Genomic DNA, 144,179 nt, shown 5'->3' with positions numbered 1-144,179 from the left:
ATAATACACAGTGATCACTTTTGCCTTTCCGCACCACAATTCTGCTTATTAATTTTCAGTTTTAAGGATTTCTGAACAGCAAATTTTCCCCGCCGAGTATGCAAATATGCTATCGTAACCAATTCTTGTTCATTCAAACGCAGCAAAACACGCACTGATTACATTGTTTGCACTTGGTCTCTCTCAAGGTAAACGGTCGGTATGATGAGGAAGACCTTAGAAAGCACCAGGTACCAGGGAAAGGGGGGATTCCTAAAAGCGAGAGGAGAAATCACACAAGGGGAACATCAGCACTCATGAAATAAAGTAAATTGCCTTGTCAATGCAATCTTACCAGTGAATATATTTATCTCTGCTTTTGATGGTAGTTAAAAAAAGCAGAATATGCAGACCAGCAGAAGGAATCAATCCAAAGGTGCGATTCAAAAAACGAATGAAAGGATTTTGTCGACACCTTTGTGATCGTGTGAACGACAATAAAACGTTGATTTAAATGGCACAGAAATGTACTCTTTGGTTAACAAACCAATAAGGAAAACTTTGGTCAATATGCTTTGCAGGTTAGGAGCTTAAATTGACTGACAGGTTGTCATGTTGACTGCTCGAAGTTTCAAGGAAAATGACCCGAACGACTCCTCTGCTACCTCCTCTTGTAACCTCGGCTAAAACTACAGAATACATGGCTGAATACAAAAACTTCGCAAAAATTCCAGAATAGAATATGGCTTCTTTTCTATACTAACACTTTAATAAGACATTAGAAAGATTTGCAGAAGTATGTGTGACTGTATAAAACAAAGAAAATAGTGCAAGCAGAATGAAATTGGATTTTCACCACCGCTATAAAGGGGAAATTATAGCACATTTTAAATACCAAATCAATGACCAAATTTGGCCAGGGATACGATGACCTGCTAAATAAACTTTCTGGTGCTTTATATCGATGTCACTAATGGATAAAGAAATAATAACCAAAAATAAATAAAAATAAAAAAATAAACCATAAAAACAGGGAAAAATAATAAAAAGAATTTTCTGCCTCTGATGGGATTTGAACCCGGGACATCTAGAATGGGAGCTGTAGACTATCTGCCTGTGCTACTGAAGGCCATGAAGTTGAAGCACTAAACATCACACAAAACCAGTACGGCCAAGTAACACACATGTTGTGGTTCCCGCCTAGAATTTTAACAGAATTACAGCTGTAAAGCAATGTATTTGGCGTTCTGTAAATAGAACTGAAGTCTCCAAACTCTGAAGCAAGGGAACCAAGCAAACCAACTATTTATGACAGTGTACCTTAACATAACATGAAAACTGAAGAGATGCACAGAGGTGCCCTAAGCAAAAAATGCTGGCGTGCCAAAAACTATGCATGAAGTGTCTACATGCGCCACTACATAAACCCCCCGCCAAAATCAGACTTAACGGACTAAAGGAGAGTTAAGGCTGATACCGCATGTAGATACTTGTTACTGTCTGATGTCCTTTGCATGATAAGTGCCAATTAGCTTGCCCTGGAGGTCTTCAAGTTCATAGTAAAAGTTACCACATTTGCGACGAACTCTGCATTTTATGAATGTCGGGGCTAACTTAGCATTATATCCCTTCTCGAAGTTGCTTTGACTAAAGTTCCTTCTAAACACTTCCTGACCAACTTGGTATGATACTTCTCGCGATCTGAGGTTGTATTGTCTTTCATTGCGGTCATACTGTTTCCTCATATTCTGCACGGCCTTAGCCCTGACAATGTCAAACGAGTCGTTTCTGTTAAAATTCAAAGATCTATCTTCTAATGAATTTAGATTCCTCAGTACCTGGTAAGTTGAACCGTTGGTGACCATATGCTGGCCGAACGCCATAAAATACGGGGAAGTCCCAATGGCTGTATGCACCGTCGAACGTAGAGCACAGGCAATGTGGCTGAGTTTTTCGTCCCAGTCTTTTTGATCAGACCTTACATAAGCCTTGATTGCCGATATTACGGAACGATTCACCCTCTCCGACGAGTTAGCTTGTGGTGAATGTACTGCTGTATAAATATGTCGAATTTTATAAAAATTCAGAAGCTCGTTAAATTTCTTAGCTTTAAATTGTGTTCCATTATCCGAGATAATGCTCTCAGGCACACCGAACATATGGAATAAGTCTTCTTCCAAATATTTAGTAACAGCATCAGCTGTAAACTTCCGTACCGGGCGGAGGAAACAAAATTTCGAAAAGTGATCAAGGACAATGAATACTCCTATACTTCCTGACCGAGACCTAGGATAAGGTCCTAAAAAATCAACATACAGTCGCTGAAAAAATCTTTGAGTGGTTCCTGTGTCCCCGATTTCCGGTCTCATAGTGAAATTTGGATGTTTTGTGCTTTTACACACTTCACAAGAATTGATGTAGTTTTTCACATCGGACACAAGATTTGGCCAGTAGTAGTAACGACGTATTCGCTCAAGGGTTTTACCGATGCCACAATGAGATGACAGAGGGTCATCGTGATGTTTTTGAAGGACTTCTGGGACCATGCTTTCTGGAATCCATAGCTTCCATGACATGTCATCAGTAACAGGATCGCCAATAGCATGATTAGTGCGTCGGTACAAAAACCCGTCAATTATTTTCAAGTCGGGAGTGAAGTCAATGTTTTGCTCAACCTTTTTCAAAAGCTCTTTATACCCATCAGAGGAAAAATGACCAGATTGCAAATCTACAAAAATACCATGATTCCTGTCCACCTCATGCACCCAGTTAATCTCGGATAGATCTTCAGTGTTGGTACGCGAAAGCGCATCAGGAACTATATTCTGCGACCCTTTTCTATGTTCTATTTTAAACCGAAAACCTTGAAGTTTTAGAGCCCATCTAGCCAGCCGTGTGCTTAAGTCGGATTGGGACATGAGCCACTTAAGAGAAGCGTGATCGGTGATCACCGTGAACTCATGTCCCTCGACATAAGCTCTAAATTTTTTAATGCAAAGCATTGCTGCTAAGCATTCTTGTTCGGTGACACTATAGTTGCGTTGGGTTTGGTTAAGTTTCTTAGACATAAATGCCACCGGAAACTCATCACCCTCCGCATTCTTTTGCACCAATACTCCTCCTATTCCTGTCTTGCTCGCATCACAATGTATGAAAAATGGCTTTGTGAAGTCTGGACTATGCAAGACAGGGGCTGTGCTAAGAATGGACTTTAATTCCTCAAAGGCTTTTTGGGCCTCATTGGACCAAATAAACCGTCGATTAGATTTCAATAGATCGGTTAACGGGCTCGAAATAGCGGCATAGTTCCTGATGAACTTACGGTACCAACCTGACATACCTAAGAAACGCCTGACCTGTTTTACGGACCTCGGTATTGGGAACTCGGTTATAGCCGATATCTTGTCCGGATCGGTACGAATTGTCCCTTCACCCACCACGTGTCCAAGATAGCGAACCTCCTTCATACAAAACTTGCTCTTCTCGACATTAATAGTGAGTCCAGCAACACGAAGACAGTTAGCCACCTCTTTCAGTACCTGAATATGACGCTCAAAGTTTGGGGATACCACTAGCAGATCATCCAGGTAGACCAACACCTCGGTCCTGAGAGACGGCGGTATCACTTTATCCATGAGCCGACACATGGTTTGCGGCGCATTACATAAGCCAAACGGCATGACTTTAAAGTGATACAACGGTCTCCCAGGGACCGTAAAGGCAGTCTTACCTTTCGACGAATCGTCCAGTGGTATCTGCCAGAAGGCATCCTTGAGGTCAAGGCTAGAAATGTATTCAGCCTTTGGGAGGCGACTCAAAATACCGTCTATATGCGGAAGCGGGTATGCATCCCCTTCTGTTACCGCATTGAGTTTTCGACTATCAAGGCACAATCGGTTTTTCCCCGGTTTCCGGTGAAGGACAATGGGAGAAGACCAAGGGCTGGTCGATTCCTCTATGACTCCCATTGCTATCATACGATCAAGTTCATCATAGATGAGTTTTTCGATCGCCGGAGAGACAGGGAAATGTCTTTGTTTTATAGGTGTTGCCGAACCTGTGTTTATGGTATGACAAATTAGACTAGTTTTCCCTAGACCCTCCTTCGCGAACGAAGGAAACACATCTATGACAGACTGAAGCTGATACTTCTGGTCAACAGTTAGATGTTTCTGGTCCAATGGGTTATTGTTATTAAGAGACAAGGTTAAACTAGAAATATTATTCGCCAAAGATGGAGGAAGCAGATTATACATCTTCCAAAAATCAATCCCTAGTATTAAGTTTTGGGATAAATTGGGGACTACATAAATGGTAATGGGTTGGCTACTATCCCGGAAAACAATCGTTGTAGTAAAGACCCCAGCTATGTTTTGGGGCTTGCCATCTGCTGTGTTTACTGTTGTGTTTAATTTTCTGTATGGTATCTTAGACGATAAGAAATCAATGGCTGCTTGAGCACCAAGACATGATACTGAAGCGCCCGTATCCAACAATCCCATCATGTTTTTATCTATCAATCGTACTTCGGCGTAAGGACGAATATCCCCAGGCCTCTCTAATATAGATATGGAAAAACTTTTCTTGACCCCTTTCACTTTTTTCCAAAATGTCCTCATCCTTTTGCTAGATCTTGACACTTTCGGTTCTTCATTGAAGATACGATTTCTAATTCTGTTATACCTTTCCAAACGGATGTGAAAAGGAACACTTGGATTTGGCAATTTATGATGAGAAAACGGGGTGCTACATGATATGGACTTGTTGTAGGGGTATTCATATGAAATTTCAGGGTAATTGTTGGTACAATCGGATTTAGTTTTATAATGGGGCTCGTTACTTTGAAGAAGGTCTTGAGAGGAAGGACTTCGAACAAGAATCCTTACATGGTTTGAGAGGCCTGCTGACAAGTCCTCGGTTTGGGTGCACTTTTCCGTGCAGGACTCTGCAAGTTTTTTGAAATGCCGATGCATTTTGTACAGTTCGGCTTGTAAACTTGCGGAGACCCACAGCCATAACAAAACACCGATCGGTCAGATAGACAATCCTGATATCTGTGCCCAGGCTTCCTACAATTCCAGCACACATTGGATACTTCAGAGACTTCCTCGTATTCAAGGACTTCTGGACTATTTTCCTCACAAAAGTGCACCTCCGCAGCACGCCTTGTGAAGGTGGTATGTTTGTTACCACCGAAACCATGTCTTCTAATCATCTCCTGCATAAAGACCTCTCGCCTTCTACATATCTTTCTCAACTGTCCTACAGAAATTATGGACATATTTAAAAGTTCATGTTGTATGTCTGGTTGAAGATTTCTTCTTAGTATTTCTACCAGAGTTCTTTCATCCAGAGGTTCATTGAGCCTATCGACTAGTTCCATAATGGCGTCATAAAAAGTATCGAAAGGTTCGTTGGGTTTTTGTTTCCTGTCGCGTATCATCTCTCTGAGATCTATATCAGTTCTAGAATCCCTATACTGTTGCCTTAGGGCGCTACAGAGTTCTACCCAGCGAACATCGCGGACTGTGCGGTGGAACCGCCAAAACCAATCGCTGGCTTTGCCTTCGAACAGGGAACTAGCACTGCGGCATAGAATCTCAAAATCGCCATTTAAGGTTTGCCTAGTCAAAGCTTCTACGCGATAAATAAAATTGTCCACAGGCATGCTAGTGGCACTGCCATTAAACTTCACCTTCCAGTTAGCAATAATTTGACTAACCTTATCCGGGCGGGACACCAGATCAATACATGAATTGGGATTACTGGATCGGGACCTATTTACGGAATTGCTATCACTGTTGACCTGACCGAAGCCACTGTTACCTTGGTTATTACCTGCAGGCGGTATACCTAATAATTCTTCCAAAGCACGCTGTTCAACGTCGCATACATTCTGCATTGGTATGCCATTCCTATTCACCATAGGAGAAGATGAGTTACAACTGTGAGAAGGCCCGTTTAAGTTCAGCCTGGCTAGAGAAGCTTCAACACTCTTCTCAACTACGGAGGAAATTTGGCTAGTGATAGAATCAACAATCTGGTTTCGTTCACTCGCAAACATTGAAGAGACCATATTTTGAACGCTATCCCTCGTTAGACTGGGCTGAGAATTTGATAAAGTCGATGCAGAGTTAGTAGTGGTAGCAGATTCTTGACGATGAAGGTCTTCGGACCTGTTAGCGTCGTAGTTCTTTGCTTTGGATGTCGACCTGGTCTGACGATCAGAGGAAGTCGAAGGATTAGATGGCTTAGCATCTTTTACTATTTTAAAACCACAAATGGGACAAGTTGAGTGGGTTTTAACGTAGTTTGTAATGCAAACTCTATGAAAAGTATGCCTACACACTGTTTCAGATAAGACTGATGGATTCTGTATTACCGAACTACAAATGGTACACACAGGCAAGTTATTAGCAATTGCAGCTCCTGAAGCTGCGATATCTTCTGTACTTCTTTCAAGAGGCATCTCTAAAAACTTACTTGGAAACCAATGACCTAACAATTAAGACTTATAATCTTCCAAGCTAACTATCCAAAATAGATCAATATAATGATTCGGCAATTTTCAAAACGACGGTTCGATTTGATGAGGGCTTTCGAAAGGATGTGGTAGTAGAGGGGGAAAATAGTCAAACAGTGAGAAAATGGTTTGAGAAAATAAAGATAAGTAGAAATTAGGAAAAGGATTCGGACTATAGAGGGTTATTTACGCTGGCATAAAATTTCGTCAATAATTTTTTAAAATTCCAAATCGTAAAAAAAAAACTGAGAGAATCAATTAGGTTGTCGAGTTTGGAGTCAGTATCAGAATATAGTCCAAAACTGAATTCATCCAACCACACAACCAAATGAGACCATCAAACTAGATTGGTAGAGGGCAGGACTAAGTCATTCCTGGTTATAGAAATCAGCACTACTGCACGTAAAACCTATACATTCCAAAGAAAAACTGTCGTCCATACAAAGAGTGATAGCAGAGAGAATTTGAAATATAGAACAGAGAGAAATGTAAGTTTGAAATGGACCTAAGTGAAAAATTGTTCGATGTTAGGACATCGAGGTGTTGTTCTGAATAATTTTGATTCCACTCGGGCCCCACGTTGGGCGCCATAAAACTGTAGTAAACATTGAATAGAAAGATTGAAGATGTAATGCACATGTGTAAAAATGAAGTCCATGGCTTGGCACGCATATTTATCCAGCCTTATCGCTCGTCGTGTTGGGGGGGATCTTGCCAAAATTCATTTTTCTCTACGTTTATTGCTACTACCAGTTTAATTTTTTTTTGCGTGCACATTAATGTTCAAAGGATATAAAAGGAAACGAAAGTTTAATAGATATAGGCAACTATAGTCCAGGAAAGAAGAGAGCAAGAACCCATTTTACCACCGTTTGAAAACATCATGCATAGGTGTTAGTTGCATGACATACCCACCCTTCCTGTTTATCATAAGAATGAAAAATCAATGATCAGCGATATGATATGATAAACCCATATTGAGTTCCCCCCACTTACCCTTCCTGCACCTCACAAATCAAACCTTGAAATGTTCTAGTTCATATTCAATGGATTAAACATTTTATTAAAAAAAATAACCAAGATCATTTACAAACCTATGTTTTAAACTAGGTGGTAGGATTTCATACAACTCCGAAGATAATATAGCTAAATATCAACGTGAAATGTGCGAATTTCGTAAGTTTAACATTCATGGGGATTTTACAATACTTTATGCTAAGTACAAGTATTCTAAAAAGTTAAGAGAATTTCGAAAATAAACTCCTAAACAATCAATCAACATTGGTGAACTTAAATCACTATTGAAAAAAAATCAAAATCAGAACTCGGAAAATTCTCATTCAAACAGGCTAATACATAATAACAGATACAGGTAATTATAAAAGAATATTCGGAAGATATAACGATTATTTAAATCTGAGATTTTTTTTTTCTTTAAAAGAGAAATATTCGTATATGAAACAAAGTAGATTTTTAATCAAAAGCAAATGTTTTGTAAATACGTAATGCTAAAATTATATGTATGTACGTGTGCTTGTTCGTTTCATTTTTCTATTTTACAGCAAATCAGCTGTTAGGTCAACGACCTGCTCTGTTAAAATATAGTTGGTTATGAACACACAGACATACATATATATATATTTTTTTTAACGCTCGTGAATTATGCAAAAGAAATCTTGTAAGGTTTAAGGATATCACACCAAATATGAAAATAATATAAATCAGATATACAAATGATTATGCCAATGACAAATATTAAAGAAAACTATTAATTTAGAAAAAAAAATTAACCAAAGAAGCTAACAAAACAGGCAGCAATGACATGAAAGCAGTGCTTTCAAAACTGTGGCCTCTCAGAATGATGTTAACAGAGAACTGCTAGCAGCACTCTTTCTGTCTTTTTCTATGGAAATTTAACATTGGCATATCCATTGGCAATCGTGGTTTTACAGGAAATAGCTTTACATTGGACACACACTGTTTAAGATGTCCTTTAAATCATTTGAAAGTATTTATTTTTTTTATTATTTAAAGGACTTTGAAATGGTTTTAGGAAAGTTATTAAATAATTTAAATATCTTTGGTCGTACTCAATTAAAATGAGAGTGCTTAGTGAAATACACTGAGAAATAACGGGATACCCGTTGTCTCTCCAAAATCAATGACCAGTGTTTGTCCAATGTGGGGATAATAAAAGAGATAACAAACTTACTTGATCATCGGCAGAACTCCCACGATGAAGGGCCCTTCGAGCGGGGTGGACGGCAGCAATAATCAAAAAATCTCCAGGCAACAATCAGCAACAATTGGAATATGATTTTGATTGAAATTATTTAAATATTTGGTTATGATAATTTTTGTTTAGTTTGTTCTTTCCTTTTTTGTTTAGAGTTCAATTAAAATTCAAACTAGCACACTTACAAACACACAATTTTGCTCTCAGTTATTGCTCACTTTGTTTCACTTCCTAATGTTTCTTTAATTTTATACAAAATTGAGACTTGAATATGCTAATTATTATTCATGATGTGACGTAATGAGAAATAAAAATTAAAAAATTTACGGCGAAATTAAGGAATAATACACAGTGATCACTTTTGCCTTTCCGCACCACAATTCTGCTTATTAATTTTCAGTTTTAAGGATTTCTGAACAGCAAATTTTCCCCGCCGAGTATGCAAATATGCTATCGTAACCAATTCTTGTTCATTCAAACGCAGCAAAACACGCACTGATTACATTGTTTGCACTTGGTCTCTCTCAAGGTAAACGGTCGGTATGATGAGGAAGACCTTAGAAAGCACCAGGTACCAGGGAAAGGGGGGATTCCTAAAAGCGAGAGGAGAAATCACACAAGGGGAACATCAGCACTCATGAAATAAAGTAAATTGCCTTGTCAATGCAATCTTACCAGTGAATATATTTATCTCTGCTTTTGATGGTAGTTAAAAAAAGCAGAATATGCAGACCAGCAGAAGGAATCAATCCAAAGGTGCGATTCAAAAAACGAATGAAAGGATTTTGTCGACACCTTTGTGATCGTGTGAACGACAATAAAACGTTGATTTAAATGGCACAGAAATGTACTCTTTGGTTAACAAACCAATAAGGAAAACTTTGGTCAATATGCTTTGCAGGTTAGGAGCTTAAATTGACTGACAGGTTGTCATGTTGACTGCTCGAAGTTTCAAGGAAAATGACCCGAACGACTCCTCTGCTACCTCCTCTTGTAACCTCGGCTAAAACTACAGAATACATGGCTGAATACAAAAACTTCGCAAAAATTCCAGAATAGAATATGGCTTCTTTTCTATACTAACACTTTAATAAGACATTAGAAAGATTTGCAGAAGTATGTGTGACTGTATAAAACAAAGAAAATAGTGCAAGCAGAATGAAATTGGATTTTCACCACCGCTATAAAGGGGAAATTATAGCACATTTTAAATACCAAATCAATGACCAAATTTGGCCAGGGATACGATGACCTGCTAAATAAACTTTCTGGTGCTTTATATCGATGTCACTAATGGATAAAGAAATAATAACCAAAAATAAATAAAAATAAAAAAATAAACCATAAAAACAGGGAAAAATAATAAAAAGAATTTTCTGCCTCTGATGGGATTTGAACCCGGGACATCTAGAATGGGAGCTGTAGACTATCTGCCTGTGCTACTGAAGGCCATGAAGTTGAAGCACTAAACATCACACAAAACCAGTACGGCCAAGTAACACACATGTTGTGGTTCCCGCCTAGAATTTTAACAGAATTACAGCTGTAAAGCAATGTATTTGGCGTTCTGTAAATAGAACTGAAGTCTCCAAACTCTGAAGCAAGGGAACCAAGCAAACCAACTATTTATGACAGTGTACCTTAACATAACATGAAAACTGAAGAGATGCACAGAGGTGCCCTAAGCAAAAAATGCTGGCGTGCCAAAAACTATGCATGAAGTGTCTACATGCGCCACTACACTATTTGGTAGAATTTTCGGACTTCATTCTGGCTCCTGTACATCTCGATTTTGTCACACTCCCGCTTTTCCATCTCTCTCTTTCTCCTGCGGAAAAGACGTTTCTCCTCTCTCCTTTTCTCTCGATACCTCTCTCGTGCGCTACGCGTTGCTACTGATTGTAAATTAGCCCTATATGCCGCATTTTTCTCTTCGGTAGCAGCAGGACACTTCTGGTCATACCATGGATTCCTTAGTGGAGGTCTCTGGTATCCAAGTACTGATTTTGCGGCTGTTTGCATGGAGTGGGCAATGTTTTGCCATTGTCCTGATATGTTATCGGGACGAGGAGTGCTTTGAGTAAGCAATTGGGCTAGTTGAGTGGAATATGATGTGGCTATCTGTTGTGATTACAGCTTACCGATGTCTAACTTTCGTGTTGTGTCTGTTCGTACTTTGTTTGCTACGTTTAAGCGGGTGCGTGCCTTTGCTTTGTTTTTTGGAAATTCGAACTATATATAGTACTAAATTTAGTACAATTTGGATTTGAGTAAACGGAGAGAGCTAAAATCATGAAATTTTGGAATGGGGGTCACTGATGAAAAGTCAGAAAGATGTATAATTTGTTTTTGGAAATTCAAAATATAAGTGTACGAAAAGTACTAAATGGTGCCAATTTGGATTTGAGTGAATAAATAGAGCTCACGGTGCTCTTGAATCAAATTTAAATGGAAGGTGATTACACCTGGCAAGTTTTTGCGGATTCTAAAACTACAATGTTCATAGATGAGAAAAATCAAAAGACTAAAAAAATCGCCGGAGCGCTTTTTAAATAAATCGCGATTCAAGTTGACATTTTTAGGGGTTGTTTAGGTTTTTTCCAAGCAAAATCGCAAGTCCTATCAAAATTGGAATAAAAAAAGTGTTGTAGCTATCAAAATTCCCTACAAGATTGACTTTAATGATATTTTCGTAGTTTTTACAACTTTTGAGATATAGAAGTTCAAATTGGGACAATTAAAAAATATCGTCTACTTATAAAAAAAAAAAATGGTACAACCTAGGAAAAATTACATAAGCCAGTCTTGTAGAGAATTTTCACAGCTATAAGATTTTCTCAGGTCCCATGACGGCAAGCCTTATCCCGTATTCAAGCAAAATCGCGAAACCCTAACAAAAAACCTATAAATGTAAACTGAGATTCTTTATCTAAAAAATGGTACAGCCTGAAAACAAATCGTAAACGTAAATCCTGTAGAGAATTTTCACAACTACAACATTTTCATTAGCTCCATTTCGATTGGACTTGCGGTTTCCAAGCAAAATCGTGAAAACATAAAAAACACCTAAAAATGTGAATTTCGACCGCGATTTATTTAAAAATCCCTACATCGACTTTTTTCTTGTTTTTGGATTTTTCTCATCTATGAACATTGCTGTTTCAGAATTTACAAAAACTTCCCCTGTGTAAGCAGTTTTCATTAAAAGTTAGTTAAGGCGCACCCTTCATGACATTGTTTTATAAGGGCGATACAGTCAGTGCATTGTCCCAATTTGAACTTCAATATCTCAAAAATGGTAAAACGTACGCAAATACCGTAAAGGTCAATCTTGTACAGAATTTTCATAGCTGCAACATTTTCTTCAGTCTCATTTTTATAGGACTTGCGGTTTCTAAGAAAAATCGTGAAAACCTAAACAACTTCTAAATATGTCAACATGAATCGCGATTTATTTAAAAAGCGCTCCGGCGTTTTTTTTTTTTTTTTTTTGTTTTTTGATTTTTCTCATCTATGAACGTTGTAGTTTCAGAATCCGCAAAAACTTCCCAGGTGTAAGCACCTTCCATTTAAATTTGATTCAAGAGCACCGTGAGCTGGAATCATGAAATTTGAAATGAACGGATAGAGCTGGATTCTTCAAATTCGGGTTGAGGGTCACTGATAAAGGGTAAGAAAGATGTACCAAAGGGTTTTTGGAAATTTGAACTATGAGTGTACGAAAAGTACGAAATGGTCCTAAATTTAGTACAATTTGAATTTGAGCAAACGAAATAAACTAAATGGTAGCCAATTTAGTACAATTTGGATTTGGGTGAACGTATAGAGCTGGAATGACGAAATTTTGGAATGAGTCACTGTAGAAAAATTTTTTTGGAAATTCAAACTATGAGTGTACAAAAGGTACTAAATGTTCTTAAATTTAATACAATTTGGTTTTGGGCGAACGGATAGAGCGGACAGAAATTTGGAATTGCGATTACTATTGGAGTGTACCACTAAGGTGGTTTTGGAAATTCGTACTTAGAGTACGAACAGTACTAAATGGTACTAAATTTGGTACAATGGGAATTTGGTGAACGGATAGTGTGTACGATGAGTGCACGAAAAGTACTAACTGGTCCTAAATTTAGTACAATTTGGATTTGGGTGAACGGATAGAGTTGGAATCCAGAAATTGAATTGAAATTACTATTGGAGTGTTGATTGATTATGGGTACGAAAAGTACTAAATGGTACTAACTTTGGTACAGTGGGTATTTGGTGAACGGATAGAGCTGGAATCCTGAAATGTGCAATTAAGATTTCTGTTGGAGTGTAGGATTGAGGTATTTTTCGAAATTCGTACTAATGTGAACGAAAACTTGTAAATGGCACTAAATTTGGTACAATGGGGATTTGGGTGAACGGCTTGAGCTGGAATCCCGAAATTTGGAATTGAGATTACTGTTGGAGTGTTAATTGATTATGGGTACGAAAAGTACTAAATGGTACTAAATTTGGTATAATGGGGATTGGGAATTTGGAATCTTGAAATTTGGAATTAAGATTATTTTTGAAGTGTTGAATTGAGGTAGTTTTGGGAATACGTACTTATGAGTACGAAAAGTACTAAATGGCACTATATTTGGTACAATTTGGATTTGGGTGAACGGATAGCGCTTGAGTCCTGAAATATGAAATAAAAATTACCGTTAAAGTGAATGATTGAAATACATACATACTATGAAAAGTACTAAATGGTACATAATTTGGTACAATTTGTTTTAGTGTAAAGGGGTTAGCTGGAATTTTAAAATATTTGGCAAAGGTTTCAGAAATTCGTACTTATGTATTTATATGTAAATTACTAAATAGTACTATAATTTGTTTTAGAAGAACAGATAGAGCCGGAAATGAGAATCACAGTATGTACATATATTGGGTTGATATAAGGAGGTAATTTTTGAAGCTTATGTACAGTATATGAAAAGTACTAAATTTGGTTCTATTATGGTATTGCATAGTCTATAAAAAGTTAATGCGTACAAATTCTGAAATTTGAAATCAAATAATTTAAAATTAGAATTATATAATTTGCAACAATACTACTAATGTACATAAAGTTCCATAGAGTAATATACAATAAGTGTTTTAGATGTACTAAATAATTCGAAACATTGCACATTGGGCCCAATGGCAGGTTTCTGAGGCAAAAAGTCTAGTTTTGAAGTCATATATTTGTATAAATTAGTAACGGGATTAGATTCTTAACACTTTGAGCCACTTAGAAACAAAATCATTTCAACCTGGCAACGCTTCGTGGTCACATACCGAGCTGTCAAAGATATTGCATGTTACTTTGTAAAATTTTATAAAAATTTATCCAACGAAGAACAAATTTGTTTCGCTCGGCAATTAAAAACCGCTGATTTAAGAAACAGTTTTTTTAATGGATAAAACGTGTAAAGGTATATTAATTAATATTCTGATTAAGAAATAAAAGAAGTTAGATTTGGTAAGGAATGTTTGAAGTAGACTTGTGGTGTATTTTTTGTGTAGTTCGTATTGTAGTTTAAATAGTTTTTGGAATAAAACTCGCGGTATTGCGACGTATTGTCGAAACTATATATATCTGATAGAAGGTAATAGTGAGTACTATATGTGTAAAAAAATTTCATGTCCGTATGGATCCGAATACTTATAGAAAATTACTTACAGATAGCGTGACACTTAAAAATGTGGATATTTTAATTTATTAGATTGGGTTGGGACTGGACAATGCTCAATATGACACAAGTCGCCAAATTTTATAGTAATCTTATCCGAGTTACACCAAGCATTGAAATCTTCAATATTCTAGATCTTTAAATTTAATAACTGGTACTACAAACACCTACTAAATTTCAAGATCTTAACCTGTAATTATAAAGTTTTCAAATAACGGACGCGATCGCGGTTTTCTACTTCCAAAACATAAATTAATGATAGAGGTCACAATTACTATTGTTTTGTATACCAATGCGTCTAATAATCTCTGAGATTTCGCGTTTGGCTAAAACTTGTTGTGGGGGAGGTCCCCCACCCCCTCCATTTTTCGGTATAAAAAGTACCTTACGATCTATTCTCAGACCTTATGAATCTACAAACAAAATTTTATCAAATTCGGTCCAGCCATTTCAGAAGATTTATATTTCGAACATCATTGTATACCTGAAAAGGTTTCTATATATATGTAGATATATATCTGAACCGATCAGAGCCAAATTTTCAGGACCTGATTCTAACCTGAACAGGATTTACCATATCAAATTTTAAGGCGATCGGATGCAAATTGTGACCTTTGTGGGGCTTAAATATAAAATCGGATTAAATCGGATGAAACATATACATGAAAACTATATCTATATCTGAACCGATTCTTACCAAATTTTGCAGAAGTACTTTTATGCCCATTAAAAACATTGGAACGAAATTTGGTAGCTCTAGCTGCTTCCAGTGACTTGTTGCCTCAAAAACCTGTCATTGGGCCCAATGTGCATTGAAGAAATGATATTAAATGAATTGCTGGGATTAGAACAAAATGATTTTAAAAATTCTCACTTAAATTTTGTGACTTCTTTATACACGTAATACCATAGGTATTGGACTAAAGCTGTAAAATTTGAGATAAGGTCCTGGATTTTGGTCTGGTATTGTACCAATAGTTTTATGTGAAAGCGAAGACTATATCTTTAACTTCTTCAGAATTCTTTCTTTACTCTGAACGTTTTAGTAAGATTTTTGGGAAATGTAGACCTAGGAGACAATTTTTTACAAGTGTTTGATTTGAAAAAAGTTTCATTTCAAATGGAAAAAGTTTTATAACAATTGGAAAAGATTTCATTTTATTTGGAAAAGGATTTCATTTCCTTTGGAAAAGGTTTCATTTAATCTGGAAATGGCATACATGAAGAATTGTGAGTTTTATTTACGTAGACTTTGGTAATTACGTCTAAAAATGCACTGCATACTTTTTTTGTAAAGTCATTGGACTGGGGACGACCGATTATTTTTTACTTGTTTATGTATAACTTACTTAAGAAGTCACTAAACAAAATTTTGGATTGCTCTTAGTATTACATCCTGCCTCTGGTGACGTATAATTTATACATGCTTAACACATTTACATGTGCGACATACGCCACTTACAACTTGTTTATTGCTGTTTATTAGAGTTGGGCAATCTAGTTCCTAGTTCCTTGTACCAGTTCCAAAACGTATGAGTAACATCATGAAATATAACGTGTGATAGTAAGTATACGCAGTTTGTTCAAAGAAAAAATGTGGGCCGTTGGAACTGCGAAAGGAACTAGATAGTTCCAAATAGTTCCTTTGGCACAACTCTACTGTTTATCATCCTCACATAAAATCAGTGTTAAAGTTCGAAATTACCAAAAAAAAAGTGTCAAGTATCCAAAATAGATAGCAAATTTATTCTCTAAAATTAAATCTTTACGATTTTTATAAGAAAGAAAAATGACTCCCTCGACGATTAGATTTAATATAACACTTCGTCTTTATTTCCGCGTATGTGAATCAAGATAACAATAAAGAGAACAAACAACAAAAATCCTTGTAGAAAAAATACATAACTCCGTCAAAATGCTGATGGCATAAAAATAAAAGAAAAACATCTTTTTCCAGCTAGGGATAAAAAATCGACTACACCTGTTCTACCAAAGCGTAGGACAATAACATGAAAATGATGACGATTATGTCGACATTTAACGTTGACGACGATGGTGATGATGATGGTGGTGGTGGTATCGACTTGGATAATAACAGGTGATAGCTTTGACGATGTCAGTGATGATGGTGATGAGAAATTGATACACTTGGTAATAGCGTTAAGGATGTCAGGTAAATGTTACATTAAACCTTTTGAATTTTAATTTAAATCACGTCTATCGATTGCTGCTGAGCCAGAAGTATATAAACACAGAACAGTGTATAAAGTAACACAACATTCCAAAGGCGAAGCATGCAGTTGTAACGAATAGACAGGCAAAAATCAACGGAACGAAAAGAGAAAATAATAAAATCGGTAAAATGGAATAAAACAGGTAACATCTACAAAAAAGGAAGTATAAAAATATTGGTGAAAGCATCAGATTCGGCTAAAGAGCTGTAAAACAAATTATAAAAAGGAAAGAAACAAACAAAGGTTATAGTCGTTTGAAGAGGCTATGTACTTAAGCCTTTAACGAGTATTTGCTGGACTTAAAAAGCTTATGCAATAACCACCTGTAGGCACTCACTTCACACCCTTAAGGTAGACTTCCTTTACAAAGTCTATAGAGATGTCCTTTACGACGACTCCGGCTGGAGGGAGTCTTTATAGACAAAATGAAGATCTTTTCTATAAAGACTTCGACAACGAGTCTATAAAGACAGACAGCAGCCTTCAGTTCGCCTATAAAGAGAAACTTCAGCACGGACAGACGGACCATAACTTGTCTATAAAGTCGTCTACAGAGACAATTTTCAGGTCATCTATAAAAAAATTGTTCAGCTCGTCTATAAAGACGATCTTCAGCTCGTCTATAAAGACGATCTTCAGCTCGTCTATAAAGACGATCTTCAGCTCGTCTATAAAGACGATCTTCAGCTCGTCTATAAAGACGATCTTCAGCTCGTCTATAAAGACGATCTTCAGCTCGTCTATAAAGACGATCTTCAGCTCGTCTGCAAAGACGATCTTCAGCTCGTCTGCAAAGACGATCTTCAGCTCGTCTGCAAAGACGATCTTCAGCTCGTCTGCAAAGACGATCTTCAGCTCGTCTGCAAAGACGATCTTCAGCTCGTCTGCAAAGACGATCTTCAGCTCGTCTGCAAAGACGATCTTCAGCTCGTCTGCAAAGACGACCTTCAGCTCGTCTGCAAAGACGACCTTCAGCTCGTCTATAAAGACGACCTTCAGCTCGTCTATAAAGACGACCTTTAGCTCGTCTATAAAGACGACCTTTAGCTCGTCTATAAAGACTACCTTTAGCTCGTCTATAAAGACTACCTTTAGCTCGTCTATAAAGACGACCTTTAGCTCTTCTATAAAGACGACCTTTAGCTCGTCTATAAAGACGACCTTTAGCTCGTCTATAAAGACGACCTTTAGCTCGTCTATAAGGACGACCTTTAGCTCGTCTATAAAGACGACCTTTAGCTCGTCTATAAAGACGACCTTTAGCTCGTCTATAAAGACGACCTTTAGCTCGTCTATAAAGACGACCTTTAGCTCGTCTAGCTCGTCTACAAAGACGATCGGCAGCTCGTCTATACAGACGATCGACAGCTCTTCCTTAAAGACGATCTTCAGCTCGTCTATAAAGACGATAAAGAGTCGTCTATACATGATGACGTCTATAGAGACGATCAACAGCTCGTCTATAAACACGATCTTTAGCTCGTCTATAAAGACGATCTAGAGCTCGTCTATACATGATGACGTCTATACAGACGATCGACAGCTCGTCTATACAGACGATCAACAGCTCGTGTATAAAGACGATCGACAAATCGTCTATAAAGTCAGCTCGTCTATAAAGACGATCTTCAGCACGTCTATAAAGACGATCTTCAGCACGTCTATAAAGACGATCTTCAGCACGTCTATAAAGACGATCTTCAGCACGTCTATAAAGACGATCTTCAGCACGTCTATAAAGACGATCTTCAGCACGTCTATAAAGACGATCTTCAGCACGTCTATAAAGACGATCTTCAGCTCGTCTATAAAGACGATCTTCAGCTCGTCTGCAAAGACGATCTTCAGCTCGTCTGCAAAGACGATCTTCAGCTCGTCTGCAAAGACGACCTTCAGCTCGTCTGCAAAGACGACCTTCAGCTCGTCTGCAAAGACGACCTTCAGCTCGTCTGCAAAGACGACCTTCAGCTCGTCTATAAAGACGACCTTCAGCTCGTCTATAAAGACGACCTTCAGCTCGTCTATAAAGACGACCTTCAGCTCGTCTATAAAGACGACCTTCAGCTCGTCTATAAAGACGACCTTTAGCTCGTCTATAAAGACTACCTTTAGCTCGTGTATAAAGACGACCTTTAGCCCTTCTATAAAGACGACCTTTAGCTCGTCTATAAAGACGACCTTTAGCTCGTCTATAAAGACGACCTTTAGCTCGTCTATAAGGACGATCTTCAGCACGTCTATAAAGACGATCTTCAGCACGTCTATAAAGACGATCTTCAGCTCGTCTATAAAGACGATCTTCAGCTCGTCTATAAAGACGATCTTCAGCTCGTCTATAAAGACGATCTTCAGCTCGTCTATAAAGACGATCTTCAGCTCGTCTATAAAGACGATCTTCAGCTCGTCTGCAAAGACGATCTTCAGCTCGTCTGCAAAGACGATCTTCAGCTCGTCTGCAAAGACGATCTTCAGCTCGTCTGCAAAGACGACCTTCAGCTCGTCTATAAAGACGACCTTCAGCTCGTCTATAAAGACGACCTTCAGCTCGTCTATAAAGACGACCTTCAGCTCGTCTATAAAGACGACCTTCAGCTCGTCTATAAAGACGACCTTCAGCTCGTCTATAAAGACGACCTTCAGCTCGTCTATAAAGACGACCTTCAGCTCGTCTATAAAGACGACCTTCAGCTCGTCTATAAAGACGACCTTTAGCTCGTATAGCTCGTCTACAAAGACGATCGGCAGCTCGTCTATACAGACGATCGACAGCTCTTCCTTAAAGACGATCTTCAGCTCGTCTATAAAGACGATAAAGAGCTCGTCTATACATGATGACGTCTATACAAGCGATCTACAGATCGTCTATACAGACAATCGACAGCTCGTCTATAAAGACGACGTTTAGCTCGTCTATAAAGACGACGTTTAGCTCGTCTATAAAGACGAACTTTAGCTCGTCGATAAAGACGACCTTTAGCTCATCTAGGAAGACGGCCTCTAGCTCGTCTAGGAAGACGACCTTGAGCTTGTCTAGGAAGACGACCTTTAGCTCGTCTATAAAGACGACCTTTAGCTCGTCTATAAAGACGACCTTTAGCTCGTCTATAAAGACGACCTTTAGCTCGTCTATAAAGGCGACCTTTAGCTCGTCTATAAAGACGACCTTTAGCTCGTCTATAAAGACGACCTTTAGCTCGTCTATAAAGACGACCTTTAGCTCGTCAAGAAGAACGACCTTTAGCTCGTTTATAAAGACGACCTTTAGCTCGTCTATAAAGACGACCTTTAGCTCGTCTATAAAGACGACCTTTAGCTCGTCTATAAAGACGACCTTTAGCTCGTCAATAAGGACGACCTTTAGCTCGTCTATAAAGACGAACTTTAGCTCGTCAATAAGGACGACCTTTAGCTCGTCTATAAGGACGACTTTTAGCTCGTCAATAAGGACGACCTTTAGCTCGTCTATAAGGACGACCTTTAGCTCGTCTATAAAGACGACCTTTAGCTCGTCTATAAAGACGACCTTTAGCTCGTCTATAAAGACGACCTTTAGCTCGTCTATAAAGACGACCTTTAGCTCGTCTATAAAGACGACCTTCAGCTCGTCTATAAAGACGACCTTCAGCTCGTCTATAAAGACGACCTTCAGCTCGTCTATAAAGACTACCTTCAGATCGTCATTAAAGACGACTTTCAGCTCGTCTATAAAGACTACTTTCAGCTCGTCTATAAAGACGACCTTTAGCTCGTCTATAAAGACGACCTTCAGCTCGTCAATCAGGACGAGCTTTAGCTCGTCTATAAAGACGAACTTTAGCTCGTCAATAAGGACGACCTTTAGCTCGTCTATAAGGACGACCTTTAGCTCGTCAATAAGGACGACCTTTAGCTCGTCTATAAGGACGACCTTTAGCTCGTCTATAAAGACGACCTTTAGCTCGTCTATAAAGACGACCTTTAGCTCGTCTATAAAGACGACCTTTAGCTCGTCTATAAAGACGACCTTTAGCTCGTCTATAAAGACGACCTTTAGCTCGTCTATAAAGACGATCCTCAGCTCGTCCATAAAGACGATCTTCAGCTCGTCTATAAAGACGATCTCATCTATGTATAAGTTTGACTGGCTTCAGTTTGTCTATAAAGACTCATTTCCTTTTAGACATAAATCCCTCTAATTAGATTCTGTAGGGTACAAAAACAGATCATTCTTAACCTTTGAGTTAAACAAAAAAGAGCTAAAATTAAACGCAATATATATATCCTATGCCCTCAGGGGCAGCCAGAAATAGTTCGTATTTGTTGTAAACCAGGTATTGAAGCCATTAGTTAATTTTTGGTCTATTGTCCTTCATTTTGTGATTGCTTCTATCCATTGTCTCCTGCACCAGCGGCAGCAGTAGCAATAAAGGCAACGTCCTTCATACTTTTTTCATTAGCTATGGCATCCACCTATGGCTATTGTCCTTCTCAGACACACATAAGTCAATGAATATATAGTGGATGGGAGAGAGAGTTGCGTGCTTGCTCTATGTGATTGTGTGTGTGTTCGGGTTGCAAATGCCAGTGTCCTTTTTATCGTTTTTATCAGGCAGCCACCACCACCTCCACATCTCTCAACATCCACTGTCATCCATAATGATGGCAACAAATGCCAATTTTGCTGATTTATATTATCATCACGTTTACGCCGAGATTCGTGTTAATCGTAACGTGTTGCAACGTCTACACCATTATGTTGCCCTCCGCAATGTCCGTCCTTGCCATGTTATCTTTACATTCCAATGTTGTTGTTGTTGGTGCGGTGATGGTGGTGTTACGGGTAAAATGGTTTAAATTTCATTTAAGCATTCCTGCCAGCCAGCTATCCAACCGACAATATAAAGCTTCTTTTTGGAAGTTTTGCGCGCGGTTAGAATGGTTCTAAATTTAAAACACGTTTTTGTGTAGTCAGATTTCTTATTACAACAATTATCCTGTTTAATGGCCTGGACAACTGTTTCGGTTTTTGTGGCATTTGGAAGATTGTTTTCGTAACATCTTGCCAATTTAGCCAACAATTGTCGTATTCTATTGTATTCTATTAAATTTTAATTAAAAGCATATTTTGTTGATACTTTCTCCCGAGGGAAGAAACCGAGCAAAAGAATACAAAGATTTTGGAAAAAAGGTAAGAGGTAATGTTTACAGAGTAAATAGTTTTATTTAGAGGAATGAATTAATTTGCTACGAAAGGAAAAGAACTCTGTTCCGTTGGCCTGATCCGCATCCAACATATATGGTAACATGGGGCGCCTTCGCCACGTTTTTGTTCAAAATGTTCACATACCGACACCGTTAAAGTTTTTTCACATATTATTTTTGGTACAAATATTAGCATATCTTGACTATAAGTTTTGATATATAAATGGTTATAATTTTGTTTTTAAAATATTATTTTTGAGAATTTACAAAATGTGTAAAAAGTGGCGAAGCCTCCCCACCCATGGGGCAGCTTCGCCATCGATATTGAACATTCTCCAACGGACTCTAAAACTGTAATTTACCATACTTATTCCTTAAATATCAACATTATGCAAAAAAGGAACATGTTTTCTATTGAATAATCAAAAATTATTTTAAAATTCACAAAAAGTAACTGCTTCTAGCGGTTAATTGAAGTAGGTGCCTTGAATTTAGGTACAAAAATCATAATATAACTAAAACAAGATACGATTAGGATAATATTTGATTTTAACTTCATATTATAGTGTGGTATATCTATGGTATAAAGAATTTAAGTTAAACATGACATATTTCGAACATTAACCCACCACGGCCCTATCATGGCGTAGGCGCCCCACCCCTTACATATTTCATAATATTAATATATTGACATTTGCAATTGCTTTTTTCATGAGAATTATTGGGATTTATATTCTTCAGTAGTTGTCTTCTAACGGTATAAAATGCGTTTTTGATATCAGAATTAGGTACAGAAGATATCACAAAAAATACCTACCATAATTACTTTTCCCAATACCCTAAAAACACAAAACCGTGTGCGTCCGGTATCATACCTATGACACAACTGCCAACTTTTGGGAGATGATAGATCATCATTAAACTCACAATTTTGCTTTTAACGGATTTATTCTAGCACTTATATTTTGCGAGAAAATCGGCGCTGGCATAGCCGCCCCAGTGGCGAAGGCGCCCCATGTTACCATATATGTCAACATCGATGAGATGTAATGGATGCAGGGAATATAACTTGCAGCGTTACGATGGTAACAACGTTTTGCGAAGGGATCTTTACCAGAAGGTGAGGAGGATGACTTGCCTTTCTAATTCACTAGTCTTTCCAGTACAGACCTATCCCGCTTGAGCTTTACTCTTGTGACCACTACTTGAAATGTATGGGGCTAGCAGTATAATGTGGGACTGTCGAAGTAGAATTGTTTAATGTGTATATACCGCCGGTGAGTAAATGTGTCCCACTTCATAAGCCAATATTAGTCCACTTTTTATGGGAATAATAGTTTGATGCTAGAGAACCACAATTCTTATCATGAGCTTTGGCATTTCGTCCTAAGCAATGACAAGAGGGCTATAGCTCTGGCCGAGCAAATTGTAAGCTCCACATTTTGCACGGTGAACGAAGACATGATAAGAAGATGCTGCCAAAGCTCGCCACACATCACCATTGTGGTACTCGGAAAATTACTAGTCCTGGCAACCCGTAATTTCCTTGGCTAAGGAAGCGACGAGACAAGCAAATGAAGGTGATGAGGTTTGTCTAACGATCCTTGAAAATCCAAAACTTGGAAAACTTACTCTTAATGTCAACAGGCTAGTAGGTGAACACAAGCGGAAAAAGTGGCTAGACCACCTGAAACAATGCAACATTGGTACGGTATTAAGTAAATTATTTGCAACGGTTAAATCACTGTCCGGGAAACTTCTTTCTTCTTGATAGAACGGCTGTTACTTTCAACGGCGTGACAGTGACAAATCCGAAGAGGTGCACGTGCTATTTTAACCGATAATTTTTTAAGCATCTAAAGAGTGATAGGGCGAAGTGGAATATATCACGCCGTAGAAGAGCCCTCTCAGACGAGAAGATACCACCACAACTTCCGATTAGCGATTTTGCAGAAGTCATCCGAAACGCGAAATCAGCCAATGCATTAGATCCACACGGAATCTCAATGGTAGTGCTTAAGCAACTTGATGAAACCGTTGCTGAATATTTAACAAGTGTCCTCAATCTATTGTTATCCATCCACATTGCATCAAAAGCCTGTAAAGTTTGTAGGTTGGTCCCAATACTAAAGCCAGGCAAAGATACCGACAGGGGCGAATCATAGAGACCGATCTCCCTCTTGTCGCGAAGATTCTAGAGGCACTACTACTACTCCTCTGGATGAGATTCAGTTTCCCAGATATTCAACATCAGCATGGATTCCGGAAAACGCAAATATCAGTCGAGGTCTGAACCAGAACAGGGCGTGCGACCGAACAGTTATGGTGGCTCTTGACCTATCGAAGGCCTTCGTTATCGTCAAACATGACAATCTGTTGGAAGACATACATAATACTTCCACACAGCCGTATTATGAAAATTTTAGCGCTACGCAGTGGAAGAATATTCAAACCTACAATACAATACTGCCCTGAGGACTGCAACAGAGTGCCTCCTCATTACTCTAGTGGACCATTTTCACGAGGAGATAAAGATTTTAGCACTACACCAACACAACGAGATTTTGTCAATGCAATGCATGCTTAGGTATTACCGTCGTGAGCACCCCTACTACGATCAGGAGAAATCTTCATGATTTGGAGAGAAAGGTCCAAGTGAGAACCTCCAAATCAAGGAGTCTATCAGACTGGTTTGAGTAGCATCCACACTTATATAGTTGCGCAGGCCATACAAAGGTACTGCGTGAATGGCTTACTCGGACACCACCAAAATCAAAAGCTTTGGTCCAACAGTCGGGAAATTCAGTCTCCACAGTAAAACATCTGACAATGGAATGAAGCTGATAGACTTTGCAGCAGCAAACAATATGGTAATTAGCAGCACGAAACATTCACAAGGGCACCTGGTCAAAAACAAGAAAACAAATTAATCACGTTGTGATAGATGGAAATCCTTCATTGAGCATGTTGGATACACGATCGTTCCGAGGAGCAAACATAAACTCGGCCACCACCTTAGTGAAGCAAAGGTACGAAACCGCTCACGTAGCAAATAAAGTACGAACAGACACAACCAGCGATGGTCTGCATGACGATTTTTTAGGTTTTCGACGGTAAGAAAGTTGTAAACGTCGAAAACGTCATATACCCGTAGAAAACGTATATAAAGTAGTAAACGTCATAAACCTCAAAAAATGTATGTTACCATCATATTTTTCACTTAATAATAATTTCGCTAGCCTGTCTTTGTTATTGCTGAGCGTCTGTACCTTTTTTGAAAATAACAGCGTATTTATACTCTCAGCCTTTAGGCTAAAGAGGGTATTTACACTTTGATACGACCAAAAATGTGCCTCATCGAAATAATGGTTTTAGACCCCAAGTAGACCCCAGACAATTTTGAGTCGATCTAGCAATGTCCGTCCGTCTGTCTGGCTGGTGCGCACGATAACTCTCGAACGGATCAATCGATTCGGTTCAAATTTTGGGTGTCGAAATATTTTGTCCAGATTTGATTTAAGTTCGAAGATGGGCTAATCGGTCAACTCCTTCAGGTACCCCCCCACAAAAGTTCAAAAATGTTCGGAAAAATTGTCCGCACGATAACTCTTGAAGGGAGTAACCGAATTTGTCCATACTTTGCACATCGTGACATTTCTACCAGACATATATGAGGTTCCAACATAGACCTTATTGGTCCACTCTATCGGTTACCTCCCACACAAAATTTTGCTTAAGTGCAGTTTAAGGCCTGCTCTCGAATCGCTTTGATTTTTGTTGCAGCCACTTGTATTCACTACCTCTATAACGACGATATAATTTTTTTCAGGAGCAAGTCCATACTTCCTCAGAAATCAGCACAAAAACTGCAAACAACCCATATAATACCATGTGTCGTAGTTGGAGCGCACGATAACTCTAGAACGGATCAACATATTTGGTTCAAAGTTTGGGTCTTTCAATATTTTGTCCAAATTTAGTTTAAGTTCGAAGATAGACAATAGCGGTCCACTCCTTCCGGTACCTCCCCCACAAAGGTTCAAAATTTTGCGCCAAGATTGTGGGCATGATAACTCTAGGAGGGAGTAACCGAATTGAGCCAAACTTTGCTGTTGGTAATATTACTTTCAGGCAAAGATCGGGTTCTAATATGGACTATATCGGTCCACTCATTTGGGTACCTCCCACACAAAATTTGGAAAAAGTATAGTTAACAACTCCTCTCTGATAATATTAATTTGTGAGTGCAGGTTGCACTTGCGGCCCCTGTTACGACGTTGTAAATTTTTTTCGTGGGCAAGTCCATACTTCCTGATATAATGACCCAAAAAGGTCCAGAAAGTCCTACCGGCACCACCTAAAATGGCTAATGTGTAAAATAACCCTTTAAGAGAGAAATCGATTTAGCTCAAACTTTGTAAATTGAAAAGTAAAATTGTAATATATTTAAATTCAGAAAACTGAGTACAACATTTTTAATTATATAGTCTGTAAGGAAATATCCATAGACTAATAAAGAAAAAAAATTATTTCCTACAGATTTGTATTTCAGATCACTCCTACGGGTACACCCTACCCAAAGTTTGGAAAAAATGCACTCGTCTTGGATCATTCTGAATTTTGTTGCAACATGTAGTTTTTGCGGCCCTTTCCATCCTGGAAAATTTTCCCACACAGCTAAGTATTGTGTTAACTTTTTTTCTTCGGGTACATGGCTGAGGGTATATCTCTGTCGGCTCAGCTGACTGATACTTTCTTACTTGTTTTATTAATATTTTAATTTTTCAAAATAACTGAAATAATTGAACAACAAATTGGATTACGCACTTAGCACACCATCTACAATATATTCCGAACACTACCACTACTTTACGTATGATTCAAAGAATTTGCGGGTGAAGTAATAAACAAACATATGCATAATGTCCATATAATATAAAAAATATATATAAAATGTACATTTTAGAGTAAAATCTTTTTATGCCTGTTTTTTTTAATAAAATAGGATCTCAAAAAAATAATAATAAAATGAGTTTTATTACTATGAAATACATCGATTTTTAGGTTATAAAATTCGTTTGTTTATTCTGTCAAAAACCTTGTTTGTTTGGCTAGGTTTGTAATATACGTCAGAAATGTATTTCAGATACTTCATAATTGCAGGCAGACCATCTCTGGACACAACACGAAAGTTGGACATCAGTAAGCTGCAATCACAACAGATAGCCACAGCTTATTCCACTCATCTGGCCCAATTGCTTGTTGGTATACGAGGGTCACTAGAAATCTATCTGGCCTAGGCAACACGCAGTGTCGCCAGGCATCATTTGACAGTTTTTACTCAAGTACTCAAGACAGTTTGTGTGGTACTGTTTACAGAGACGCTTTTACAGCATCTTCTGGCGATTGCTGCTATTTTTCGGGTTCATACGCATAGTTCAATGATTCGTCACCATGGATGGATCGATCTTATAAACGTCTTTTGACGTATTTTTTCGAAATTTCTTGCACCGATTAACACGGGATCCAAAGAGAAAAAACCCCATTTTTGCTGCCAAGTATTCATGCAATATCAAATGCTAGTTGGTGGAATAAATGCCTAAGGATGCCTTTAACCCACGTTATATAACATGGCGATATTGCATTATCTATTCATATACAATTTTTTCTGGTACAACGGCCGTTGGACGGCCCTCACGAACATCGTTTTTGGCGAGAGTCGGTCACGATTGAATTCATTAAAGCAGTTTTTCATAGTGCTATAGGATGGTTCTTTATCATGATACAAAGATTTAATTTAATCGATGCACTCTTGCCGTGATTATCCACGTCGAAAATTTTGAAAATTATCGGAAGAAAATATTCACAAATAAATTCCAAACTGATTTTTTCAAGTCACTGTAAACAACACAGCACATGGTAGTATGTCAAACTGTCCTGATTACGCGTAGAGTAAAAACTGTCAAACTTTCCAAAAAATGCCAAATGTCTAGTGACCCACGTACAATAATAGAGAAGACAACGAAATTACCACAGATCCATAAGCAGACGATGCTATTGAGGTCAAGATGAATTCAAAACATCAATAAACCGGCTGAAGAATAAGAAGGCAGCATGAGCCGATGGCTTACCATCCGAGCTGTTCAAAACCAGAGGCGACACGCTGATAAGGTGTATGCATCAGCTAGTTAGCACCCTATGGCAGGAAGAATGTGTATCCGACGACTGGAACCTCAATCCCACGGCAGCGGGTTCTTTCGTACCGGATTGACCCGGAACAACACAAAACCAATGTTCCGGCCAGCGGCTGCCACCTCAGTGTGTACATGTTCGTATTTGTTTCGTTTTTCTGTGTTGGGAGCAGCATATCCCGGAATGCCTGCTCCGAATTCTATTGGTCCGAGCCGGGACGGAAGAAAACCCAGGACCAATATATCTGTGCTCAGTTTGTCACATTCGCATCTTCACCCACATCCAATCTTCGGTGAGATGCAATAGATGTCAGGAGTGGGTGCATCTAAGGGGTTGCTCTGGACTCGTCCACGTGAGGGACTACGACAGGGACTATGTTGCTGCATGCTGTGTGAACACAGTTCCCAGTGAGTCGTCGTCGGATTACGAGACTCCCTCGTCGTCTGATTACGAAACTCCCCCGCAGTCCCCTCGACAACAACCACACACGCAGCCTTTAACACCAGCCGTTGTTGTCCCAATCCCCGAAAATGCAGCCTTTTTGCAATTGAATTGCAATGGACTCCGAGGTAAGATCGAGGAGATAGTAGATTTTATGAGTCGGAAGAACATCAAGGTCGCGGCGGTGCAGGAAACCAAGCTGAACAACAACCACAGCTTAGAGCATTGCGATGGTTACAATGTTCTGAGGAAAGATCGCACCAGAAGTGGAGGTGGGGGATTGGCTTTCCTATTGCACCAGTATGTCCAATACAGACCTATCTCGCATGAGCCTGTCTCTAATGACCCATACATGGAATGTATGGGGGTAGCAGTCAGGTGTGGAGCTGCCGAGATAGAGTTGCTGAATGTATACATCCCGCCGAGAAATAGCTGTATCCATGATTATAGGCCTGACATTAGCCCGCTCTTGCAAGGTCATAATCGTCTGGTCCTGGGGGATTTTAATGCGCATCATGAGATGTGGCATTCGGCCCTCGGAAACGACCAGAGAGGTACAGCGCTGGCTGAGCAGATTGATAGCTCTACGTTTTGCACGGTCAATGAGGACGCCCCTACCAGAATTAGAGGAGAGTGTCACAGTTCGCCTGACATAACCATCGTGTCACCTGGTCTGACAAATGACGTTACCTGGCAACCCGTCATTTCCCTTGGATCAGACCATCTCCCCATAATTGTCTCCATTAGCAGACCACCCGACTTCATCACCTCTGAACGCCGCACGTTCGTCAATCATAAAAAAGCTGATTGGCCGAGTTTCAGAGAGTTCACCAATCACCGCTTCAGAGAATTGCCCAATCCTTCTGATGTTCGGGTAGCGGAAAGGACGTTCCGGGACATCATCACTGCTGCAGCCGCTCGCCATATCCCTGCTGGTCGAATACCCGAAGTAAGACCAAATTTCCCAGCAGAGGCGACGGGATTAGCAAACGAGCGTGATGAGCTTCGTCGTATCAACCCCAATGACCCCAGAGTCAGGGAGCTGACACTGGAAGTTAACAGGCTGGTCGGCGAGCATAAGCGGAACAAATGGTTAAATCATCTGAAGAGCTGCAACATTGGAGCCGGTATAGGTGAATTGTGGGCAACGGTTAAGTCACTCTTGAACCCTGGAAGAAGGGAAGATAGGACCTCAGTCACGTTTGGCGACGTTACGTTGACTGACCCGAAGAGGTGCGCAAGTAATTTCAATCGACAGTTTGTCGAGCATCCCGAGAGTGACAGGGCGAAGAGAAGAGTATTACGTCGCATCAGATCTCTTCCTGCCGAGGATGAACCACCACAATTTACAATGGATGATGTTGCCAATGCCATCAGGAACGCTAAATCATCCAAAGCGTTGGGCCCTGATGGAATCTCCATGGTAATGTTGAAGCAGCTGGATGAGCCGGGAGTCGAGTATCTCACCAAAGTCTTCAACTTGTCGCTAGCCACCCTCGTTGTTCCCGAAGTCTGGAAAATGGGCAGGGTGGTCCCACTACGGAAGCCAGGCAAGGATGCCAGCAAAAGTGAATCGTACAGACCGATTTCGCTTTTGTCGCCCGTAGCAAAGACACTTGAGGCCTTGATCCTCCCCAGTATCAGAAATAGCTATCAAGTTGCCGATCATCAACATGGATTCCGTAAGCAGCACAGCACGACAACAGCGCTGCACGCCATTACCACATATATCTGTAAAGGACTCAACCAGAGACGGCCGTGCGATAGAACAGTGATGGTGGCTCTTGACTTATCAAAAGCCTTTGATACAGTCAGGCACTCCACGCTGTTTGAGGACATTGAGAAGACAACCCTCCGGCCAAGCTTGAAACGTTGGATAGTCAACTATATGTGTGGACGCCAGTCGTACGTGGAATTCAGGAATAAGAAGTCCAAACCCCGTAGAGTGAAACAGGGAGTTCCCCAAGGTGGGGTGATATCTCCGGAACTGTTTAACCTCTACCTCTCCTGTATTCCACCCCCTCCAGACGGCATTGAGATCGTGACGTATGCGGATGATTGCACGATCTTGGCGTCGGGTACCTATCCTGATGACATCTGTGAGAGACTGAACAACTATTTAACTGATCTTACCACCTTTTTCCATTCGAGGAATATGCAGATTTCCCCCACAAAATCTACAGCCACTCTGTTCACCACATGGACAGCGCAGTTTGGACGTGAGTTGAATGTCGTGGTCGACGGTAGCAGAATTCCGACCACAAACTGCCCTAAAATTTTAGGGGTCACATTCGACACTACATTCACGTCGTGCGCACACGCCACAGCTATCTGCGACAAGTTGAAAAGTAGGAACAAGGTCCTCAAGTCCCTGGCCGGCAGCACTTGGGGTGCAGATAAAGAAACCTTGTTGACCACATATAACGCGATAGGTCGGTCTGTGGTAAGCTATGCGGCTCCAGTCTGGTCCCCGAGATTGTGTGATTCGAACTGGAAAAAGATTCAAACTTGCCAAAATGCAGCCCTGAGAACAGCGACAGGGTGCCTCCTCAAAACTTCAGTGGACCATCTACATGAGGAGGCAAAAATTCTTCCTGTAAAGCAACACAATGAGATGCTTTCGTTGCAGTACCTGCTTGGATGTTATCGTGTGAGCCATCCCAATCACCATCTTGTGGGTAGGCCCGGCCCATTCAGGGAGATCAGGAAGGATATCCATGCTCTAGAGGGAGAGGTCCAACGATACAGGAGAGAACCCCTAGATCAACAAGCATATCAAGCAGGATTGAATAGCATTCACACGGACGCAGTTGCCAAGGCCTTAAGCAATTATAGTGTGAATAAAGTACTTGGAGTACATCCTCCATCTATCGCAGCTGAGGAGCGTCAGCTGCCACGACAAACTAGAGTAGTTTTGGCCCAACTACGCTCGGGATATTGCAGTCGCCTAAATTCTTATTGGGCGGAAATCGATCGCACCGTGCAAGACATCTGCCCAGTATGCGGCATGGGCCCGCACGACACACAACACCTTTTTAACTGCCCCGCCAAACCTACCCATCTAACCCCAGTGGATCTATGGCTACATCCCATCGAAGCAGCCACTTTTCTTGAACTGGAGATAGACCCAGAGCCAGATTGAACAGAGGAACGAACAAATAAACATAACAAAAACACTGTTACAACAACAACAACAACAACGACTGGAACCTGAGAATTCTGTTTCCCGTCCAAAAGAAGGGAGATAAGATTGTGTGCTCTAACTATAGAGGCAAATTGGACTATACCAATGCGGCTTTAGACCTGGCAAGTCCACCACCAGATATCTACCCTGCGGCAAATCCTGGAGAAGACCCAAGAGATGCAGATCGACACCTAACACCTTTTTGTCGATTATAAAGCAGCCTTTGACAGCCCCCTAAGTTCACAGATATTTCCAAGCCAAGTCTGAAATTGGTGTCCCCGCAAAGCTAATTCGGCTTTGTATAATGACTTTAACTAACACTCGATCCTCAGTTAAAATAGAAAAGAAACTCTCCGAACAGTTTTGTACTGACAAGGAGACAGGCTTTCGTGTGATCTTTTCAACATCCTGCTGGAAAAGGTTATACGAGAGGCAAACGTTAAAAGAAAAGGCACAATTTACACCAACTGCCAAATGCTACATTATTTTGCTGATATAGACATCATGGGACGATCAGTAAAAGAAGTAACTGATATCCTGCCGAGGATGAACCACCACAATTTACAATGGATGATGTTGCCAATGCCATCAGGAACGCTAAATCATCCAAAGCGTTGGGCCCTGATGGAATCTCCATGGTAATGTTGAAGCAGCTGGATGAGCCGGGAGTCGAGTATCTCACCAAAGTCTTCAACTTGTCGCTAGCCACCCTCGTTGTTCCCGAAGTCTGGAAAATGGGCAGGGTGGTCCCACTACGGAAGCCAGGCAAGGATGCCAGCAAAAGTGAATCGTACAGACCGATTTCGCTTTTGTCGCCCGTAGCAAAGACACTTGAGGCCTTGATCCTCCCCAGTATCAGAAATAGCTATCAAGTTGCCGATCATCAACATGGATTCCGTAAGCAGCACAGCACGACAACAGCGCTGCACGCCATTACCACATATATCTGTAAAGGACTCAACCAGAGACGGCCGTGCGATAGAACAGTGATGGTGGCTCTTGACTTATCAAAAGCCTTTGATACAGTCAGGCACTCCACGCTGTTTGAGGACATTGAGAAGACAACCCTCCGGCCAAGCTTGAAACGTTGGATAGTCAACTATATGTGTGGACGCCAGTCGTACGTGGAATTCAGGAATAAGAAGTCCAAACCCCGTAGAGTGAAACAGGGAGTTCCCCAAGGTGGGGTGATATCTCCGGAACTGTTTAACCTCTACCTCTCCTGTATTCCACCCCCTCCAGACGGCATTGAGATCGTGACGTATGCGGATGATTGCACGATCTTGGCGTCGGGTACCTATCCTGATGACATCTGTGAGAGACTGAACAACTATTTAACTGATCTTACCACCTTTTTCCATTCGAGGAATATGCAGATTTCCCCCACAAAATCTACAGCCACTCTGTTCACCACATGGACAGCGCAGTTTGGACGTGAGTTGAATGTCGTGGTCGACGGTAGCAGAATTCCGACCACAAACTGCCCTAAAATTTTAGGGGTCACATTCGACACTACATTCACGTCGTGCGCACACGCCACAGCTATCTGCGACAAGTTGAAAAGTAGGAACAAGGTCCTCAAGTCCCTGGCCGGCAGCACTTGGGGTGCAGATAAAGAAACCTTGTTGACCACATATAACGCGATAGGTCGGTCTGTGGTAAGCTATGCGGCTCCAGTCTGGTCCCCGAGATTGTGTGATTCGAACTGGAAAAAGATTCAAACTTGCCAAAATGCAGCCCTGAGAACAGCGACAGGGTGCCTCCTCAAAACTTCAGTGGACCATCTACATGAGGAGGCAAAAATTCTTCCTGTAAAGCAACACAATGAGATGCTTTCGTTGCAGTACCTGCTTGGATGTTATCGTGTGAGCCATCCCAATCACCATCTTGTGGGTAGGCCCGGCCCATTCAGGGAGATCAGGAAGGATATCCATGCTCTAGAGGGAGAGGTCCAACGATACAGGAGAGAACCCCTAGATCAACAAGCATATCAAGCAGGATTGAATAGCATTCACACGGACGCAGTTGCCAAGGCCTTAAGCAATTATAGTGTGAATAAAGTACTTGGAGTACATCCTCCATCTATCGCAGCTGAGGAGCGTCAGCTGCCACGACAAACTAGAGTAGTTTTGGCCCAACTACGCTCGGGATATTGCAGTCGCCTAAATTCTTATTGGGCGGAAATCGATCGCACCGTGCAAGACATCTGCCCAGTATGCGGCATGGGCCCGCACGACACACAACACCTTTTTAACTGCCCCGCCAAACCTACCCATCTAACCCCAGTGGATCTATGGCTACATCCCATCGAAGCAGCCACTTTTCTTGAACTGGAGATAGACCCAGAGCCAGATTGAACAGAGGAACGAACAAATAAACATAACAAAAACACTGTTACAACAACAACAACAACAACGACTGGAACCTGAGAATTCTGTTTCCCGTCCAAAAGAAGGGAGATAAGATTGTGTGCTCTAACTATAGAGGCAAATTGGACTATACCAATGCGGCTTTAGACCTGGCAAGTCCACCACCAGATATCTACCCTGCGGCAAATCCTGGAGAAGACCCAAGAGATGCAGATCGACACCTAACACCTTTTTGTCGATTATAAAGCAGCCTTTGACAGCCCCCTAAGTTCACAGATATTTCCAAGCCAAGTCTGAAATTGGTGTCCCCGCAAAGCTAATTCGGCTTTGTATAATGACTTTAACTAACACTCGATCCTCAGTTAAAATAGAAAAGAAACTCTCCGAACAGTTTTGTACTGACAAGGAGACAGGCTTTCGTGTGATCTTTTCAACATCCTGCTGGAAAAGGTTATACGAGAGGCAAACGTTAAAAGAAAAGGCACAATTTACACCAACTGCCAAATGCTACATTATTTTGCTGATATAGACATCATGGGACGATCAGTAAAAGAAGTAACTGATACCTTTATGAAGATCGAACGAGAATCTGCTAAAGTGTGTCTGCCGGTAAACGGTTATAAGACCAAATTTATGGTGTCGACGCGAAATGCGACCCTAAAACTCGGATCACTGGAAGTTTGCAATTATATTTTTGAAGCTGTTAAAGACTTCGTCTGACTCGGCACAGCCATAAACACGACAAACAACATCAGTTGATTATTGTATGTTTGTGTGTTCGTTCTGGGTCTATCTCTAGTTCCAGGAATGTGGCTGCTTCAATGGGATTTAGCCACGGATCCACTAGAGTTAGATGAGTATGTTTGGTAGGTCAGTTGAAGTGGTGCAGGTGTTGTGCGGTCCATGCCGCTAGGCAGATGTTTTTCACGGTGAGATCGATCTTTGCCCTATAAGAATTTAGGCGTCTGCAATATTCCGATCTACGTTGAGCCAAAACTACTCTGGTTTGTCACGCTCCTCAGCTGCGATAGATGGGGGATGTACTCCGAGGACCTTAATCACACTATAGTTGCTTATGACCTTAGCAATTGCGCCCGTTTGAATGCTATTCAAACCTCCTTATTGATCTAGGGGTTCTCTACTGTATCGTTAAACCTCCCTCTCTATAATGTGAAGATCCTTCTTGATGTACCTATGTGCGTCGGGTCTACCCATCAGATGGTAATTGGGATGGCTCATTATGTTGCTGTAGTGGAAGAATCTTTGCCTCCTCATGTAGATGGTCCACTGAAGACATGAGGAGGCTCCTGTTCCTGTTTTCAGCGCAGCATTCTCACAAGTTTGAACAATTTGCCATTGTGTTCTACTTACACTCGCGGACCAAACAGGCCCTGCATAGCTTACCACAGACCGACCTATCGCGTTATATGTGGTCAATAAGGTTTCTTTACCTGCACCCCAAGTGCTGCCGGCTAGTTACTTGAGAAGCTTAGCCGGCAGCACTGTGAAAGTGCGTTGACGTTGAATATCGATTGCGTTAGCGTAAAATACGGGCCGCATGGCGGTACACGGAAAACTGGAAGGCCAATACTTCGATGGAGTAAACAAGTGGAAGAAGGGTACGAAAAATACGGTATTCAAAATTGGAGAAATAAAGCAACAAATAGGGAGAAATGTTCTGGAGTGGCCCATCTAAATAAGTCATAAAAAACTCACTCTCTCTCAGTATTTTTAGCTTTTCATAACATGTACAAGGTGGCGCAAAAGTAATCCTCCTATCAGAAAATGCTATAATTTTAGCGATTGGCCCCCTAATGTCAGTTCTGTTTTGACATTTGTGTAGTAAGCTCATGCGAAATACACGTTAATAAACAATGTTACGCTACACTGCTCCAGAACGCGGAATATTGGTGACAATAATCGGTCGGTGACTTTGGCACAACGTGAATTTCGTCGAAGACGTTAAGCCGCTCGCTTCGAAGAGACTGGCACAAGACGAGATGCTGCCAGGCATGGCAGACCCCGGAGTATCCGTTCTGCAGAGAATATTGCTGCTGTAGCCGAGGATGTCACGGAAGCGCCGTCGACATAGACCAGACGACGTGACACGCAAATGGGTATCAGTTGACGGTCTTTACAGCGAATTTTGGTACAATATTTGAAGATGTTTCCGTACAAAGTCCAAACGGTGCATCAGCTGTTAAATGCTGACCGCCAATCGCGTCTAACATACGATCAATCCATCCTTAATCACCACCAGGAGGAAGATGATTTTTCATCAAAAATAATCATGAGTGATGAGGCGCTACAGACTTCTTTTTTGTGGGGCTTTTTGAAGTCGCGGGTTTATGTCAACAAGCCTCAGACTCTTTCAGCTCTTAAAGACAATATCCGCCAAGAATGTTAGGACCTATCGCCGGAAGTTTTGGCCAAAGTGATGTAAAATGCCATAAAAAGGGCTCAAATGACAATAAACTGTGGCGGCGGCCATTTATCTGATATCATATTCTCGACTTGATGTAAAAAAAATTAAAAGACCAAATAAAAATAATCCACAAGAAAAATCAAAGTTTTTAATTTTTTTTTTAAATTACAGCCAAAAAACTTCGGAAGATTACTTTTGCGCCACTATGAATGTGACCACTGGCAACACTTTTTAAACACTATTCATAATATGAATGAATTAGTTTTCCAGTGTTCTATTTTACGTAAAATTATTCCTTCTTAGAGTACGTAAATTTCGCAGAACTTACATTAAATTCCTCTTAAGTTTTATTTCAACAACAATTTCAAAAGTTCTATCATAAATATGTCTTCGAAACACCTTGTAACTTTGAAGATTTCTGTCAGAAATTATGCAGTGGCATAATTTATTAATTTTCAAATGAAACCACCATATGAATTCATGATACATATACATAAGTTCCTATGGAAATATAATTTCCCCATTTTATTTTGTTGAGGTTTTTAAATTAAATTAATAAACTTGTGTGCACTATGCACAAAACACCTTCCTACCATTTGTAAATTTGGCGTGCGTGTAATGCAGATGTATTAACAAGCTGTTTAAATACAGAACAGGAATAATGTTGTAAACACTTCCGTAACTACAATACATAACCCATCCGGATGACGACGATGATATGTTAAATGTTGCTTGTATGGCATAGCTCAGTAATAGTTATCCGGAATAAGTACAAAAATTATGGTAAGGGATTTTTTTGTTTTTCTTTTTCTAAAAATGTTACGATCGTTCTGGGTTGACAGCCTTATTTACAAACTCAGCTTAACTTAAATGTTGAAAATGCCATATGAAACGCTTGTTGGTTGCTGCTGCTGCCTGTAACGGCATGTTTGCCTGTAACTGCTTGTTTGTCGTTTTGTTTTAGGTGCATTTACACACCAGTGTATTTCAAAACTTTTTTGGATTTCAATTCTCATTTATGTAGGCAAATTTACTGCTTTCGCCTGAATATTATTCATTTTGTACTCTTTGAATGTTTGTAAACACAAATGTTGTGTCAGTGATAACAATTTACAGTTAAGGAAAGTGAGTACACTCTGAATATTTAAAAAAATAAATGGTCTATAGACAATCAGAAAATTTGATGTCGACGGTGTGAAAGAATGCGACAGTTGCCGCTGATGTACCATTGGAACCGATGACCTAGGCACATCCGAAGATACAGCCCAAGCATCCAAAATGTGATACCATCGGAAATTGTCTGTCTGTTACTGGTTGCATTGTAGAAGCCCACAACTGCATCCTCATCAGCTAGTTAACTCAAATTAAGGTTTTGGAGTCACTGCTACTCCTGAGCATGACGAAAAATCTTCCAACAGCTAGCTTCAGAAGGAACAAGTAAAAAAGTATCAGTCGGCTTTGCCGACAGTGATATACCCTCAGCCTATGTGAATTGAAACTTTCATCTACTGTCAGATCGAATGAATTTAGCAGTCAGCATTTTGTGGCCTTTTTTGGACATTTAAACTTGCCGACGAAATGTGGATAAGGATTAAAGTTCGAAAGTGTTGCAGAGGATGCACTTAAAGGAATGGACCGACATAGTCCATTATGGAAGTGGATCTTATTTGGGGAGTCATATCTTTTCAATAGATATGTCGCCCACTAGTAGATCATCCACGGAACCATGGAAAACGTTATATATTGGACAAAATATTAGAGATCCAAAGTTTGGACAAAATTTGTTCAAGAGATATCGTACATATCATTTAAGTGGCATGTTTTAAATATTCGGGGGAAATACCGGAATTTGTGGACCGGTATTGGCTATATCGAACTGAAATTATGACTAAATACGACAAAGGCTAACTTTTCGACCAAATCAGTTGATCAGTTCGAGAGTTGTCGGTCTCTGTTTCGGACTGTTTTCTCAAGAAGTATGGACTTGCCCCAGAAAACACTTTTACCGTCGTAGTTAAGGCAGCGAACGCAAGTTTCTTCAACAAAAATCATAGTGATTCGAGAGCAGGTCTTAAAGTGAACTTAACCGAAATTTTGTGTGATAGTTATCCGAAGGAGTAGACAAATATAGTCCATATTCGAACCTGATCTACATCTGGTAGATATATTAGGATGTGTAAAGTATGGACCAATTCTGCCACTCCCTTCAAGAGTTACCGTACGAAAAATTTTTCCGAACATTTTTGAATTTTGTTACAACAAAAATTAAAGCTATTCGAGAGCAGGTCCTAAACTGAACTTTTCCAAAACTTTGTGTGGGGGGTACCCGAAGGAGTGGACCGATTGAGTCCATACTAGAACCTCATCTAAGTATGGTGGTCCTCGTTCCGAGGAGCAAACATAGACTCGGACCACTACCTTATTGCACCAAAGATACCCACCCGGTTAAACGTAGCAAACAAAGTACGAACAGACACAACACGAAAGTTAGACATCGGTAAGCTGCAATCACAACAGATAGCCACAGCATATTCCACTCAACTAACCCAACTGCTTAATCAAAGCACTCCTCATCCCGATAACATATCAGCGCAATGGCAAAGCATTGCCCACTCCATGCAAACAGCCGCAAAATCCATACTTGGATACCAGTGACCTCCACCAAGGAATCTCTGGTATGATCAGGAGTGTCGTGCTGTTACCGAAGAGAAAAATGCGGCATATAAGGCTACTTTACAATCCGTAGCAACGCGTAGCGCACGAACGAGATATCGGGAGAAAAGGAAAGAAGGAGAAAGGGAGAGAGAGAGCGGGAGTCTGAAAAAATCGAGCTATACAGGAACCAGAATGAAGTCCGAAAATTCTACCAAAGAGTCAAGCATCAAACTGATGGCTTTTGTACAGGCACATCCTCCTGTAGAGACCAGCAAAGTAATTTGGTAACTGATACAGATAGTGTGCTCAGGATATGGAAAGAACATTTTTCAAAACTCTTGGTATCCAATAGCAGCGAAGACGACGAAGATACCACAGACCCAATCCCAGAAGATGGTATTGAATGTAGACCGCCCAGCCAAGATGAGGTAAAGAGAGCAATAAATCGGCTGAAGAATAATAAGGCAGAAGGAGCCGATGGCTTACCAGCCGAGCTGTTCAAAACCGGAGGCGACACGCTGATAAGGTGTATTCATCAGCTAGTTAGCACCATCTGGCAGGAATAACGAGTACCCGACGATTGGAACCTGAGTATCCTGTGCCCCGTCCACAAGAAGGGAGATAAGAATGTATGCTCTAACTATAGGGGCATAAGTCTACTCCCTATTGCCTACAAGATCGTGTCAGGGATATTGTGTGAACGACTAAAGCCTATGGTCAACGAGATAATTGGACCATACCAATGCGGCTTTAGACCTGGCAAGTTCACCATTGACCAGATATTTACCCTGCGGTAAATCCTGGAGAAGACCCAAGAGATGCAGATCGACACCTACCACCTATTTGTCGATTATAAAGCAGCCTTCGACAGCCCGCTGCGTTCAAAGGTATTCCAAGCCATGTCTGCATTTGGTATCCCAGCAAAGCTCATCCAGTTTTGTAAAATGACTATAACTAACACGAGTTCCTCATTTAAAATAGGAAAGAACCTCTCCGAAGAGTTTTGTACCAAAAGAGGTTTCAGACAAGGAGACAGCCTTTCGTGTGATCTCTTCAACATCCTGCTGTAAAAAGTTATACGAGAGGCAAACGACAAAAGAAGTGGCACAATCTACACCAATAGCCACATGTTACTTGCTTATGCTGATGATATACACATCATGGGACGATCAGTAAAACAAGTAACTGATACCTTTATGAAGGTCGAAGGAGAATCTGCTAAAGTGGGTCTGACGGTAAACGATGAGAAGATGAAGTTAATGGTGTCGACGCGCAATGCGTCCATTGAGCTCGGACCGACTGTGGAAGTTGGTTCCTATAATTTTGGGGTAGTAAAAGACTTCGTCTACCTCGGCGCCTCCGTAAAAACAACAAACGACATCAGTTGTGAAATAAAAAGAAGAATTGTATTGGCCAACATATGCTACTTTGGTTTAAGTAAGCAGTTGAAAAACAAAGCCACATCTCGTCAAACAAAAATAACGCTCACAAAACACTCATACTACCCGTGCTGATGTATGGCTCCGAAGCCTGGGTACTTGCGCAAGCAGACATTGCAGTGCTTGGTGTGTTTGAGAGAAAAATTCTTCGAAAGATCTACGGACCAATCTGCGTTGGCGGTGAATATAGGCGGTGAACCACGAGCTGTATCCGCTATACAACGACATCAATATAGTTAAAGGTATCGAGATGCAGCGATTGCGTTGGCTTGGCCATATAATAAAAATGAGCGATGATGAACCCGCTAAAAAGGCGTATAAATACGGACCGCTTGGCGGTGCACGCAGAATTGGCAGGCCAAGGAATAGATGGCGCAAACAAGTGGATGAAGAGATGAAAAGGCGCGGTAATCCAGAGTGCGAAGCAACAAATAGAGAGAAATGGAGATCTTTTCTTAATTCGGCCTATGGAACAAATGTTCTGTAATGGGCCAGCTAAGTAAGTAAGCACTGATTGATATAAAAGAAGCCTCCCTTATCCCTATTGGGATGTTATGTATGTATCAATTTATGCTATGTTCGCTTCAAAGGTCAGTACGAGGGCGGTTCGGAAACTTCTTAGCCTATCAATGAAAGAGAATAGTTAGTTTTTCAAAAATATTTTTATTTTTCAATATAATCTCCTGAAACTTCAATACACTTAGTCCAACGCTTTTCTAGCAATTCTATCCCTTGATTAAAATAGTTTTCCACAAGGTCTTCAAAATGGCGGTTTACAACTGTAATTGCATCTTCATTTGAGGTAAAACGCTTGCCAGCAAGGATTTTTTTTAGATTTGGGAACAAGTAAAAGTCACTGGGAGCTAAATCAGGAGAATAAGGTGGGTGGTCAAGCAACTCGTACTTTAATTCGTTGATTTTAGCCATTGTTAAAACACTCTTGTGCGCTGGTGCGTTGTCTTCATGAAAAATGATTTTTTTGTGTTGTAAGCCAGGACGTTTTTCTCGAATTTGTACATTTAATTGATCCAAAAGGTTGCAATAGTACTCCGAATTTATTGTTTTACCCTTTTGCAGATAGTCAATCAATAAAATACCTTTAAAGTCCCAAGAAACCGTTGCCATATCCTTACCAGCCGATTGAATTGTTTTTGCCTTCTTTGGGGCACTTCCTCCAGCTTCAGTCCATTGTTTGGATTGTTCTTTTGTCTCTGGAGTATAGTGGTGGATCCATGTCTCATCAACAGTTATTAAACGACGCTTAAAATCCATTTTATTTCGCTTAAAACGATCCAAACAAGCTTGAGAAATGTTCATTCTTATGCGTTTTTGATCGACTGTTAACAAATGCGGCACCCATCTTGCAGAAAGATTTTTCATCTGTAGTTCTTCATGCAAAATTAAATGGACTCGATCATTTGAGATGCCCATTATATTAGCAATTTCACGCACTTTTATTCGTCGATCATTTAATACCATATCATGCACTTTGGCTACAATTTCTGTTGTTGTTGCTGTTTTTGGACGTCCACTACGTGGTTCATATTCAATGCTTGTACGACCACGTTTAAATTCAGCAACCCAATTTTTTGAAGGAGCACTTTCCCTTAACACCTTCACCATATCATTATGAATTTCTTGCCCCGATAAACATTTTTTATGTAAATATTTAATGACAGCACGCATTTCTAATTTTTCCACAGTAAAAAAATTGCGGATGCGTCTTTTTTGAACACCTGTTTCTATATGAAGGAGTTGCCAGATCGAAACAAAATTTAACATGAGTTCATAACAGAGATGGAAGTTTCCAAAACACTTAACTTTTTTATGTTTATACCGCGCTTTTTGTGCTAGGCTAAGAAGTTTCCGAACTGCCCTCGTATTTGAGATACGAGGTTATTAGATAAGTTTATGGAGTAGTCGTCGCTACAATTGCAATTGAAAAATCGAAGTTCGATGACAAGCTTATAATATATATAATTGTTCCACAAACATCCCAGATGGCACAAGGGAGACTTCTCTCAAATCAATGAGTACACCCCGATTCATATTAGCTCAATAATATGGGACCGACAGTTTATCGCCGAGTCCGAACGGTGTGTCTTAAGACACCACTTGTAGAGAAGTTTTACATGGCTGAAATACTCAGGAAATGTCGCCAACATTACTGAGGGGTATTTTGCGACCGTTTAAAAATTGTTTGATGCTGCTTGGGGAATCTAAACCACGACCTTCAGCGTGCAAGGCGGGTGTGCATACCATTACACCACGGTGGCACCCAATCGATGACAAGCTTATCTTACAATATTTGCAGTTACAGTATTACAATAACTCGGTTTAAGTATGAGTTTTGAAGCATTCCCAGAGAAGCCAAAGCAAAAGCCTAATTTGGTGGCAGTGTGAGTTCGAATCTTCGGCTTTTTCCATCGGAACTTATGTTGTTTCTTCCAGATTCGGAACTAAAATCGGACCGAATCATAACAAAATGTATATGGCTAAGTTTAATTAATTTCGGAAGGAAATCGGATGTTTTTGCCTACACTTTGTACCGAATTCGGAAGAAAATCCTTGGGAAACAGGGAAGGGATTTTTTTCGTACCGAAATAGGATCGATTTCAGGCATGACAAGTAAAAACGTGTCAGTCGGCTTTGCCGACAGATATATACCCTCAGCCAATGTGAAGTGAATTTTGTGACCCTTTTTGGACATTTGAACTTGCCGACAAAATGTTGAACTTTTGTGGGGTAGATACCCTTAGCGAGGACCGATATGGGCCATTTTAGAAGTTGGACCAAGTCGGTTGAACAGTTCGAGCGTTATCGTGCTCTCCGACATATGGTTTTTTACACCTTTCGGGCTGTTTTCCCAAAAAAAATGTGGACTTGCCCCTGAAAAAATTGTTACCGTCGTAATGGAGGTAGCGAATGCAAATTGCTTCAACAAAAATCAAAGTGATTCGAGAGCAGGTCTTGAAGTGAACTTATCCGATATTTTAGTTGAGAGGTACTAGAAGTAGTAGATTTATATATCGTAGATATATTAGGATGTGCAAAGTAAGGATTACATCGGTCACTCCCTTCAAGAGTTATCGTGCGCACAACTTTTCCGAACATTTTTGAACTTTTGTGAGGGAGCTACCTGGAGGAGTGGACCGATATGGCTTATCTTCGTATTTAATCCATATTTGGACAAAATATTATTATTAGTTATGTTTCTGTTAATTACGTATAATGTCGTGGAAACGGGTTAATTCGTGTACGTCGTTCGACAGGCGAACAACGTAATTGAAACGCTCCACAGAGGACGAAATCATTGATCTAGCGGCGCGAAAGTCAAAAAATCAAAGTATAAAATTGCGAAATGTTTTCCATTATATCGATTACAGACACTCTGCTGACTAAGATTTTGTTTTTACTTTTTTGTTGTTGTAAATATTCACTCAGTTATTCAGTGTTAAGTGCAAGAAATTTTGTTTTTTATTGATAGGGGAAGGTTTAAGTTAAATTAAAATAAAATGTTTGGGGCCTGAAGTTACATAGTTATAAAGCAATAAATTTTCAAAAATTATTATTTTTTGTATGTTTTTAGTGCAATATACTTTTGTTGGATGGAGCGTAACTACAAAGGTCCACCGAGGTTCGGTCCAGTTATTTTTTTAATAATTAAATTGGACTCCCTAGATTCCGAATAACCAAAATTTAGCTGCAAATAGCTGCAAATCTTGCTGATAAATGGTCTTGAAAAATAGCTTAAATCCTCAAAATACCCAAAATCTGTCGGTACGGTTATATGGGGGCTATATCAAAATGTAGACAAATGTTCGCAATTTTTGGTGGAGAATTTTTGTGTCCACTGGGAACCCTAAATACCAAATTACACCTAATTTGGTCGGAAAATGTAGCTTTAAATCCCCAAACTACTGAAAGTCGGGAGGTACCTTAAAAGGGGTCTATACCCAAACGTGGACCTATGTCCACAATTTTTGGTGGAAAGGTTTAGTGATCACTAGGAACCCTAGGTAGCAAATTACAACTAATTTGGAATGAAAAGGTGGCTTAAATCCTCAAAATATCGAATATCAGGAGGTACCGTTATATGGGGCCTATACCAAAATATTTGCCTATGTTGTTCATATTTAGTCCATAATTACCCACAGACACAGATTGAGTTTGTGCAAAATTTCAGAAAGATATCTTCATTCGTTTCCAAGTTATTAATTTCGCGCCGCTAGATCAGTGGTTTCGACCACTGTGCGCTCGTGTGAACATGGATCTGATGTTTTTTGTTAAGTGTACCAGAGTTTGTATTTTCGTATAATCAACAACAAAAATTATGATTAAAAAGTTTAGGAGATATTTGTTGTTACTTTTTTGCCAACTGTTGGTATTTTCATCGTTACCAACACCAAAGACAAGTTAAGTTAAACAGCATAAAATTGCATTGCATTTTGTTATTCATACTCAAACACCGGTTGTTTGTTTCGTCGGTTACTTGGCTGGCTTAAATAAATTGTCATCCAGGTTGTTGTTTGTCTTAGGTTGTGGAGTGGATTGCAAAACATAAATAAAACTTTTATAGTTTTTATGTAATCGTAAATTGTGAGTACGATGGTTGGTTTATTCAATGTTCAAAATTCAGAAGTGACATGTTTTATATCACTTGAAGTCTCATATGAGATAACATAAGCAGAAGAAAAAAATAAACGCAAATCTCAACAAATTTCTGTTTTAAAATTGTTAACTTTTAAATCGACCCTCGTATACACGTAGCTACGGGTTTGACAACTATCATAGAATATCTTATGCCATCGCACTACTTTCACCAAAAGATATACATTAAGATACATTTGAGACAAAAGTAAACAAAACAAAAACAAAAATTGTAAGTTTGATAAAAGTTATCTCTAAATTTCCTAAAGGATAGCAAACACCACAACAAGCTGAGGGCACTGTCTATATTCTGTTCTCAAAGAGAAACTGCATACAAAAATTCCCAAGATTTTATTTCATTTCTAAAGTAGTTTAGTGGTTGTTATATTTATTTTGTCAGATGAAATCGTAAACAATTCAGGTCTAAGGGCTTCTGGGGGTAAAACTTGATTGCAACAATAATAGGGGAAAAAGGGGAATGAAATGCAGTCAGTAATCATATCACAAAGATACATATGACACATTTAATAGAAGTAAATGACATTGCATTTCATTTAATAAAGTCATGGTAGATGAGGTTACAGTTATAAATTCATTATCTTACTCTTTCTGATATATATTATTTTTGATATATTTACTTTCCAGACCTTAACAAACAAATTTTTATTTTAGATACATTTTTAGTTATGCGACTGAATCTTTCAGGACTTTCGACAATAACAAAATTTCTTTAAAGCTGGTGTATAACGAGCGTCATTCCTCATCAATTTTACCAAAAATACTCATATCCATGTTGAATATTTCTTCGACACCGAATTGACCCGCAACCTCACATCATCCGTGTTCCGGCCAGCTGTTACCACCACATACGTTTGTATTTGTTTCGTTTCGCATGCATTACACTCAAGCTTCTGTGCGATGCAATGGCAGTGGATGCATTTCAGGTGTTGCTCTAGACCAAACCCGTTCGTTAGTATTGTTAAGGTTACGAAGTTTTTCGGCAAATCACACACACGCGACCCGAACGCAAACTAAGAGAGCAAATGTTTTGATTTTTTTACTTCAGTCTTGTACTGAATGTCATGCAAGCAGGCTGATGCCGCTTTATTTGTTTTTTTTTTTTTTTTTTTTTTTTGGTACACTGAAAAGGTTTTGCAGTTTTACAACAAATATGTGGAGGGAAGAATTTGAAAATGATTTTTTGTTTTGTATTAATATTATATTTTTAATGACGCAGAATGCCTTGTCTGCAATGCAAAAGTAAATAATGTATATCCATCTTACCTTAGGCGTCATTATAATACGCATACAAAATATCATTTAATGACGGGAAATGAGCGATAAAAATAATATGCCAGCTTAAAGATAATTTAACAAATAAAAATAATAGGTGTCTTAATATTATAAAAGACAAAGGCAATTATGATAATGCCACAATCAAGGCCTCATATAAGATTGCTTTGGAATTGGCCAAGAAATGTAGACCCTTTGAAGATGGGGGTTTTTAAAGAAGTTTTTATGTCAGTATTACCTTTTTTTGAAGATACTGGTAGAATAATGGAAGATATTTTCAAAGAGGTGCCTTTTACTCGGTCCACAAGAGTCCGCCGCACCGAATCAATGCTTTGAAAGTCTTAAAAAGTCATTTTATATACAATTTGTTTTTTTCTGTCAAAGAAAAAAATAATAATAATAATAACATATGAAGAAAAATAATCTTCAAATTATGAAGAAGTTATTTATATTATTTTTAATTTAAGTCATACAAAGCGAACGCGCCAACAATATATTCTTTTCATTTCACACTCAATATGAAAATCATCACCCTGTTCTGTCACTGTAATTTCACCCACACATAAATACATAATTTAAGCGCTCGCTCTTCTTGGTCGCCTATGCTCTAGACCATAGCCGACCAAGAAGAGGGCACACAAAATTCTCAATATTTGCAACTTTTGACAGTGTGTTAGTAACGTTGTATGCACGCATGCTGCAAAACAAAAACAAATCAAAACATTTGTGTGCTCTTTCGTTGCGTTCGGGTCGTGTGTGTGTGAATTGCCGAAAAACTTCGTAACTTTAACAATACCAAAGCACGACATTGCTCTAGACACGTCTCAGTGAGGGACTACGACAGGCACATGTCCATTAGGATAAGTTCGTATTTACCTACGAGAGACACAAACCGCTCTGTTAAGAATTTCGCTTAAAGGGCGTTTGCAGAGCACTATTAGAGCGCAGAGCTATTCAAAAATGCTTTTCTTTATAAAAATATATTTTTTAGAAAAATTTCACTTTTAACAAATTATAAAAAAATATTCAATTTGTTATTAACAAATCCCTTCGACCAGGACAATGACATGGGCTTGATGAGCTACTAAAATGTCGCTGTATTTACTATTGACCACAACTCCTTTAAGGAAAATTCTGACAGGACAACATGGGTATAATTGGAAAGCTTATCGAGATAGCTATCTGCTGAGGCAATAAAATCTTAAAAAAATATTGCCCGATGTCGCAGTAATTACCGTTTTTGAATGCAATAAGGGTAATTATTTTGACCACAGCTCCTTTAAGGAAAATACTGCCAGGGCAGCACAGATAACATTGGAAAGCTTATTGAAAAAGGTATCTTCTGAGCAAACAAAGTCTTTAAAAGATATTGCACTATGTCGCGGTAATTACCGTGTTTGTTTATGACTCTGCAATAAGAATACTTATTTTGACCTCAGCTACTTTAAGGAAAATTCTGCTAGGACAACATGGGTATCATTGGTATCGAGATAGCTATCTGGGCAGCTAGCTATCTGCTAATTACAGCGACATCGGGAAAGTTTTTTTTATTAGCTCAGCAGATAGCTACCTCGATAAGCTTTCAAATGATACCCATGTTGTTCTCGCAGAATTTTCCTTAAAGGAGCTGTGAGACGGGAGTGGATTATATCACCAAAGTTCTCAATCTGTCGCTAGCCAACCACATCGTGCTCGAAGTCTGGAAAGTTGGCAAGATGGTCCTGCTACTAAAGCCTGGCAAGGATGCCAATAAAGGTAAGTCGTGCCGACTGATTTTGCCGTTGTCGCCCGCTATCCAGTTGCCGATAATCAACAAGGGTTCCATAAACAGCACAGCTCTAGAACAGCGCCCAATGCTATTTCCATACATATTAGTGCAGGACTCAAGCAGAACATGCCGTGCGATAGAACAATCTTGTTGCCTTATATAAAGCCTTTAATGTTAATAACCACTACACACCGTTTGAGTACATTGAGCAGAATACCATATAACGCGATAGGTATGTCTGAGGTAAGCTATGCGGTACCATTGTGGTCCACGAACATAAGTGCAATGCGATGGAAACTGAAACAGGGTGCATCCTGAGATCATCAGTGGCTCATCTTCAAAGGGAAATCGAAGAATCTTCCAGTAAAGCAGCACAATAACATGATCTCGTTGTAGTGCTTGCTCGGGTGTTATCGTGAGAATCATTCCTGACATGTCAAGAGAGATTTTCATGATATATACCTAGTCCAGATTTACATTTAGCATATTTGCTTGCGGGATTTTTTCTAGTTTTAAAATTGCCTCCTGCTGTCTTTACTTCAAAGTTACTTTTCGAATCAAAAACAAAGTCAATATTACCATGAAAAGCAAAGTTTAGGTGTTTTTCGTTCGCATTCATTTTCTTTCGACATAGTGAAACAGGCCCTACATATAAAGGGAAATGATGTTGATGATGAATGGTCTCATGGCAGGAAAGGATAAAACTTAAAAAATCGCGAAAATCTGCGAAAATTTAGCAAAAATATTTTTTGACACATTTCTATGTAGCTTCGTGTTACGAGTATACTGTGACACTTTTTAGACAGTTTTGCACCACCTGTCAGGGTCCATTGTACTACTCTGTTTTTCGATTTCCATTTGTTTTTAAGCGTCATTTTAAAAAATTAACAGCTAAAACATTGTTAAAAAGGGAGAGTTTGATTAAAAAGATGAAGATGATAACGCACGAAATGGTTTCCACAATTATGAGGAAAAGAGTACAAAATCCACAAAATTGGTGGGTAAATTGAAAAATCTAGAGCCTGGGGGTAATGTCATTGAAAATGAGTTTGTGGCATATACATACATATGTATACTTTTAAACCGTAAGTAAAACCATCTTCGAAAGATCAACTTCCGATTTATGTCGCATAAAATTTGAGCAGTACCAGATATACATTGATACTGTCTAGGTCCTGTCATGTTGCTAAAAAATGATATCCCCACTGAAAAGGCGTATAAATTCAATCGGTTAAGTTCCCGCAGAGCTGGAACGCAATTGCAAATGGTCAAATACAAACGTATGGATATTGAAAAAGTATGATATTCAAAATTGGAAAGAAACATGTAAAAAAGTATCAGTCAGCAGTACCTTCAGCCTTTGACCAAAAACAAAAAAGAAGCAAACACAAGTTTAAAAAGCGAGTTTAAACCAAGATTGGAAAAAATTTTTGACACATTTTAGAGTTATCCTTCATACTAGCAGTTTAAGTATGTGCCGGCAAGGTGTCATGGACTTACTCCGGAAAAAATTGTACCCTTGTAATAGGAATCGTGAAAACAACCTTCTGCAAAAAAATTAAATAAATCCGAGACGATTCCTCAAAGTCCATTTTTCCCAAATTTTGTGTGGGAGGTACCCGAAGGACTGGACCGACTGGACTGGATGAAATAATACGATATGCCAAGTTTGGACCAATCAGAAACTCCCTTCGATAGTTATCTTCAGGATTTGACATTTTAGATGGTGCCGTCAGGTTTTTATATATTTTTCATTATACAATATAATTGTTATTTTGTATATCAACCCCTGAAGATGCGACTTCATAATTTCGAAATATTGGGATATATACCAAATAAAACTATACTGGCCTCAAGCTCAATGTCAATTTTATTTATCATATGGATAAAAATGTAAAAACATAACAAACATCAACATCGAAACCCAAATTGGACAAATGTTGAATGAATTTTATTTAAGGGAGACTTTTCTCATATCAATGAGTGCACCTCGATTGATATTAGCTCAATTATACATGTAGGACATACTCTTTAAAGCCGTGTCTTAAGACACCACTTGTGGAGAAGTTTTTTATGGCTGATATATTTTGCCACCGTTGAAAATTTAATTTGAAAATTTGATGCTGCCTGGCCTGGTTATGGAACCATGATGGGCACCAAAATCTTCCATTTATTAAATCAGCCAAATTCTAAAGGAGTTATTAAAATTGTTGATTTTAAGCAAAAAGTGAAAATAATTGTAATATCGTCAACATAAATTGAACAATGCCAACTCTCCAATTCTCCACTAATAAATTAGTTGATTTAAAGTATTAAAACAAAAACAATGGGGTTAAGGAGTGACCCCCCACTTGTAAGTTTCAGGAAATCGAAAAAAATGATTAGTCTATGTCCATATTTACATTAGGTAATTTCCCTTGCGGCAATTTTCAGTTTGTGGGCGAGAGAGGGTGTTGAGAGGCAAAGGGTTACCATATGCCTCACCTCTCTCTTCTTCAAACTGACAATTGCCGCAAGGAAAATTGCCAAATATAAATATGGACTATTTTAAAGTAAAAATATTTATTGTGTTTTGTATGCAACCTTGAAACTAATAACGTGTTTTCTCGAAATGACATTTTGAAATAGGTGCCAACTCTAGCTCGAAAACTAATGAACCGATTGTCATACAATTTTGTGGGGTTATCAAGGACATCAAAAACTTCATCGATCGATTTTATTTTTAATTTTTTTTTTTTTTTTTTTGCCCATTTTATGATCAGAAAATGTCAGTTTTTAAGCCAAAAATTTAAATTTTGAATTTTTTGAATGGTTCACCATTTCAGTAAAATCTAATATTTTTAAAAAATCGATCGATATTTACATATATTCTAAATGAACCCACAAATATATCGACCTAGAGTTGGCAAGGCAAAATGCTTTTACAAAAAAGGGTTTCGTGGACGGTTATTTGCCATAAAACCACATACTAACATTTTTCAAAAAAAAAACAAAGTCAGACACAATATTAAGATGTGCTCTTTCAGATGAAAATCAATCTACCAAAAAAGTTTTGTAGTTTTATTGGAAAAAATTCATGAAAAATTGCATTTTTAGTCTTTACAAGTGGTGGTCACCCCTTAAGCCGGACTATTTTGAAAACACAAAATAAATTGAAATAATTGTAAAATTGTGTTTTTCTTTTTTTTGCAAAAACTTGTTGTTTATTATTTCCTTCTCAATGACATTGCAATTTTTGCTGTCCATGACTTCGTTTGATTTGAGAAACTATTTGTTTTGTTGTTATTGTTAAGTATGGATGTGTATGGTTCAAAAAGGAAATGCAATTAATACGTCTTGCTTCAAAACATAGAATATTTCCGGTATCAAAAATACAACATTATATTTTGGTTTCCAACACTGAAAATATTTTTTGGTTTTTGTCTTAAATATAACATATATAACATATGTTAGAATGTCCCGCTAGATGTACCAATGTATACAATAATATACTAACTATAAATAGACCATAGACAAATAAAAGTATAGACACCAAAAGCTTTAATTTTATGTTCCTAACAGATGTCGCACAAAGTGATGTTGGGTCTATCATTTGACTCACAGCTAACTGGGGCTAGTGAAAAGACTCGAAACAATTCATTCGTTTTTCTACAATTTGGCGGCTATCTTTGTATTTTTTCGACTTCCTCGTGTATTCTACAAGTTAAATTAACCAAAACATCCTTTTCGGTGAGCAATAACTTCATAAATGTTTATATTTTTATACATTTTAGTTTGAGTGAAGAAAGTAGCTTTCACTCAATCTGTAAACAACTGTCTGCGACATCTATTGCTTAATTTTTTCGAAGATAAGAGCTGAGAAACATCTATAGTCTATACATTCATTAGTCTATGGTCTATACTTTTATTTGTCTATATATAGACAACTGAATATATTGTTATCTTATTCATATACATACCATAGCATAGACAATAAATCGTATAGACAAAGAGATTGTAATGTCTTCTCTTTTTGTAGGTGTCGCCCGTATGCAAAGTGCCTAATCTTTTCATTCAATTGCACAATGTTTTGGGGTAAATTACAACATTTTTTTGGATTTGTTTATATGAGGATGTTGATCTGGCCAAAGATTATCCATACTTTGTCTTTTATCAGAATAAATAGTTTAAAATCTATAGTAACTTTAAATAAAACTACTAACGCCATCTACCAATTTTCGAAAATTTCGAAGATAAATGCTGAGAGCAAATAAATGTCTATAAATTTATTAGTCTACGTCATAGCATAGACTAATAAATTTATAGACATTTATTTGCTCTCAGCATTTATCTTCGAAATTTTCGAAAATTGGTAGATGGCGTTACTAGTTTTATTTAAAGTTACTATAGATTTTAAACTATTTATTCTGATAAAAGACAAAGTATGGATAATCTTTGGCCAGATCAACATCCTCATATAAACAAATCCAAAAAAATATTGTAATTTACCCCAAAACATTGTGCAATTGAATGAAAAGATTAGGCACTTTGCATACCGGCGACACCTACAAAAAAGAAGCACACTACAATTATCTTTGTCTATGAATTTATTAGTCTATGGTCATAGACCATAGACCGTAGACTAATAAATTTATAGACATTTATTTGCTCTCAGCATTTATCTTCGAAATTTTCGAAAATTGGTAGATGGCGTTACTAGTTTTATTTAAAGTTACTATAGATTTTAAACTATTTATTCTGATAAAAGACAAAGTATGGATAATCTTTGGCCAGATCAACATCCTCATATAAACAAATCCAAAAAAATATTGTAATTTACCCCAAAACATTGTGCAATTGAATGAAAAGATTAGGCACTTTGCATACCGGCGACACCTACAAAAAAGAAGCACACTACAATTATCTTTGTCTATGAATTTATTAGTCTATGGTCATAGACCATAGACCGTAGACTAATAAATTTATAGACATTTATTTGCTCTCAGCATTTATCTTCGAAATTTTCGAAAATTGGTAGATGGCGTTACTAGTTTTATTTAAAGTTACTATAGATTTTAAACTATTTATTCTGATAAAAGACAAAGTATGGATAATCTTTGGCCAGATCAACATCCTCATATAAACAAATCCAAAAAAATATTGTAATTTACCCCAAAACATTGTGCAATTGAATGAAAAGATTAGGCACTTTGCATACCGGCGACACCTACAAAAAAGAAGCACACTACAATTATCTTTGTCTATGAATTTATTAGTCTATGATTTAACATCGAAGAACACATTTCACAACCGACCAATTTTTAAAATGATTGACAATTAATTTTTTTTTTTTTAAAGTAAGACCCAGCTTAATCACAGATTTGTTGTTTTCAAATTTTAAAAACAACAAGTTTTTAAAGTGGGTAGTTAAAATTGATTTACTTTAGGGAAGGGCAGAGAATACTAGTTTCGTCCAACGCCACTTGGACTCATCAGTTCTCTTAGTTCTTTGCATTGAAGCAAAGAACTCTTCCCCAATTTTATGCCGACTCGAGCTCAAGAATAAATGTGACCGACGAATTCGTTTAAATGCGAACTCAACAGAAACATTCAAAAACTCTCGTAGCCTATATTAATTTGGTTTGCATATGCGGCTACGAGAGTTTTTGAATGTTTCTGTTGAGTTCGCATTTAAACGAATTCGTCGGTCACATTTATTCTTGAGCTCGAGTCGGCATAAAATTGGGGAAGAGTTCTTTGCTTCAATGCAAAGAACTAAGAGAACTGATGAGTCCAAGTGGCGTTGGACGAAACTAGTATTCTCTGCCCTTCCCTAAAGTAAATCAATTTTAACTACCCCACTTTAAAAACTTGTTGTTTTTAAAATTTGAAAACAACAAATCTGTGATTAAGCTGGGTCTTACTTTAAAAATAAAAAGTAAACACACATCACAACAAAACTGCCAAAGTGAATCTAAAAGATTGACAATTAATATAATATAACTAATATAATATACAGTTAGACAAATGCATTGCAAAGACCAACATTGTAAAAAATTTCATAATAATGTTCGTTAAGTCCCGGGCCACACTACAGTAATTTTACTGAAATTTTGATATGAAATTATGTGTCTCTAGGTTGACGTCCATAGTAGAGTAAAATCATTAAATTGCTGTAGTGGGGAATTCGATTTAAGAACACCTAATTGCATGAAATTTTTTTATGAAATTCACGCTAGTGTGGACCGGGACTAACAAATTATGTAAAAACTTTACGGGTTTTTGTGTAAATCTCTTACTACCTCAAAACAATATTCCATTAAAATATACAAAGGTTTTTAGCGATTTAAAAAAATGCGGACTTAAATAAGAATTATGTACTACTTGGGGGGTGGCAAAAAAATAATTGCAAAAATTATTCTTCAATAAGTTGTTTACCCACTTTGGACATTCACTAGAGTGAATTTCATTAAAAAATTTCATGAAATTAGGTGTTCTTAGGTTGAATTCACCACTAGAGCAATTTCATGATTTTACTCTTTTATGGAACTTTCAATGAAATTACTCTAGTGTGGCCCGGGACTTAGTTAACCCAAAATTGGTTTCCCAATTTTTAGTAAATCTTGATCCTTCGTTGGAGGGCCTTTTTCGATTTTTTTCTTAAAATGGACCCCAAAAATTTTATAATGGTTGATATCAGGATTTTAGCCTGAGGTATTTATCAGTTTAGTGTTGTTATATTACATAAGAAATTTACAAAAATTAGATTTATGTATATGTCATGATCTGGCCATTGCACGATGGGGCCAATAGCAGGTTTTCGAGGCAAAAAGTCAATTTTTGAAGTGAACAATTAGAAAATAATAATAACGGATTTCGATTGCCAACACTCTGAATCACTAAAAATAAAAATATAAATCAATCTGGTAACATCACATAGCGACATACTGATCTGGCAATGGTGACATATTTTCTTATGCATCATTTTCCGACATTCATTATAAATAAGTAGAGTTGGGCAATCTATTTCCCGTTGCGGATCGATCTTTCTAGTTCCTTTTCCCAAAAGGAACTAGTTCCTTAAAGTAGTTCCATAGATCCAAATAGTTCCGACATCGATATAGTTCAAAGAATTTTTCTCTTTCATCGTTCTTTTCATTCCAAATAGTTCCGAGACCGAAATAGTTCAACGAATCTTTCTCTTTCATCGATCTTTTCGTTCCAAATAGTTCCGAGACCGTAATAGTTCTATGAATCTTTCTCTTTCGTGGCTATTTTTGTTTTTTTTTTCGTTCCATACAGTTCCGAGACCGAAATGTTTTCATTGTTTGGTGGATGAATTGACATTAAAATAAATAAATTGCAGCGAACAAACAGCAACAACGAAAGATCGACGTAGGCGTTAAATTAAAGGAACGAGAAAAATGAAAGGAACTATATGAACTAAAGGAACTATATAAACGCAATAGCCGGATATAGTTCCAATAGTTCCTTGGAACTAGTTCGTTCCGGAACTACACAACTCTATAAATAAGTAATGAAAGCATTTTAGGCGCCAAAAAGAACATTTCAACATTTTTATATTTTTTAAACATGGAAAGCTCTTCAATGGGTATGTAAAATAAGATAATGTTAACAAATAATAAAAATGTTATGTGTGGTAAATGTATTTTTGAGTTATAGCACGGTTACACTACAGCTTTTTGCCGGGTTAACCCACTTCATGAGGATTTATTGCTTAATCTGGTCAAATCTGACCAGATTTGCCATACAAAAATTAAATCCTCTCATGACTGGGTTTATTTTAAATCCGGCACAAATCCACCAAAAATACAGTGTTGTATTCGGTATTTGTGCAAAAAAATCCAACTCTACTCAAAAAGTACCAAAAGTTGCAACTGTTTTTGCAACAGAGTTAGTCGTGTTTTACACGTTTACGATTGGTCGCATGAGATTTTATGGAGTTAATTAATCTAAAGTTATTTGAAAATCATAAAATTATTTATTTTTTTACATTAGACACTTTTTTAACAAAAGTACGCTTGATACCATGATACAAAAATGTATCCCTGTGTGTAAAATATACCAATATGAGCAAAGAGGGGACGATATCTCATACGAGAAATTGTAAAAGTGTAAAACACGACTTTCTTAGTTATTTTGTATGTATACGTAAACAAACATCAGCTGACAGTTTATATCCTCGAAAAGCTAAGTGTAACCAGCAAAGTGGGTTAACCTTCAATAGTGTAACCGGGGTATTATACCCCGGGGTATTATACCCCGGTTACACTATTGAGGGTTAACCCACTGGGTTTAATAGATCCAGTGGGTTAATCTTTGCTGGTTACACTTAGCTTTTCGAGGATATAAACTGTCAGCTGATGTTTGTTTACGTATACATACAAAATAACTAAGAAAGTCGTGTTTTACACTTTTACAATTTCTCGTATGAGATATCGTCCCCTCTTTGCTCATATTGGTATAAAACACAGGGATACATTTTTGTATCATGGTATCAAGCGTACTTTTTGTTAAAAAGTGTCTAATGTAAAAAAAAAATAAATAATTTTATGATTTTCAAATATCTTTAGATTTATTAACACCATAAAATCTCATGCGACCAATTGTAAACGTGTAAAACACGACAAACTCTGTTGCAAAAACAGTTGCAACTTTTGGTACTTTTTGAGTAGAGTTGGATTTTTTTGCACAAATACCGAATACAACACTGTATTTTTGGTGGATTTATGCCGGATTTAAAATAAACCCAGTCGTGAGAGGATTTAATTTTTGTATGGCAAATCTGGCCAGATTTGACCAGATTAAGCAATAAATCCTCATAAAGTGGGTTAACCCGGCAAAAAACTGTAGTGTAACCGCACTATTAAGATGTTATGTCTTTTTTGGAGTATTTTACTTTGTTATCCATGTGTTCTCTGGAGTATAACTTTTGAGATCTAGGTAGATCTAGGATATTATATATATGTGGTGAAAGGTATTAATGTGTACTATCATTTTGTGAAAAAATTAGCTGCGCCTATCTGCGCCTTTTCATAAAAATCTGATTTCAGATGTCGTAATACTTTAAAATATGGACATTATTATGTTTTGGTTGGCGAATAATCGGAAACCCATTAATGTTACCAATTGGATTTCGGAAAAATTTAATAGACGTATATAATAATAATAATATATAATTTCAAAGATATCGCAAACTTTGGCTTTTATGGCGGAATCTTAGCCGATTTTTACTAAATTTGGAACCCTTTTTTATTAACTTATAACAAACCACACACAAAACCATGAAACATATGTATATAGGGGAGCTATTTCTATATCTGAACCGATTTCAATATAACTTGACAAACTTATTTGTAGTCCGAATTCCGTAACATTTTCCAAATTTTATTGTAATTTGATGGAATTTGCATGCTTGGTCAATCATTTTCCTGAAATCGGGCGAAAATATATATATGAGCTATATCCAATTCTGAACCGATTTCAATATGATTTGCAAAAAATGTTTCTAGACCAAAATCCGTCACACATTTCAAATTTCATCAATATTGGACATACATAGCGGGATTGGTGCACCAAATACCTAAAATCGGGCGAAAATATATATGGGAGCAATATCAAAATCTGAACCGATTTCAATATAACTTGGCAAACTTATTTGTAGTCCTAATTCCGTGGTATTTTCCAAATCGCATAAAAATTGGGAAGAATTTGCGTGTTTGGTCCATCAATTGCTTGAAATCGGGCCAACATATATACGGCAGCTATATGTATATATGAACCGATATAAACCAAATTTGGCATATTAGTTTCTAAGCCCATTATAAACATCTGTACAAAATTTGGAAGGTCTAGCTTGCCCCAGTGATTTGTTGCCTCGAAAACCTGTCATTGGCCCCATCGTGCATTGGAATGGTGGTAGTTGAACTTGTATGAGCTTTCTGGATCCCTTTTACTGACTTTCAGAATAATGACTAACAATGTCTTCCCAATCATTATTATGTCCGTAAACCCGATTTCGCATACTAGTTTGCTTGGTAAGGAATATAGTACCCATAAATTCGGTCTTCCAGGGTTTTTTTTTTTTTTGATATGGCACACTTTTTGGGGTTCATTAAAATAGTAGAGAATAATATATATATATGGCAAAAACCAAAAAAATGTTTTACAATCGATGAATCCGAGTTTCACCCATTCAGAATTCGCGAACTGGTAACATATTCTATATAGTATGACTAAAATATTTTAAACTGAAGTGTTTTAGGAGGAATCCCATAAGGTCGACCATTAAAATTAATTTACGTGGAAGCTGTGTTGGCATTAATGAAGGAAAATAGGTAAAAATGGTTTGAAGCCAACAAGTTTTTTTATGCTCCCTTTCGATTTCTGGCTTAACCTTACATTTTATAGACCTATGCCCAAAGAAAGACTCAAAGACTACACCATGGGCAATATGATACTAGTGTATCATTTTTCGATATATCCACTTTATCTACCTAAAATTGATGCTAACATTCTGAAGCCGGAATTTCGGGGTTTTTTGGATTTTTAATCATTCGGACGCGCAACAAGATAATATTTATAATAGGATTATAGAACTCGTGATTCTACGTCGTTTAATGCATATCACATGAGTGTGCTCCTTACAGCATCCTAGTAATTGGAGTCTAAAACCCAATATTTTTTAATACGTAATGTTTATATTAAAAAACCTATTTTTTGCGTTTAAAATTTACAAGTGCCATTCAATTCTCATTGAACCCCTCGTGAATTTAGTTTTTTACGCCACGGATCTAATGAGACCTTCCGCGATCGAATCCATCCACTAAAACCGCGGATATAGATATCTTGGAAATAGGAAAATCACCAAAAATTTATTTTGATAAATCCGCGTATTAAACCGCGATTTTCTTTAACATTTTTTACATAAATGGAATCCTTTATAGGCGATTAAAATATGTGCGAAAACGCGTGTCATAAATTACAGAGAATATCGAGTAAAGTGCGAATGTGAAATGTGGAGGCACATCCGCGGTTCTTGAAAAATCTATTTGAAATAGATATACATATGTATATTGACCTATTTTTGATCGGCGGTAATGAAACCGTATGCGCATCAAAATCGTATGCACATTGCGCGACTTTTACTCACTTTAAAGTTTTTGGCATTGTGAGATGCAACTGACGGCACACAATGGCCGCTGAGTGAAACATCGAAATATGCATATGTATTGAAAGAGATTGATTCGCTGTATCCAAAATCGGATGCGCATCAACTGATTTCAACTAATTCGCGAATTACAGGCTTATTAATGTTCATATTTTTGAATGATTGTAAGTTGAATATTACTCTTAATTTCCTATCCTTATAAATTATCACAGTAAGTCCCAATTTACATTAGGCGAGTTTACTTGCGGCAATTGTCAGTTTGTTGGTGAGAGAGGGTGTTGAGAGGCAAAGGGTTACCATATGCCTCACCTCTCTCTCCATCAAACTGACAATTGCCGCAAGTAAACTCGCCTAATGTAAATTGGGACTTAGCAACTAAGCTTTTGCGATGGTAAACAACATTTCTTGATGAAGTTTTAGTAGAGCACATTCTTTATCGTATGGGATTTTAGCGAAATAGTTGGAGAACTCCAAATATTTTTTTTCTCATTTTTCGAATCAAACCAAAAAATATAATTGCAACAATATTTTCCAACAATAAGTTTTTCTCTTTTGTTGTTGCTATAATATGCAATTTATGTACCCAATCTCTAAAGATTTGGTTTCATATTTTTCTACTCATTGTCTAGATTCCGCAGATATTTTTTAATGTATTTTCTGAGGGTTTGTACGGACTATGGGACAGCACAATTGGGATTTACTTCAATTTTTGTTGATTTTCCGCGAAAATAATAAAAAAATGAGTAAATGTTTAAACATCTACGAATAGATATGGAATGCTGTTAACGTTTTATGCATAAATTTTCTCATAACAACAAATAAGCATTTTTAAAATTTTTTTTATATGAGAATAAAAACCGCTATAGCTTTTGCGCGCATCGGCCAATTTTGTGAACGCGAACATATTTGAAACCAGAATTTTTTCCTTAAGGTCTGTACCAAAAATTTTTAATTTTTTTTTAAATGGAATTGCAAAGGTGTTTTGGTTTTTACCATATCCATTTAGTAAAAATGAAGTAATTTCAATACTATTGAGAGAGGAAAAAGTGCCCTGTTGTAGGTTGTTTCAAAATACTGCACTGAGGGTACATTTTTTCCCTATACTATCCACAGGTATTTTGACGTTTTCAAAGTGAAAATCAGACTGTTATGCATACGTCCATTCTCCGACAATACATATTGAGTTAAATGCAGATATGCGCTACTAAATCTACGGCTACTCTGTTTACCACATGGACGTCAGAGGTGAGAACTGAGTTGAATGTCATGGTCGACAGCATGTGCATGTCGACCGCGCATGGCAAACTGAGATGGTCTACCGGAGGAGACAAAGATTCTTCCAGTACAGCAACACAATGGCTTGCTTTCATTACTGTATTTGCTCGGATATACCGTGATAGCCATCCTGTCACCATACTGTGGAATGTCAGGAAGAGTGTTGTCAACTTTTATTTGAACGTTTCATTCATAATTTTGCGTTTTAATTTTAACGACTTTTTTCGTTAACTCAAAAAAAGAGTTAGAGAATCGCACTACAGAGCCAGATTAAGCAGAAAAACGAACATAAAAACATCAAATACTGTTGCAACAACAACATTTTGCTTAAGGCAATAATGTAATTTTTATGCGTAAATTTTAGAGAGTCCGGACATTCCAGGAGCACATAGTTCCAAAATTAGAAAGCTATAACTTTTGAAAATTTCTTAGAGAGCTAAAAGCCAACTGTCCGAAATCCGGTTTCATAAATATATGGGGATTTTTTAGTTATTTATTAGCAATAGTAACAATTTTTTTGCAAGAGGTTGAGGACCACTGCAATTTCCTTCCGAATTAGGACTGACTCCCAAAATATAAAACTGCAGAAAAAAACAATAGAAATTGAAAATTCAATTTTCACAAGAGATTCAATAGAATCTCCTTAGGTCATGTAGCTCGTTTAATAATTAAATAATCCCAAATATTGACCTTAGCCCCTAAAAAGGCAAAAATTAAAAAAAAAGTAAAAAAGTGTTAAGTTCGGCCGGGCCGAACTAAAACGGAATAATTATTTTCTATCCTGTCCACAATTTGAGACGGAGATATTCTGTGACCACTCGGCTGGCAACCTTATATGGGGATAAAACAAATTGTGGACATATGTTGTTGTTGTAGCAGCTTCTACAAGTACATGTAAATCTTTATTTTATTGATTCGGCTCTGCCTCCAGCTCCAAGTTCAGAAAGGACGCCTCCTGAATAGGATTAGTCCAAAGAGAGAAAGGAGTTAAGTCAGTCGGATTGGCTGGGCAGTTAAACAGGTGCTGCGTAGTATGCGGACCGGTGCCACATGCTGGGCAGATATTCCGCGTGCCATCAATCCTGGCCCAGTAAGAATTGAGGCGGCTGCACCAACCAGATCTAAGTTGTGCCAACACGACTCTCGTTTTTCTTGGCAGCTGTTGTTCTTTCGCTGCCACGGGTGGTGGTTGATCTTCGAGGACGATATTCACACTGTAGGCTGCCAGAGCCTCTGCAACCGCATCAGTATGAATGTCTCTTAAACTTGCCTGGTATGCACGTTGATGTAGAGGTTCTCTTTTATATCTTTGGACCTCCCTCTCGAGATCTCTATGATCCTCCCTAACACCCCTGGGGGGTTCAGGCATACCCACCAGATGGTGATTTGGGTGGTCTTGCCTATAGCATCCAAGCAAGTACTGCATCGTCAACATCCTGTTGTGACGACGCACAGCAAGGATCTTTGTCTCCTCATGGCTGTTTTCAGGGCAGCATTCTGACAGATTTGTAGTTTATCCCATTGCGCATCACTTACGTTAGCAAACCAGGCTGTCGCCGCATAGCTTACCACAGACCGACCTATCGCGTTGTATGTGGTTAACAAGGTTTCTATATCCGCACCCAAGTGCTGCCGGCTAGGGACTTGAGGACCTTGTTCCTCTTTCTCAGCTTATCGCAGATAACTGTACTATGCTGGGACGGCTTATACATTCTATCGAATGTAACAAATAGGACTTTGGGGTAATTTGTGGTCGGAATAAATGGACCGTCGACCTGCACATTCAGTGGGAGCTTCATTTGCGCCGTCCATGTGGTGAACACTGTGGCTGTTGACTTAGTTGAAAAACTCTACAAGATCAATAAGATAGGCATTTAGCCTGTCACAAACGTTACCGATATTGGGACCTGACGCCATGAGTGTACAATCATCCGCGTACGTAATTAACTCAATGCCGTCGGGAAGGCGTGGAATTGCAGAGAGGTAGAGGTTAAGCAGTTCCGGAGATATCACCCCTCCTTGGGGAACTCCCTGCTTCACTCTACGGGGTTTGGACTTCCTTTCTCTGAATTCCACGTATGACTGGCGACCACACCAATAGTTGATGACCCAGCGTTTCAGACAAGGCCGGAGGGTAGTATTCTCGATATCCTCGAACAGCCTAGCATTGCTGACCGTATCAAACGTTTTGGTCAGATCCAGTGCTACCATCATTGTTCTGTGACATGGTTTGTCCTGGTTGAGTCCTCGTCCAACATATGTGGAAATGGCGTGCAGTGCTGTTGTGGTACTGTGCTGCTTCCGGAACCCGTGTTGATGGTCTGCAACTGGATAACACGTTCTGATGCTGGGGAGGAGTAATGCCTCGAGTATCTTTGCTACTGGTGATAGAAGTGAAATCGGCCTGTACGACTCACCTTTACTGGCATCTTTGCTAGGTTTCAGCAGCGGGACCACCCTGCCCATCTTCCAGGCATCGGGAACTATTAGGGTGGCTAGCGATAAGTTGAGGACCTTACTTAAATACTCGACTCCTGGGTCATCCAGCTGTTTTAGCATCACCATAGAAATTCCGTCAGGTCCAAGCGCTTTGGATGACTTTGCGCCTCGGATAACATCTGCAACATCATCCATCGTAAATTGTGGCGGTTCTTCCTCGGCTGGAAGAGATCGCAAACGACGCAGAACACACTTCGCCCGGTCGCTATCGGGGTGCTCAATAAATTGTCGGCAGAAATAGCCAGCGGACCTCTTCGGATCTGTCGCAGCCACGCCGTTAAACGTGACAGATGTCCGATCGTCTCTCCTACCAGGGTTCGATAGCGCCTTAACCGTTGTCCACAATTTATTACAGCCGGCTCCAATGTTGCAGCACTTCAGATGTTCTAGCCACTTTTTCCGCTGACTAATCTATTGACTTCCATTGTCAGTTCCCTGACTCTGGGGTCGTTAGGGTTCGTGCGGCGAAGCTCATCACGCTCATTAGCTAATCCCGTCGTCTCTGCTGGGAAATTGGGTCTTATTTCAGGTATTCGACCAGCAGGGATAAAGCGAGCGGCTGCAGCAGTGGTGATGTCTTGGAACTTCCTCTCTGCTACCCGAACATCAGAGGGACTGGGCAGTTCTCTGAAGCGTTGATTAATGAACTCTCTGAAACCTTGCCAATCCGTTTTTCCATGATTAATGAAAGTGCGGCGTTCCGAGGTTATGAAGTGTGGTGGCTGTTTATGGAGATGAGGATTTGGAGATGGTCCGACCCAAGGGAAATGACGTGTGCCATGTCACGTCATTCGTCAGACCGGGTGACACGATGGATATGTCAGGCGAACTGTAGCAGTCTCCTCTAATCCTCGTTCGCAGTGCAGGATGTGGAGCTATCTATTTGCTCAGCCAGATCTGTACCTCTCTGGTCATTCCCTAGAGCTGAATGCCATAACTCGTGATGTGCATTGAAATCCCCTAGGACCAGCCGATTATCACCTCGCAACAGAGATCTGATGTTAGGCAAATAACGCGGGGCACAGCTATTGACCGGTGGGATATACACATTCAGCAGTTCTATCTCGGCGGATCCAAACCTTACCGCTACCCCCATACACTACAAGTATGGGTCCCTAGAGTCTAGCTCAGGCGAGATAGGTCTGTACTGGACAGACTGGTGCAGTAGGAATGCAAGCCCTCCACCCCCACTTCTCGTACGATCCTGGCGAAGAACGTTGTATCCATCACAACTCCGAAGACTGCAGTTGTTGCTCAGCTTCGTTTCCTGAATCGCCGCGACCATAATATTTCTCCGACTCATATGGGGGCTATATCAAAACATGGACCTATGTCCATATCTTTTGGAATATAAGTTTGTTGATTACTAGGAACCCCAAATATCAAATTATATATATTCGGTTTGATAATGTGACTAAAAACGTCAAAATACCTGAAATCGGGCGGTAGCGTTATATGGGGGGTTTACCAAAACGTGGACCCACATAGCCCATCATCGAACTTGACCTGCCTGCAAACAAAAGACACATCTTCCCAAAATTTCAGCGTCCTATCTCCATTTTTGTGGATGCTAGAGTGATTACCACATACGGACGGACGGACATGCATAGATCGACTCAGAATTTTACGCTCATCGAGAATATATCGAGCCCTTCCCGCGAAAAAGATGTAAGCGACATTTTTTCGATTTTCGTTTTTTTTACGGAAATCTATGAAGAATATTCCAACACACCATTTCCCAAATTTTTAGAACTCAGCCATGTACCGTTACGAAATTAGAGCAAAAACAATTTTGATGTAAGCGCCATTTTTGCTTTTTGTGTACATTTGTTTGTGACAGCGAATTGTCGCTTACATCAAATTGAACATTTACATACCATGTCGTTATTCAACTATATTACAAGAAATATGTTTTAATCTTATAATTCTTCGAATAAATACTTGCTATAAAATTAGTGTGCTTTGTTTTTAAATTGTAGATAAGAATTACTCTAAAAATTATTTGTTTCAAATAATTTTTTTTGATGTAACCGCCACTTCTCAAAGTAAAAGCCTGATTGCGTGACAGCGAAAAAGATGTAAGCGACACAAACTACAACAGAAAATGTTGCTTAACCAACAGAAAATGTTGCTTAAAAATAAAATCTTTCGATATGAATGACATACTAAAATCTACAATAGAAAAACGCTATCGGTTGTAATATTGAAAAATTTACTTCTAGAAAGGAAGGTAGACAAATGACTGGTCTTTGGAAATAAAAAGCTTCAATTTAAAATTCACAAATACAAATTTGCAATGTTGTACGTAAAGAAAGGTGCTCCAAATGACGAAAATTGTCTTGCAACAACATCTAATACGCCTGATGATGTTAACCTAACCAGTTAAAGAAATGATCGTCGCATAGCGGTTGAGGTAATATTGACTTCGCTAGATATCAATTTTTCAATAGAATCTCCTTAGGTCAATAGCTCGATTAATAATTAAATTAAATAAAAATGGAGAAAATTATTTATCCCTTATGCAATTAAAACTCGATACATACATATTTGTATGAAAATTGTTTTGAAATTGTGCAGATTTCTAGTTTGCTGAATAAATGGACCGCCTCTTCGTTATGGCCTAGGATCAATAATTCGAGAGTAAAAACTGATTTTGCAGTAAAATGGCTTTTGAAGTGGGGAAGGGCTAATCGTCGGCCGGAAAACTTAATTTTCTCGTTTCAATTTCGAATGCTGTCTTACGGTTCAAATGACATCTCCATATAAAAAAACATATCCTCGATGTGTTTTACCTTTCAAATAATCTTTTTCTTTATTAAATTGGTTAAACGTCATTCATTCACATATAGTTATGTTGGCCAACGACTTAATGCAAACAATGATACAAACTAAGCGACACATACACTCGACCGGTTCATTCTTATAACCTAAATGGAGTGAGAAGAAATGCATGTACATATGTATGTGGTTTGTTGCGACTGTATTCATGATCTTCTTCATCATCAACATGATCATTATTGCGTTAAGAAGCTTTGTGAGTAAAAAATCAAATTAATATAAAATATTGTAAATAAAATTATAACTAAACAGCATCATTTTTTCTTGGCATCCTTGAGACCGGCACCAGCATTAAATTTGAAGAAAATTATATCACCATCCTCCACTGTATAGTTACGACCCTGTTGACGATATTTTCCAGCAGCTTTGCAGGCAGCTTCTGATCCCTCCTCCTTGAAATCTTTATAGTGCATAACTTCAGCCATAATGAAGCCTTTTTCGAAATCGGTGTGAATGCGACCAGCAGCTTGTGGTGCTTTTGTGCCCTTTTGAATGGTCCATGCTTTAACTTCATCGGCACCAGCAGTGAAGAAGTATTCCAATTGCAAAGCTTTGTAACCGGTTACAATAATCTTGTCCAATTGGCTCTTGCATTTGGTTTCATTTTCATATTCAATACGTTCAAGGTCATCCTTTTCGGCCAAGGTTTGTTCAAAAGCACCCGAGAAGGGAATCATAACTGCACCGGGATCATGTTTATCAACCCATTCCTTGATTTTGGGCAACCATTTGTTCTTCTTGCGAATGAAGTCCTTGTCCGACAAGTTGATCAAATAGATGCAGGGTTTGGATGTTAAAAACAAATATTTGTTTAAGATTTCAATCTGTAATAGAAAAAAAACAACAATAAATAATTTGTTTATTTCTTTAATAAAAACAAAATTTAAACTCACATCATGGGCATTCCAGTCAGCAAATCTTAAATGTTTCTTCTCATCCACCAAAATACCTTTGATCTTCAACAGAGAATCATATTCGGGCTTTAATTTCTTATCACCACCACGTGCGACAACCTTTTCCAATTTTTCCAAATATTGCATTAGCTTTTCTTCGTCCTTCAAACGCAACTCCTCTGAAATAATTGCCAAATCACGCACGGGATCTACCTCACCCTCAACGTGTGTTACATCAGGATCTTCGAAGGCACGACACAAATGGAAAATGGCATCGCATGCGTTGATGTGTGAGAGGAAAGCATTACCCAAACCCTGACCTTCGGCAGCACCCTTTACCAAACCGGCAATATCGACAACATTCAAGTATGCAGGAACTTTGCTGGCTGGTTTGTGATATTCACAGAGAAAATCGAATCTCTCATCTGGTACTGGAACCCTACGTAATGGGAGAGAAAGACGATTATCGGTTAATGTAAAATTCATAATGATAATTGTTTGCAAAATCTTCGATGATAGGTTGAAATAAAATCAGGTTGAGTGGTAATATTACATGAGAGTGGAACGACCGAGACTTAATATTAAAGGAATACCTAAAATATCCACTTCATTAAACAATATCTGCAATTAGAAAATGCCAAGTAACAATCAGGGCAATATTGAATAAAAATTGCGGTATTTGTTCCCTTTCCCCAATTTTTTATTTCCGTATTTATGTCCAAAAAGGGAATATTTTTGTCGACAGGAACACCTATTATGTGACGTAGTACTCTTGTCTTCAGGCTGTTACACCTGGGGTGGTCCACAAACTGTCGACAAAAATAACTTGCGGACCTCTTTCTATCCTATCTTTCTTCTTTCTAGAGTGCTACAATGTTGCAAGTCTTCAGTCGGTTTTCCGCATGTGCTCACCGACCGAACTATTAACTTCCAGAGTCAAATCCCTAACTCTGGTGTCACTAGGGTTTGTTGGAGGAAGCTCATCCTCATTCGCAGTCCTGCCGCCTCTGCTGGGAAGTTTGTTCTCAGGTATCTTCGGGTATTTGACCTGGAGGTGTATAGCGAGCGGTTACATCAGTTACATCCCGAAACATCCTTTCCGCTACCCGAACATCAGAAGGTTTTGCAGATCACTGGACGAGCGATTGGTGAATTCTCTGGAACTAGCCCAATTAGCTTTCTTATGACTGATGAAACCGGGCTTTCAGCTCATGGAGACAATTATAGGAAGATGGGAGAAACGGCGGGTTGTCAGACGTCGTGACACAATAGCTATGTCTAACTATGGCACTCTCCGATAGTTCTGGTAGGAGCGTTCTGATTGATCTTGCAAATCGTGGAGCTATTAATCTCCAAGCGTTAAAGGTTATGACCTTCCGAAAGCGGTCTAATGTTGGGCCTATAACCTAGACAACACTTATTAATCTGCTGGAGGTATAGGTAAATCACCTTTACTTCGGCAGTTCCACACCTGACTGCTAATTCGAAACATTCCAGTTGTAATTCGTAACATTTCATTTGTAATTCGATTCCTTCATGTTTAATTCGAAACAGTTCAATTGTAATTCGAGAATTCCATTTGCAATTCTTATTATTCCATTTGAAATTCGAATTATTCCATTTGACATTCGAATTATTCCATTTGTAATCCGAATTAATTCATTTGAAATTCGTATTATACCATTTGTAATTCGAATTATTCCATTTGAAATTCGAAACAAAAAAAAAATTGTTTGCATTGGTTTTATATTCAGTTTTTCGAATTACAAATGAAATGTTTCGAATTACAAAAAGAATAATTCGAATTACAAGCCGAACAATTCGAATTACAAATGGAATAATTCGAATTACAAGCAGAACAATTCGAATTACAAATGGAATAATTTGAATTACAAATAGAATAATTCGAATTTCAATTGAAATAATTCGAATTACAAATACACTTTTTCTGATGTAATTCGAATTATTTTAATTGTAATTCGAGAATTCCATTTGTAATTCGAAATATCCCACTTGTAATTCGAATTGTTCCATTTGATATTCGAATTATTCCATTTGTAATTCGAAATATTCCATTTGTAGTTCGAATTATTCCCTTTGTAGTTCGAATTATTCCACTTGTAATTTGAATTATTCCATTTGTAATTCGAATTATTTTATTTGAAATACGAATTATTCCATTTGTAATTCGAATCATTCTATTTGTAATTCGAAATCAATACAAAAATATTTTGTATTTTTTGTTTCGAATTGCTAATAAGATGATTCGAATTACAAATGGAATAATTCGAATTTCAAATAAAATAATTCGAATTAAAAATGGAATAATTCAAATTACAAGTGGAATAATTCGAACTACAAAGGGAATAATTCGAACTACAAATGGAATTACAAATTAAATGTTACGAATTACAACTAAAATGTTTCGAAATACATCTGAAAAAGGTGTAGAATAATTCGAATTACAAGTGGAAAAATTCAAACTACAATTGAAATGCAAATGGAATTCTTGAAATACAAATGGAATTCTCGAATTGCAAAAAAAATGTTATGAATTACAAATGAAATTTTCGAATTACAAATAAAATAATTCGAATTACATCTGAAAAATGTGTAGAGATAGGTCTTTATTGTAAACAAAGCTGGTCCCCGAAGTCCACTTCGCCGAAACTCGTTGCTTGCTTTCTTCGCTTTGCTCTAGAGTAAAAGAATAAATGAAAAAACAACCTATCTTTACTCTTCTACCAGATATGAAACCATGCAAGCAAGAAAAATCCATAGTGTTTCTACCCTAAGAGCCTTACTCGAAGAGAGTGTCCGATTTGCTCCAAATTTCGCACATCGTAATAGTCTTACGGACAGAAGGCACATTTTTTGTTTCTACTTCTCTTCCATGGAACCCATCACCCTGATCAAATACTCTAAGAGCCTTTTGAAGGGAATATCCGCGATTTGGTCCAAACTTCGCACACCGTAATTGTTCTCCCCTACAAAAATTAAAACATTTTTTGAGACCTGTTCGGCGCTTTAATGTTTATTTAGTTTAAAAATTCGTACAAATATTTTACGTCGAACTTCTTGTTTTGACGAAGTCCCTTTTGTTTCCTTTAAGTGATGGTTTGCATTACATTGTTTGTAAATTGTTTCTGTTTTGTTGTTGTAATTTTTATTTTTATTTGTTGCCCTCTCCCATCTCCTAAATCCATTTTACAACTTTTTTCCACGAAGTGGTGAAGGCGGCCCAATAAATTGTTACAAATAATTTCCATATCTATTTTTATGTTCTCCACCTTTATCAATGCTAAAACTGCTATTAAAAAAGAGACTAAAGGAAAAAATCAGTCATGGCATTCCAAATGATAGTAATTTTACTGAAAGTATAAAAAAAAGACCATTGGAGATTGCCCATTGCAATTTGGATAGCGGCTGACTGAACCAGCAGCAAAAAATCCCGATAAACTCTTGAAAATAACCATCTAAACGTTTAATTTAATAAGCTGCCGTTGGCCACTGTAACAAAGGCGTGGTTCCTTTGCCATCCGTTGTTCAATAGGTTTGCCGTTTATTCGTTCGTCAGTCTCTCTTGTCTGTCCGTCATCCATAATATATATTTAAACTTATTTTCTATATACAGAAAGGCATTTTGGATTTGGGGAATACAAAAACTAAGGAAAAAAGAAAGAGAAAAAAATATGAAACTAACGCGAAATTCATTTTAAAATGTATGCAAATTATTATTGAACCAGCATTTAAATTGATTGACTTCATTTTCTTGGCAAAGTGTTTTGCTGTTGTTGTGGTTCCTTTGCATCTCCTTGATACTGCGTAAAATGGCCAGCTTTGTTGAATATTCTTGTTTGGTGGGGCCAGTCAGTAATGTAAGCAACAGTTTAATGTTGCTTGGTTGACCGTGTTGATGATGGGGGTATGGCTTCCATGACTAAAGGCATTTTCCTTTTTTATTTTTTTTTTTTTACTCAAACCAATTTTTGTTTTTGTATTAACTTGCATTTTTTGTGCATATTTTCATTGTGATTGCAGAAAATTATAGAAAATTGCAATGATTTTATATTTGAGATCAATTTGGTTAGGCTATGGCCAACTAAATTGACCAGGAAAGGCAACAAAAGCAGCGCAACAAACTAAAGGAAGTTTCTCATTTGATGCTAGTTGGCTTCTTTCTTCTTGTTTCAGTGGGTTTTTGACTTTACAATACAGGTGGTGATAAGCTATGGGAAATTGATTTTTAATTGTAGAAAATTTGTAAAATGAATCCTTGTGCGACATGCTGAGATTCTAAAGCGAAAATTGTTGCTTCATATTTTTCTTTTTAATCATGGATTATTATTCACGAATTACTTAACACCATTCGTAGAAAAAAAAAACCGCAGAAGTCATTGCTTGCAATTTTCTGAATGTATGTCGCTAAGAAATGAATGAAATGGCCGATTGCTATGAGCGTTATGAAAACAAGATTCCCAAATTTTTGGGATTTATTTCATTATGTATTAAATTGGAGATGAAAAAGGATCGCAATGTTTATCTAGAACACTGACCACGTTATAGAGAAATATTTTATTGAAGTGATTGAAACGATTGAATATTCAAAATGTCGACCTGAGAGGCGCAACAGGATATGTCCTTGGACTATTTAGATGAAGACCAAGATCATACAAGTGTATTAGCAAAACAAGGTCTATTCGTTGCAACTTGTCACTACCAGAGTGTCGGAGTCCCCATAATTGTCTTCATCAGTCGACCGCCCGATTTCATCACCTCTGAACGGCACACTTTCATCAGTCATGGGAAGGCTAATTGGCCTAGTTTCAGAATTCCTTAGATTTGCTCAACCCTTCTTATGTTCGGGTAGCAGTGAGGACGTTGCGAGACATTATCACTGCTGCAGCCGCTCGCTATAAACCCGCTGCTCGAATACTCGAAGTGATACAACATTTTCCAGCAGAGGCGGCGTGATTAGCAAGTGAGCGTGGTGAGTTTTGTTGAGCCAACCCCCAAGACTCCAGAGTCAGGTAGCGACATTGAAAGTTAACTGGTTGGTCGGTGAGCATATGCGGAACACGTGGCTAATCATCTGAAGAGTTGCAACATTAGAGCCGGAATAAGTGAATTTGGCTACGTTACGCCGACAGATCCAAGTTATATTAATCGACAGTATGTCGAGATCGCCGGGGGTAATAGGTCGAAGAGAAATATGCTGCGTTGCATTAGATCTCTTCCTGCTGAGGAGGAACCACTACAATTTACAGCGGAGGATGTTGCGAATGGCATCAGGAACGTTAAATATTCCAAAGCGTTGGTGCCTTATGGAATCTCCATGGTAATGCAGAAACAGCTGTATAAGCCGGTATTTGAGCATATTACCAATGTTTTCAACCTGTCTGTAGCCTCCCGCATCTTTCACGAAGTCTGGAAAATGGACAGGTTAGTCCCGCTACTGAAGCCAGACAGGCCAAATTTCGGTTTTGTCGCCCATTGGAAAAACTCTTGAGGCATTACTCCTTCCCAGCGTTAGAAATAGCTAGACAATTGTCGATCATCAGCAGCGATAGGTCGGTCTATACGACACCAATGTGGTCCACGAATATAAGTGCTACGCGATAGAAAAAATATTTAAACCTGTCAGAATGCCGCCCTGAAAATTGCAACAGGCTGCCGACTTTTGTCTTCAGTGGACCATCTACCTTCCAATACAGCAATGCCAAGCTCCCGTTGCAGTATTTGCTCGGGTGTTACCGTGAGAGCCGTTTTCATGGGCGTAGGCAGGATTAGCTTGGGAGGGGCAGTTGCCCCCTAGATCCTACAAAACAATTTGTATGTAAAAAATTATGAATATTTCGAAAAATACAAGCATTTGTCCCCCTAGAACTACTTAAAAGCATTCCTGACTACGCCCATGGCCATTTTAAACACCATATGGTGGATATGACCCCCAAAGAGGGACCTTCATTATCCAACGATATAAGAGAGAACCCCTAAATCAACAAGCCTATCAAGGAAGTTTAAATATCATTCACAAGTATGAAGTTGCAGATGCCGTAAACAACTATTGTCAGAGCCATTTTAATCACCATATAGTGGATATGACCCCCAAGGGGGATCTTCATGATCCAGAAAGCGAGGTCCAACGATATATGAGAGAACCCCTAAATCAACAAGCCTATCAAGCAAGTTTAAATAGCATTCACAAGGATGAAGTTGTAGATGCCTTAAACAACCATTGTGTGAATGCGGTTCTCGGAGAACCTCCCCTTCTATTGCAGCTGAGGTTCAACTACGCACAGGATGGTGCAGCTGTCTAAATTCCTATAGGGAAATCATCGAAGACCCCCTGCAAAACATCTGCCCAGCATGCGACACAGGCCCGCACGACTCTCTGCACCTTTTCAACTGCCCCGTCAAACCTACTCATTTAACAGCAGTAGAACTGTGGTTGCTTCCCATCGAAATGGTCATATTCCTAATACAGGAGATAGACCTAGAGCCAGATTAAGCAGAAAAACCAACATACAAGCATATACTGTTACAACAACAGCATTGATGCACCTCTTCGCATATTTCCTACAGTTGCAACTTATATTCACACATTTTTAAACGCTTTCCACCAGTTTAGACATCCGTAGGTTAAGATAGTACAGACGACAATTTTATACAACTAGTGTATAATGTGTGACCTGATTCCCCAGCTTTTGTCTGTTGAGTTTTTGCAGATGTAGAGTGCAATTAAGCCTTCCTCAGACCATTTTTCAGAGTTCCTTTCCATCTTATCTGTTGGTCAAGATTACTCCAAGGTACACTAAGCTTCTAGAGAAAGACTTAGACGGAGTCTAAAACAGAAAGAGGAAAATCGGCAATCTTCCACTTCCTGATGAAGAGGGAAAGCTCTATTTTTTGGCGTATTTACGTCTAAACCATTTGTATGAACTCAATCCGACAACTTTACTGGGACCACCTGCATTAATTCGGACAAAGTAGATGGAATTTTTCCACTAATGAGAATGAATACTTCAAAAAAAAAAAAAAAAAAGAATAGGTCAGATCCAATTGAAAACTACAGCATTAAGTGTAAAAGACCTTTCAAATGAAGACAAAGACTGCAATTACTCTGCTGAAGAACAAGACCGGTGGCGGCATGCTGATTATGTATCGGCTCTTTATTTTGTAGGCATATATAGACATCGAAAGGAGGTATTTACCCACACTACATAATCCTCAAATACTTGAAGGTAGTCTTCGACAATCCTAAAGCATAGAAATACAATAGAAAATAGTTATATTTTGGTCCTATTTCCAGTTTACAATTATTGTCAACAAATCTTTCATGAAAAGGAGAATCTATCCGGTCCTTAGAGGACAAAATATTTCCACCTCAAATTATTCAAATATTTCATAATTTCGCTTTTCCTATTTTTGAAGTTTTTTTATCGCATTTAATATTAGGTTTGTCCTTGTACTTTCTCAGTAAATATTACTCAGTAACTTCTTTTTAGAGAGTAAAGCATTTTATACTCTTTCAAAGGAAAAAATAAAAAAAGTAAAAAGACAACATTCAGTAAAAATGTTCAATTTGATTAATATTTACGATTATGATATTTGAATATTTTAAACTTTTGACAACTGCCTAAAGCTACAAAATGTTACTGAACAAAATTTCTTCAGTAAAAATTATAAATTCTCAGTAACAAAAATTTCAAAACAAGTCTCTCAATTCATTCTCATTTACTGAACATTTGTGTAAAAAAACAACATTCAGTAATAATTTGTGATAATTATTACAAATTATCGAGTACGCAGACACACTTAATATTTCCTACAAAGTGGAAACATATCCCGTATAGATACACTTTTCCTCCAAATTAACCTGTAATTTGGCACTTTTTCAGTTTCAGTGGTTAGAACGGCTTCCCACATAAAATTGTAGACACTTGTCTTATTTTTATATAAACCCAATATAACAATCCTACGTTACATTTTTCAACCGATTGGGAAGTAATTTCATATTTAAGATTTTCAGTTACCCTATCAGAAATTAAGGGAACAAATTTCCTTTACCGACATTTCGAATTTTTGTTTCAAATCGTGAGTTTATCATAATGGCCGGCCTTCGGCCGGGATTTTAAGACTTCCTCCTATGGACAGGTGGAAATCTCGGGAACGAGAACACAATTTTCTTTTAATTTATAATTTTTCTCTAAGTAGCCGGCCATTGAACAAGGGAATTTTCGGAACTTCAGAGGCCCATATCTCGGGATGTATACATTTCCCCAGAAAATGTTATACGTTGTTGGAATAAGGACGAAAAGCACTATCTGTGGTAAATTTTTCATAATTTTATGAATACTGTCGGTAAAGGAAAGATATGCCAAATTAAGAAAATAGATCTACGTTTTAGATTGTCCGCATGATGAATGTGAACCAAATTGGATGGGTTACATTTTACATACTGTAAAGCTTTATAAATACAGGCGAAAACATATTTTAATTCTTCGTTATAACAAACGGTCATATTTATAGCCCATTATACGCTCCATATACCATCGACGTTACTTTAGAATTTTCTAGCATTCCATTACTTCCCATAAACACGCTTCGGACACTTACATATGACTCACTTTTCAATCAATAAACTAATAGAAATATTGCTTAGTTACCATTAAAATTGGATACTTATTCTCATTGGGATCGATGGTACAGAAAGGGAAATTTTCAGCTGGAGCAGCACTCTTGGTCAACACATTGAAGAATGTTGATTTACCAACATTAGGAACACCAACAATACCAATGCGAAGATTGGTACCAATACGACCAATCAATGGTTTACGTTCAGGTTCTTCGTGCTTCTTGGGGGGCATGTTGTTATCGTTGTCACTTCGTTGTTATGACCTCTAAGCACCTGCAAATGAGACAAGAATATGATGTGAAATCATCTGGCAGCAACAGTCAATGATAATAACAACAACAAAAAGGTCTGCATTTATTTTATATGTATCTTTTCAAGAGGGATATTTTTAACTACCAACTGATGTGGTTGTTGCTTACTTCTTGACACATAACCTCACTTTAATTGTCTTATTTCCACAAACTTACCAATGCTTGGGCAATAGAAATTCTCTTTGGCGATAGCTGTAATGATTTTTGTATAAAAATATTAATAATTTATTAACACTATATCGCTTTTCAATATAGATTTATTTACTTTTGCAACACTAAATGATTACCCGGCCGCAAACTTCGTTTGCTGGCAATTCGCGTGTTAACGAAAGAAAGAAAAGAGAAAACGTCAAAACGTTGGATATCAAAATAAAACAAAAGTAAACAGCTGAGATGCATGCACAAAACAGGGTGATTAATAATAGTATGATGCAAACAGATGGAATTGTTGATTCACTAAAGTTATTCGAAACGTAACGTAGGTTTTAATATTGCATGAAGTTCGATGAGTTTGTTTAGTTTATTCAATGGCCGTGTGAGGGAAGGCATGTAATGTTTGCATTTAAAATGGGCATAAAAAATTTAAAATTTAAATATCATATACATATAAATTTAAAATAGTCTTATGGCTAAAACAATAAAATATATATATATATATATATATATATATATATATATCACCAATATTTTTGAAAATTTAACATAGCTGAAGCCAAGGTTTACCCTTTTAGAACACGCGACTTGTGATTGTATATTATACAAATTAAATATTTTTGGATAACATGAAATGTTTCTGGACGTGGCAAAAAATATTGGCCTTAAAAGATAATTTGCGTGGAAGCTGTGGCTATATTTATGTTAAAAAATGGGTAAAAATGGGTTGAAGGCAACATGTCTTTTTTTGTTTTCTCTCGATTTGTGAGTAAACCACACATCTCTCGATTTTCCTGTCAAAGTAAAAGTAGAAGCAAACTAAATAAGGATCATCTTACTAATGTATTACTTTTCAAAATTTGAACTGCTTCTACCATTAAATGATGGTGACATTTTGAAGCCAGATTTATAGTGTTTTTTGAAATTTTCTTCTAATTTCAATCCGCAAACAGGTTTTTAAAAAAATCATATATAGGATTGTAGTACTTGCGATTCTGAGTTATTTGATACGTATATTGTGAATGTAGTCTTCACAGCTTCATAGAAATCTCCATCCAAATGCGGAAATTTGGTACGAACATTTTTCTAAAAATCATATTTTTCGCATCTAATATTTGCAATTGTCTATAGAATACCTCGTACTCCATTGCACATTTTAGTTTTTTACGTTCCGGATCCAATAAATCATTCCTCGTGAAAATCCATCTACTAAAACGCGAGTTACGAGAAATTCCAAAGTAGAAAAATCACCTAAAATTGTTTTTGAAAATATCGCGTATTTTGTCGCGTTTTTTTGAGGATCGTTTCCACTGCAATGAAAAAACTAGTGCAGCATCTTCGTTTTAGCGGAAACAGAGATTTGAAAACTTCGCTCATAAGGAAGCTACATTCATTTTATCCCAAAAAATAGTGTGTGATGCTACATCCACGGTTCTTGATCGCCTTCAAATAGATACATATACATATGTCGATGTAGATTTTCATGGTGGACACTGAAATCGGATGCGGACAAAAATTGTATGCACTTTGCCCAAATTAGCGATATTTTATAGGTTTTTTAATGCTAAGATGCAGCCGATGCTACATGTTAGCGTCCAAATTATATTCCGAAAAATATATACAACTTAATAGATATGGTCTTGTTGCACATGAAAATCACATGCGGACAAAATGGTTTTGATAATTACGCGATTTACACGTATCTATCTCTATTTCCATTTCAGAAGCTTTGAGATGTATCCTCATCAACCCAATTACCTTCCCTAATGGGAAAGCTTTAAAATGAATGTCAATGTCAAAATCCGTATATTTTATTGGGAGATTTAAGCAAAATGAAGGAAGTATTCCTACAGATTTTTCCAATATTTTCTACTACATAATGCATGTGAAAAAACATTTTTTCAAACAAAAATTTATTTTTTTGACCAAAATATGTGCTTATTTTGGCTGTAACATCAAAACTATAACACCAATCTGTACGATTGTAGTCTCATTTGATTCGCCGTGAAGTTTTGATCCACAACAAATTTTTATGTAATTTTATGACCACTAAATGGGCCTTAATTTTGAAAAATGTTGACTTATATTCAATAATTTATCAATTTTATGTACATTCCGCGAATAACATTTTGCAAGTATTATGCAATATACTCGCTGAAGTCACATAGAGAGAACTTTTTGTAACAATTGTGCTCATTAAAATAATTAGCGTTTTTATAATATTTTCTTTCTTAGAAAGCGAAATAAAAGCGGCATAACTTTTGTCCGCAACAACCAAAAATTGGCTCGCGACCTGATTCGTACTGGGAATTTTTTTCTTAACCTACATATCAAAAATCGTTGATGTAGCGCGAAAAAAAATTATCCTTTTTTTCAGAAATGGAATATGAAATAATTGACAATATTCGTGATATATATATATATATATATATATATATATATATATATATATATATATATAGGTATATATTTGTTTAAATGTTTAATTTTACGAGGTCGCAACGAAACCCTTAAATTCAAATCACAACGCTCTCAGCACCTTTAGGACGACCGTTTCTTATCCGTGTTGCTCGGGTTTATTTTTAAATACTTACTTATTACACTGTGCAACACTGGAAATGCAAACAACTTCTAATGGGCATTTTCTGAAAGTACATATTGAGACTACAAAAACCTTAATAGGGGTTTGTGTTCTTAGATCGGGTTTAGATTTTATGGACTCATCTAAACCGACCTAAAATTGAGCCTTTTTTCCAGTGATCGGATCTTTATCTCCGAAACTAATAAGAATTTTGCTTTGCGGTCTTTAGCAATATTGTAGCCCTAAAGTAACAGGACTTATGTGTCAAACGGGTGAACTAGGAAAAACTGCATCTAGCGCATCAACCTCGTTAAAATATAGAAAAGTTTGCATATTTTCTGAAATTCCGGTCAGTAACAACTAAACTGCTGGGAGTTGAAACAAGTAACCATTCCAAATAATGTGACCATCAATTCTTCAGAACATTCTGAAACTCTAAAATGTTTTTTTCACGTTGTTTAAGGGGTATTTCATAACATACTTTTTCAAAACTTATTTCAAACAATGTTCACACAGGATGTTTATTCTCATGTTGGGGATTTCAATGAATTATTGAAATATTTACCAAATTGTTGTTGAAAAATTTGCTATAAACAAGGCGATAGAGGCAGTTTACAACAATATAATGTCCTGGAGAGTTGTGTATTACATTCCAGAGAATATTTTCCCAAAAGGTAACATTAAGAATAATTTAACATTTTGGGAGATACGCTGCGAAATATACACAAATTATAGAATTTTTAGATTGAGGCAATAAATGCAGTTTTTCGAGTTCAGTATTCTTCCAAATATTTTCTTCTTGCTCTTATCTACAAGTTTGCTACAGATGTCAAAACAAGATTCGTATTGGTTTCAGAGATACAGCCCCGATTTGTTGTAAAAATTCGATCTTTAACCATGTTTAGATGAGGCCATAAAAACCGAACCCGATCTAAAAAAACAAAACCCAAATATGGTTCTTGCCTATTGGTCCTCTACTTTCATAAAATTCTGGACAGAAGTTGTTTGCACGCGATTGGCTCAAAAATGTTGCACAGTGTTATTTTATTATTAATTTATAACTGATGAGGGTATCGTTTGCATTATTTATAAAATTTTGCTGGTTAAGGATTGTTTGGCTGCAGGTTTTTTAAATAAAAATTTGATGTTCTGATTTAAATGTCTTTATTTTCCAATATTTCGATTGGAACTTTCAATCATCTTCAGCGAATAGAAAGAGAGTTGTGGTAAGTTTGTTGGAAAATAAAGACATTTAAATCAGAACATCAGATTTTTATTTAAAAAACCTGCACCCAAACAATCCTTAACCCGCAAAATTGTATAAATAAGGCAAACGATACCCTCATCAGTTATAAATTATGCATAGGATTCCGCTGTCTACTAATATATAATGGGCTTTGTGTAGAAACCCACATTTTCCCATTCCCAGTTTTTGCATTATTGCAATTTACATGGTGCCATTAGGTTTCAATTGTCCAATTGGATTTTTATACATACATTGCAGCATGAGTCTCTTTGCCACCTTTTTCTTAACGATTTCCCAGCCAGGCAAAATCAAATTTTCAACGGTGGCAAAATATCCTTTAGTAAGGTTTCCGACATTTTCTGAGTATTTCAGCCATGTAAAACGTCTCTACAAGTCGTGCCTTAGGACACGCCGTTCGGACTCGGAGATAAGCTGTGGATCCCATATGATTGAGCGAATATGAATCGGGCTACACTCACTCATTGATATGAGAGAAGTCTCCCTTGTCCCTTCTGGGATGTTTGTGAAACAATTATTATGTTATTATTATGTTATGATACGGTACCAGAATCCACAATGTTACAATAAGTATATTTGTTCCTTGTTATATTCTCCAAAAATTTTTAAATCATTATAATCATAAAAATTTGGATCAGTCCACGTATATTATCTTTTTGACCCTCCTAATAATCATAAATAATTCTACTTTTATTGTCTTCTTAGCGTCACTAAATCTATGCGTTTTAAATCGTTAAAAACTTGGCGTTAGATTATCCTAAAAGGCATTAAATGCTTCAAAGCTAAGATCCTCCTAAAATATTTAAGAATCTTAAAAAAAATAAAAATCCTTGAATTGTATTCCTGATTTTCCCCTAAAAATAATAAAAATGTTGAAAAATTTATTTTTGGAAAGGAAGGCGACAAGTGGCTCGTCTTTGGAAATAAAAAGCTTCAATTTGAAATTCACAAATGCAAATTTGCAATCTTGAATTTATAAGTAGGGGCTCCAAATGACGAAAATTGTTTAGCAATAAGAACATCTAATATGCCTGATGATGTTAACCTAACCAGTTAACGAAACGATCGTCGCATAGCGGTTGATGTGTATGTAGGACTTCGCTAGATATCAATTTTTCAATGTAATCTCCTTAGGTCATATAGCTCGATTAATTAAATTAATTAAAAATCTCACAAATAATGGCCTTCGTCCTAAAAAGGGCAAAACCTAAAAGCACCTCAATTATGTTCGTTAGGTTCTACTAAAAAATCTTAAAACTCCACGCTTATTGTCCTGTTTATGTCCTTTAAAAATACATTAGGTCTTACTTTATCCTTTAGGTCATCCTTCTTTCAAGGAGGACCTTCTTTGCATTAGTTTTAATGTGAAAATTATATTTTTAATATCGACAATTTGGTTTATTTTGGGTTTCCTTTCAAATCCACCCAAAAGTAAAAAAAATGTTTTATGTTCTCAAAAAAAAAAAAAAAAAAAACAAATAAATAAAAAATATCTTCAAGTCCTTTTAAATGTCATTAAAAATACCACATCATTTGTCTATTTGGATCCTCCTAGAGATTCGGCGTATATTTTCATCTTTAGGTCCTTCAAAAAATCTTTAAATTCGATTTTTATGCCCTCAGCCTTTAGGCTAGAATGGTATATACACTTTGATACGAAAAATGTCTGTCTGTCTGGCTTGTGTGCAAGTAATGTATTTGGTGGTTTATCCAATTATTAAATACTTTTGATATTCGTTCTTTACTCTTTTATTGAAAATTCAATATATTTTGAATTCAAATTGAAATTGATTTTATTGTACAACTTATTTATTCAAAGGGTAATATGAAAGTGACAAAATATAGAAAATATGTTTTTAACAAGAAATGAAAATTATGAATAACCGTAAATTCAAATATATATGTCGATAAGTAGAATTATACAAAGTATTGATATTATAAGAATGAAGAGAACAAATCTATAAATTAATCATTTATAATAAAATGTGTGTTATATCTGTTTATAATTATTGAATTAATGGAAATAAAGGGAAGAAGGAATGATATTGCTATTTAACTTTTTAAGAAAATAAATAGATTATTAAATTAAATTATAAAATGAATAATATAATTATTATATACGTAATGATAATACTATCATTACTCGCACGATAACTCTCGAACAGTTCAACCGATTCGAACCAAATTTTGGGTATCGTAATATTTTGTCCAAACTTAGTTTAAGTTCGAAGATAGGCCATATCAGTCCACTCCTTCTGGTACCTGCCCCACAAAAGTTCAATTTTTTCTGTAAAATTGTCTGAACGATAACTCTCGAAGGGAGCAATCGATTTGGTCAAAACTTTGCACATCGTATTATTCCTTCCGGATATAGATCTGGTTCGAATATGAACTATATCTGTCCACTCCTTCGGGTACCTCCCACACAAAATTCGGATAAAGCGAAGTTTAAGGGCTCCTCTCGGATGGTTTTGCAATTTTCTTCAGTAAGTTTTCCTTGCGGCTCCCTTTATGACAGTACAATTTTTTTCTTGCGGAAGTCTATACTTCCTGAGATATTGGCCTAAAAGCTCCAATAAACCCTGACGGCACCAACCAAAATGGCAAATCCGCAAGATAATCCTCGCAGGGAATTTCCGATTAGTGCAGGCTTTGCACATCGTATTATTTCATCCAGTCATGTATCAGGTTGGAGTATGGATTGTATCGGTCCACTCCTTCGAGTACCTCCCACACAAAATTCGGATAAGGTGAAATTTAAGAGCTCCTCACGGATCGTTTTGAAATTTTTTCAGTAAGTTTTTTTGTGGCTCGCTTTACGAATGTACAATTTTTTGCCGGAGTAAGTCAATAATTCCTGAGATATTGGCCTAAAAGCTCCAAGAAACCCTGACGGCACCAACCAAAATGGCAAATCCGCAAGATAATCCTCGCAGGGAATTTCTGATTAGTGCAGGCTTTGCACATCGTATTATTTCATCCAGTCCAGTATAGGATTGAAATATAGACTATATCGGTCCACTCCTTCGGGTACCTCCCACACAAAATTCGGATAAAGTGAAGTTTAGGAGCTCCTTTTGCATCGTTGTGACTCTTTTTCAGTAGATTGTTGGAGCGGCCTCATTTACAATGGTACATTTTGTTCCGGAGTAAGTCAATACTTCCTAAGATAATGGCCCAAAAGCTTCAAAACCCTGTCGGATATTGTGCAAGATAACTCTAAAACTTTTTCAAAAATTTCTTTCAAACTTATTTTAACATAATTTAATATTTTGAGTCCTTTATGAGGTAGTTTGGTTGCCAAAAATGTTTGGTATATGTCAATGATTTGTTATAAGCCCACGTTACGGTACCTACAGATTTTAAAGCAAAATCGTGATATAAAATCAATATATTTTATATACGGCATAATTATTGTGTTTGGTTTGGTTTTGTTATTTTTTTTCTTGATCAGTGGCTGAGGGTATTTCTCCGTCAGCACAGCTGACTGATACGTACTTACTTTTTATACTCCTCTTTCAATCCTTTCAAAATGATTTAAAAACTCCAGTCCAGCTGTCCTCCTTAGATCTTCTTAAAATGTTTTTCATTGTGTTTTTCAGGTCCTCTTAAAATGGAACCTCCTAAAAAACTGCACATTTCTCCTCCCAAAAATCCTTAAAAACTCAACATTCATTGAAATTTTTGGAACCCATTAAAAGATATATAGAATCGACGATAATTATGACCCTTAGGTCCTGCCAAAATCGTAAAAAGCTACACGAAGTTATCCTTTAGGTCATCCTAAAATGTTTTATTCTCCTGTTTTTCCTGAAAGTCCTTCAAATTCGACTTTTGTACTCCTCTTTAGGTCTTACTAAAAATCTTTAAAAACTCCTAGTCAATTGCCCGCTAAAGGACCTCCTAATATTTTAACTGCCATCTTCAAGCCCTCATACAAATGGATCCTCCTTAAAATCCTTCTTTAAAAACTCCACGTTAATTACATATATTTATTCCCCCTGAGAACCATTTGAAATCTTTGATTTTTTCCTCTTTAATTCCTCCTAAAAATCTTTAAACACTTGCATTTGTACTATAGATCTTCCTAAAAATCCTTGAACATTCAAAGTTCATTGACTTTTAAATCCACTTAATGTCTTTAAAACTCCTCATTAATCTTAAACGCACTAATTTTCTTTGTGCACGCACAGTGATTCAGAAACGTGTTTAGCTTTTAGCTAAGTCGTTTTTTGTAAGATTTGGAAATCTATTCTAAGTTCGGCGTATAGGGCAAATGTTTAGTTGGGAGCTATCAAAAATGCGACTTTATTACAAAATTCAATAGAAGCAAGTAGCCAATAATTGTAACTTGTCATTAAAATAGTCCTAATAATGATATTTTTGTCTCAAGGTAACAACCTCCTACATTAAACACCTCCATAGACAAGGCTAGTGGAACTTCCAACTGATATAATCATTATAACCACCACTAATCATACGTCGACAAGCTAGTAATCATATAAATAAACTGCATATAAGTTAAACCTGGTGAAAGTGTTAAATTTTAACTTTTAACAGCAGCTGTTACAACAACAACTAAACCCCTTGTTAGATAAAGTTTTGTTTTAATTCTTGGACAATATTTTCAACATGAAAATGTTTTACTTGTACAACAACAATAAACATGAATACAATCTAATAATAACAAATTGTGAAAAAAATAGCCAAGAACACCGCAAAGATTACAGGGCTAACAAGGGGCCTATGTAGTGATGTCTACTATAACTACAACAAACTACGTAACCACAAGTTTTACAGTCAGAGGCTTAAACTTTGAAAACGCCCCAAACTGAAAAGAGCAATCAAAACAAAAAAAAAAAAAAAAACGTCACAATAATAATGGGAGACACTTGCTTGCAAGTTGTGCTCTGCCTAACTTCACTCACTACTCTGCCTGCAGTAGAAAATGGCCACCGAGATAGTGGCGATTTATTTGCTGCAGCAACCCATACTTCCCCCGTCATCACAACCGAAAAACAAGTGTTTGGTCAACCCGGTTAAACTGGATTGCAACGAATGGCGGGCCATTTCGTATGAGGAGTTTTGTTGTTGTTTTTGAAATTTTTGTTGTTACTTACTATTTTTTAAAGCAATTATAAAGTGATTATCAACGTCAAAATGCAGCCATTAATTTGCAAATTGCAAAATTGACCATTAAAAATAACAACGTCTACTACATGTTGTTGCAATGATATGCAATCCTTAGCATATTTTTTCATACTATGTCCTCCAATATAGCGCTAGTTCAATACAATGCAAATCCTATAAAAATATGTAGGAGAACCTAAAAATTACGATAAACATGGATTTTTGTTGAAGATTTTGTAGGGAGGCCTTAAGATGAGAATAAATGTTTTTTTTTAGGATCTAATGATAGTGATATGATAATAAATAATAAATTTAAGGATTTTTTAAGAACTAAAAGGACAAAAAACTTTAATATTTAAAGAATTTTGGGGACCTTCAGGGTACTAAAAATTATAGCAACTTTAAAGATTTTTGAGAGGACTTAAAGAGGACAATTAATTTGTTGTTTTTAAAGATGTTTAAAAGGATCTTAAGAGGACAACGCATGAAGAGTTTTTAAAGATTTTGGGAGGCCCAAACGTCGAGACATGTAAGATTTTTATGAGGACCTAACGTAACATTTAATTTAACAGGACATTTAACGTTGAGTTTTTAAATGATTTTTAGAAAGACTTAAAGTGGACATCAATTGTGAAGGACGTCAATCGTGGAGATTTTAAAGATTTTTAGGACACCTAAAGAGAACAATAAGCATGGAATTGTTAAACATTTTTGGAGGGTTCAGAGGATTTTTTAAATATTCATATTAAGAGGACAACGCATAAAGAGTTTTTAAAGATTTTGGGAGGCCCAAACGTCGAGACTTGTAAGATTTTTATGAGGACCTAACGTAACATTTAATTTAACAGGACATTTAACGTTGAGTTTTAAAATGATTTTTAGGAAGACTTAAAGTGGACATCAATTGTGAAGGACGCCAATCGTGGAGATTTTAAAGATTTTTAGGACACCTAAAGAGAACAATAAGCATGGAATTGTTAAACATTTTTGGAGGGTTCAGAGGATTTTTTAAATAATCGTAGAATGACTATAGCATTGATTTTCTTAAAATTTTTAGCAGGACCGTAGATCCCTGGATTTTTTAACATTTATAGAAGAACCATAGGGGATTATAACCGGTATTTGTAAAAGATTTTTAGATGGACCTTAGAGAACTATACATTTGATTATCTAAAGATTTTTAATGTCCTGAGAGAACTATAATGCGTTTTAAAGATTGTTAGAAGGACCTTAGAGGAATATAGCGAGGATTTTTTCAACGATTTTAGATGAATATATCGTGGATTTTTCAAGATTTTTTCGAAGGATCTCAGAGGAGAAAAGTGTAAATTTTTAAAGACGTTTAGAATGACCTCGTTATAGTCATCTAACGAATTTTTTTTAAGATTATAGAAGGACCTTAGAGAAAATAACCTGGATTTTTATAAGATTTTCTGAAGGTCCATATAAAACAAGTAAAAAAGTGTCTGTCGGCTTTGCCGACAGAGATATACCCTCAGCCTGTGTATATTGAAACAATTTTTTCTCAAAATACGTATGTATTTAGGGGGTTTTAAAAATTTTGGACATTTGAACCGACAAAAATGTTAATTAGGATTAAAGATCAAAAGTTTTGCGGAGGAGATACAAAAGGGAATGGATCGACATTGACCGTTATGGAAGTGGATATCCAGCCACAACATATGGTGCCATAGGGGGTTTTTGCACTATACGGGCTGTTTGCTCAAGAAGTATGGACTTGCCCCTAAAAAACTTTTACCATCGTAATAGAGGCAGCGAATGCAAGTTGCTTCAACAAAAATCAAAGTGATTCCATATTAGCTCATAAAGTGAACTTATCCGAAATTTTGTGTGGGAGGGACCGGATGGAGTGGACAAATATAGTCCATATTTGAACCTGATCTATATCTGGTAGATATATTAGGATGTGTAAAGTATAGACCAATTCGGCCACTCCCTTCAAGAGTTACCGTACGAACAATTTGTCCGAACATTTTTGAACTTTTGTGGGGGAGGTACCTGAAGGAGTGGACCAATATGGCTTATCTTCAAACTTAAACTATGTTTGGACAAAATATTCCTAAGGCCATATTGTGGACCGAATCGGCAGATCCGTTCGAGAGTTATCTTGGGCTCCAACCACCTCACACGGTGTCATAGGGGTTTTTTGCAACTTTCAGGCTATTTTCTCAGGAAGTGTGGACTTGCCCCTGATGAAACTTGTGCCGTCGTATGGAGGGCAGTGAATACAAGTTGCTAAAACAAAAATCAAAGCGATTCGAGAGATGGCCATAAACTGAACTTTTCCGAAATATTGTGTGGAAGGCACCCAAAGGAGTGGACCTATTGAGACTATATTGGAACCTCATATTACCCTGGTAGAAAGTTTACGCTATACAAAGTATGGACCAAATCGGTCACTCCCTTCAAGAGTTATCGTGCGCACAAACTTTCCGAACATTTTCGAACTTTTGTGGGGGAGGTACCGGAAGGGGTGGACCGATGAAGGTCATCTTCGAACTTAAACTAAGTTTGGGCAAAATATTACGAAAGCCAAAATTTGAACCGAATCGGTTCATCCGTTCGAGAGTTATCGTGCGCTCCAGCCAGCAGGACAGACAGACAGACGAACGGACATAGCTAGATCGACTCAAAATTGTCTGAAACACATTTCGTCCAAACATACTTGGGGTCTAAACACATTATTTCGATGAGGCACATTTTCATCGTATCAAAGTGTATATACCCTCCTTAGCCTAAAGCAGCGACGACCACAGAAATACAACCAAAGCGAAGACATGTATGAACGTATGAGTGAAAAAAGCAACAACCACATTATGTTTTTGTTTGTTTTCATTAATTTACACTGTACGTGAGAGAGAGAAGCAAATGCAAAAACAACTCAGTGGGCGCCCTCACTATACGATCTAAGCAAAGAAGCTCGACCCTGGCCTAAAGGCTGAGGGTATAAAAAAGTATATCGTGGATTTTTAGATTTTTTATTTTAATTTTTTTAAATGTTTTTAGAAAGACCATAGTGGATTTATTAAAGATATTTGAATGTCCTAGGATTATTTTTTAAAGATGTTAGTTAGGACATACAATAATTTTTTTAAAGATTTTTAAGAAAATAACTACGAAAGAAACGAAAATATTAGAAGGGTCTCTGAAGACTGCTAGAGATTTTTTAAAGATCTTTTGAAGGACCTCCGATGATTTCTTAAAATATCTTCATAAGGATCATTGAGTACTATGACCGTCCAATACAAACACTTTTCTTCAGCAAGTCGAAGTCGAATGATTCCTTTTGGTTCACTATACGTATTTGTATCATCATCATTTTCATCCATCTTTACATCTTGTATAACGGTTTACAGCATGATGTTGTGAAAAAATCACATGACAGGATGCGTCATTGTCGGAATTCTCGTTTGAAATTCGGAGAGACAGGCTCCCAGGCAGTATGAGCTTTGTGGGGGGAACAAAATTCGGACATGACATAGCAAACCTCAGAGGCAGTGCTTTAGTCACTGCTACTTCTCCAAAGTTAAAAAAAATCTGATGGATTACCAGGTCTAAAGTAGCATTAATATAGTCAAATTATTTAATTGACGGTTAGTGGTACGCTGATAATATGCCGGACACAATTTTATATGCGATGGATATAATAGAGGATTATTGAAACTTACTTAGTTGGTCCTCTACAGATCATTTGTCCTATAAGCAGAACGAAGAAGAGATTTCTATTCCAGTCTGTTTGTTGCTTTACTTTTCCAATTTGGTACACCACTTGATTACTCCAACGAAACCTTAGCTTTTCAGTTCTGCGTTCACCGCTATGCGGCCAGCATTTATACCATGGGTGACCAAGAAGAGAACAGACCAAATAAATAAATATATAAATAGTTAATTATTTTATACGCCTTGTTAACGATATCATCATTGCTCATATGTATGGTCTAGCTAAGGCAATCGTTGTATCTCGATACGTTTAAATATACTGATGTTTTCATCTCGTATTACATTTTCCAGCAAGATGTTAAAGAGATCATACGATAGGCTGTCCTCTTGTCTGAAACTTCTTTTGGTACTAAATTGTTCTCAGCATTTATGCTAACGAGGGTATATACCATTGTCGCCCACAATATTTCCATCAATACTAAAGCATGTGTGTATGCATGGGTGAAAAAAACAACAACCACATGATGTTCATCGTTTGTTATGTACACGTACACTGTACGTGAGAGAGAAGCAAATGCAAAAACAACGCACTGTCTTTGCAAAGAAGTATAGCAGGGTCAGGCACCATACTTTTCTATTGCATACTTTACGGGGTGTCATTGTGTGAGTGCATGCTTTTTCAATGGGTTGAATTGTGTGTGTGGAGAGAGCAACGGTAAATGAGCGCACACGGGCGCCTAATTGCCTGACCTGGAAGTATAGTGAGGGCGCCCACTGACCTCACTATACTTCTTTGCAAAGACAGTGCGTCCCTGGTATATACATTTTCATGTGGGCAAAATATGCCTCATCGAAATAATGGGTTTAGACCCCAAGTATGTTTGAACGAAATCCGTTTCAGACAATTTGGAGTCGATTTAGCACTGTGGTGCGCACGATAACTCTCTGAACGGATGAACCGATTTGCTCCAAAATTTGGCCTTCGTAATATTTTTGTCCAGTTTAAGTTCGAAGATGGGCCATATCGGTCCACTCCTTCAGGAACCTCCCCCATAAAAGTTCGAAAATGTTCGGAAAATTTATGCGCACGATAACTGTTGAAGGGAGTAACACATTTGTTCCATACTTTGAACATCGTAAAATGTCTACCAGACTTAGATGAGGTTCCAATGTGGACTCTATCGGTCCACTCTTTCGGGTACCTCCCACACAAAATTTCGGAAAAGTTGAGTTTAGGACCTGCTCTCGAATCGCGTCGATTTTTGGTTTTTTTTTTGGTTAATACAAAATACCTTTATATAAACTAATTTTAGAATATTTATCAGAAAATATCCTGCATTTGTTTCTTTAATTTCTAAGTACAAAATAAATTACTATAAATTAGATACCTCCAAAAAGAAGAATAACTCAAATCCGCGAGTGCAGATTGGACTTGTATATCCAGCTATTGTATCGATAATCTAAGAAAATAATATTCTTTTATGTCATAAAAACGCAAAAACTTCACTTCTTTACCAGAAGTGATAGAGTCTGTGTCAACCAATTAAACAGTTCAGAAATTTTAAATCGGACGATACAGACTGCGACTCATAGGACCATTAATACACGTGTTCTTTTACTATTGGATGGATTTGGAAACGCAAAATAAAACAATTTGGAGGGATTAAAATATAATTTTCACATTTTCAACTTCACACTTTTAACTTTAAGTTAACCGGAACGCTGTAAATCTGATCGTAAAATCCAAACTATAACAAAAGAAAACATATAATTAAGGAGAAAGACTTCGTATACTACTCACTGTACTGTATGAGACTACAAAACTCATGTTTGGGTTTTGCCAAAACATGATCGAACAAATATTTCAGAAACCAATCGGTCAAGTTTTAGCTAAATCCTGGCAAATACTATAAGTAGAAAAAACTCAATGATTGTTGTTCCGGATGTAGTCTCTACTTTTGGAATAATATCACAGAAGAAGCGTTATTGATTTCTTAATTTTACTAGTAGAAGTTTTTGGACTACATGGCATTAAACACTTTGCTGGACTCAGTTGGTAAAGCTTAATGGAACTAGAATTTAAGTAGTTCCTTAATATGTACCTGCGGTACCATTGTCTCCCTAAATGAATGCTGAAACCGATATGGTCATAAGTTTGGCATATAACACGGTGGGTAAATACCCATTTATGGGTATTTATTTGGGTATTTACTATATTGAATGGCCAATACAACATCTTACACTCAATTCTTGGGTATAGGTTGTGAAATCGTTTCAAAATAAACAGTTTTACAATACCTTGAACAAGTAAGTAAATAACCGAGTATTTACCCAAATGTTGGGTAAAAAACTCTTTAACTGTCGAACCACTTGACGTAGGCCAACAAAATTTGGCTCAAATCGTTCTTATATCAATAGAACACTAGGTATTGAAAATGGAGTCCTTGGGTCCATGTTTTGATATAGCCCCCATAAAGCCGTACCTCCCGACTTAAGGTATTTTTCAACTATTAGCCATATTTTACAGCCATATTGGCTGTAATTTGGCACAGTGAGTCCTCATGGAGCCCTCGGGTAGGGGCCGAATATGTGATACCCTACACCACTACCCCTGTGCTTAAGCTTTTGACTGCTAAAATTCAAAATATTAAGATTGGGATATCTTAGCGCCTTTGCTCTGAATGTCTTCATTAGTACAGGTCAATTTCGTTGAAACGCATTTAACTGCATCGTCAGTACAACTCAAATAAAAAATGGAAAAGTGGGATGTACGCCAGCCATCAATAGGCTTCTTTCTCTGTGAGACCCTCACCAACCCCCAAAACTTCGCGAGGATCCGATCAAAATTCCGACCTGTAGTGTGATTGCACAAAAAATGGAAAAAGCGATGCATTACCGAATATTGCGATATCTCTGTTGTTTGACCACCTATGACAACCTACTTCACATCGTTGTAAAGGTGATATTCTCTACTTTCCTTAGCAGGTTTTGCTTTCGATATACCTCTTACAGAAGATAGATATTCGTTTTGAAATAAAAAGTTTGCCTTTTCTCCAAATAAGTTTTTTCACATTCCGACCCCTAAATAATATCTGACCATTACCAAAATCAATAGTTTTTTCCTCTGTGGGACCCCCATTATCACCTAAAATTTCGTGACGATGAAATCAAAATTGCGATGTATTACCGACTATTGCGATATCTCCGTTATTTGGCCACCTATGCCAACCTGCTTTACATAATTTTAAAGATGGGATTTTCTACTTTCTTAGTCAGACTTTGCATTTGGAAGGTCCATAACCAAAGATGTAATATTCGTCATAATCATTAAAATCGCAAAAATAAAAAATTGTGTTTATTAATAGGCTATTGCGATATCTTCGTTGTTTGATCACCTACGACAACCTATATCGCTGCAAAAGGTATATCTTCTACTTTCATTAGCAGGTTTTGCTTTTGATATACCATATATAGAAGAGGAGATATTCGCTTTGAAATAAAATGTTGACTTTTTCTCCAAATAAGTTTTTTGCCCATTCCGACCCCTAAATAGTATCCGAATAGTATCACCAAAATCAATAGGCTGCTTCCCCTGTAGGACCCCCATTAGCCCCCAAAATTTCGTGACGATCCGATCAAAATTGTGACCTGTAGCGTGACTACAAAAAACAAAAAATGGAAAAATGGGATGTATTACCGACTATTGCGATATCTCCGTTATTTGGCCACCTAAGACAACCTACTTTGCATCATTTTAGAGATGGAATTTTCTACTTTCATAGTCAGACTTTGTTTTTGGAAGGTTTATAACCAAAGCTGTGATATTCGTCATTATTATTAAAATCGCAAAAATTAAAAGTTGAGTTCTATTAGCGGCTATTGCGAAATCTTCGTTGTTTGACCACCTACGACAACCTACGTTACATCGTTGCAAAGGTGATATTTTCTACTTTCATTAGCATATAGAAGCGGAGATATTCGCTTTGAAATAAAATATTGACTATTTTCCATATAAGTTTTTTGCCCATTCCGACACTTGAATATTATCCTACCATCACGAAAATCAATAGGTTTCTTCCACTCCTACATCAACACCCAAAATCTGTTGACAATCGGATAAAAATTGGACCTGTAGCGTGATTACAAGAGATCGAGATCGACTCAACTCGTCGAGACATTCATTTTGGTATATATAAGTACGGGTCTACGACCATTATTTCGATGCGTTACTTTTTGGCCAAAACCAACTTATAATACCCTCCCCACATAGTGGTATAGGGTATAACAAGTGGGCAGCTGCCCCTCCCTAGCCATTCCTGGCTACGCCCATGATTAATTGTGTATAGTACTAACAAATAAACAAGTATCAGTCGGCTTTGCCGACAGAGATATACCCTCAGCCTGTGCAAATTGAAACACTTCTTTCACAAAAAACTTATGTATTTAGGGGGTTTCAAAATTTTGGTCGTATGAACCGACAAAAATGTTGATTAGGATTAAAGTTCAAAAATTTTGCGGAAAAGGTACTTAAAGGAATGGACCGACATGGACCATGGAGGTGCCATAGGGGGTTTTTACATCCTTCGGCTGTTTTCTCAAGAAGTATGGACTTGCCCCTGAAACAACTTTTACCATCGTAATTGAGGCAGCGAATGTAAGTTGCTTCAACAAAAATCAAAGTGATTCAACAGCAGGTCTTAAAGTGGACTTATCCCAAATTTTGTGTGGGAGGTACGGGATGGAGTGGACAAATATAGTCCATATTCGTACCTGATCTATATCTGGTAGATATTATGAGAATGTGTAAAGTGTGGACCAAATCGGTCACTCCCATCAAGAGTTATCGTGCGCACGATTGTTCCGGATATTTTTGAACTTTTGTGGGGTAGGTACCTGAAGGAGTGGACCGATATGGCTTATATACTAACTTAAAGTATGTTTGGAAACAATATTACGAAGGCCAAATTTTGGCCGGAATCGGCATTTCCGTTCGAGAATTATCTTGCGCTTCCACCCATAAACATGGAGTCATAGGGTTTGGTTTTCAACTTTCAGGCTATTTTTTCAGGAAGTATGGACTTGCCCCTGAGGAAACTTGCACCTTCGTATAGGGGGGAATCGGAATTTCCGTTCGAGAATTATCTTGCGCTTCCACCCATGAACATGGTGTCATAGGGTTTGTTTTCAACTTTCAGGCTATTTTTTCAGGAAGCATGGACTTGCCCCTGAGGAAACTTGCACCTTCGTATAGGGGACAGTGAATACAAGATGTTACAACAAAAACCAAGGCGATTCGAGAGCAGGTCCTAAATTGAACTTTTCCGAAATTTTGTGTGGGAGGTACTCGAAGGAGTTTTCCGATTGAGTCCATATTGGAACCTCATCTAAGTCTGGTAGAAATTTCATAATGTGCAAAGTATGGACCAAATCGTTCACTTCCTTCAAGAGTTATCGTTCGCACAATTTTTCCGAACATTTTCGAATTTTTGTGGGGGAGGTACCGGAAGGAGTGGACCGATATAATCCATCTTTGAACTTGAACTAAGTTTGGACAAAATATTACGAAAGCCAAATTTTGGACCGAATCGGCAGATCCGTTCGAGAGTTATCTTGCGCTCCAACCACTACACACGGTGTCATAGGGTTTTTTGTAACTTTCAGACTATTTTCTCAGGAAGTATGGTCTTGCCCTTAATGAAACTTACAGCGTCGTGTAAAGGACAGCGAATACAACTTGCGTAAACAAAAATCAAAGAGATTCGAGACCAGGTCCTAAACCGAACTTTTCCGAAATTTTGTGTGGGAGGTACCCGAAGGAGTGGACCGATTGAGTCCATATTGGAACCTCATCTAAGTTTGGTAGAAATTACACGATGTGCAAAGTATGGACCAAATCGGTTATTCCCTACAAGAGTTATCGTGCGCACAAGTTTTGCGATAATTTTTGAACATTTGTGGGGGAGGTACCTGAAGGAGTGGACCTATATGGTCCATCTTCGAACTTAAATCGAATCTGGACAAAATATTTCGATACCCAAAATTTGAACCGAAACGGTTGATCCGTTCGAGAGTTATCGTGCGCACCAGCCAGCCAGACAGACAGACAGACAGACGGACGGACATTGCTAGATCTACTCAAAATTGTCTGAAACGGATATCGTACAAACATACTTGGGGTCTAAAACCATTATTTCGATGAGGCACATTTTTGGTCGTATCAAAGTGTAAATACCCTCTTTAGCCTAAAGGCTGAGGGTATAACAAGTAAAAAAGTATCAGTCGGCTTTGCCGACAGAGATATACCCTCAGCCTGTGTATATTGAAACAATTTTTTTCCAAAAAACGCATGTATTTAGGGAGTTTTAAGAATTTTGGGCGTTTGAACTGACAAAAATGTTGATAAGGATTTAATATCAAAAGTTTTGCGGAGGAGATACTAAAAAGAATGGATCTCCAGCCACTATATATGGTACCATAGGGGTTTTTTAGAACTTCAGGGATGTTTGCTCAAGAAGTATGAACTTGCCCCTGAAACAACTTTTACCATCGCAATTGAGGCAGCGAATGCAAGTTGCTTCAACAAAAATCAAAGTGATTCGAAAGCAGGTCTTAAAGTGAACATGTATCCGAAATTTTGAGTGAGAGGTACCGAATGGAGTGGACAAATATAGTCCATATTTGAACCTGATCTATATCTGGTAGATATATTAAGATGTGTAAAGTATGGACCAATTCGGCCAATCACTTCAAGAGTTATCGTACGCACAATTTTTCCGAACATTTTTGAACTTTTGTGGGGGAGGTACCTGAAGGAGTGGACCGATATGGTTTATCTTCGAACTTAAACTATGTTTGGACAAAATATTACTAAGGCCAAACTTTGGACCGAATCGGCAGACCTGTTCGAGAGTTATTTTGCCCTCCAACCTCCTCACACGGTGTCATAGGGGTTTTTTTGCAATTTTCAGGCTATTTTCTCAGGAAGTATGGACTTGCCCCTGATGAAACTTATACCGTCGTATGGAGGGCAGTGAATACAAGTTGCTAAAGCAAAAATCAAAGCGATTCGAGAGATGTTCCTAAACTGAACTTTTCCAAAATTTTGTGTGGGAGGTACCCGACGGTGTGGACCGATTGAGTCCATATTAAAATCTGATCTAAGTCTGGTACACGCTCCACAATGGGCAAAGTATGGACCAAATCGGTTACACCCTTCAAGAGTTATCGTGCGTACAAATTTTCCGAACATTTTCGAACTTTTGTGGGGGAGGTACCGGAAGGAGTGGACCGATATAGCTTATCTTCGAACTTAAACTAAGTTTGGACAAAATATTACGAAAGCCAAAATTTGAACCGAATCGGTTCATCCCTTCGAGAGTTATCGTGCGCTCCAGCCAGCCAGACAGACAGACAGACAGACGGACGGACATTGCTCAATCGACTCCAAATTGTCTGAAACACATTTCGTCCAAACATACTTGGGGTCTAAAACCATTATTTCGATGAGGCACATTTTGCCCGTATGAAAGTGTATATACCCTTCATAGCCTAAAGGCTGAGGGTATAAAAAGAATTATCCAAATCGGTCCAGCCGTTCTCAACTGATGTCATTACCAACGAACGACATTTGATTTTTATCTATACAGATTTTCAACTTTTTAGTAAATAATTTTTTTGACCACTGAGAAGTCCATAATCAAATTACAGCCAATTTAGGCCGAAAATGTAGATAAAAACTTTAAATTACGTGAAATCGGGTGGAACCGTTATATGGGGTCTGACTCATATCCACAATTTTTGGTGGGAAGTGTCTGCACCATTGGGAACTCCAAATGCCAAGTTACAACCAATTCGGGCTAAAAATGAAGATAAAATCCCCAAAATGTCTGAAATTGAGGGTACCGCTATATGGGGCTATACTAGAAAATGGACCCATATTGGTTTTGCTTACATATTGATGTATTGTCATCAAATCTGAAAAGTGTGCAAAGTTTCAGTTAGATTGGTCAACTGCAACTGTGTTAAAATGAGTTACCAGAACTAAACAGGCAGGAACCAAAGCAAGTTAAATAAAACACTGTAAAAATATTTGTTTAATTCTTTTCCTGGCTTTTTCTTTTTTGTTTTTTTTTATGATTTTATTATCTTCAAATGAAAATCTCTTTTTTATACCCTCAGCATTTATGCTAACGAGGGTATATACACTTTCATACGGGCAAAATGTGCCTCATCGAAATAATGGTTTTAGACCCCAAGTATGTTTGGACGAAATGTGTTTCAGACAATTTCGAGTCGATTTAGCAATGTCCGTCCGTCTGTCTGTCTGGCTGGCTGGTGCGCACGATAACTCTAGAACGGATGAACCGATTTGGTCCAAAAGTTGGCTATCGCAATATTTTGTCCAAACTTAGTTTAAGTTCGAAGATGAGCTACATCGGTCCACCCCTTCCGGTACCTCCCCCACAAAAGTTCGAAAATGTTCGGAAAGTTTGTGCGCACGATAACTCTTGAAGGGAATGACCGATTTGGTCCATACTTTGTATAGTGTAAACTTTCTACCAGAGTAATATGAGGTTCTAATATGGTCTCAATAGGTCCACTCCTTCGGGTACCTCCCACACAAAATTTCGGAAAAATTCAGTTTAGGGCCATCTCTCGAATCACTTTGAGTTTTGTTTTAGCAACTTGTATTCACTGCCCTCCATACAACGGTACAAGTTTCATCAGGGGCAAGTCCATACTTCCTGAGAAAATAGCATGAAATTTGCAAAAAACCCCTATGACACCGTGTAAGGTGGTTGGAGCGCACGATAACTCTCGAACGGATCTCCCGATTCGGTCCAAAATATGGTCTTAGTAATATTTTGTCCAAACATAGTTTAAGTTTGAAGATAAGCCATATCGGTCCACTCCTTCAGGTACCTCCCCCACAAAAGTTCAAAAATGTTCGGAAAAATTGTTCGTACGGTAACTCTTGAAGGGAGTGGCCGAATTGGTCTATACTTTACACATCCTAATATATCTACCAGATATAGATCAGGTTCAAATATGAACTATATTTGTCCACTCTATCCAGTACCTCCTATACAAAATTTCGGATAAGTTCACTTTAAGACCTGATATCGAATCACTTTGATTTTTGTTGAAGCAACTTGCATTCGCTGCCTCATTTACGATGTTAAAAGTTTTTTTTTATGGGCAAGTCCATACTTCTTGAGCAAACAGCCCGAAGAGTTTAAAAACCCCCTGTGGCACCATATGTTGCGGCTGGAGATCCACTTCCATAACGGTCAATGTCGATCCATTCCTTTTAGTATCTCCTCCGCAAAACTTTTGATCTTTAATCCTAATCAACATTTTCATCGGTTCAAACGCCTAAAATTTTTAAAACCCCCTAAATATATACGTATTTTTGGAAAAATTGTTTCAATATACACATGCTGAGGGTATATCTCTGTCGGCAAAGCCGACTGATACTTTTTTACTTGTTTTTTTTTTTACAAAATTAAACGAAATGTCCAAATGATGAACTTATAACCTATAATTATTTTATTTAATATCCCAAAAGACCACCATTGAATTTCAACTATTTCCGAACTCTATATATTCACATAAAAATGAATTATTGCCGTTTTGCTATTCATTAAAATAATGCTTTAATAACTCTAATAAGTGTCCATAAGAAATTAGAACGGAAAAGTCAAATGTAAACTATAATTAACCAAACCAAACTCTTTTCATCTTTTTTAAATAACATTTTTATTAGAATTTCATTCAAATTCGTTTCCATGCTTATTCGCATTTGAAGTGAAATTTTATTTAAATGCGAACCGTAATTTACAATTCCACATGGATTTGTGGTGGAACTACATATATAATTGACATGGATGGAACCATTCACCTGTTTGCGTTGCGGACTATCCCCCATGCAGACACATGGACGGACATACATGTGTGTCCATGTATTTGATTACGTTAGCTAGAAAATGAGTATTTTGCTACACATCGCCTCGATTCGTACATTTGATGGAGTGTGAATGAAACATCAATGCGTATGTTGTGCCCCAAGAAAATTCCCCCTAATATACATATCTGTAAGTATGAAGAAGTGAAAAAACCCGACCAACAATAACGAACCTCCTAATGACTTTAATTAGCAGTCTGGTGGTCTAGAAGTCAAAAGAAAACGCAGAAAATACATACAAACAATAAAAATGGGGAGAAAAAAAAAATTATGCATAAATTTAATTCAAGAATAATTTCAATATGACGGCAAAAGCAGTAGAGTTCATTAGTGTTGGTGTGTATGCGTGTGTGTGTGCATAAGTCACTGTGCAGACCTATAATTATGGAAATCTACAAATATTTCCACTGAAAGTTGCTGATGGCTTTTGAGTTGTTGAAATTTATTGTTTTGTTGGCCTGTTTAACTGGCCCAGAACATGCCAACCAACCAATGCCGCGCTGAAAAAGAATACCCTCAGTAGAACATTTTAATATTCCCATTATGAATAATGCAATAATTGGTTGGAATTTCAAGGAAGTTAAATATTGTTGAGAATTTATAATGGAGATGGTGAAAAAACCTCACGTTTGTTACTGATATGTTTAGAAAGTGGCTGATATAAAAGGTAGTTTGCTTAGGATAACATTATAGGAACCTATTTTATATTATATTAGGAACATCACGCGTAGTCAATAAGAACAATAACAAGTAAAAAAGTATCAGTCTGCTTTGCCGACAGAGATATACCCTCAGCCTATGTGAACTGAAACTTTCATCTACGGACAGATCGAATGTATTTAGGGTCTTTTCAGAATTCTGTAGCCATTTTTGGACATTTAAACTTGCCGACAAAAATGTGGATTAGAATTAAAGTTTAAAAGTGTTGCGGAATGGACCGACATAGTCCATTATGGAAGTGGATTTTATTTTGGGAGTCATATCTTTTCGATAGATATCGAGCTCACTAGTCATTTCAGTGGGTCATTGTATAATTTTTGGACCAGTATACCAGGAAGCATGGAATTGTCCACGGAAAACATAATATCGTTGTAAACAGGACTACATATATACATTTCCAAAGAATCTTTGAACAGACCCAAACTGCACTCAGACACAAATGTTGAACTTTTGTGGGGGAGGTACCCTGAGGAGAGGACCGATATGTTAAACTAAATTCGGACAAAAAATTAGTAGATCCAAGGTTTGGACCAAATTGGTTGCCCCGTTCAAGAGATATCGTGCATGCAATTTTAGTGAAATTTTTTAAATATTGGGGGAAAGTACTTTAAGTTGTGGACCGGTATTGCCCATATTCGAACTGAAACTAAGTTTGACGAAGGCCAAATTTTGTTCCAAAGCGTTTGATCAGTTCGAGAGTTACCGTGCTCTCCTGCCACTACATATTGTGCCATAGGGGTTTTGACTCCTTTCGGGCTGTTTTCTCAAGAAGTATGGACTTGCCCCTAAAAAAACTTTTATCGTCCTAATTTAGGCAGCGAATGCAATTCGTTTCAACAAAAATTAAAGTGATTCGAGAGTTGGTCTTAAAGTGCACTTATCCGAAATTTTGTGTGGGAGGTACCCGAAGGAGTTGTTGTTGTTGTAACAGTGTTTTTTATTATGTTTGTATGTTCGTTCATGTGGTTAATCTGGGGCTGTTGAAAAGGTGTTCTGTGTCGTGCGGGCCCATGCCGCATACTGGGCAGATGTCTTGCACGGCGCGATCGATTTCTGCCCAATAAGAATTTAGGCGACTGCAATATCCCGAGCGTAGTTGAGCCAAAACTACTCTGGTTTGTCGTGGCAGCTGACGCTCCTCAGCTGCGGTAGATGGTGGAAGTACTCCGAGAACTTTATTCACACTATATTTGCTTATGGCCTTAGCAACTGCATCCCTGTGAATACTATTCAAATCTGCTTGATATGCTTGTTGATCTACGGGGTTCTCTCCTGTATAGTTGGAATCTTTGCCTCCTCATGTAGATGGTCCTCTGAAGATTTGAGGAGGCACCCTGTTGATGTTCTCAGGGCGGCATTCTGGCAAGTAGCATTCTGTAGCGTGTGCGCACGACGTGAATGTAGTGTCGAATCTGACCCCTAAAATTTTAGGGCAGTTTGTGGTCGGAACTCTGCTACCGTCGACAACGACATTCAACTCACGTCCAAGCTGCGCTGTCTATGTGGTGAACAGAGTGTCTGTAGATTTTGTGGCAGAAATCTGCATATTCTTCGAATGGAAAAAGGTGATAAGATCGGTTATATAGTTGTTTAGTCTCTCACCGATGTCATCAGGATAGGTACCCGACGGCAGGATCGTGCAATCATCCGCATACGTTACCATCTCGATACCGCCTGGAGGAGACGGAATACAGGAGAGGTATAGGTAAAACAGTTCCGGAGATATCACCCCACCTTGGGCGACTCCCTGTTTCACTCTACGGGGTTTGGACTTCTTATTCCTGAATTCCACGTACGACTGGCGTCCTAGTTGACTATCCCACGTTTCAAGCTTGGCCGGAGGGTTGTTAGCTCCTCAAACAGCGTGGAGTGCCTGACTGTATCAAATACTTTTGATAAGTCAAGCGTCACCATCACTGTTCTATCGCACGGTCGTCTCTGGTTGAGTCCTTGACAGATATATGTGGTAATGGCGTGCAGCGCTGTTCTCGTCCTGTGCTGCTTACGGAATCCATGCTGATGATCGGCAACTTGATAGCTATTTCTGATACTGGGGAGATGTAAGGCCTCAAGTGTCTTTGCTACGGGCGACAAAATCGAAATTGGCCTGTACGATTCACTTCTGCTGGCATCCTTGCCTGGCTTCCGTAGTGGGACCACCCTGCCCATTTTCCAGACTTCGGGAACAACGAGGGTGGCTAGCGACAAGTTGAGAACTTTAGTGAGATACTCCACTCCCGGCTCATCCAGCTGCTTCAGCAACGCTTTGGATGATTTAGCATTTCTGATGGCATTGGCAACATCATCCATTGTAAACTGTGGTGGTTCATCCTCGGCAGGAAGAGATCTAATGCGACGTAATACTCTTCTCTTCGCCCTGTCACTCTCGGGGTGCTCGACTAACTGTCGATTGAAATTACTTGCGCACTTCTTCGGTTCAGTCAACGTAACGTCGCCAAACGTGAATGAGGTCCTATCTTCCTTTCTTCCAGGGTTCGAGAGTGACTAACCGTTGTCCACAATTTACCTTTACCGGCTCCAATGTTGCAGCTCTTCAGATGATTTAACCATTTGTTTCGCTTATGCTCGCCGACCAGCCTGTTAGCTTCCAGTGTCAGCTCCCTGACTCTGGGGTCATTGGGGTTGCCACGACGAAGCTCATCGCGCTCATTTGCTAATCCCGTCGCCTCTGCTGGAAAGTTTGGTCTTACTTCGGGTATTTGACCAGCAGGGATATAGCGAGCGGCTGCAGCAATGATCCAATAAGTTGACCGATATGTACTATTTTCGAAGTTAAACTACATTTGGACAAAATATTAGTAGATCCAAAGTATGCACCAAATCGGCTGCTCCGTTCAAGATAATCTTTTTAGCGAACATTTTTGAACTTTTGAGGGGAGGTACCGCAAGTTACCGGACCTATGAATTCCATCTTAAAACAACGCAGTACCCCGTTCGAAAGTTGTAGTGTGAAGTAGCCACTATAAATGATGGCCGTAGGGTTTTTTTTTTGCAGCGTTCGCCACAGTAGGGGCCTCGAGTGCAACCTGTTGCAAAAAGAATCAATGGGAATTCCAGAGTAGGCCTTAAATTTAACTTATCCGGAATATTTTGTGTGAGTAGATCAATGAATTCCACATTAGAACCTGATCTATGTCTCGTAGAAATATTACGAAGTACAATGTATGGGTCAAATCAGTTGCTGCCTTCGAAAGTAACCGTAACAATTTTGAGCTTTTGTGGGAGTGGACCGATATGGACCATCATCGAACTTAAATTAAGTCTGGACAAATTTTACGAAGGCCAAATTTTGGAACGAATCGGCTGATCCGTGCGAAAGTTATTATGCGCTCTAACCAGCCAGATGGATAGACGGACGGACATTGCTAAATCCACTCCAAATTGTCTGAAACTGATTTCGTCCAAACATACCTGTGGTCTAATACCTTTACTTCGATGGGGGAAATTTTTGTCGTATGAAAGTGTATGAATTAATGCTGATGGTATAAGAAGTTGGCCTAACGAAGTCCAACTATTATGGCACGTTTCAACTTTTGTTAGTCCGATCATCGGGCATAAGTAAATAGCAAACAATTAAGCAAAGGCTATGGTCGGTACAGGGCGACTATGTGATACCCTACACCACTAACCCCATGCATAAGCTTTTTACGGATCAATATTTCTTTTAGGCAGATACTAAAATTATTCTCCACCGAGACTTAAGACTATATGAACCCAATCCTACCGTGATGGGTTCTTCGATAGCGGATTGACCTGTGACCCGAAAACACCTGTGTTCCGGGCAGCGGCTGCCACCTCAATATACACATGTCCCGGAATAGCTGCTTCAGATCCTTCTGGTCCGTGCCGGGAAGAAGGAGACCCCTGGACCAATATGGATGTGCTCAGTTTGTAACATCCGCATCCACCACACTCAAACTTCGGTGAGATACAACAGATACCGGGATTGGGTGCATCTAAGGGTTAGCGCTGGACTCGTCCATGTATGGAACCACTACATGCTGCGTGAACACAGCCCCCAGTGAATCGTAGTCGTCATAATCCGAATACGACACTGTCCCGCAGTCCACCCTCAACAGAAGATGTTGCTGTTGCAGTCCCTGAAATGCATCGTTTTTGCAATTTTATCGGAATGGACTCCGAGGTCAGATCGTCGGAAGAATATTACAGTCGCGGCGGAGCAGGAAACCAAGCTTAACAACAACTGCAGCTTACAGCGTTGAATGATCGCAGCAGAAGTGGTGGTAGGGGATTAGCTTTCACCAGTCTGTTTAATACAGACCTATTTCGCTTGAGCCTGGCTCTATTGACCTGTACATAGAATGGGCGTAGCAGTTAGGTGCGGAACTACCGAGGTAGACCTGCTTAACGTATACATTCCTCCGATAAATAGCTGTACTCTAGGTTATAGGCCCAACATTAGTCCGCTTTTGAAGGGTCATAACCATTTGGTCATAGAAGTCTTTAATGTTCATCATGATTTGGGGCAATCGTTGCTCGGAAATGACCTGAAGTGTATAGTTCTGGCAGAGCAGATTAGTTGATTGATTGACGCAAGTTATTTCGCCGTGGAGAAGCTACCGCAATTTACAGTGGATGGTGTTGGCAATGCCATCAGGAACGTTAAATAATCCAAAGCGTTGGTCCCTAATGGATTCTCCATGGTAATACGGAAACAGATGGATGTGCCGGGTGTCAAGTATTTCACCAAAGTTCACAACATATCGGTAGCCATCCAGATCGTTCCCTAGGTCTGGAAAATGGACAGCGTGGTTACGCTACTGAAGCCAGGCAAGGATCCCAGGAAAGTTAAATAATACAGACCGATTTCGCTTTTGTCGCCCGTAGAAAAGACTTTTGATGAAAAAAATTTTGATGAAAAAATATTGAAACCTGTCAGAATGATGCTCTGAGAACTGCAAGAGGTTGCTTCCTTATGTCTTCAGTGAACTATCAACAAAGACAAAGAGACAAAGATTCTTCCAGTACAGAATTCCGGTTGTTACCGTGAGAGAGTCATCCTAACCATCATATGGTGGATAGAACCCCCCACCTAGGCATGTCAGGAGGGATCTTCATGATGTAGATAGAGAGGTCCAAAGAATCAAGGGAGAATCCCTAGATCAAGAAACCTATCAAGCAGATTTAAATGGCACCCACACAGATACCTTCGCAGATGCCATGAAGATCACCATCTATAGCAGCTTAAGAGCGTTAACTGCCACGACAAACCAGAGTACTTTTGGCTACGCTCGGGATGGTGCAGCGGTCTGAATTCCTATAGGGCAAGGATCAATAACACCATGCAAAATATCTGCCTAGCATGCGGCACAGCCCCGCACGATGCACTGCACCTTTTCAACTGCCCTGCCAAACCAACTCAACTAACTCCAGTAGTTTTGTGGCAACAGCCCATCGAAGCAGAAATATTCCTAGAACTGGAGATAGACACAGAGACAGATTATGCAGAACAATGAACTTGCAAACGTATCATTTACTGTTACAGCAACCGCGTCGTATGAACCACAGCTATACCAGACGACCGACATCTATATCGTAAAACGTATCGAGCTACAGCGATTGCATTGGCTGGGTCACGTCAACAGAATGGAAAAGGATGCCCCCACCAGAAAGGCATATGAATATGAGTCATTTGACTGTATACGTCCCAAGGAAAGGCCATAACTCCCATGGAATGACCAAGTTGAAGACGATATATCCGAAATTGGAAAACTGAAATAGAAGATCCGCTCGCTTGGATATCTATTCTTAGTTCGGCTTATCGAACAAAACATTCTGTTTAAAATAAAAACCATCTAAGCAAGTACATATTCAAATTTAAATTATCCCCTTCTCCCTGTCTTGTAAGCAGATCTTCTGATTATAAAATTTCAACGCAAACATAACATTTTATGGCAGGTTTTCTTTTCTCTGTATTAAAGTTTAAATTATATTATTTAACTACTACTGACTGACTGGCTGACTGACGGACTGCAACTTCGCTATTTTGTTTGGTTTCAATTGGCTCAAGAGATACTCCCATGTGCCGAAGCAACTCCGCCTTCTTTGACACCTCCACAAAAAAAAAAAAAAAAAAAAAACAAAACAAAATTCTGAAAATTATTATCATCGCCTTGTTTGTCATTGTCATTGTTGTGTCATCGTTAAGCTTTAACCAGTCATTCATTCATTGTCATCATAATCGTCAATGTGTAGGACGTCATATTTTTGTCTGAAGATTTGTATAATTGTTGGTTCACAATGCTAATAATAAATAAATAATAGCAATTAAAAAGAGAACAACAATACCAGCAGCAGCCGGGCAAAGGCACAATGCGTACAATTTTTTTATTAATACGCCTTAATTAACCTTTGTAAAGCCATCATCATATTTATTTAAATTTATTGTATTATTATTGAAGTTTTATGCAGAATGACTTCATTGTTGTACTGCATTGAATTAAATAAATTTTACATAAAGGAAGTAAAACACATGCCATTATTTCATTTATGTAAAATTTTACACCACCTCGATAAGGTAATTTCGAGTGGAAAGTACGTTAAATATAATGCTTAAAGTGGGGAATAAAGGATACCCAGCATCAGTCATAAATGATTTTAACATGGTGAAGGCCAGGACTTACCTTGGGTCCCGTAACTGCCTTTAACACGATACCTGAATCTGAACCCGGAATTGCACACACTAAGGCGGCCATCAGACCATCTGCTTTTTCACATGTATGTTGTCACTTTGGGTATACTAATAATACAGAACAGCTGATGTCATACATGTGAAAAAGCAGATGGTCTGATGGCGGCCTAAAGAAAATAGTAACAACTTTGGTACCGCCGGGTATATAGCTGTGATCAAAACAGTACAGTACAGTGCTGCGATAAAAAGTGCTGACATAAAGATACGACGCACAGTGGATCAGAAATCGATTTTCCAGGTCAATACTCAATTTTTTGTCGTCACCGATTGCTGATTTCAATATGGGATTCGATAGTAAAAATATTGAAACTAAGGAAACCAAAAAAATTAGGTCAAAATATTGGAAGGTTTGAAAGGGGGTGCTCCTAAAGACGACAATTTTTTCCCAATTTACCTACCGTAGGGTTTAAACGAAGTGAGCTATATTATTCTTTCTCACGTACTATATTTTAGTGAAATTCCAAATTTAGTGGACTAGAATTTTTAGCGAACAGCATGGAATAAAGTTTCTTTTTCGCAGAATGAGGCACCTTAACTAACTTTAAGTGAATATCGCTTACTCCTGGAAAGTTTTTGCGGATTCTGAAACAACAATGTACATACATAGATGTACAATGTACATAGAAAAAATCGCTGGAGATATTTTTAAATAAATCACGATCAAAGGTCACATTTTATGTTTATTTTATGTTTTCAGGATTTTGCCTGGAAGCGGCAAGTCCTATCGAAATAGGACTAAAGAACATTTTGTAGAGGATTTTCACCGCTACAACATTTTCTTTAATCCCATTTCTATAAGACTTGCCGCTTCCAAGCAAAATACTGAAAACATAAAATAAACTTAAAATGTGACCTTTGATCGTGATTTATTTAAAAATATATTCTTGTTTTTTGGGGTTTTCTCTTCTATGAACATTACTGTTTCAGAATCCGCAAAAACTTTCTAGGTGTAAGGGGTTTTCACTTAAAGTTAGTTAAGGTGCGCCGTATATAACATTGTTTTATAAGGAGGCGATACAGTCAGTACATTGTCCTAATTTGAACTTCTTACTTACTTACTTAGCTGGCCCATTACAGAACATTTGTTCCATAGACCGAACTAAGAAAATATCTCCATTTCTCTCTATTTGTTGCTTCGCACTCTGGAATACCGCGCCTTTTCATCTCTTCATCCACTTGTTTGCGCCATCTATTCCTTGGCCTGCCAATTCTGCGTGCACTGCCAAGCGGTCTGTATTTATACGCCTTCATGATATGGCCTAGCCAACGCAATCGCTGCATCTCGATACGTTTAACTATATTGATGTCGTTGTATAGCAGATACAGCTCGTGGTGCATGCGACGTCTATATTTACCGTCAACGCAGATTGGTCCGTAGATCTTTCGAAGAATTTTTCTCTCAAACACACCAAGCACTGCAATGTCTGTTTGCGCAAGTACCCAGGCTTCGGAACCATACATCAGCACGGGTAGTATCAGTGTTTTGTAAAGCGTTATTTTTGTTTGAAGAGTTGTGGCTTTGTTTCTGAAGTGCTTACTTAAGCCAAAGTAGCATTTGTTGGCCAATACAATTCTTCTTTTTATTTCACAACTGATGTCGTTTGTTGTGTTTACGGAGGTGCCGAGGTAGACGAAGTCTTTTACTACCTCAAAATTATAGGAACCAACTTCCACAATTGGTCCGAGCTCAATGGACGCGTCGACACCATTACTTGGTCTTCTCACCGTTTACCGCCAGACCCACTTTAGCAGATTCTCCATCGACCTTCATGAAGGTATCAGTTACTTCTTTGACTGATCATACCATGATGTCTATATAATCATCATAAGCAAGTAACATGTGGCTATTGGTGTAGATTGTGCCACTTCTTTTGACGTTTGCCTCTTGTATAACCATTTCCTGCAGGATGTTGAAGAGATCACACGGAAGGCTGTCTCCTTGTCTGAAACCTCTTTTGGTACAAAACTTTTCGGAGAGGTTCTTTCCTATTTTAACTGAGGATCTGGTGTCAGTTAAAGTCATTTTACAAAGCCGGATGAGCTTTACGGGGCAGGGTTTAAAAGCCAGCATCTAAAACCATTAGCATTAGCGGTACACTTCAACTGCTACACAATGTTGACACACATGGCTAAATAAGCAACCGAACGCATATTTATTTTTGTGCATTTTTGCTTATTTCGTTTTCGACGCCTAATCTTTTTTTCGTTAGGCATAATCGACAACCACGCTACATATTTAGCAGTCGGCTGACCATACGTCGCAGGAAAATAGCAACAGAGTGTGTTTTTCTGATTAGAGTTGCCAACGCAGTAATAAAAAATGTAGCATTTAATGTCAAAATGTCTCCATCATATGATAGAACCTAAAGAATACTAATAATTATTGTTTAAAAATAAAAAAATATATATATTAAACGGCTTCACCAAAAATTCACATGAACGAAAAATTGGAAATAATTATATCGTGATTTTTAATGCATTACACTGGTAACCCTGATATCAAAAACAATTGTTTGCTGAAAACCTGGCTAAGCCGTTGAAAGTTTGTTGCTTATTGTCTTTTCTGATATGTGTTGATCATGTGTGCTGCAAAATATGGGTATGCGTGTGTGACACTATTTTATGACAGCGACGATATCAAATAGCATCAGCATCGCTAGCAATATTTTTGTGAAATTTGTTGCTACATGTTGCCGTTGTTCATTGTTGCTAAACATATTTCGAAGAAATTTTAGCAGGCAAAGCTGCAAAAATTCGGTGCTTTTGCTAATTGGCGTTAGCATTTTAAACCCTGTTACGGGGATACCAAATTCAGACATGGCTTGGAGTTTTTTTGAACGCAGCGGGCTGTCGAAGGCTGCTTTATAATCGACAAAAAGGTGGTAGGTGTCGATCTGCATCTCTTGGGTCTTCTCCAGGAATTGCCGCAGGGTAAATATCTGGTCAATGGTGGACTTGCCAGGTCTAAAGCCGCACTGGTATGGTCCAATTATCTCGTTGACCATAGGCTTTAGTCGTTCGCACAATATCCCCGTCAGGGGTAACAATCTTGACGCGATGCGGGGGCTTAGGTCACAATTTTCTGTGCTCGACATGTCATTCTGAATGACGACCTAATATTCATTCTATATGGCATCCTGTACATTCTGAATGAAGACCTAGTATTCATTCTACATAACATCTTGAACACAGAAAAGTGTGACTGACCAAAGGTCCACCTTTGTCACAACCCAAGCAGGCGAACTGATAATCCACAGCTCACCTTTAGGTGAGTGACATATATATACACTTTTAAGATCAAGGTGATGGAGTTGTGCCGAGGATCTGAATGGCCGACAAGTGTCTAAAGAAGTCTGGTCGCTAGCAACTCCCCCTCGACGCCAGGGCACGGGTCGGGGGTACTTATAATTAGCCTAGTCTGCGCAAGCCGTCACTGCGTACGATGGTCCATCCCCTTACGGCACACTCGTGGGAACAATCTATGGAAAAAAATACTAAAAAAACAAACAAAAACCAAACCAAAACTACCCCTCGGATGCAGTGTGGCAACTCTTCCGAGGATGAACTTTTAGCCTCCAGCCAGGAGCTGGCAGCTAGCCAACCAAGTGTAGTCAGCACTGCAAACAGCTCTGACTCACTTCAGCAACATAAAACAAACACACAAACTCTGACCGTCACTGAAGATGGTCAGTCTAACAAAAAGAAAAAAAGCCCGTCCGACGTTCGTAAGGCCCTGTACCAGAAGGCAAAGTATATTCTCAGCAAAATTGCTAAGAATGCTGCAGAAGGTACAGTCCATGAACGGGATGAAGAAGACAAAATTACCTACACCAAAATCGTAGAGGAATACGAAAAAGCTAAAGCCTCTAAAAATGATCAACCAACATCCTCCAAGCGTGAACGCTCTCGCACAGAGGACAACAAGCCCGCAAAGAGGAAAAAGTTAAAGCATAACACCACTGCCTCTTCAACAATAAAACGCCCATTCAACGAAGTCGTTAAGGATAACCTGATGGTTGCCGTGGCCAACGACAAGAATGACAAGCTGTCCCCTATCACCACAGCGGAATGGGGCATGGTAGAAACAAAGTTGTCAGAACAAGTTATGGAACATGTTTTCGCAAACGACGATTCTCCTGTGCCCCATTTCGACTCTAGCGAGGTACACCGTGGTTATAGGGTAATCAAATGCATGGACGAGTTCTCAAAAGGATTCTTGGAGAAATGTATCGCAAAGATCAGCGATGCCTGGGAAGACATCAGCCTGCGGCTGATACCAGCCCAAGATATCCCTATGAGACCTCGAGCCAGAGTTTGGTTGCCCAAGATAGACTGCGACGGCCCCAAATTACTGCAAGGTCTGGCGAAAATGAACAAAGACGTTCCAATGGATGAATGGTCTGTAATCGCCATAGAACCACCCAATAATAATAGCATGAGCTTGGTTCTCTCGATAACAGAGGCCGGAGTAGAGGCACTGGAGAGACTAGGCAACAAGCTGTTCTTTGGCGTAAGGGAGGCCAAAGTTAAGATATTACGCCCACTTGGCCCGAACGGAGAAGACGATGGTGTTGACGTCGACGATGCCGAAAAGCTGCTCGATAATATGCAGCTAGAGGGGCCATCCACATCATCCCCTCATTAAACTATGCTTAAGGTCGTTCAGATCAATCTGAAGCACTCTAGGGTAGCTTCAGATAACCTGAGGATCCTTCTGGTGGAGAAGGATCTAGACATAGGCATTATACAAGAACCATACGTCTTCGAGAATGAAGTAAAGGGACTTGATAGCAGAGAATACAATACATTATACATGAAGGATAAAGGTAAGCCAAGATCATGTCTAATTGTTAAAAAAAACATAAATGCATTTCTGTGTCCTCAGTATAGTACAGCGGACTTCACCGTGGCAAGAGTGGAACTGAAAAATGGTAAACAGTTCTTTATCGCATCCTCTTATATGGCCCACTCAAGGGAAGCACCACCAAGCGAGGTCTGGGACACCTTGGGGGCCATACACCCACACAACACCATTATCATTGGCTGCGACGCAAATGCAAGACATACCCTGTGGGGTAGCTCTGAAATCAACGACAGAGGTGAGTCAGTTTTAGATTTCATTAATACTAACAATCTCACTATATGCAATAGAGGTACTAAGCCAACCTTTGTATTTCCAAGCTCGGATAACTTTAGGGGATGGCAAGATGTCATTGATCTAACCTTAGTATCCGATAAACGACATATTGAAATTGCTAATTGGATGGTATCCGATAAGAATTCTTTCTCAGATCACAATTGGATACTATTTAATATATCTGAAAAAGAAACGCCAACAAATTGCTTTCGCAACCCCAAAAGAACAAACTGGGAGAAATTTAATAGGGTTTTAAAAGATAAACTCCCCAGCTCTCCTCAAAAAGGCGACACTACAACATGTATTGACAAAGCTGTATCTATTCTGGAGAAATCACTAGACACAGCCTTTAAAGTATCCTGTCCAATGACACGATCGAAAAAACACTATCCACCATGGTGGACATCCGAACTCTCTAAACTGCGTAAAGAGTCACGGAAAGCTTTCAATGCCAGCTACCAAAGCGGATCCTGGCAGTCATACAAGGATAAGCTAAAGGAATACAAAAATGCCATAGCCAAAGCAAAAAAGCAATCATGGGTTGATTTTTGCGGATCGTTAGAAAATACCAAAGATACAGCCAGACTAAGCAAAGTTATGGCAAAAGGTCATTCGAATCCTACCTATATAAAGAGAAACAACGGCACCTGGTCCGAAAACTCAGCCGAATCTCTTGAAATCCTTCTTACCACGCACTTCCCCGGCTGCTCGGACAGTACCGAAGAAATGCGACCCATTACAGCTGTAGATAAAAACAACAGTGAAGTTGATAAGATAATAAGTCCGAGTAAAGTCACGTGGGCTATAAATAGCTTCTCCCCCTACAAATCTCCAGGACCAGATGGAATCATACCAAAAATGCTACAATGTGCAGAGGAAATAATAAATCCTTGGCTAGTATACATCTATAGTAGATGTATCTCCCTTAACTACGTTGCAACGAGTTGGAGACAGGTAAAGGTTGTCTTCATACCCAAAGCAGGAAAACGTAGTCACGAAAATGCTAAAGACTTCATACCAATAAGCCTTTCATCATTTCTACTTAAGACGCTCGAAAGACTCATCGACGTGTATATTCGAGAAAAGATGGAAAACTCAAACATCATATCTTCTAGCCAACATGCCTATATTAAAGGGCGCTCGACGGATACAGCCCTACACGAAGTCGTTAGGACTATAGAGAAGTCCTTAGAGCACAAACAATTTACTCTAGCTGCTTTCCTGGACATAGAAGGTGCCTTTAACAACGTCAGTACATCAGCTATAAAACAAGCACTAGATAACTTCGGCGTGGAATCACTCATCAGTAGTTGGATTACCACCATGCTGCAAAGCAGAGTTATTAATGCCACACTGGGAAACAGTACACTGTCAAAGCACGTGAACAGAGGAACTCCACAGGGAGGAGTTATCTCGCCATTACTTTGGCTCCTTGTCATCAACGAAATTCTCAATAAACTTGACCACATGGGGATTAAGGTGGTTGCCTATGCGGACGATGTGGTAATACTCGTCTCTGGTTTGTTTCCGACCGTAATAAGTGACATTATGAGCGGAGCCCTGAGATCGCTAGATACTTGGGCCACAAGATGTGGTCTGGGAGTGAATCCAGGGAAAACTGAGATGGTGCTATTCACTACAAAGACCAAATATGCAATACCTAATCTCCCAAGACTGCGAGGTCAAGAAATACCCCTATCAGATCATGCCAAGTACCTAGGAATCATCCTAGATTCTAAGCTGTCATGGAAACGTAACGTGGAACACCGTGCTCACAAAGCAACTGTTGCATATTACGCATGTCGCAAATTGTTTGGAAGCCGATGGGGCCTCAAACCTAAAATGGTGTTATGGATGTACACCAGCATAATCAGACCAATTCTCACTTATGGAGCACTAGTGTGGTGGCCAGCAGTGGACAAGAAAATAACACAGAAAAAACTATACAGCATACAAAGATCTGCATGCATCGGGGCAACAGGGGCGATGCGAACGTGTCCGGCCGAAGCCCTCAATATAATGATGCACATTTTGCCAATTGATTTACACATCAAAGCAACAGCAACATGTAATGCAGTAAGACTCCGAGCTCTAGGTATGTGGAGAGACAGAACTTACGGACATGCGTGCATGCTTCAACAACTTCCGAAAGAAATAACAACCACTGCTGATTACTGCGTACCTACATTGGATTTTGATCAGCCTTTTGCAATCAAATTTCCAAGCAGAAGAGAATGGAGTAATGGATCACCATTGATAGCATATGACACTAAGGTATACACGGACGGCTCCAAGATGAAATGTGGAGTCGGATCCGGTGTGTTCTCGGACGAAGCAAACATACACACATCTACAAAGCTACCTGAGTACTGTAGTGTCTTTCAAGCGGAGATACTGGCAATAAAGGAGGCCTGTACTGAACTTTTACAGCATCACACAGCAAACTCAATAGGAATCTTCGTCGACAGTCAAGCGGCGCTCCTTGCACTAAAATCCAACGCTGTCACATCAAAGCTAGTGAAAGATTGTAAAGAAGAACTTGCCAAACTAGGGCGTCTGTCAAGAGCAGTTCTCACCTGGATCCCGGGCCACAAGGGACTTGTTGGGAATGAAAAAGCAGACGAGTTAGCTAGAGCAGGATCCGCCTCTAACGAACTCCCAAAGGCATCAGTCGCAATTCCAATGGGAGTAGTTAAAGGGGATATCTTCAAACACTATCTATCACTGGCTGAAAGTAGATGGGACAAAACGGCAATATGCAAGATATCAAAATTAACGTGGCCTCAATACAACGCCAAACGAACTAAGTTCCTAATCAATCAAACGCGACGGAACCTTGCAAGACTTATTGCAGTGTTAACCGGTCACTGGGCAATTGGTAACCATGCAAAACGTTTAAATCTACCGCACAATGACCACTGCCGTAGCTGCGGGAATGAAGAAGAGGAGGAAACTGTTGAGCACCTCCTCTGTTCCTGCCCTGTTCAAATGCAACGACGATTCAAAGCTCTAAGACAACCGTTCCTTCGTGATATCACAGAGATAACAGAAGTAGGTCTGGGAGACCTTCTGCGATTCCTCAACTCATCAGGCTGGATTTAACTGTCAACATGCAACAACGAAATAGCAATCTCTGAACGAGTGGTGTGGTTTTTCAAAACGGTATCTCTAACATACTAATTGAGGCTATAAAGTATGGCCACCACGTAAACCAACCAACCAACCAACCAATCCCTGACACGATCATGTAGGTAATAGGGAGTAGACTTATGCCCCTATAGTTAGAGCATACAGTCTTATCTCCCTTCTTGTGGACGGGGCACAGGAAACTCAGGTTCCAATCGTCGGGTACTTGTTCTTCCTGCCAGATGGTGCTAACTAGCTGATGAATACACCTTATCAGCGTGTCGCCTCCGGTTTTGAACAGCTCGGCTGGTAAGCCATCGGCTTCTGCTGCCTTATTATTCTTCAGCCGATTTATTGCTGCCTTTACCTCATCTTGGCTGGGCGGTATACATTCAATGCCATCTTCTGGGATTGGGTCTGTGGTATCTTCGTCGTCTTCGCTGCTATTGGATACCAACTGGTTTGAAAAATGTTCTTTCCATATCCTGAGCACACTATCTGTATCAGTTACCAAATTACCTTGCTGGTCTCTACAGGAGGAGGTGCCTGTATCAAAGCCATCAGTTTGATACTTGACTCTTTGGTAGAATTTTCGGACTTCATTCTGGCTCCTGAACATCTCGATTTTTTCACACTCCCGCTTTTCCATCTTCCTCTTTTTCCTGCGGAAAAGACGTTTCTCCTCTCTCCTTTTCTCCCGATATCTTTCTCGTGCGCTACGCGTTGCTACGGATTGTAAAGTAGCCCTATATGCCGCATTTTTCTCTTCGGTAGCAGCACGACACTCCTGGTCATACCATGGATTCCTTGGTGGAGTTCTCTGATATCCAAGTATGGATTTTGCAGCTGTTTGCATGGAGTGAGCAATACTTTACCATTGCGCTGATATGTTATCGGGATGAGGAGTGCTTTGATTAAGTAATTGGGCTAGTTAAGTGGAATATGTTGTGGCTATCTGTTGTGATTGCAGCTTACCGATGTCTAACTTTCGTGTTGTGTCTGTTCGTACTTTGTTTGCTACGTTCAACTGGGTGCGTACCTTTGCAACAACAAGGTAGTGGTCCGAGTCTATGTTTGCTCCTCAGAATGAACGCACATCCAACATACTCGATGAATGTCTTCCATCTATCAGAACGCGATCAATTTGATTTCCTGTTTTCTGATCTGGAGACAGTCAGGTGCCCTTATGGATGTCGAGATGTTGAAATCTACCATGTTTTTTGCCGCTGCGAAGTCTATCAGCCTCATACCATTGTCAGATGTTTCACTGTGGAGACTGAATTTTTCGACTGTTGGGCCAAAGATATTTTCCTTTCCAATTTTTGGCATTAAAATCGCCTAGAATAATTTAATATCATTGGCAGGACAACGGTCATATGTTTCTTCTAAGCGCCCATAAAATATATCTTTCAGTTCGTCCTTGTCTTCAGTTGGAGCATGAGCGCAAATAAAGCTGATGTTGAAGAATTTTGCTTTTATTCGAATTGTAGCAAGTCTTTCATTCACTGGTGTGAAGCTGGATACCAGGTGTTTTAACCTGCGACCAACTACAAATCCGCAACCAAACTCATGCTTTATGTCATGGCAGCAATAATAAAGTGCGTCACCTTTAGGTGTTGTTGTGACGCCTTTCCCATTCCATCGTATTTCCTGAATTGCAGTAATGTCGGCCTTGTACTTTTCAAGTACATCTGCCAATGCGTAAACTGCACCTTTTCTATAAAGAGTGCGAACATTCCATGTGCAGAATCGCAAGATCATAGTCCTTAAAACGTTTGCGGGGGTCGTCAACTTTTGAGGGATTTGTTTTTCTTTTCTTTTGTTTTTTCATATTAGGCTGTTTTTTTCTAGGGGAGGGTTACTAACCCTGCGCCCAAACCCAAGCTTTTAACGTTCTTATGGGTGAACGCGCGGCACATTTTAGCTCACTACCTTTAACGGGTGTTAAAGGCAGCTACCCCAGGTGACACCACGGAGAGTTCAGTGTCCACTTGAGGTGAAAGAGGGACCAAGAAAAATCCTGGACTTTGCCATGTTAAAGCCAGTCAGAATCGTTCCTTGGTATCTTTCATCCCCTACGTCACGCACTTCTACGAACTTCTATATTTCAAAAATGGTAAAACCTACGAAAATATCATTAAGGTCAATCTTGTAGAGAATTTTCACTGCTACAAGATTTTCTCTAACCCCATTTGAAACCTAAATGGGGTTAACATGTGAACTTTGACCGCGATTTATTTGAAAATCCCTCCGTCGATTTTTTTGTTTTTCGATTTTTCTCATCTAGAAATATTATAATTTCAGAAACCGCAAAAACTGTAAGCGCCTTTCAATTAAAATTAGTTAGTTAGTTCAGCGCTCCGGCTATGCACCATTCCTGCAATTCAAGCGTAATGGTCTCCACAACAATGTCAGCGATATTGTAGACGTTCTGAGTCGCAGAAATATTGTGATCCCCGCGATCCGTGACACAAAACTCACGGTCACCCGTAACTTGCAACGTTGCTATGACTACAATGTTTTACTAAACGATCGTACAAGAAACGGAATAGGAGGACTTACCTTTCTTATACAATGCTTCAATGCTGATCACTAGTTTTGGCATTCCGTCCTAGGTATTTAACAGAGTAGTAAAGGGCTGGCCGAACAAATTTATAGCTCCACATTTTACACGGTGAACGAAGACCCTCCCAGACATCACCATTGTGGCACCCGGGTGTTGACACCCAGCCTTTTCGCTACGTCTTACAAACTCTGAACACCCAAGAGTTAGGGAACTTACTTTTGAAGACAACAGGCTAGTAGGCGACATAAGCCGAAATATTGGATATACCACCTGAAGCAATGCACCAGAATTGAGTAAATTGTGGGCAATAGTTAGATCACTATCGAATCGGGGAAAGAAGGGTTGTTAATTTTGTTATTTTAGCCGGCAGTTTGTTGAGCACTAGAGAGTGATTGGGCGAAGAGAAGCGTGTTATAATGTAAAACAGGAGTTATCGCCACAATTTACAATGAACGATGTTGCAGATGTCATCCAAAACGCGAAATCATCTAAAGCCTTGAACCCTACTGGAGTCTCAATGACAAGGAACAAGTTTCCCAGATGCCCAACATCAGCATGGATTGCGGAAAATGCAAACCACCACAGCAGCTTTACATGTCATGTCCACATATATCAGTCGAGGCCTACACCAGAATAGATCATGCGAATAAACAGTCATTATGGCCTTTCGAAGGCCATCGATACCATCAACAATGCCGTTCGAAGACATAGGGAAGGTCATGTTTAAAACGTTGGATAATCAAATATGTATGTGGGCGTTTGCGGAATCCAGGAATAACAATTCGAAAATCGGTAGAGTGGAACAGGAAGTTTACCAAGGCGGGCTTATATCGACACTTCCTTTCTAAAATTTCATACCCTCCAGAAGGCATTATGAACTTAATGTATGTATGCGTATGTTTGTACCGTTTTGGCGTTGTCGACGATAGGATGATGACATATTGGACGAGGATGTCCTTTGATTCCGGACACTAATTACCCCAAAATATTGGGTTAACAACCGAAAGTATGTTTAAGATCAAGATAGGAAGTACCAGCAAGGTCCTCAAGTCGCCAGGAGACAGCACTTGGGTGCTGACAACGAAAATTGTTGCTCCTTATAAAGCAATGGCCAGGTCTATGGTAAGTTATGCGGAGCCAGTGTGGTATGCAAATGTTAGCCCTACGCTACGCCTCCTCATGACACCAAGGCACGTTATGAGAGATCATCATGATCTAGAGAGAGATCTAGGTAGGATTCGATAGCATTCACAGTGATGCAGTTGTGCAGGCAGTACAAAGGTGAATGCCATACTCGGAGACCACCCCCCATTCATCGCATCAGAAGAACGCAGGATGCCGGCTCAGACACAAGTGGTTTAAACACAACTAAGATCCGGACTGTTCAGTCGCCTTAATTCGTATTTGTGTCCAAATTAGCAGCATAAGTTGGCCCAACACATTCTCTGCATGTGGATTGGGTCCGCACGATACACTGCATATGTTTAACTGCCACGTGAACCCAAGCACCTGTCTTCTGATTCCTTATTGACACAACTTGTCTGGTTTGCAGAATTTTTGAAACCGGACACAGAAGAACCCAGATAACTGACATTTATCGCCAGACCATATAGGAGAAATATATTTACGTTGTATCAACAACAACAACAACTAATGAGCTGGAAAAGAGGTTTCGATTTGTTTGAAACCTTGAGCATCGTAAATTGTTTTTCCAAGGCTGAGTGCCAGACCCGGTCAGCTTATGCACCCATAAACCTTACGATAAATCAATAATAATTCAAATTGTATTATCACCTCATGATGCTTAAATTATGTTTATGGTTAGGTTGATTATTCGTTTTAGCTGGAGGATTCTTACTGTGGGTGATGTAGGGGATGGAAGATACCAAGGAACGGTCCTGACCGGTTTTAACATGGCAAAGCCCAGGATTTATCTTGGTCCCTCTTTCATCTCAAGTGGACACTGACCTCCCCGTGGTGTCACCTGGGGAACTGCCTTTAACACCCGTTAAAGGTAGTGAGCTAACATGTGCCGCGCGTTCACCCATAAGAACGTTAAAATCTTGGGTTTGGGCGTCGGGTTAGTAACCCTCCCCTAGAAAAAAACAGCCTACTATGAAAAAACGAAAGAAAAGAAAAACAAACCCCTCTAAAGTTGACGAACCCCGCAAACGTTTTAAGGACCATGATCTGCGAATCTGCACCTGGAATGTTCGCACTCTTTATAGAGAAGGTGCAGTCTTCGCATTGGCAGACGTACTTGAAAAGTACAAGGCCGATATTACTGCCATACAGGAAATACGATGGATTGGGAAAGGCGTCACAACAACACCTAAAGGTGACGCACTGTATTATAGCTGCCATGACGTAAAGCATGAGTTTGGTTGCGGATTCGTAGTTAGTCGGAGACTAAAACATCTGGTATCCAGCTTCACCCCAGTGAATGAAAGACTTGCTGCAATTCGAATAAAAGCAAAATTCTTCAACATCAGCTTTATTTGCGCTCATGCTCCCACTGAAGAAAAGGACGAACAGACCAAAGATATATTTTACGAGCGCTTAGAAGAAACATATGACCGTTGCCCTGCCCATGACATTAAAATCATTCTAGGCGATTTTAATGCCAAAATTGGAAAGGAGAATATCTTTGGCCCAACAGTCGGGAAATTCAGTCTCCACAGTGAAACATCTGACAATGGTATGAGGCTGATAGACTTTGCAGCTGCAAAAAACATGGTAGTTAGCAGTACCAGATTTAATCATCTCGATATTCATAAGGGCACCTGGCTGTCCCCAGATCAAAGAACAAGTAATCAAATTGATCATGTTGTGATAGAAGGAAGACATTCTTCCAGCGTGTAGGATGTACGATCGTTCCGAGGCGCAAACATTGATTCGGACCACTATCTTGTTGCAGCAAAGGTACGTACCCGTCTAAACGTTGCAAATAGAGCACGAACAGACACAACGCGGAAGTTGGACATCGATAGGCTGCAAACACAACAGATAGCCACAGCATATTCCACTCAACTAGCCCAATTGCTTAACGCGAGCACTCCTTGTCCCGATAACATAACAACACAATGGCAAAATATTGCCCACTCCATGCAAACAGCCGCAAAATCCATACTTGGATTCCAGAGACCTCCACAAAGGAATTCATGGTATGACCAGGAGTGTCGTGCTGCTACCGAAGATAAAAATGCGGCATATAGAGCTACTTTACAATCAGTAGCAACGCGTAGCGCACGAGAGAGATATCGGGAGAAAAGGAGAGAAGAGAAACGTCTTTTCCGCAAGAAAAAGAGAGAAATGGAAAAGCGGGAGTGTGAAAAAATCGAGATGTACAGGAGCCAGAATGAAGTCCAAAAATTCTACCAAAGAGTGAAACATCAAACAGATGGCTTTGGTACAGGCACATCCTCCTGTAGAGACCAGCAAGGTAATCTGGTAACAGATACAGATAGCGTGCTCAGGATATGGAAGGAACATTTCTCCAATCTGCTGGTATCCAATAGTGGCGAAGACGATGATACCGCAGATCCAATCCCAGAAGATGGTATAGAATGTATACCACCCGGCCAAGATGAGGTAAAAGCAGCAATCAACCGGCTGAAGAATAATAAAGCAGCAGGAGCCGATGGCTTACCAGCCGAGCTGTTTAAAACCGGAGGCGACGCGCTGATAAGGTGTATGCATCAGCTAGTTAGCACCATCTGGCAGGAAGAACGCGTACCCGACGATTGGAACCTGAGCATCCTATGTCCCGTCCACAAGAAAGGAGATAAGACTGTATGCTCCAACTATAGGGGCATAAGTCTTCTCCCTATTGCCTATAAGATAGTGTCAGGGATACTGTGCGAACGAATAAAGCCTATGGTCAACGGGATAATTGGACCATACCAATGTGGCTTTAGACCTGGCAAGTCCACCATTGACCAGATATTTACCCTGCGGCAAATCCTAGAGAAGACCCAAGAGATGCAGATCGACACATTTCACCTTTTTGTCGATTATAAAGCAGCATTCGACAGTCCCCTCCGATCAAAGGTATTCCATGCAATGTCTGAATTTGGTATTCCAGCAAAGCTCATCCGGCTTTGTAAGATGACTTTAACTGATACTAGGTCCTCAGTTAAAATTGGAAAGAACCTCTCCGAAGAATTTTGTACCAAAAGAGGTTTCAGACAAGGAGACAGCCTTTCGTGTGACCTATTCAACATTTTGCTGGAAAAGGTAATACGAGATGCAAATGTCAAAAGAAATGGCACAATTTACACCAATAGCCACATGTTACTTGCCTATGCTGATGACATAGACATCATGGGACGATCAGTAAAGGAAGTAACTGATACCTTTAGGAAGGTCGAAGCAGAATCTGCGAAAGTGGGTCTGGCGGTAAACGGCGAAAAGACCAAATTGATGGTGTCGACGCGCAAAGCGTCCATAGAGCTCGGACCAACTGTAGAAGTTGGTACCTACAATTTTGAGGTAGTTAAAGACTTCGTCTACCTCTGCACTGCCATAAACACAACAAACAACATCAGTTGTGAAATAATAAGAAGAATTGTATTGGCCAACAGATGCTACTATGGTCTAAGTAAGCAATTTAAAAACAAATCCACATCTCGTCAAACAAAAATAACACTATACAAAACGCTGATACTACCCGTGCTAATGTATGGCTCCGAAGCATGGGTACTTGCGCAAGCAGATAAGGCAGTGCTTGGTGTGTTTGAGAGGAAAATTCTTCGAAAGATCTACGGGCCGATTTGCGTTGACGGTGAATATCGACGTCGTATGAACCACGAGCTATATAAGCTATACAAAGACATGCATATAGTTAAACGTATCGAGATGCAACGATTGCGTTGGCTAGGCCATATCATGAGAATGAGCGATGATGAACCCGCTAAAAAGGCGTATGAATACATGCCACATGGCGGTGCACGCAGAATCGGCAGGCCTAAGCTTCGATGGAGCACACAAGTGGATGAAGAAATGGAAAGGCGCGGTATTCCAAAAAGTCAAGCGAAAAACAGAGAGGAATGGAGATCTTTTCTTAGTTCGGTCTATGGAACAAATGTTCTGTAATAGGCCAACTAAGTAAGTAAGTAAGTAAGTAATTCTTACTGTGGGCTCGCATGCAATCTTTACGGGTAGAAGTGTTGGCTTGACGGCGGGGACACGAGAAGGTGGACAGTTGGTAAAGTTGTGGCAGTCAGGTCGGTATTGCTCAGATTGCAGGTTCCGACTCGATCGTACGCAGTTGTAGTGGTTGGTTTTGTTGATACTCAGGTGTAGTAGTCGTGCTCAATGACTTGGCTAGAATATACATGGTACTGACGATCAGCTTTGTGTCGCACAGTGTCACGAGCACAAAAATATTAAAAGGAGTCGATAGAAAACATTCCAAATAGAAGGATTTTGAATTTTGGTATTGATACGTCAAGTAGTTTTGTCCATATGAGGGTTTAAATCCGAATCCCAAAATTAACACCATTTATTATCTGCAGATATTTGAATATTTAGAGTAACGATAATTATAAAACTGATTTTTATACCCTACGCCACTAAGTTGGTTTTGCCCAAAATGTTTGTAATGAATGTCTCGATGAGCTGAGTCGATCTGGCTATGTGTGTCCGTCCGTCCGTCTGTCCATCATAACCTTGTAATCACGCTATAGGTCGCAATTTTAATCCGATCGTCACCACATTTTGGGTGTTGGTGAAGGTAGCGGAGGGTAAGAAGCCTTTTGGTGATGGTCGGATAATATTCATGGGTCGGAATGTGCTAAAAACGTATTTGGAGAAAAAGTCAACATTTTATTTCAAAGCTAATATGTCGTAGGTGGTCAAACAACGAAAATATCGCAATAGCTGCTAATAGAGCAAAACTTTTTATTTTTGCGATTTTAATAATAATGACGAATATCATAGCTTTAGTTGGGGACCTTCCAAAAGCAAAGTCTGACTATGAAAGTAGAAGATCCCATCTTTTTAATGATGCAAAGTAGGTTGGCGTAGGTAGCCAAATAACGGAGATATCGGAAAAGTCGACAATACATCCCATTTTTTAATTTTTTTGTAATCACGCTACACGTCGCAATTTTGATTGGATCGTGAGTGGGTGTTAATGGGGGTAACACAGAGGAAAAACCCTATTGATTTTGGTAATGGTCGGTTATTTTTCAGGGGTCGGAATGTGAAAAAATTTGGAGAAAAGGCCAACATTTTATTTCAAAGCGAATATCTCTTTTCTGTAAGAAGTATATCGAAAGCAAAACCTGGCAAGGTAAGTAGAAAATATCACCTTTACAAGGATGTGAAGTAGGTTGTCATAGGTGGTCAAATAACAGATGTATCGCAATAGTCGGTAATGCATCTCTTTATCCATTTTTTGTGCAGTCATACTACAGGTCGGAATTTTGATCGAATCCTCACGACATTTTGGGGGTTGATGGGGGTCTCACAGAGAAAGAAGCCTATTGATGGATGGCGTACATCACTCTTTTCCATTTTTTTATTTGAGTTGTACTGACGATGCACGTAGATGCGTTTCAACAAAATTGACCTGCATTAATAAAGACATTCAGAGCAAAGGTGATAAGCTATCCCAATTTTAATATTTTGAATTTTACCAGTTTGTATGAATATTTCGCAGCCCTGGTGAAAACTAAATACCAAATATCATCTACTTCGGTTGGATAATGTGGCTAAAACCATAAAAATATCGAAAATCGGTCGGTACCGCTCTATGGGGGCTATATCAAAACGTAAACCTATGTCCAAAATTTTAATGAGAAACGTTTTTTGTTCACTGGGAACCCACAATGCAAATGTTGAGCCAATTTGATCGAGAAACTTAGGTAAATCTTCAAAATACCGAATATCGGTATTTAGACGTGGACCTATGTCCATAATTTTTATCAGGAACACTTTTTCGTCAAATGGGAACCCTGCATCTCAAAATTCAGTCAATTCGATCGATAAATTTAGCTAAAATATAAAAAAATATCGAAAATTAGGAAAAAATGGTGAAGATCTAAATCGAAATTTCGATTTTTAACAAAAAATACCGAAAATCACGCGGAACCGCTCTATGGGGGCTACACCACAACGTGGACCGACCTTCCAAATTTTTTTGCCCTCGACATCGTCCACTTACTCCAATTCCTTATATTTTTGGCCACCGTTTATATAAACTCGCGACATAGTGTGTCGTCGTGTTGATGATACTCGGCTTGATGTAGTTAGGTTGAAGCGGCTCGGCCTGTTATAGTTGGTTTGATGAAAGATACTTGCCATGGTGACGTCCGCTTGGTTTAATCATGTTGAAGCGACTCGAGTTGTTGTGGTCGGTTTATGATACTCGTTTTCGTGTAGTCGTGTTGAGGGAACTCGGTTGGGATCTTCGTTTAATTCCGCCTATACGATAAGAAACGAACGTATTAAGCCGAAGCGACAGGTCACAGAAAGCAAAGGGATTTCACGAAACTAAGAAGTGAATGAATCACAGGAAGCGAACAAGTCGCAAAGCCAAAACCTTTACTTCGTACAGGCTAATCGCACCATGGGAACTGCCACAAGTCAATTTTGCAAGTACTTCAAATACTCACCGGGGAGCAATAAGAAATTATTCAGAATTATTTCATCACACCTTGGAAAGAATTCACTTTTATTTACACTAAGGTAAATATTACCATTAGATTCAATATTGAAACAGGATGTGATATTAACTGTGGGTTATATCAATGCTAAATATAGTCGTAACGGGCACTGCAGTAGTAATTTAAGGTGGAATGGGTCGATAAGCAGGACCACAAGCCAACATGGTCCGAGAATTGGTCTTATACTTAAATTAAGCTGGAATTTTTGAACTTTTTTAGGAAAGCTAACTAATCGGGTATACAATTCGAGAGCTGTCGTGCTCATTAGCTTTTATAGATTATCCTTTTAAGAATGGATATGCTCAAGAAAAAAAATTTTCAACACTATTGTATGTAACTTTCAAATTATTTTGACTTTAGTTTTCATAAAAACATATGTGATTTTGTAATTCCATATACGAATAAAATCGCACAGTGTATCTTCCTTCACCTTGAACTGTTTTCGCAATGAACCATAACGGTTAACAACTTCTTAACATAATTATCACACACACCACAAAACCACCGTTGGGAATGACGATTGTTAATCTTAGGCTTTTATTGATTTTCAAGTATCGATTTTATTATTGATTTCAACAGCGATGATCGCAGCTCATCCGTTAGTCACAAAGCAAAAACTGAATAATGCTAAGAACATTGCGATGAACAATTCCACAAATTACTTGTACGTGATACACCTTTTTTGTTTGACTGGGGCAATTGTGGTTGATAGGCTGACTATGAAGTGGATTGCTTCGTGACCCTTTGTTAATATGCCAAGTTCGATGATGGTGGTGTTGCAAATCAATCATGTAGTGAATAACAGTCAGACTGACAGACATGTTGAGACAAAAAGACCTTGACAATTTTGATTTTCATAATTTCAGTTGCTTTCACTCTTTTAAATTTAAAGATTGCAACGTGCCCTTGCAGGCAAAAGGGTCAAAGAATTTCGTTATTGAAACAAAAGTTCTCATCTCATGTCAAATAGTCATAAACATTGGCGAATTTTTATGTTGGGGTTGTTTAATGTTCTTCTCTTTTTTTTGGGTGAATTAGTGTGCCTTGGCAAAGGGTAATTGCGGTTCAAATTATATTTAATGATCAATCAATTCTGTTCAAATATTTTGACCTCAACACTTTTTGCCAAGATTTTGTTTTTTTTTTTTTCATTAACATTTGAGGGAATTGCAGTGATGCATTTTTTGTGAAATGATCCGAACACCTAAGGGTAAATTTATTTAAATTCTATTTTAAGTTTTCAAATGAAATTACCTTTAGCTACAATTATTTATTATTATTTTCCCGTTACAGATTTGAAAGGAGCAAATATTATTAGGGAACCAAATTTTATTATGCTAAACTATTTATAGCGGATTCAGGATGAAATTCAGCATAAAAATTCTTTATAATATATATCATGTAACTCGATAAGATTTGAAAGCAATATAAAAATTATTTACAAAGCATTCATCTTATCAATAAGAATCAACAGCTATTTCGAAAGTATTATTTTTGTTTTTCTTTTTATGTCAACGAAAACGTAATTTGCTGGCAATCAACCGCTTTGTTCCACATCACAAAACAAACATGTTTAATGCAAAATTGCACCTAACTCAACTGGAATAATTCATCCGTGTAACAGTAAAACCACATTCTCAAGAAACGTTTATAAAGTGGTCAATGCCATTACTTTGAGGTCAAATGGACTAAATATAAAAAACCACAACAATTCACTTTCAAGGATACAACTGTTGTTAAACTGAAATAAAAAAAAAACATAACGAAAACGCTTATGTGGTCAGCTAAGTTAGACGACGGACAATTACAATTAAAAATGTGTACATCAGTTGTGGTTTACACAAGTTTGTTGCTTAAGTCTTTTGTTTTATGTGCTGTAAAAATAGACTTAAGGGGTCACCCCGAGTTGTAAAGCCCAATTAAAGCCATTTTTTCATGAATTTTTTCCAACAAAAATATGAAAAATTTTTAGTAGATGTTTTTTCATCTGAAAGAGCACACCTCAATCTACTTTCCGAATTTTCCTTGTAGAAAAATATTACGTAGTTTTGTGGCAATTGACCATCTACCAAACCATGTTTTTATTGAAGCGTTTTGCGGTGCCAACCCTAGCTGGAGAACTAATAATCCGATAGTCATATGTTTTTGTATGCTTATTAAGAACATAAAGATCTAGTCCTTCATCGATCTATTAAAAAAAATAGGTTTTAGGAAAATGGTGGAACCAAAAAGTCAAAATTTCAATTTTTTGCTTAAAAAACTAACGTTTTTTGGTCAAAAAAAGTTGTTAAAAATAAAATTTATCGATTAAGGACTAGTTTTTGGTTTGGTTTTAGAGCTAGAGTTGGCGCCGTTTTCAAAATGTCATTTCGAGAAAAACACATTTTTAGTTTCAATGTTACATACAAATCGCAATGATTTTTTCCCTTCCTACACTCATATCTCAGTCAATTTTATTCCGATCGGTTTGAAAGTCTTACCACATATTCTATGATACTTATATTTTAAAATAGGAGTGTACATTTTTTCGATTTCCTGAAATTTACAAGTGGTGGTCACCCCATAAACATTTAATGTATATAAACAATTTATATACATATTTATATCCTAAGCCTTTAGTGACTCATCAAAATAATGACCCCAAGTATGTTCAGACGACACACAGTGGAGTCGCTTCCTTGTAAACGTGGACAAAAATAGAAGTAGTTGACCTAGGATGATGCATTTTTGCACATGTATTTATGAGCGCATAGGAATGAAAAATGCCAACTTTGGTTCATATCGGTTCAGATTTGGATATAACCCCAATATATATGTTTCTCCGATATTGCTATTACTCGGTCAATTTTAAGAGAATAGCCTTCAAACTAATTATTTCACATTTTCTTAGGCCCCTAATCAGTATTACGATGTTGACAAAAATCGGCTCACATTTGGATATAGCCCCCATATATATCTTTCCCCGATATTGCAATAAATCGGTCAAGGCAAGTTAGACGACAGACAATTACAATTAAAAATATATCAGTTGTGATTTACACAAGTTTGTTGCTTAAGTCTTGTGTTTTATGAGCTGGAAAAAATGGACTTACACATTTTATGTAAAATAAAACCAGTAAGGAAAGGATCAAAGTCGGGCGGGGCCTACTATATGATACCCTACGCCACTGTGAATATGTAAAATATATATGGGATCTATATTCAAATCTGCAACGATTTCAATATAATTTGGCACATTTAATTCTAGACCGAATTCAGTCACTCATTCAAAATTTCAACGAAATCGGGCATATATAGCGTATTTTGTACAGCAAATAAGTGAAATCGGACGAAATTATATATGGGAGCTATATCCAAATATGAACCGATTTCAATATAATTTAGCACGTTTATTTCTAGACCAAATTCAGCCACATATCCCTAATTTCATCAAAATCGGACATATATATAACGAGTTTGTTGCATCAAATACATGAAATCGGCCTAAAATATACATATATGGGAGCTATATCAAAAAGTGTGAACCGATTCTCACCAAAAGCAATAGCGTTCTTCCTATGGGAAAAAAAAATTATAGTCCCCAATTTTCAGCTGAATGCGACAATAAATGCGACCTGTACGGACATGCTTAAATCGACTCAGAAAGTGATTCTATGTATATTAGGGTATCATAGCGTGATGAGTTTTGCCATAAGAATACATAAAATCTTAATTATAAGGTGATTCGATGAAAAAACCTCACGCACAAAATGATTTTAAAATTTGTGTTTATCCAAATTATGGGCAATTTTTTGAAGTCACTGTAAGCAGATATACATTTGAAAATAAACTTTAGAGCCTCTGAGATAATAAAACTGACATCACATTTATTTCTCACTAATTTTCTTCAATTCTGAGAATCGTAAAAATTTCGTAAACGCTTTTATTCAAAGATATAATTTTTTAACAAAAAACTAAAAATTTAAAATTTTTTCAAAGTGGTTTGTGCATGACCTTTTTCAATATTTGAATGGACTAAACGTTATTATAGTTATTAGTAGGATTATATTTATTCATTCGTGCAACAAAAAATAATTTTTGAAATTTTTTTTTTTTTCATTTCATGCATTTTTTAAAAAATCATTTTTTTACAATCGATTTGTGCGTGAGCTTTTTTTATATTTCAATGGAACAAACGATAGCGTAGTGATTAATAGGCAAAAGTTCATTCATCCCTGCTACAGGAAATCATTTTTGAGAAAAAATGTCAAAAAGTCATAACCCTAATGTATATCCTCAAAAGGAACTATGCATGTTATGTCCTTATGCATGTTACATACAAATGCACAAAGACATAATACCTTTACCACAGTGTGGTGTAGGGTACCCAGATAGCATTTGGAAGATTGTTTTTTCAAAAATCACATTGCGGAGTCTTTTTAGAATCCCTTTGCTGATCAAAAAATGATTAAGTCGCTGGTATGATCAGAAAGGGACTCGAAAGTGACTCCCTGTAATGATTAAAAAGAGTTCAATTTAAAATACAACAACAAATGTGTAGCAATCACAAATGAATCATTGAGGCGTTTAAAATGTGACTATTTTTTCGTTATTTATTGTCACATTTTGATCTCCATGAAGATTGAAAAATGCTTAATCAAAAAAGGGTCATGCAAGTGTTTGAAAAGTGATTATAATTATGTATATTCTGATCATATTTTGAACAGATAGGTGATTAAAAACTGATTGTTTTGTTTGATTTTTGTTTGGTTGTAAATAATTCTCATATACACTTTCTATAAAACTTTGATATAAATGTAACTTACTCGTATAATATTAAGTGTATAGACAAACACAACACATGTTCAGGTTTTGCCAAGTGAAATGAGGAAGCAGTATACTAGCCACCGCGCAACATAAAGGATAATTAAAAGACATAACAAAGCAGAAAAGACAATAGAACAAAGGAAACACTAAAAAAAAGAAAAAGAAAATTCTTTTAATTTGAAAACATATGACTCGAAACTAATGCAGAGGAAGACTCATTTGTGATTTGTTTAGAAGAGTCGCCTGAGGTTACGTTTTCCCCTTGACAAAGGAGTCATTTATGATCAGAAAATGAGCTCATATTCCAGCTTTTTAATCGTGCAGTCGGATCAAAAAAGACTCGAATTTGATTAAAAATTTAAAAAAATGCTGGCTGGGTATGAACAAGTGAACATAAAATAAAAATTGTTATTTTTATATCCTCAGCCTTTAGGCTAACGAGGTAGTATACACTAGGGTTGTGACTTTTTGAGATATTTTCTCAAAAATGATTTATTGTAGTGAGAATGAATGAACTTCTGCCTATTAATGCCTAAAATAACATTAATTATACCCTCAGCCTTTAGGATAAGGAGGGTATATACACTTTGATACGATGAAAATGTGCCTCATCGAAATAATGGTTTTAGACCCCAAGTATGTTTGGACGAAATGTGTTTCAGACAATTTGGAGTCGATCTAGCCATGTCCGTCCGTCTGTCTGTCCTGCTGGCTGGAGCGCATGATAACTCTCGAACGGATGAACCGATTTGGTTCAGATTTTGGCTTTCGTAATATTTTGCCCAAACTTAGTTTAAGTTCGAAGATGAGCTACATCGGTCCACTCCTTCCGATGCCTCCCCCTCAAAAGTTCGAAAATGTTCGGAAAGTTTGTGCGCACGATAACTCTTGAAGGGAGTGACCGATTTGGTCCATACTTTGTATAGCGTAAATTTTCTACCAGAGTAATATTAGGTTCCAATATGGTCTCAATAGGTCCATTCCTTCGGGTACCTCCCACACAAAATTTCGGAAAAGTTCAGTTTAGGGTCATCTCTCGAATCGCTTTGATTTTTGTTTTAGCAACTTGTATTCACTGCCCTACATACGACGGTACAAGTTTCATCAGGGGCAAGTCCATACTTCCTGAGAAAATAGAATGAAAGTTGCAGAAAAACCCCTATGACACCGTGTGAGGTGGTTGGAGCGCAAGATAACTCTCGAACGGATCTGCCGATTCGGTCCAAAATATGGCCTTAGTAATATTTTGTCCAAACATAGTTTAAGTTTGAAGATAAGCCATATCGGTCCACTCCTTCAGGTACCTTCCCCACAAAAGTTCAAAAATGTTCGGAAAAATTTTTCGTACGGTAACTCTTGAAGGGAGTGCTCGAATTGGTCTATACTTTACACATCCTAATATATCTACCAGATATAGATCAGGTTCAAATATGGACTATATTTGTCCACTCCATCCGGTACCTCCCACACAAAATTTTCGGATAAGTTCACTTTAAGACCTGATATCGAATCACTTTGATTTTTGTTGAAGCAACTTGCATTCGCTGCCTCAATTACGATATTAAAAGTTTTTTTAGGGGCAAGTCCATACTTCTTGAGCAAACAGCCCGAAGAGTGTAAAACCCCCTATGACACCATATGTTGTGGCCATAACGGTCAATATCGATCCATTCCTTTTAGTATCTCCTCCGCAAAACTTTTGATCTTTAATCCTAATCAACATTTTTGTCGGTTCAAACGCCCAAATTTTTTAAAACCCCCTAAATACATACGTATACATATTTTGGGAAAAAATTGTTTCAATATACACATGCTGAGGGTATACCTCTGTCGGCAAAGCCGACTGATACTTTTTTACTTGTTTTATTATACCCTCAGCAATTATGCTAACGAGGGTATATGAGGAAAAGTCAAAATTTTTTAGTTTCCATGAAGCCAAGGTTTGCACTATTATAATACGCGAACTATTGTAGTTTACCAGTAACTATGACTATTGCTGGATTAAATTAGATGTTTTTGTACAAAGCTGAAAAATTTAACAAAAAAATTTAATTTACGTGGTAGTTACGACCGCGTAAAGGAAAAAACATAGGTAAAAACACGTTGTAGCTAAACAGGTTTTTTACATTGCTATTCGATTTCTGATTAAACCATTCAAATGACGGACATCTGTCCAAAGTAAAAGTAGGAGAATACAAAATGAAGATTACACTTCTAATGTATCACTTTCCAAAATTTCCACTGCATCCACCTTTTATCGATGCTGACATTTTGAAGCCGGATTTCAGGTGTTTTTTGTATTTTTTATGTAACTGGGACGCGCATTCGGATATTTCAAAAAACCAATTATAGGATTAAAGAACTCGCGATTTCGCATAATCTGATATGTATATTGAGTATGTAGCCCACACAGCAGCAGAGTAATCTACTGCCAAAGGCCAAAATTTAGTGCGATATTTTTTCTAGAAAAACCTATTTTTGGGTACAGTATTTACAATATCGTTTTGAGTGTGCTGGTACCCCGCGATATTTTAGTTTTTCGACGATACGGATCATATGAATCACAGATCGTAAAAATCCATCTACTAGAACGGCGGAAATGGCTACTGCAAAAATTGAAAAATTTGCGAAAAATGTTTTTCAAAATATCGCTGACTAATTCGCGTTTTATGTGGATCGTTTCCATTTCAATGAAGAAAGTGAATCATCACTCGCGTTTGTGCGAAAACAGCGGTTTGAAAAATTTAGTAGCATGGGAGCTGTATCCGATTTATCCAAAAAATACTGAGTGATGCTACATCCACGGTTCTTGATGGATTTTATTGAAATATGTTCAGATCGATGTATTTTTTCACGGTTGATAGTGAAATCGGATGCGCATAAAAAGTGTATGCACATTGTGCAAAATATAAGCGTTATACAGTTTGTTGCACACTAAACTGCAGACGATGCTACATCTTAGCGGCCAAAGTAAATCCTGGCAAATGTGTACAAATTAAAAGAGAAGAATTCGCTGTGTTGGTAAACCGCATGCGCATCAAGTGATTTTGAGGATTTCGCGATTTACACGCATTTCAAAATGAACATTACCCGATACAATTTTATTTCAAGATTATACCCCATTTAAAGGAACCCAACATTTATTTGAAAGATATCCATATCTTCTGCTAGATGTTAGCGTGTTTTCGAGAAGTGATTAGGATAAAAAATGCGAATTATTGCGTGAAATTTAACTAAAATAGAAGAAACTCTCCGACCTATTTTTCTTACATTTTGTTCAACTAACTCACAAAATAAATTTTAATAAATATTTTCTCTTACAAAAATTTTATAAATTTCCTCAATATATTTTTTGTTTTTTGCTATAATATGCAAACCGCTAAACGGATTTGTATAGTTTTGGTTTCATTTGAATCTTCGCGATGTTTAGATTACGTACATATTTTTTATATATTTTTCAGATACATAAACAGCTTGAATTTTATTAGAACAAGTTGTAAACTACCAATTGTTTTGAATTATTTCCTAATTTCCGCGAAAATTTACAACTTTTTCACTAAAGTTATGGGACCTCAGTAAACATATAGTATGTAGGGAGCCCCTAATTAAGAGAGTTTCTCAATATAATGATTAGAGTCTTTTAAAGATTTTTTTCTTTTTATCAGAATTGAAACCGCCATAACTTTTGCGCGCAACAACCAAAATTAGTATCTCGAACAGATTTAAGAATGGGATTTTTTTCCCAATCTATGTACCAAAAATCTTTCATGTAGCTTAAAAAAATTTTTTTAATTTTTTTTTTATGGAAAACTAAAAAATTTTGTCTTTTCTTCATATGGCAAATAACAAAATTCCTTTGCAATTCCATTTGAAAAAAATTAAAAAATTTTTTCGCGAGCACATCTACGATTTTTGGTATAGAGTTAAAGGAAAAAAATCTGGTTTCAAATCTGCTCGCGTTCGCGAAATTGGCCGATGCGCGCAAAAGTTATATCGGTTTTTATCCTCTTATAAAGAAAAAATATTTTAAAATTTCTTATTTTTTGTATTGAGAAAATGTAAGCATATATCAGTAACAGCATTTGATATCCATCCGTAGATGCACCAAAATTTCCAAAATGTGTTTTTATTTTCGCGGAAAATCAAAAAAATTAAAAAAATCTGGCAATAAGTTCAAATTATACTAACTCAGAGTCCGTATAAACCTCTAAAAACTAAATTAAAAATACGTACAGAAACTAGACAACGCGTAAAAAAACGTGAAACCAAAATTATAAACATTGGCTTTATAAATTGCATATTATAACAACAACAAAAGAGAAACAACTCATTGTTGGAAAATATTGTTACAAATATATTTTTTGGTTTGTTTCGAAAAATTAGAAAAAAATATTTGAGAGTTATCCAACTATTTCGCTAAAATCTAATACATAAATTAAAGTATTCTGCTAAAACTTTTTCAAAATATATGGTTTACCATCGTGAAAGCTTAACTGCTTACTGTGATTACTTATAAGGATAGGAAATTAAGAGTAATATTGAAATTACTATCATTTAAAAGATATGAAAATTAAAAAGCCTGTAACTCGCCAATTAGTTAAAGTCGGTTGATGCGCATCCGATTTTGTATAAAGCGAATCAATCTCTTTCAATATTTATGCATATTTCGATGTTTCACTCAGCGGCCATTGTGTGCCGCCAGTTGCATCATGCACTGCAAAAAACCTTAAAGTTGGTAAAAGTCACGCAATGTGCATACGATTTTGATGCGCATCCGGTTTCATCAGCGCCCATCAAAAATACGTCAATATACACCTATTTCAAATAGATTCTTCAAAAACCGCGGATGTGCCTCCACATTCAATTTTTGGCGAAATACCCATTTTACTCAGGTATCTCTGTTTTTTTATGACACGTGTTTTCGCAAATATTATAATCGCGAGTAAAGGATTCCATTTATGTAAAAAATTTTAAAGAAAATCGCGGTTTAGTACGCGGATTTTTCAAAATATATTTTTGCTGATTTTCCGATTTTCAAGGTATCTATATCCGCGGTTTTAGTAAATGAATTCGATCGCGGAAGGCTTCATTAGAACCGTCGCGTAAAAAAACTAAATTCACGCGGGTTTCAAAGGAAATTGAATGACAGTTGTAAATTTTACACGCAAAAAATATGTTTTGTAAGAAAATTCACGCATGAAATTTTGGCCTTTCGACTCCAATTACTAGGATGCTGTAGGGAGCACACTCATGAGATATGCACCAAACGACGTAAAATCACGAGTTCTATAATCGTGATATGAGTTTGGAATATTATCTTCTTGCGCGTCCGGATTATTAAAAAAATTCAAAAAACACCGAAATTCCGGCTTCAAAATGTCAGCATCAATTTTAGGTGGATGCAGTGGATATATCGAAAAATCATACACAGCTATCTTATTGCCCATGGAGTATTCTGTGATTCATTCTTTAAGAATAGGTCTATAAAATGTAAGGTTAAGCCAGAAATCGCATGGGAACATAAAAAAAACTTGTTGGCTTCAACCCATTTTTACCCATTTTTCTACATTGATGCCAACACAGCATCCACGAAAATTAATTTTAATGGTCGACATTATGGGATCCCTCCTAAAACACTTCATTTTAAAGTATTGTAGTCATACTTTATAGAATATGTTAACAGTTCGCGAATTCAGAAAGGGTGAAACTCGGATTCATCGATTGCAAAATATTTTTGTTATTTACCATATACACTTTCATACGGGCAAAATGTGCCTGATCGAAATAATGGTTTTAGACCCCAAGTATATTTGGACGAAATGTGTGTTCAGACAATTTGAAGTTGATTTAGCAATGTCCGTCGGTCTGTCTGTCTGGCTGGCTGGAGCGCACGATAACTCTCGAACGCATCAACCGATTCGGTCCAAAATTTGGCTTTCGTAATATTTTGTCCAAACTTAGTTTAAGTTCGAAGGTGGGTTATATCGGTCCATTCCTTCCCGTACCTCCCCCACAAAAGTTCGGAAATGTTCGGAAAGTTTGTGCGCACGATAACTTCTGAAGGAATTAACCAATTTGATCCATGCTTTGCACAACGTGAAATATCTACCAGAATTAGATGATGTTCCAATATGGACTCAATCGGTCCACTACATCGGGTACCTCCTACACAAAATTTCGGAAAAGTTCAGTTTAGGACCTGTTCACGAATCGCTTTGATGTTTGTTGTAGGAACTTGTATTCACTGCCCCCCATATAACGATATAAGTTTCATCAGGGGCAAGTCCATACTTCCTGAGAAAATAGCCTGAAAGTAACATAAAAACCCTGTGACACCGTGTGTAGTGGTTGGAGCGCCAGATAACTCTCGAACGGATCCGCCGATTCGGTTTACAATTTGGTCTTCGTAATATTTTGTGCAAACTTAGTTTAAGTTCGAAGATAAGCCATCTCGGTCCACTTCTACAGGTACCTCCCCCACAAAAGTTCACAAGTGTTCGGAAAAATTGTGCGCACGATAACTCTTGATGGGAGCGACCGATATTTGTCCACTCCTTTGGGTACCTCCCACACACAAGTTTGGATAAATTCACTTTAAGACCCGCTCTCGAATCATACTTCTTGAGAAAACAGCCCGAAAGGTTTAAAAAACCCCTATGGCACCATATGTTGTGGCTGGAGAGCTCGAACCGAATACTGCGTTCGCCAACACTTTGGATATTGTAATATTTCTTCGAATATTAGATGAAATTCGAAAGTGGTGCTTATAGGCCCACTCCTTCCGGTACCTACCGCACAAAAGTTCGAAAATATTCGCTACAATGGTAGACGCGATTCCTCATTAACGTAGCAACCGATTTGGTTCAAACTTTGGATCTCTAAATATTTTCGAAACTTAGTTTATGATCAAATGTGGGCCCTATTTGACCAATCCTTGTGGTACCACCCACACAAATGTTCAACATTTGTCTGTTCGAGGATCCTTTGGACATTTTTACCGAAGGTTTTCCTAGTGGCCCTGTCTACAGCGATATTATGTTTATCGTAGGCTAGTGTGATAGAAAAGCACTATCTATCGATATCCCCGCAAATTTTTGAGTTCATACGCCTAAAATATTGAAAACCCCCTAAATACATAAGTTTTTTGGGGAAAAAAGTATTTCAATCCACAAAGGCTGAGGGTATATCTCTGTCGGCAAAACCGACTGATACTTTTTTACTTGGTTATATAACACTGTGTGCCATTTTTTGAGTCATAGTTTATTAACCATATTCTGACACCGCAACGTGATAGAAGACCAAAAATAAGAAGAAATGGGTCTTAAAGGTCAAAATAGCAAATCAAATGCGATTTTTATCCTCTTTTCTCGGTTCCTGCTCCATAGATACTAAACCGTTCAAAATACAAGAAAACAATGGACTAGAAAAATATCAGCAAACAACTTTCTGCAACATACGAAAAGTCTATGACCAGTTCTTAAATGTGAAAATAGCCAAAAACTTTTGAAAATATAAGATTTTTATACTTTTTTCTTGGATTCCGGTCCACAGATGCCGAACCGCCCAAAAATTAAGGATACAGTCAACTACAAAAATTTACTTAAGATTTCAATAAACAACTTTTTAGAACATAACAAGTAAGAACGGCGTTAAGTTCGGCCAGGCTTTTTATACCCTCCACCACGAGCTGTATTGAAGTAAAATGGAAAAAATAGTTTCAATTCGTATATGAAGAGGACTTAATACAAAATTTCAGCAATTTCGGGAAAACAATGTGAGGCACCGTTCTATCGGGGGTATTTCAAAACGTCGATCTATACCGACAAATATCTGACGGAACGTTTTTAGACTCAAAGAAAATTCAATACCAAATTTCAGCCATTTGGTTGGAATATTGAAGCCACAATCTTCAAAATACCGAAAATCGGGAGGTACCTTTCCATGGGGGCTATATGAAAGCATGGACCTATACCGGCAAATTTAGAGGGAAAGTTTGAGTATCCCCAACCAAGTCTAAATACCATATTTCAGCCATTTCGGATGAAAATTGAGTCTACAATCTTCAAAATACCGAAAATCGGGAGGTACCGTTCTATGGGGACTATATGAAGGCGTGGACCTACACCGACAAATTTATAGGGGAAAATTGTATACCCCCAAAAAAGGCTATATACCAAACTTCAGCCATTTTGGTGGAATATTGATGCTACAACGTTCAAAATACCGAAAATCGGGAGGTACCGTTCTATGGGGGCTATATGAAGGCATTGACCAATACCGACAAAATTCAAGGAGAAGGTTTTTACCCCCAACTTAGACAAAGTACCAAATTTCAGCCACATCGGTGTGATAATGAAACCAAAACCTTCAAAATACCGAAAATCGGGAGGTACCGTTCTATGGGGGCAATATGAAGGCATGGACCGATACCTACAAAATTCAGGGGAAAGGTTTTATACCTCCAACGTAGACTACGTACCAAATTTCCGCAATTTCGGTGTGATAATGAAGCTAGTACCTTCAAAATACCTAAAATCGGATGGTACCGTTCTATGGAGGCTATATCAAAACGTGGACCGATATAGCCCATTTTCAATACCATCCATCCTGCAAGTAATAACAACTTCTGTACCAAATATTGACTCTCTATCTTTAAAATTGCGATCTGTATCTTGATTTCAACAGACAGACGGACGGACGGACGGACAGACGGACATGGTCAAATCGACATAGAATTTTATGCTGATCAATAATATATATACTTTATAGGGTCTCCGACGAATATTTCGATGTGTTACAAACGGAATGACAAATTTAATTATAAAAAGATTCTAGGAACGATCCTTCAAGCTGAAATTCACAAACAAATTAAATTATTTTTAACGTTTCCCTCAGCTCAGATCTGAAATGACATATTGTTCACAACTCAAGGAAATTTGAAAGGTTGGCTGACTTCTGTATCGTTAGTTGCTTTGTGTTTTGTAAACTTAGTTAAAATATTTCAGTTGCACACTCATACATTGTACACAACAATGCACATGCATTACAAAACAAAGTGATACTTGTTTGCTTTTTACCTGCGTTAATATCTGTTTTTGATGATGAGAAACACGTAGCTTCGTTGTTGCTAAGTACATCGACGATAAGAAACAGAATACATTGTATATTATTTGTCATTTACAAAGCAATATACAATGCGGAAGTCAGCCGTTTGTTATTTACGGATCTGAACAGGAAAGAATGATCTAAAATAATCGAATTTTAAGCTTGAATAATCGTCCCTGGATTTTTTTTATGTTCTAGAAAGTTGTTTACTGAAATCTTAGGTACATGTTTGTAGTTGACTATATCCTTAATTTTTGTGCGGTTCGGCATCTGTGGATCGGAATCAGAGAAAAAAGTATAAAAATCGAATATTTGGCTATTTTCACATTTAAGAACCGGTCATAGACATTTCGTATGTTCCAGAAAGTTGTTTGCTGATATCTCTGCTACATTATTGTGTTCTAATGTTTTCTTGAATTTTGAACGGTTTAGTATTAATGGAGCAGGGACCGAGAAAAGAGGATAAAAATCGCAATTGATTTGCTTTTTTGACCATTAAGACCCGTTTCTACAGAGTTCGTATGTTCTAGAAAGTTGTTTACTAAACTCTAAGGTACATTTTTCTAGTTGGTTGTTTGCTTCAATTTTGATCGGTTTGACATTTGTAGACTAAAATCCGAGAAAAAATTAAAAGGGAAATTTGACCTTGACGATTTTGACTTTGAAGGCGAGGTTGAATGGATTTTATGTGTTCACAGTTATTATTCTTTAACACGAGAGCTACAACTTTTCTTCTACGAGTAAACCCAAATTCTTGGTGGTTTAGAAGATATGTGCATGTCAAAATGATCCCTTTTGACATCAAGACCTCAGGTCTTTTGGGGCCCATAACCGCGAAAGTTGAATGTCTTCTTATTTTTGATCTTCTATCCCGCTGCGGTGTCAGAATATGTTCAATAATTTTCGTGTCGCACAGTGTAATTGATAGATTTTATTTAATATTGTTACGAAATTGTGTTTCAATCCCTTGTTCGGCACATCAAAGTGTGCCTATTTTTTATTGTTTTGTCCACATTGAAAATAAATACTCATTATTATAATTTTCTTCAAACTATTTGGACGCTTTTTATTTTTGCAATCAATAAGAACCCGGTTTATTGAAAGGAAATAATAAACCAACGTTTTTAAAGGGTAAAAACGTAACAATTGGTGTCAGAAGTGAAATTGCATGCAAAAAGTCATGAAGTTTGATGATCTGAAAGTGGACCAACTCAAGAAAGAATTGGGTAAACTGGAGTTGTCGACCACAGGCAATAAAGCAGAATTACAAAAGAGGTTGATAGATGAATTCCCGCGTCGCGGAATCGAGATCGGTACGTATGAATTTGAAGATAAAGAAGAAGTTGAAGTAAATACTCGTGCAACTGCGAGCACCATGGATTTAAGCACAATGTTTGCCGCTATGATGGAAAAATTCCAAGAAGCACAAGCCAACAACGAGAGGCTGTTAGCTGAAGTTAAGGCTGAAGTTCAAGAAAGTTCTGAAATCAACAACGAGAAATTGTTAGCTAAAGTTGAAGAAAGTTCTAGAACCACAAACGAGAAACTTCAAGAAATTTCGGAAGTTATGAACGGCAGAGTGGATAACCTTGAAATACAAGTCAGCAAATTTGACGAAAAGCTTTCCAAGATGGAGTGTGACGTTGATGGCAAATTGCACGATATGGAAACAAAGATTAAAAACTTTCAATACCAAGAAGGACCAGCGCGAATTATTCCAGAAACCTCTAGCATAATAAAGGCCCCTTGTTTTGATGGCACCACTCCGTTCAATGTGTTTAAATTCCAGTTTGATACAGTTGCTGTAAGGAACAAGTGGAGCAACGAGGACAAAGCTTTAGAGTTGATCTTGGCCTTGAAAGGAAACGCAGCAGTAGTTCTTGAAAGCGTACCAATACGCAACAGAAATAGTTATGATGATATAATGGATGCGCTAAAACGCAAGTATGGTGCCGAACATAAGAAGGAAATATACCGAATGGAATTGCGCGGTAGAGTGCAAAAAAGGCAATGAGAGCCTACAGGACTTTGCGATGAGTGTTGAACGTTTGGTACAGTTGACTTATCCTGGAGAAAATCATCCTCTTTTGGATCAATTCAAGATCGAGGCATTTGTGAATGGCATTCGTGATCCTGAAGTCAAACATGCGGTGTGTGCTACACGAAAGGCATCATTTGAAGAAACCGTCTCATTCGCACTTGCACAGGAGACGGCAAAAATAATTTCTAAACCACAGATATGCAAGCTGCGAAACGTCGAAGTTATAACTGAAAATGAGAGAAGTATGGTGAATGACATAAAAGAGGCTGTTATTCAGGCAATAAATGAACAGCAGAGCAAAACTAAAGTAACGTGTTATAACTGCGGTAAATCCGGCCATATTCAACGAAACTGCAAAGCGCCGAGAAAACAAACCAGATCTGTTTCGCCAACAGGAAACAACCGACAGGTAAATAACCAATTCTCACAAGAGTTACCTTTAAACTAAGAAGAGCTAGCACCACGGGGCAGGAGCTGGCTCCCACATCTGAAGGCCCCACAATCTCCATATCAGTAATACAGCAGAAAAACAACAATCTTACTGCTTGTGGGTACATTGATGGACGAAAGCACATTTTTACTATAGATACGGGAGCATCGCAGTCTATCATCAGACCTGATTTAGTAACTAAAACAATTGAACCATTGTGCAGGGTAAGTTTACGCACGGCTACAGGAGAGTCTGCCACTGTCTATGGTAAGATAAATGTGAAATTAACCATTGCCAACATTAGCGGCAATCATGTATTTATTGTTGCCGACATTTTGGATGAAGTTATCATTGGGGCAGATTTCATGATTGGCCACGGCATCAATCTTTATATGGGACAAAAAGTAATGATTTGGCAAAATGTTGAAATACCCCTTGACGTCGGATATGAAAGTAAGGCTCAAGTAAAAAGGTTAGTTACCACCGAGTATCGGAGATTACCACCACATTCTGAAACTGTAGTATGGGCCCGTGTGGAGGGAGATTGTGAGGACAACAGTTTGTGGGTGGTAGAACCATTAGAAATAACAAGTGATCTTATAACAGCAAAAGCTCTCGTTAAACCCTGTAATGACAAAATGGTTCCTGTAAGAGTGCTCAACTTATCCAGTTACAAAAAAGTCGTCAGGCCGAATTCCAAAATAGGTGAATGTGCTTCAGTAGGCGCGGTAATCAATTGTGAGGAAAAGCCGGAATTTGCAAATAAATCCAATAAACAACAGGAGTTACCAGCGGAATATGTATCGAAATGGGTAGAAGAGCTAGCGCCGCCAGATAAAAATAAGGCCAAACAACTTCTAAGAAAACATGCTTCCGCTTTCGCCGTAAACGATCAAAGCCAGGGTAGAACGGCAATTGTGAAACACAAAATAGATACTGGCGAAGCAAGACCAATAAAACAGGCGCCCAGAAGTATTCCTCTAGCAAAGCGAAGCGAAGTGAAGGAGCTGGTAAATAAAATGGAGAAAAACGGAGTAATTGAACCATCCTCAAGTCCTTGGAGTTCGCCTGTGGTTTTGGTTAAAAAGAAAGACGGCAGCACTAGATTCTGCGTCGATTATAGAAAGCTGAATGAGGTCACAAAGAAGGACAGCTACCCGTTACCTAGAATTGATGATACTCTGGATACGCTGGCAAGAACAAACTGGTTCTCTACATTGGATTTGCAAAGTGGATATTGGCAAGTTGAAATTTCGGACAAGGACAAAGAGAAAACTGCATTTTGTGCTGGTGATGGATTATGGCAGTTTAATGTTATGCCATTTGGACTTTCTAATGCTCCAGCCACGTTCGAGCGTTTGATGGAACATGTGCTAAAAGGCCTTCACGGGAAGACGTGCTTGGTGTACCTCGATGACATAATTGTCATGGGACAGACTTTTGATGAACACCTGAAAAATTTGGAAGAAGTCTTTAAACGCATTTCAGCAGCTGGCCTCAAACTTAATGTAAAGAAGTGCGCATTGTTCCAGAGAGAAGTTAAGTACTTGGGGCATCGCGTGTCATCGGACGGCATATCAACAGATGAAGACAAAATAACTGCTGTAAAGAACTGGCCACGACCGAAAAATCTTCGTGAATTGCGCAGTTTTCTTGGCCTTTGTACTTATTACAGACGTTTTGTTCCGAATTTTGCCAGTGTGGCAGCCAGCCTACACGAGTTGACCAAGAAGTCGCGACAGTTCCAGTGGACTGAATCTCAAGAACTAGCATTCCAGAAGCTAAAAGAACTTCTATGTACGGCACCAATCTTGGCCTACCCCATACCTGGAGAGAAGTTTGTGGTGGACAGTGACGCGAGCGGATACGGAATAGGCGGTGTGCTTTCCCAAGTGGTCGATGATACAGAAAAAGTTATTGGGTACTTCAGCCGAGTGCTCTCAAGGGCTGAAAGAAACTACTGTGTAACGCGTCGTGAACTCCTAGCGGTAGTCGAGAGTGTGAAGCACTACCACAAGTACCTTTATGGACAGCGATTCCAACTGAGAACCGATCATTCTGCCCTGAGGTGGTTGCTGCAGTTCAAGGAACCTGAAGGGCAATTGGCTCGCTGGATTGAACGGCTTCAGGCTTATGATTTTAGCATAGATCACAGGAAAGGCGGTAAACATGGCAATGCAGATGCGCTCTCAAGACGCCCATGCAACACAGAATGTAAGCATTGCACAAAAGCCGAGGTAAGGGAAAGCATTATCGATGTTCGCCTAACCCATATAGGTTCCAGTGAAGATTGGTCTGCGGCGCAAAGAAGCGACTCAACGTTGGCAAAAATAATATCGAATAAAGAAGAAGGCAGAAAACCTACCCGAAATGAAATAGCTGCCGAAAGTCCGCTAATGAAGTCATATTGGGCTCTATGGAATAGCCTACAGTTGTTGAATGGCTGTTTATACCGTACATGGGAGAGTGCAGATGGTAAAACGGTTAAAAATCTTATTGTGGTACCGACCTCTAAAGTAAATGAAATACTGAAAGAATTCCATGACGGTCCTAGTGGAGGTCATCTGGGTGTGACAAAAACCCTAGAAAAGTTAAAACAACGGTTTTATTGGGTTGGTTGTCAACAAGCAGTAGCCGACTGGATAGCAAATTGCCCGCAATGCATAGCAGCCAAGGGACCAGTAAGGAAAAGTCGAGGACAACTTCAGCAGTACAACTCAGGTGCACCATTTGAGCGAGTTGCAATGGATGTGGCAGGTCCTTTTCCTGTAAGTGATGCCGGAAACCGTTACGTTCTCGTGGTTATGGATTATTTCAGCAAGTGGCCGGAGGTATATGCTATTCCTAACCAAGAAGCTAAAACAGTTATAGATGCATTTGTGAACAACTGGGTGTGCCGTTATGGTGTTCCATTGGAGTTACACTCTGACCAGGGAAGAAATTTTGAATCTGCAGTATTCAAGGAAATGTGTGAGATATATGGCATAAGAAAAACTAGAACAACCCCACTACATCCGCAATCTGATGGCATGGTCGAAAGGTTTAATCGAACTCTGGAGGAATATTTGAGAAAAGTGGTCAGTGCACATCAGAAGGACTGGGATAAACACGTACAAAAATTTCTGCTAGCATACAGAACAGCTGTTCACGACTCCACCTCTAGAACACCTG

At 38.3% G+C, this 144,179-nt stretch overlaps 2 protein-coding genes across 4 annotated transcripts; one reads left to right on the top strand and one right to left on the bottom strand.

The window, feature by feature from the left end:
- Positions 1 to 66,007: 66,007 nt before the first annotated feature.
- LOC141398505 (obg-like ATPase 1) lies at positions 66,008 to 125,314 on the bottom strand. Of its 3 annotated transcripts, XM_073975799.1 has the most exons (5): positions 76,167 to 76,304; positions 76,058 to 76,093; positions 75,638 to 75,863; positions 66,953 to 67,391; positions 66,008 to 66,883 (listed from the first exon to the last, which is right to left on the bottom strand). In XM_073975799.1, the coding sequence occupies exons 3-5, from the start codon at positions 75,820 to 75,822 to the stop codon at positions 66,314 to 66,316; spliced, it is 1,194 nt and encodes a 397-aa protein (XP_073831900.1). In that variant the 5' UTR covers positions 75,823 to 75,863; positions 76,058 to 76,093; positions 76,167 to 76,304; the 3' UTR covers positions 66,008 to 66,313. The 3 variants fall into 3 exon arrangements, with proteins under 3 accessions (XP_073831900.1, XP_073831903.1, XP_073831902.1); XM_073975802.1 differs by lacking the exons at positions 76,058 to 76,093; positions 76,167 to 76,304 and adding an exon at positions 125,121 to 125,314; XM_073975801.1 differs by lacking the exons at positions 76,058 to 76,093; positions 76,167 to 76,304 and adding an exon at positions 125,057 to 125,313.
- On the top strand, positions 109,359 to 111,746 carry LOC141396648 (uncharacterized). The gene is made up of 2 exons (XM_073972273.1): positions 109,359 to 110,953; positions 111,013 to 111,746. Exon 1 carries the CDS (start codon positions 109,570 to 109,572, stop codon positions 110,770 to 110,772), a length of 1,203 nt encoding a protein of 400 aa, XP_073828374.1. The 5' UTR covers positions 109,359 to 109,569; the 3' UTR covers positions 110,773 to 110,953; positions 111,013 to 111,746.
- Positions 125,315 to 144,179: the final 18,865 nt, after the last annotated feature.

The sequence above is a fragment of the Musca autumnalis genome, unplaced genomic scaffold (assembly GCF_047663935.1).
Source record: "Musca autumnalis isolate F117 unplaced genomic scaffold, ASM4766393v1 scaffold_3, whole genome shotgun sequence".
Taxonomy (NCBI): Eukaryota; Metazoa; Arthropoda; class Insecta; order Diptera; family Muscidae; genus Musca; species Musca autumnalis.
The sequence above is the reverse complement of the archived record's forward strand: the minus strand, read 5'-3'. Positions and strand labels throughout refer to the sequence as shown.

Excerpts from the sequence above, each read along its gene's own strand:
- LOC141398505 (XM_073975802.1), bottom strand. The coding sequence starts at position 75,822 with ATGCCCCCCAAGAAGCACGAAGAACCTGAACGTAAACCATTGATTGGT. Across the intron at positions 67,392-75,637 it reads ATCGATCCCAATGAGAATAA|GGTTCCAGTACCAGATGAGA; the intron begins GTATCCAATTTT and ends CCCATTACGTAG. Across the intron at positions 66,884-66,952 it reads CTGACTGGAATGCCCATGAT|ATTGAAATCTTAAACAAATA; the intron begins GTGAGTTTAAAT and ends TTTCTATTACAG.
- LOC141396648 (XM_073972273.1), top strand. The coding sequence starts at position 109,570 with ATGGTCCATCCCCTTACGGCACACTCGTGGGAACAATCTATGGAAAAA.